Source organism: Marmota monax, unplaced genomic scaffold, assembly GCF_021218885.2.
Source record: "Marmota monax isolate L192 unplaced genomic scaffold, Marmota_monax_Labrador192_F-V1.1 WCK01_AAM20220418_F8-fsc00061, whole genome shotgun sequence".
In the NCBI taxonomy this organism is placed as follows: Eukaryota; Metazoa; Chordata; class Mammalia; order Rodentia; family Sciuridae; genus Marmota; species Marmota monax.
Window position 1 is genome coordinate 19656597 of NW_026695230.1, and position 118148 is coordinate 19774744.

Here is a 118148-nt window from a genome sequence, read left to right on the forward strand (position 1 = left end):
ATTGCATGGTAAAGGAAGGAGACCCTCATTGTTATACAAAATTACATATAAGAGGAAGTGAGGGGAAAGGGGAAAAAAAAACAAGAGAGATAAATGAATGACAGTAGAGGGGGTAGAGAGAGAAGATGGGAGGGGAGGGGGGATAGTAGAGGATAGGAAGGGCAGCAGAATACAACAAACACTAGTATGGCAGTATGTAAAAAAGTGGATGTGTAACCGATGTGAATCTGCAATATATATACGGGGTAAAAATGGGAGTTCATAATCTGCTTGAATCAAATGTATGAAATATGATATGTCAAGAGCTCTGTAATGTTTTGAACAGCTAATAATAAAAAAAAAAGAAAGAAAGAAAGAAAAAAGTCATCCATGGCTGCAGAGAGGCTTCCTGACCAACTTGTTTCTGATCATGAGTCAGGAGGAGGAGCCTAGGCACCCACAATTATGTGACGCTCATAAAGATTTTCCCTTTTCTTTTGAGTTTTCTGAATTATGTATATAATAGTTGAAGAAAAATTGTAACACTATCTGATGTGGTTCTAAGTGTATGTAGAGGAAATACTTAAAACAATTACATTTTAAACTGGGAAGAATGAAAGGAGGTAAGGTTTCAAACATCACTTGAACTGGTAAAATAATGACACCAGTAGATCATTTTAAAGTGTATGTATATAATGTAATATTTAGAGTAAACACTAAAAAGCTATACAAAGATATAAACTTAAAAACACTATCTATAGTGGGCTGGGGTTGTAGCTCAGTGGTAGAGCACTTACCTTGCGTATGTGAGACACTGGATTTGATCCTCAGCCCCACATAAAAATAAATAAATAAAATAAAGGTATTGTGTCCATTTACAACTAAAAAAAATTTTAAAAAACCTATGAATATCCCAGAATGGAATTCTAAAAGTATTCAATTAATCCACAGGAAGGTAGTAAAAAAGCAAACAGAAACAAAAAATGAGAGAATAAACAGAAAACAATAAAATGAAAGACTTTTCAATAATTACATTATATGTTAATTATCTAAATACATCAGTTAAGCAACAGCATTGATGGGCAATGACATCTACAAGAAACTTACTTTGAATAAAAATTTAAAATAAGAGGCTGATACAGATTGGAGAAAATCTTTGCCACCTGCACCCCACACAGAGCATTAATCTCCAGGATATATAAAGAACTCAAAAAACACCCCCAAAACAATAAACCAATTGTCACGGTTTGAATGTGAGGTATCCCCAAAAACTCATGTGTGAGACAATGCAAGAAGGTTCAGAGAAGAAATGATTGGGTTACAAGAGCCTTAATGCAATCATCGAATTAATCACCTGATGGGATTAATTGAGCGCTGGCTGAAGCCAGGTGGGGTGTGGTTGGAAGAGTTAGGGCTTTGGGGTATATATTTGTATCTGGCTAGTGGAGATGTTTCTCTCTCTCTCTCCCCCCTCCCCTTGCTGATCATCATGTAAGCTGCTTCTTTCCATGACACTCTTTCTCCATGATGTTCTGCCTCATCTCATGCTCCAAGGAATGGAGCCTGCTGTCTGTGGCTTGAGACCTCTGAAAATGTGAACCCTCAAATAAATTTTTCCTCCTCTGCAGTTGCTCTGGTTGGGTCTTGTAGTCACAGCAGTAAAAAAAGCTGACTAAAACACCAATCAATAAATAGGCAAAGGAACTAAACAGACACTTCTCAGAAGAAATATGATCCATCAACAAATCTATGAAAAAATGTTCAACATCTCTAGAAATCGGAGACGTGCAAATTAAAACTACATTGAGATTTCATCTCACTCTAGTCAGAATGACAATTATCAAGAATACAAGTAACAATAAGTTTTGGTGAGGATGTAACAAAAAAAAGGTACACTCATACATTATTGGTAGAACTGCAAATTAGTGCAACCAGTCTGGAAAGCAGTATGGAGATTCTTCAGAAAATTTGGAATGGAACCACCATTTGACCCAGTTACCCCACTCCTAGTATATACCCAAAGAATTTTAAATAAGCATATTACAATGATGCAGCCACATCAATGTTAATAGCAGCTCAGTTCACAATAGCTAAACTATGGAACCAACCTAGATGCCCTTCAACAGATGAATGCATAAAGAAAATGTGGTACATAGGCACAATGTAATATTAGTCATAAAAAAGAATGAAATTATGGCATTTGCTGGTAAATGGGTGGAACCAGACACTATCATCCTAAGTAAAATAAGCCAATTCCCCAAAACTAAGGCCGAATGTTCTCTCTGATATGAGGATGCTAACTCACAATAAGTGGAGGGGCGGGGAAGAATGGATGCTGGATTAGACAAAGGGGAATGAAGGGAAGGGTGGGGGGATGGAAATAGGAAAAACAGTAAAATGAATCAGGCATAGCTTTCCTATGTTCATATATGAATACATGACTCCCCATCATGTTCAACCATAAAAATGGATAGTTATACTCCATGTATGTCTGATATGTCAAAATACATTCTACTGTCATGTTAACTAAAAAACAAATAAAAAATTAAAATAGGAGACTGAAAAATATGCAACCAATCAAAGGAAAGCAAAAGTGGCTCTATTAATATCAGATAGACTTAAGAGGAAAGAAATTTGTGAGAGACAAAGAGGGACATTTTTATAACAATAAAAGGGTCAATCCACCAAGAAGACAGTAATCTTAAATTGTGTATACCAAACAACAGAGTGTACAATGTGAAACAAAACTTAAAAAACTCAAAGAAGTATATAAACCCACAATTATAGTTGAAGACTTTAGCACCCCTCTGTCAACAATTGATAAAACAACTAGAAAACCAGCAAGTATATAGAAGAACTAAACACCATCACCAACCCACAAGATCTAATCATCATTTTTAAAAACCTCGAAGCAACACAACATCATTCTTTCCAAATACTATGGAATATCTACCGGGATAGATTATATCATGGCCCACAAAACCAATCTTAATGGTTTTAAAAGAATTGAAATCAAATAGAGCGTGTTCTCTGATCATAATGAAATCAAATTATAGAAAATCTCCAAATACTTGGAAGGTAAATCATATACTTCTCTTAACAACTCTCTTTGGTACTATAGACCCTATGATTCTATGCCTCCTACTTCTACAGGGCAAAAGGCTTTCTGTTCAGTATTCTTACCATATAGTGGTCCTGCCACTCTGCCTCTTAATGCTCTTGGGGCTAGCTATAGTGGGCCCATGCTGCAGAACAGTTTCCTTCAAGAGTCCCAGTCGGGAAAATGCAAAAGCCTCTGTTCAGTTGTTAACTCAGTTTATCTGCTGCTTCTTTCCCTTTGAAATCTCAGATCAGGTTGATTTTGACATTTTCCTTCATCCTTGTTTCCACTCTATATGCCCCTGTCCATCAGGATAAGAGGAGACACGTTTTCTTCCTTTTGTCAAGTGTCTTACTTATTCCTTTCATTGTTTGGGACTTTAACTTCCTAATAGGATTTTAAATTATCTAGCAAAATTTAATAGTGAAATTGTCAAATCTGGAACATTTTTACATGACACCCATTATATTTGGGCTACACTTCCATACTGTACTCATTTTATCTTTAACTGGCAAAATTTATTGACTTAGCTGGGTATAATTCAAGAAGGAATTTCCATCTAGAGAATGTTGTGTATTTGTATAAAATATTCTATACTGACCAATTTCAGATGGCTTTACAGGTGTCTCACTGTTGTTTCCTGCCTTTACTGAAGGATAAATAGTAGTGATGGTAAACATAGAGGGCTCATTTATCCAAAGGGTCTTTTTAGAACTCTGCTAATCTGCTCTCCCAATGGAGTGGCCATGACCCTCCTTAACCAGGTTATAGGAAATGGGTTTCTGAAAAAAAGTGGGAGCATTTGCCTCTCTGCCCATGGTTTATTAAAGGACATTACTTGCACCTCAATCAACTGTGAGATACTCTGTTTGTACTTATGCTTGCATTTCCTCCCACCCTGGAGTTGAAACCTAGCCATGAATTGAGGAAGCTAAGTTGCACCTATTAAATTTTGGTGTCTGGGTTCAAGGAGAAAAAGTCATGTAAGCCTTTAGCTCTGCCATACTCTAACGTAAGGCTTACCAGACAGGCTTGCCCTGGGATAGCATGCAATCACACAACTAATACTGATCAAAGATGTTGGACTCTTGATTCCTTACCTCCAACTTCTTGCTCAGTCAAATTTTCTATCTTGGCTAATAATACCATGATCAACCCAGTTGCTTGTTTACCTCAAATCTGGGAGTCATCCCAGATTCTTCCTCTCCCTTTACTATCTGCATCTGATCCATCAGTCCTACAGATTTCCTTCAGAGTTTTGTTGGGTTTTGGTAGTGGAAATTGAACCCAGGGATGCTTTACTGCTGGCCTACATCCCCAGCCCTTATTTTTTGAGACAGGGTCTTGGTAAATTGCTGAGGTTGGCCTCCAACTTGCAATCCTCCTACCTCAGCCTCCAGAGTCACTAGAATTATCCTACCTCAGCCTCCAGAGTCACTAGAATTACAAGTATATGCCACCACCCACACCTGGCCAGAATATGTCTTAAATCTGTTAATTCTCCCATCTCCGCTTTATCCTAGTCCACGCTTCATCATCCCTTCCCTGAATTATCTCAACTGGACCCAAATAGATCTTCCTCTTGATACTCTGGCTTTTCTACCATCAGTCCACCGTAGAACAGCCAGACTGACTTGAAAAATGCAAATTAGGTGTCGTCTCCTACATACTACTTTCCAATAGATTTTCATTGTGCTTTTGAAAAAATACAAGCTCATTTCCATGACCATGTGATCTACCCCTTTCTATGCCTTTTCATAACTTTAGATCACTTTACTCCTTACCATGCTGTAGCTTTATGTTCAGTTCCTTAGACACTCCAAAGTTGTTGCTACCTCAAGTCTTTTGCATCTATTGAGGGTGTTATCTGAATATTCCTTCTAAATCTTCCAAGTAACTCATGCTCAAATATTCAGGAACCTTTTCTGTCCACTCAAACTGTATTAACTATTCCCTTCTAGTCATTCTATAGCACATCAACCTATTTGGTTTTCTTTATATGCTGGGCATGGGGACACATAATTGTAATTCCAGTAACTCAGGAGGCTAACAAGTTCAAGGCAAGCTGGGGCTATTTAGAGAAACCTTGACTCAAAATAAAAAAGGCTGGGAGCCAGGTGTGGTGGCACACACCATTAATCCCAGTGGTTTGGGAGGCTGAGGCAGGAGGATTACAAGTTCAAAGCTAGCCTCAGCAACTTAGCAAGGCCTTAAGCAACTTAGTGAGACCCTATCTCTAAATAAAATATAAAAAAGAGCTGGAGATATGGCTCCACAGTTAAGTACCCCAGGATTCAATTCCTTGTACCAAAAAAATAAAAATAAACAAGCCTGGGGATGTAGCTCAGTGGTAGAGCGTCCCTGGGTTCAACCCCCAGTACTGCAAAAACATTTTTTTGTTCTTGTTTATATGTCTACCTTTTATTGCCTGTTGCCCTACAATAGAACCACCTCATCTGCACCCAGAACAACACTTGGTATGAAAGAGTGCTCAATAAATAATTGTTAAATGAACATAGGGTCTTGTATTTTATTTGGCTTTTGTTTTTCATGTGTATAATTCACTCAGAGAATCCTTTGTGGGTGATGTGGTGTGGATGGTAGGGTAGGACTGGGGCATTCCCAATAATACCACTAAATGCCATTAAAAAGGATTTTGAGTTTTAATATTCTCCCTTCAAAAATATCCCTTGGGAATTTAGCTGAGACCACAGCAGAGAGCTACCCAGACAAGGGTTCTGTGTTTTAGCAGTTGCCAGATTTGTCTAACTCCTCAGATACATGACTATCACCTGGCCTCTCTCTTCAGAGTGTGCCTACCACTCTCCTCTCCCCTATTGCCACACAATGCCTCCTCCATAGCTTCAATTGTACACACTGTATTTTTCTCTCAGTGTGTAACATTTTACCTTCTGTGTATACATCACTATCTTTCCAAGTCCTGGAAATCATTCATGTAATTACTGTAGCTTTATTTTGGTGGAGGGCTCAAGTCAAGGGTGGGCTGCACACATGGACTCTCCGTTGGATACAGGTAGCAAGGCTGAGTTTCGTGGGTAAGGGCAGGTGCATCAGGATGTTCCTGCTGTGTAGCTTAGTGGAACCAAGGGGCCCGGCCATGTACACAGGGCAGGAGTACACAGCCAGGCCAGCTGGGACTGGCAGGTCATTGATGTACCCAGCCTGTGCAGTGACGCTGACAGGAGGCAGAAGGCTGGGCTGGCTGGAAGAACTGTCCTGCAGAGCCCCATCTATTGGGTCCCACTCGGCATGCAGGAGCTGTAGCCCAATCAGTAGTAGGCCTGTCTGTGGAACCTTGGGATTTGGGCCATTCTCCACCTGGGGGTGCCAAGAGCTGGTTAGGCAGACTAGAAAGATGACAGGGTGGGGGGCTGTGTCATAGTAAAGTGAGATTGGAGAGATGATTAGGGTTACTGAGGGGCAAGATTACCAACAGGATGGGGTATAATCAGGGACTTTAAGGGGACGGAATGGGGAACTGAAGGGATGCTAAGGTACCCGGAGGCACAGAGGGTTGTTGTTCAGCTTCTGACGTTTACGTGAGAGATGACCGGGGCCTTGGCTGCCGGAAAGATTCGAGCTGGGCACCTGCTGCTGCAGGACAGCCTCCCAACGCAGTGCTAGCAGCAGGCGGCGTGGGTGGCTAAAGGCTGACAGATGAAAGATGCGCCCTGGTACTCTAGTGTCTGTGTCTGCATCTCTGCCTGCATCCAGGTAGCGAATTAATAGCTGTCCACGACGTGACTGCTGTCGCAGCCATTGCCAGGGTGGCTGCTGACCAGCGGGTGCGTGGGGTCGCCAAGGTTGGGGTAAGCGGCCAGTCCAGAGAGCTTGGGCCACCGCAGCACAGCGGTAGGAGGTGCAAGGGGGTTTGCCCTTTAGCTGCTCCAATAGGCAGTCAAGGTCATTTTGTAAAATGCCCACCAATTGACTCAGTTCCATCACTTCATTCTCTAGGAAGCCTTCCACTGGAGGCCGAGCCTTTCGCCCCAGCACTGCCCTTAGGGGAGACTTCCCTGGGCCAGTGTGGTCGGTCAGTAAGGCTTGCAATGACTCCAGCCTGCGTTTGGCTTGCACTAGGCGTTGAAGCAACCGCCTTTCTGCACGCCAAGGGCATCCTTGAGTGTTAGGAACCCACCAGGGTAAACTATGCTGCAGGGCCCTCAGGATAGCATGACTCTTGCGGCGCACCAACCATGCCTGGGGGCCCTCACTTAATCCACAGATCCGAGGGTCCGACGGTATGAGCAGTAGGTGCATCTGGGCCTTGCACTCTGCAATAGCATCTAGCTTCTCTAGTTCTTGGAGATAGAAGTGAGGGGTAAGGAATAAGATGGACTCCACACCCCACTCCCAAGGAAGTAGGCCTTCCTTTGATCCCTTATGCTATCATCCCTATAACTATGTGAATTTTGCCCCTTTGTGTATCTACTGGCACCACCATCCACATTCCTGTGGGGATGGCATTTCACTGCACTATTTCTGGCCCCCAAACAGATATTTATTGACTAGAGCTTACCTGAGCTGGGCATCACAGTGGCCAGCAGATACTGAGGTATGTGTGGTTGGACCCAATTCTTGCTGCTGAAGCTCAGGCAGGCTTCTGTGAGGCTAATTAAGACCTCTCTGTCCTTAGTGTCCCTCAGAGGTCCCCCATAGAAAACTGAAGCTGAAAATGGAACCCTTAGTTCCAGCCCTTCCAGTTCCCACAACCCTTCCCCAAACCAAAGTTGTAAATTAGGTCCCAGTCTCAAAACTCCCACCCCCACCCTTTTCCAGGCTCTCCTGGTGGCAGATGGCTGCATGGAGGACAGGAAGGGTCTCACCAGTGAGCTCTTGCATGGCAGTACTGGGATTGCTGAGACTGGTCCACAACTGCTCTTGGGTCTTAAGGGCCTTTATCAGAGTCACTGGACTCCTGAAGGAGGGGAACAGGAAGTCAGATTTCAAATATCACCAATATGCTGCAGAGCCTCAAGTCTTTTTTCCTGCCCAAACTTATCTTCTGAGCTCCAGGCTCATGAGGGTTTACTAGTCATTATCACTTGGCATGTTGAATACAACTTGCTTTCAACCAAAGTCATCATATTCCCTCATGAAATGTGTTTCTCATTTCTATCATATATCCCAGTGTGAGGTATCACCAGCTGCCCAACTGTCTAAGTCAGAAATCTGGAATTCATTCCTGACTCCTTCTTCCTCAGCCCCAATTTATTCTCTATTTCTACGGTGACTACCACCCTAGTCCCTACAAGCCATACTATGATTTTTCCCTGGAGACTATTAGAACCTCCCAAAACTATTCTGTTTGCTTCTAATACCACCTCCTCTGTTTCACTTTCCACACTGCAACCAGTGGTCTTTCCAACAGACAAACATGATCACATTCTTTCTTCTACTTTAATACCTTCAGTGGCTTCTCACTATTCTTGGGATAACATCAGATCCCTTTGCTATGGTCTTAAAGGTCCTTTGTGATGAGCCTGGCCTCTCCCTACTCAATATCCAGCAGGTTCACCTCAACTATACTGAAATCACCCTTCTGTTGAACTTAGTTCCCTCTGTTCAGAAAGGCTCTGATTTGCCTCAACTTTTAAGGTTCAATTTAAAGTGAGATCCTAAAAGTCCTCAGAGAAGCCTTCCTAGAATTCCTCTTTCCTTCACTCTTTGGAAGATGAATTAGTTTTACTCAACCTAGTGTGTAGAAGATACTCAGTGTTTTCTGAGTGACTGACTCAACAGCATAAGTGAGTCCCTCACCAGAGCCCCCTGTGTGCCTGCAACTTCATTCCATAGAGCTGTCGGTGTAGCAGGAGGCCATGTAGGAGGAGCAGAGATAGTGCCTGGTCAAAAGGTTGCATGTAGAGTCCTTGCTGTGCTAACTCCATACTGTCAATCAAGATGCGGCCCAATTCCAGGGACTGGTCCCAGAAAACAGGCATGCAGTGTTGAGTCAGCACAGCTGGAGAGGAAGAAGAGTGCTGAGTCAACACAGCAGAATTGCCCTCCCCTTTCTGATTTGAGACCGTTGGGGGATACTCCTTACCTGGCAAGGAAGCAGTAGCCTCTGCAGAAACAATAAGCCAAAGACGGAAATCTTTGTGGACAGTAACCACATTCCTTCTTTCAGGTTGGGTTGAAAGCAGTTCCAATTCCATCTCTGAAACTACTAGAGTTAGATAAGGGATTGAGATCAGTCATTAGGTATTGGATCAGACACAAGTCTAGGGATCAGATTAGAGACTGAGGAATCAGGAGTCAGACACATGGCCAAGAGCACAGGCCTGGACCTAGGAAATTTGACAGTGAACTTGAGAGTTCAAGTTGTAGCCCAAGTTAGGGTGTGGTCCTGAAAGCCATTTCTAGGCAACAAACTCACCTTTGGCTCTGCCTATCAGCTGCAGCAAGAGTTGGATCAGCTCTCTTGGCCAGTGGGGCACCAGATGACAGTTATCCAGCACCAGCCAGTACCCCTCCAACATGGCTTGGCATAGAGTGTTGACCACAATTGAGACTGGGTCCCAAACTTCAGAGCCCAGGGCTATCACTTGCAGGTGTTTCTGCCCCTGGAGACAAATAGAGACAGAAGAGTGACTCAAAGCAATCCCAAGGCAACCCAAGAGACTCAAAGTAATACCACAATGATCCAAAAAGTACCTCAGTAATATAGAAAGATCCATGAGAATGCTGAAAGAGGGCATCCACACCTTCTCCCAGCCCCCAGAGGCCCAGTTACTCTGTGACCAAAAGACTAGGTCCAAACCTGTTCATGCTCAGCAGCCAATTTCTGGATGACAGTCAGAGGATGCAGGATGGCTGTGGGGTGGCCAGTCGAAGGCAATAAGATCAGTATGGGCTGAGTAGCCTGACTCTGTTCAAGGGGCATGGTGTGAGCAGCCAGATTTTCATCCAGGGGCCTCCCCAGGAGGCTGGTGGTGAAGTCTGCTAAAGCACCTGCCAGGCAGTCAGGTCGCAGCACACGCCACAGGATCAGCTTCTGGATGAGGCTGAGTGGCTCAGGACCTGGCCCAGGTGCAGGACCCAGCACTGTGGATGATAGTGACAGGTATTCCTGCCAAATATTGGAGTGGCCTGCTAGGGATGCACGCAGCCCAACAAATGGAGGCAGCAGCTCCAACATCCCACATTCTTGCCAGGCTCTTGGCCCTAGCCAGGCTGGCCGAACCACACCTGGGTCTGGCTTACTGTATTCAGTGCTGGCAGAGGTTGCCAGTCCAGGCCAGAGTGCCAAGCTTTCTAGCTTTGATGCCTTCCTTGTCACATGCAGCAGAGCCAAAGCACCCAAGGTACCCACCAAAGGTACTTGGGTCAGGCCTAGTGAAGCCACAGTGCTGCCCAGCAGCTGGTGGGTCAGGTGTATTTTTATCTGCAGTAGATGGCTGGCCAGGTCCTCCCCATGCTTTATATCATGTGGCTTCATGCTGTCTAGAGCTTTCTTTGTGACCACCAGCCAGTCCTTTGGTTTCATCCGGAAAAACGGGAGCAAGTTCTGCAGTGGGCTTAGGGCATTCACTAAGGCCATTCCATGTCTAACTACATGCTGGTAGGATACCCACAATTCCATCTCCTTCAGTTTTTGTCCTTCTAGCTCCTCACAATGAGCACGCAGTTGACATATCTCTGCCTGGGACCTCACCATATCCCGCAGAAACTTAGCTGGTTTCTGAGGGGTTTGTTTCTGCATCAGCATCATCGTCAGCAACCGCTCCTGTATATAGTAATTTGTTAGGTGGATCTGGCCCTTTCCCACAGTCCCCAAATATCTACATTCATCTCCACCTCTACACCCAGGCCCTTCAGTGCTTATCCTATCCCACAGACTGGACCCCCAGGCACCTCAGCAGCCTCCACATCTTCACAGGCATCCAGGGCTCTGATTTTTATGTCCTGCCAGCGGGCCTCAAGCTCAGGATGCTCCCTGCACAAGATTTCATGCAGCATCTGTTCTTCTAGTATTTCCATGTTCAGGGACAAATCCAGGACATTCAGCCCCTTTAGCAGTTCATAACCTAGCGCTTGGAGTCACATGGAATGTGCTTAAACCCTCACCCTTGGCAGAGCCAAGGAGGGGGCAGACAAGGGGTATGGCTCCTTACTACATTCTGAGTCTGCTCAGGTTGAGTCAAGCCCTCTAAATACTGGTCCTGGGATCCTAGTGTGCCCACAAAACTGTGCTAGCAATGTGCCCTCTGGGTCTCACCTTTTTCCAAGGCACAGAGTGGGAGGGTAGTGCTCAGATAGAGACAGAAGCCAGGCTGCACCTTGGGTAGACTCAGCTTCTCCCGCTGAAGCAGCCATTGTAGTTCTTGGCACCATAGGCCCAGCTCCATGTTGGTCAGAAGCACAGGCAGGCCTGTGAGGGGAAGCAAGGACAACCCACCCACAATGCCAGCACCCATGGTACCCACAAGAGCTGACCCTGAGCAGCTATCCTTCAACAAATAGGGTTCCTTTAAGATTTTTCAACATAATGGGATGAAGGATGGGAACTAAAGTCAGACTGAGATGTGAGAGGTATATGGGGTCACAGAATCAGAGGAGGATAAGAGGGGGTAATGGTGGGTGGGCATCAGTTCTTACCACTGGCAGCTGCCTCCAAAAGCTGACGACCCAACTCTGGGTCAGCACCTGAGAGCACATTAAAGCAGAGACGAGGTGAAGACTGAGTTTCCGAGGCTAGGCTGGACTCGTGTTTCTCTGCCTTGTTCTTTTTCTCTTCTTCTTCTTTCTCCCCTTGCTCTTGCTCTTTCTCCTGTTCTTCATTTTCACTTTCTTCTGCCTTCTGCTCTTCTGTTTGGTCTTTAGCCTTATTCCTCTCGTCACAATCATCATCTTCTTCTACACACTCATTTTTATTCTCTCTCTCTTGACTTGTCATTAGACTCTTCCCTGTGACAGAAAGATGCACAGAAACGTTTCTGAGAGGAGGATTTGGACTCTGGTGGAGCACTATTCATCCAAGGACTCCATTCCATGAGGGAAGTAAGACACTTTAGGAAAGCTGTTTAAGCTCTGTGACTCAGTTTCTTCATCAACAGAATGGAATTGATATTAGTAATGACCTCATAGGATTACCGTGAAGATTAAATACAATGACACATAGAAAACACCTAGGTTGGTGCCTAGTAAGTGCTCGATAAATGTTGCTTATTATTATTATTACTTTAAAAATAAGGGAGGGAGTTAGTCATCTCTGAAATTGGCTCCATTTCTGCCCTTTCTATAGGTTGGTTAGAAGAGTCAGTGCCTCCCCTGCTCCCTGCTTTTTTTAACTTGAGATAATTCTGGTACTAACAACTTAAAGAATCCTCACTAATTTGGAAATCAGTACCTGGAAGTAGTAACTTGTAAGTGAAAGTCTGTAAATTGTGTAATTAGCTAAATCATGGGTGGTGTGGTAAACATAGATAGTTGGCTAATCAACAACCATTCCCAACTCCCTTGACCCCTTGCTATGCTGCCCAGATAATTCCTGGGCCAAACTGGTTCTCTGTGCCAGATCCATAGTTCAGTGCATTCATTTTTTTTTTTTATTGCTAACAGATTACCACAAAATTAGCAGCTTGAAATAACACCAGTTTATTCTCTACCCTTCTGTAGGTTAGCAGTCTCACCTATTCAACCCATTAATCCACAGCATGGCTGGATTTTCTGCACAGAGCTATACTGGGCTAAAATCAAAGTGTCAGATGGGGCTTCCCATCTCATCTGGGGCTTGAGGTCCTTTTCTAGGCTGGTGTTTTGTTTGTTTGTTTATTTGTTTGTTTTGAGATGGGATCTTGCTGTGTTGCCCAGGATGGTTTTGAACTCTTAGGTTCAAGTGATCCTCCTGCCTCAATCTCTCAAGTAGCTGGGACTTCAGATACATGCCCCATGCCTACCTATTCTTTCACATACTATTCTAATTTCTCACACTTGCCCTGTAGCCCCCACTATCTTTGAGCTAGCAACAGTTCATTGAATCCTTCTTGTGTTTCAAATCTGACTGTTTTCTTTCTTCCTTTCTGCTCTGAAGGCCTCATTTGATTATACTGGGCTCATCTAGATAATCTGGGATAATATCTCTATCTTAATGCCAAATGATTAGTAATTTTAATTAACTCTTCAAACTCTTTTTTATGTAACATAACATAATCCTGGAAATAACATCAAAAGGCAAAGGTCACAGAGGCCAAAATTCTGCCTATCACATTTGGCTCTTCATATTTCTGAAAATCAGCAGCAACTCTGACATGATACTTGGAAGGACAGATGATACCTTGCATGATATACTGTGTATTAGTTTCCGGGACTACGGTAACAAATTACCACAAACTTGGTAGCTTAAACAACAGAAACTAGTTTTCTCATAGTTGTGAAAACCAGAAGTCTGCAATCAAGGTTTCAGCAGGATATACTTCTGTCAAGGTTCTAAAGAGGAGACTTCTTTGCCTCTTTCCATCCTCTGGTGGTTCCAGACTTTCCTTAGCTAGTGGTCAAAAAACTCCAATCTTGGTCTCCCTTTTCACATGGACTTCTCTTTTGTGTATGTCTTTTCTTCTGTATTTTATAAGATGCTTGTCATGGGATTTAGAGCCCACTCATATAAAGAGCAGGGTGATATTATTTCAAGGTTCAGAAGTTGATGACATCTTTTTTTCATTTTATTTTTTAGTTGTAGTTGAACACAGTACCTTTATTGTATTATTTATTTTTATGTGGTGCTGAGGATCGAACCCAGGGCCTCACACATGCTAGGCAAGTGCTCTACCGCTGAGCCACAGACCCAGCCCTCATGACATCTTCAAAGAACCTTTTTCCAAGAGTTCACATTTTTTTCCTCACTAATGCAGCACACCAACCCCATTTTCTGGGAGATAAAACATCCCCTCTTCCTTCTAGCAAATTTCCCTTCCAACACGCCACCCAGATGTGATTCCTGATCTAAACAGAATCAATAAAAATGTTCTTCTAGAATTTTTGAACAAATCTGAGTACTAAAACTCTGGGGTGAGGGCAAGGTTTCTAATAGTGCCAAAGAAACCTGAGAAGTGGAAGACCATGAATTGGTCTTCATCGCAATATGAACCAAAAAATATATATAGCATAGGCTGATAAAATCTGGGATATTCTAGCCAGGGAAGATCACATAAGGCTCAGAGAACTGGGCAGTTCAGATATCCCAGAAGCATGTATTATTGTCTCTGCCTTACCTCTGCGCTTAGTGGGGGCTTGTGCCAAGCATCTTTTATCTTCCAGAGGCAGTGGGTTCAACCAGATGAGTGCCTCATTGCTGGGGTCAAGCAGCAGAGGCCAACGGCAACTATAGTAGTGAGTGGAGCTCCCCAGAAGCAGGCCTGCCAAGCGGGCCGACTTTGCCTGGGGCTTCAGGTCTCGGTCCCACTGATACTGTTCAGATTCACAGCTTAGCAGTGACAGAATACTGAAGGGAGAGCATGTGGGCAACAGGGGTTTTTTTTGAGGCATGATGACAGATTTCTGCTTCTGCTTCAGTGCCTGTGCCACATCGTCTGGACCCAGGGTCTCCTGATAGCCCCTACACAGAGCCAGCCACTTGTCCAGTAGCTCTTGGCGACGGAGAGGTGGGAAGGGACCTAAATAGGTGATGGCAGCAGAACACAGGAGGGCATCTCCAAACATAGTCTTGCAGTGTCCCCTCAACTTCTGGTGTGAAGGGAAGACCAGAGGGTGTTTAGACCAGCGAGGAGAGGTACGGAGGAAAGCAAGGAAGGTGGGGCAGGAAGCAGTTAGGGCATAGGGTGGCAGGGTGTGATATGAACAAGGAAGAAGACATATGGGAGAGGGTTGGTTACCTGGAGCTGTGCACACCATTTGTTCATGGGTGTGAGCAGTGTAGACTTTATGGGCCATTTGTGATACTGGCCACATTGTGCCTGATTGAGAGTCTGTACCACATGGCTGTGGGAAATCTGGGCATCCTCTAGCTTCTTAGTCAGGGCCAAAATATTCTCCAGCATGTCCTGGGCTTGAAACTGGAATTGGCCTAAGCGGGCCTGCTCCCGAGCCAGTGTTGCCTCCACCTGCCTCAGCAGCAGGCCCGTGGGCACACCCCGGCGCTGTGCCAGTCCATAACGCAGAATAGCCCGGAGCCAGATGGCCAGGTTTGCTGTGGGTATGCTTACTGCCCTCAGAGCTGCATCACTCATGCCTGGATCCTTCAGAGTTTGTTCTAATTTTATCAGCTCCGAGTCTTTCATCTTCTCCTTGGGGAAGAATACCAGCTCCTGGGAGGAAGTGTGTTCAGGGGAGAGGGGAAGACATGGATGCTCTGGACCTTGACCCAAAAGTCTATCCCTGCCAAGTCTATCCTGTGTGCCTCCCGTCTGCTCCTTCATTATCCCTACCTGATAAAAATCTTCAGTGCATAAAAGTTGCTTGGCATTGGTCCAGCCTGTTTCATGGTGGAACAGTTCACACAATGCATCAGTCACCCGGATTACAGATTCTGGTGGTGCTCGATAGCTCCTTATCTCCTCAAAGTCAGCCACCTGCAGCTGACTCAGAGGACCCAGAAATGCCTTGCCCATCTACATGAGGAGAGGTGCTTGCTGAAGCGAGCTTTTGAGAGATGAGCTTCCCTTTCAAGATATTTTTTAATTTTCTCCTAGGAGTTCTCATGAAAGGCACTCCCCAAGATAACCTTTGCCCCCTCCCCCTGGAGACTCCATCATGAGTCTCCCCAACCCTTCCACTGAGCATCCTGTTAGGGGCTATCCTCTCCCAAGCAAAGACAAGTAGAGGGCACATGGCAGGAAAAACATACCTTCTCCAGGAAAGCCTGATACTGAGACTGCAGGGAATCTCGCTGCTTGGCTAGGTTCTCAATTAGGTGCTCCTGATGACGACACTCTGCTATCTGCCGCTTGTACAGGAGCTTGCTTTGCTCTAGCTGCTGCCGAAATTTGATGAGGCTCTGTGAACAGAGATCAGGCCCTGTAGCTCCAGATTCTGGGCTGTGTGGGAACATGCCAGGGGGAGACCCCATGGGCATGGTAGGATAACAAAACTGAACTCTGAGTAGGCACAGAATGAGTCTGAGATCTTGGTCTGTCACTTACTGCTTGGCATCTGGTAATGCAGCCCCCTGTAGGTGGTTGCTTTCCTTGCAACTTGTTTACCATACAGGCTAAGAAAATCTGATTCTAAAGTCTGATCATGTAACTATTATGCTATGCTATTTATCTTATTTGACCCCTTAGCAGCAGTTGTCACAGAAGATAAATTTCTCTTTTAGACAAATTCTTCCTAAATCCCTAATTTCATGGCTTCTATTATATTCTAAATACTGTCAAATTCCTCTTTAGCTATATTACTGCCAAGTCCTACACTGTGTACCCATCTGCATAGTGGAAACCTCTCCTTGGATGTTTTACAGGCCCCTCAGATTCCTCATGCCCCCAAAATGAATGTATTGGTTATGCCTCTGCTCTTCTGCAATCTTACCTCTCCTTGCATTCTTGTTCTCAGAGAACTGTGGCAAAATATGCTCAGATTTCTCAAGGAAGAATTCTGATTGTTACCTCTATTCTCCTAAACCCAGGCTCTTTGAGGTCTTTTACAATTACACCTCCAACATTTCTCTCATGTCCACTTCCATCCCAAACATCCATCACTCACATTCAGGATCTCTCTCCTGACCTGCACAAGATTCCTGAATGGTCTTTTATTTCTCTCCCCTAATTCATTCCCCACACTGCAGCCTGACTGGTTTTCTAAAAACTGAATCTCATCATCATAATGTTCTTTAACACACGTCCCCCTCCCTCTGAAATGTCCCTTCCTATGAGGGGTGTCCTCTCCCTTTGTTTGATTGACAATGCCACCTTGACCACCTTGACCTACTCATTTTTCCAATCTCATCTTTTTAACTCTCCCAACATACTACTCTCCAGCCACTCCAATTTTCAGGTCCTCCAAAATTGACATGTGTTCTCTTGCCTCTAGGGTTTTACACAAGCTGTTACTTTAGCCTGGGAACATTTTTCCTTCCCACCTCTCTCTACATCTGGCCAAATCTTATCTAGCCTTTAAGCTTCAACATCAGTACCATTCTGGGGGCACTGTACTTTCTTTCTTAATTTTTCTTTTTTTTTTTTTTTTGTACTAGAGATTGAACCTAAGCCACATCCCTAGCCCTTTTTTAAAAGAGTTTTTTTTTTTTTTAATAGGGTCTTGCTAAGTTGCTTAGGGCCTTGCTAAGTTCCTGAGGCTAGTCTTGAACTTATGATCCTCCTGCCTCAGTCTCTTGAGTTGCTGGGATTACAGGTATATATCACCACACTGTTTTCTCTAGAATTCTTACTACGTCAGCCCCCTCTGGACTTTGTCATAGCATACTGTTTGGATATTTCCTTGATGAATCTATATCTCTGGAAAACTGTAGACACCATGAAGTCAAAGGCAGTGTCTTATCTCCTCTTATTAGGAGGCAATCTGACCTAATATTAATAATAACAAACATATTAAGTCATGACTATATGACAGCCTTTCTAAAGGCTTTACATGCAAAATCTCATTTAATCCTCATCATGATATTATAAGTTTAAGGAAGCTTCTCTAGCCTCTTTGGATCTCTGTTTTCTCATCAGAAAGTGGAAAAATGATAGCCATCTTGGATTCCTTGTGGAAAGGAAACTATCATCTGTCTGTCTACCTGTGTATCAGTCTAAATGTAGACATAAATATACGTAAATATTAGTAAGTGCCTGGACAAAATGATTATAGGTTTTGATTAATTTTGTTGAGTACAGTAATGAACAAATGAGCCAATTGAATATGAGATGAGAAAGAAATGGAAGATCACAGAATGACTCCTGGGATTTGGATTAAATGATTAGGTGCCTAGTGGGGGTATTTCCTAGGGTGTGGAACATTAGAAAAATTACACACTATTGTGGCTGTTGAGTGAATCACCAAGTGTTATGGTGTGGATGTGAGGTGTCCCCAAAAGGCTCATATATGGAACAATGCAAGGTTTGGAGGAGAAATGATGGGGTTATGAGAGCCTTAACCTGATTTGTGAATTGATCCCTGATGGGATTAACTGAGTGGTACTGGAAGCAGGAGGGGTGTGGCTGGAAAAAGTAGGGGCATGGCTTTGGGGTATATATTTGTATCTAGCAAGTGGAGACCTCTCTCTCTGCTTCCTGATCAACATGTGAGCTGCTTCTCTCTGCCATATTCTTCTACTATGATGTTCTGCCTCACCTAAAGCCCTGAGGAATGGAGCTGGTCTTCTGTGGACTAAGACCTCTGAAACCGTGAGCCCCCATTTTAAACTTTTCTTCCTCTACAATTGTTATAGTCAGATCTTTTAGTTACAGAACCAAAAAAAAAAAAAAATCCTGACTAAAACACCAAGGCATCTGATTCTGAATGATCCCTGAGACTATGAATATCTTTTATCTAGATATGGGGCTTCTTGTGTTGTGGTCTGATGTAGATAATCAAGGAATGCCAGTACTCTTAAGCCAAAACAATAATTCCTAGTATGAATCATCTTGGGAAAAAGTAGAACCCAGGACAAGAAAGAAACTGGAATTTGGGAAATATGGGGAAGTAGTCTCTTGTCCCTTCCTTTCTTTTCTTTCTTTTACAACTTGGCTGAATCTTTATGTGTAATCTAAGCTAGGCATCCTAGCTAATGGATAGTAAGAGGATTCCAGTACCTTGAGAATTCCAGGTGGCACAGTTTCATAGAGCATTATGGAAACTATGTAGGTAGACACAACATAAGCCAGGCCTCTCGAGCTGTGCAACCCCAAGTGATATTTGGAGGGCACCCATATGGAAGAGCCATATGGAGCCATGCATTAGGATTTTTAAGGCCTGAAAGCCTACTAAAAAGCCAATCAGATTACCCAGTTGTGAGTTGGGCACTATTTCACTTCTCTGTAGTGGTCTCTGAACCGTTTCCAAGGTCTTATGCCATAGGAAGAAAAGTGTTATTTCAAAATACCTCTTATTAAAAATAAACCAAGACTTCTTTTGTTTGGGAAAATACCTTTAACTGTGAATATTTGCCCATATAAGGTATGAAGACCCACACCCCACCAGTTTTATTCAGATTTGCTGGAAGAAGATGATTGTTCTATATAACAAATGAAAGGATTTGGGGTTTGGACTAGAAAAAAAATCTCTATTCCATGAAAAAATGTATTCAGGGAACTTTGAAAGAAAAATTAATTGAATAACATGTGGTACAGGTGTTGGGAGATGGACGTGATATAGAAAAGTTGGTCACCTAAAAACGCCCAGTAGAGGGTGAGTAAGGATATTTAGGATATTGATGTACAGTATAATATTTAAACATGCTTATTTCTTTGATATGCTGTAAATTTTCCCCTACTACCCTCATCCATTCACATCTCCTTACTATACACAACCGCCTTATGGTGCTTTTTGGAAGAAAGAGGTATAGGACAAAGTGGTATAAGGAAAAAAGATGGCTACAAGAGATGAGCTGACTAGCAATGCTAGTGAATTCAAGGGAAAATGATAAGAGTGGGAGGTGGCCATGATATTGCTATCCCTGCTGAATCCCTCATGAGTGTATATGGAGATCTTGGGATCACACTGAACTTCACATAGTCAAGACACGAGGAGCTACCAGAAGCAGACACTTGAGTTTCATGTGTTATGAAGAATCAATCTAGTCTCAACTGTGTCATAAAATTTTTGAGCCAGAGTTCTTAAGGAGGAGATAGTCAGGATTAGAGAGATCACCTGGAGAAATTATGAGGGACTTTAGGGAAATCAGAACTAAGCTTCACTCTCATTGGTTCCTTCTAACTTTTCTTTTGTACTCCTGCATTAACACAACCTTATGAATCTGACAGTCTTCTCCCTCTTACCTGCTGAGAGCCTTTTAGCTGCTGTTCCAAAATGTAGACCAGGTTGTTGGGGGTACTGTGCTGCTCAATCAGCTTTTTCAGATTCTCTAGGGCATTATAGATTCTGAAGGTACAATGCACCACACAGTGAGTGGACTTAAGGGAGCATAAGGAGGTAAACTTCAGGGAATGGGGCCACTTACCGCTGGGCCCTATTCTTTAACTTAAGGGTCATCTGTCGCCGCAGCAGCATGAAGGTGTCCAGAAGGTCTAGGAAAGTCTTGGGGGTCACAAGTGGCAATGCAGGGCACAGGTGCTCATGGTAGTAGGCAGCCGAAAGGTGGATGAGGGCCATGGCTTTGGCCACACTGGAAATAGAGGCCTGGAGATCTGGGTACTTCAAGCAGTCTGCAATGGGTATGGCTTTAGCCTGGACTTGTAAGCCCATAGGAAAGTGGGAAAGGTAAGGGTCTCTATTCTAGCTCAGGAAGGAGGTCAGAAAATGTGAAGGGAGCTCAGTAAACACATACACACACACACACACACACACACACACACACACAGGAGAATCAGAGATAAACAGAGACAGACAGACACTGGCCTAGGTAATAATCCTAATTAGAACCTAGTTGAAATGACTGGTAAGGTCAAGAAAAAGGCTCACCATCATCAAGGGGTAGACTCTGAGCACCCTCCAGATGGTGCTGGGCTACCCTGACTAAGGAAGCTTGGTCCCAGGGTTCATAGTAGTCAATGCTGGCAGTGGCTAGTTGAACGAGCCTCAGGTAAAGGGTGGAGGGCAGCTGCTTGTGGGCCTGGTAATCTCCCATCAGGAAAAACATGTGCAGGTGGCTACACACTTGCTGGTAGAACCTGTGGGCCAGGAGTCAGTCAGCGGCTGTCTTCTTTTTATCCCGTTTGCCCTACCGGGTCCCAGTTCCAATCCTGACCACTTAGCCCTCATCTTAAGAGCCTTCACAATAGCACATAAATTTCCTTATAGCCTTTTGGGCAGGACAGAGTAAGAGCAGAGAAGACCCACGTATGGGGCTTTAGGACTTACCACTGCAATGCCACTTCCTTCTTAGTGTTGTTTTTGATATCAAGGTTCTCCATTGGTACATGTTCTTCAATGTTGTCCAGATCTGCCTCTGTGTACTGGTCAGGGAAACTGCCTGAGGTTGCCAGGGCTACTAGGTGATGGAGGGTAGCGAGATCCACACTCTTGGGTACCAGTAAGACCACTGGCTGGTTTAAAATGCCAGCATGCCAGCTGGCATCTCTCAAACACTGGAGAATGTCCTCCTCTGAACTAGATGGCAGATGGAAGAGGCGGGCCTGACAAATGCTAGAGGCCAGAGTGATGGCAGTACAGCGCCCAGTACCCAGAGTTCCTGAGAGCAATAGGCCATGCTGCCTGGGCTTGGCCAGAACTCGGACCAGGCGGGCCACATGCTGGGCCATGGAGTGGCACCAGGCAAGGTGGGGGCTCAGCCCCAGCTGAGCAGCTGAGGTGGACAACTGTTTTTCCAGGCTCTCCCACTGCCGTTCCAGGTATAAGTTGGGGCTCTCAGAGTTGGATCCCAGTATCAACTCCTGACTGAAGACCAGATCTGAGGGCTTTTCCTGGGGACACAGTAGTAATACCGGTAACAACAGGGGTGAAATCAGGTCTATCTGGGGTGATTTCTGCAACAAACTCTTGGATTTCTTTGACTGGAACTCATTGTGAGAAGCCCTTTTGCTTTCCTCCTGCTGTATCTTGTGACTTGTGCTTTCTATAATCTCCCTTTGTACTGGCCTTATGGATGGTGCTAGACTTGGTTCCCTGGAATGTAAGCCTGCTGTGGCTTGAAGGCCATAGGGATCCTCTTCCTCATCTGTTTCACTATTACTATTGCTTAAGTCCTCCCACTGGGCCAACTCCCCTTCAGATTCCACTTCAGGTACCCTCTCCTCCTCCTCCTCCTCATGGTCCTTGTCCAAGTACTGGGGCCCTGGCCCACCACAGAAAACATTCTGAGCTACTTCTAGGAGCAGCTTGGCACAGAAAGAGCGTTCCTTAGGGCTGTTCAACCGGTCACAAAAAGTTCTCTGTGCCTCATGTAACCAAAGACGCACCATGCTCCGCATAGCCATCATAGTAGTTAGGCGAGTGCCACGCAAGCCTGATACAAGGCGCAAGTGCTCCTGGTGGTTGGGAAAATCTACGAAACCCCGTGAGCCTATTCTGGTAGGCAATAGCTGCAGGCTTCCCAAAAGTTGGCTCACAGAATGCAGAGAGAAGTGGTAGTGTGGGTGGAGGGGTGAAGGCATGAAGGAGTTACACATAGCCTCCCAGGCCTCTACTGAGGCCCGGACCAGGGCTCTTGCCAGAACACTCTCTCTCTCCACAAAGGGGAAGCGCTCGAGCCAGGCTTGGAGGCTAGGCACATGTCTGCTCAGCATGGTAGCCTGGGTCATGCTCTCTAGGGCCAGAACTGTGAAGAGACGAAAGAGGCGTGGGCAGAGTGGGCGCTCACAGCATCCTGGCACTGTGGCAGTGACAAGGAAGTTGACTATAGGCTGCAGTGTCTGCAATTCCAAGGTGCTGTGGGCATACACAGTGCCATCCATGGCCTGACGCAGAGTCTCCAGTACTGGCTGGCAGCTCTTTTCTGGGTCTGTGGAATATGAAGAACAACAGTGAGCACATCTGGAAGTCCACATGAAAATGTCCTCCTGTTCCTCTTATTCTTACTTCCTGGATTTGCTTCTAGGATACCCAGTTCTAAAGGAATTTTGTGTATCTGATGTGTTGGGCCATGGCAATATTTCAGCAAGTCATTTTCTCTCTGCCCCACAATTTCCTAAAATTGAGCAATTTCCTCTCTTTTTTTCCCCAGATCCTACCTCCATGACCAATTATTCATTAACTGAAGGAAAATGAATACTGTAATAAGATTTGGAAGCGGAGATGGTTGAGAAATGGATCAGATCACAATTAGGGAGGCAGTGCAATGATTTCAGTCAGAGTGTAGTTAAATCACATGTATACTTCTTTTACACTGTTGGTAGGATTATAAATGGAAATCAGTACGGAGACTCCTCAAAGACTAGGTATAGAACCACCATATGACCCAGCTACACCACTCCTCGGTATTGATCCTAAAGAATTAAAGTCAGCGTACTATAGCAATACATGCATACCTATAGTCATAGTAGCACCATTCACTATAGCTAAATTGTGGAACTAGCCTAGGTGTCCATAAGTGGATGAATGAATAAACATATGTGGAAGCTAGAGAGGGAAAAAGGAGGGAAAAGCGTGAAGGGGAATCTCATAAAAACTGAAGGGAGACCTGTAAAGTAGAGGAAATGGAACAGGGGGAAGGAGAAGGGGAAATACTAGGGAATGATATTAACCAGGTTATATTGTTTTATCATACCATGTATGAATATGTAACAACAGATCCCACTACCATGTGTAATTATAATACACCAAAAATATGGAAGAAAAAAATAAAAATTTGTTTTATGCCATTTAGTTTGTTTTTCTATTTAATTGCTTTCTGTTCTAATGTTTGTTATTTACTTCCTCCTAATTGTTTTGAGTTTAACTTTTTTTTTTCTTTTTCCAGATTCTGGAGTTGAAAACTTAGATAACTGATTCCAATTTCTTTCCCACTTATATAGGCATTTAAAGCCATAACCTTATCTCTAAGCACTGCTTTAGATGCATCCCATACATTTTGATATGCATTATTTTAATTACTATTGAATTCAAAATATTTTCTAATTTCTCTCATCATTTCTTTTTTGATGCACAAATTATTTAGAAGTCTGCTGTTTAATTTCAAAGAATTTGGGAATTTTCTAGGTATCTCATTGTTACTTGATTTTTATTGTTGTGATCTGAGAAAATACTCCATAAAATTTTAATCCTTTGAAATTTTTTGAGATTCATTTTATAACCCAGCATGTGATCTATCTTTGTGAATATTCCTTATGTACTTGGAAAAAAGTGCATTTTGTAATTGGTGGGTTTAATGTATTGTTCTATTTAGAGTATTATTAACTTTCCCACTTCATATATATATATAAAACCTTTATGTCTTTCTGATAAGTCTTTTAACTATGAGATGTCCTGATATCTCTAATAGTACTCTGTCTTAAAATGCTTTGTTATTATGTACTCTATATAATGCATTCTATTTGTATCGTAATAGGTATTTAAAGCCATAACCTTATCTCTAAGCACTGCCTTTTTTTTTTTTAACTTTCAATCTGTTTATTATGCTGGGGATCAACCAGGGCTGCACACTTGCTAGACAAGCACTCTACCTCTGAGCTACATCCCCAGCCCTGTGTTTTTATCTTTAAAGTGCATTTCTTAGACAGCACATATCAGGTCTTCCTGTGTTATCTTGTCTGACAGCATTGGCCTTTTATATTTATTTAGTCCATTTATATTTCATGTAATTGTTGATATGTCTGGTTTAAAGTTCATCATATTATTTGTTTTCTATTTGTTCTATTTTTAATTCATCTGTAGCTTTATTGCTTTATTTTGCATAACTTAAATGTTTATTATCTCGTATTTATTGGCTCTTTAGCTATACTCCTTATTTTTATTATTATTCAGTAATTTTTCTAGGGCTAACAATATGCCTCCTTTAACTTACCAAAGTTAGAGTTAATATTATATCACTTCACACTTCATATCTGACCTTCATATTACTTCCTATTTCATCCTTCCTACTTCACATTTTACCATATGACGTGCTACTTCACAAATATGAAACTAACAACAGTATAATTCAATTTGTTTCTCCCTACCCCATCCTTTTACTGTTGCATCTATTCTTTCTTTTACTTCTATCTACATTAACAAACCATCTAACAATGCTATTATTTTTGTTTTAGGTGATCATCTGTCTTTTTAAGGAAACTACAGGAAGAAAAAGTCATTTATATGTATCCACATATTTACAATTTTTGATACTCTTCATTATTTTCTATATATCTGTTATTTTCCTTTTGCCTGGGAAACATCTTTTTAATATTATAGTGAAGTTTTAGCAGCCATGAACTTTCTCAACCTATGTGTCTAAAATATTTTACCTCACCTCATTTTTGAAGGGTATCTTTGCTAGGTAAAGAATTCTATGTTGATGAGTTTTCTTTTTTTTTATAATTGTAGTAGTTTAAAGAATCAAGATAATGGTGCCAACCAAGAATCTTGTATTCAGCAAAAGTAAGCTTTAGACTTGAAGATGAAATAAAAACCTTCCACGATAAACAAAAGTTAAAAGAATTTATAAATAGAAAACTGGTATTACAAAACATCCTTGGCAAAATATTCCATGAAGAGGAAATGAAAAACAACAATGAAAATCAGCAGAGGGAGGTAGTACACTAAATGAAAAACTAATCAAAGAGGAAAACCAAGTCAAGTTAAATAACAAAAATAAACAAATATGGCTGGAAATACAAACCATGTCTCAATAATAACCCTAAATGTTAAAGGCTTAAACTTGCCAATCAAAAGACATAGGGTAGCAGATTGGATTAAAAAAAAAAAAAGACCCAACAATATACTGCCTCCAGGAGACTCATCTGATAGTAAAAGACATACACAGAGTGAAGGTGAAAGGTTGGGAAAAATCATACCACTCACATGGACTGTGGAAGCAAGCAGGAGTTTCCATACTCATATCAAATAGAGTAGACTTCAAGCCAAAATTAATCAAAAGGGATAAAGATGGACATTACATACTGCTCAAGGGAACCACACACCAACAAGACATAACAATCATAAATATATATGCCCCAAACAATGGTGTAGCTATGTTCATAAAAACAAACAAACAAAACAAAAAAACTCTTCTCAAGAGTCAAATTGACCACAACACAAGAAGCCATCAGAAGATTACCAACCAAGAAAAGCTCAGGACCAGATGAATACACAGCTGAGTTCTACAAGATCTTTAAAGAAGAACTAATACCAATACTCTTTAATTTATTTCAGGAAATAGAAAAAGAGGCAGTAATTCCAAACTCATTCTATGAGGCCAATATCACCCTGATTGCAAAACCAAGCAAAGACACATCTAAGAAAGAAAACTTCAGGCCAATATCTCTAATGAACATAGGTGCAAAAATTAACATAAAATAAAATTCTGGCAAATCGAATAGTAAAACATATCAAAAAGATTGTGCACCATGATTAGGTGGGATTCATTCCAGGGATGCAAGTTTGGTTCAACATACAGAAATCAATAAATGAAATTCATCACATCAATAGACTCAAAGGTAAGAATCATATAATCATCTCAAAAGATGCATAAAAAGCATTTGACAAAATACAGCACCCTTTGTGTTCAAAACACTAGAAAAACTAGGGATAACAGGAACATATCTTAACATCCTAAAGGCTATCTATGCTAAGCCTCAGGCCAACATCATTCTAAATGGAGAAAAGTTGAAGGCATTCCCTCTAAAAACTGGAACAGACAGGGATGCCCTCTTTCACCACTTCTATTCAACATAATCCTGAAACACTGGCCAGAGCAATTAGACAAATGAAAGACATTAAAGGGATATGTATACGGAAAGAAGAATTTAAATTAGCACTATTTGCTGACGATATGATTCTATATCTAGAAGAACCAAAAATCTCCACCAGAAAACTTTTAGAACTAGTAAATGAATTCATCAAAGTAGCAGGATATAAAATCAACACCCATAAATCAAAGGCATTTCTGTATATCAGTGACAAATCCTCTGAGAAGGAAAAGACGAAAACTACCCCATTCACAATGACCTTAAAAAAAAAAGATACTTGGTAATCAACTTAATGAAAGAGGTGAAAGATCTATACAATGAAAATTACAGAACCCTAAAGAGAGAAATCAAAGAAGACCTTAGAATATGGAAAGATCTACCTTGCTCTTGGATAGGCAGAATTAATATTATCAAAATGATACCAAAAGCACTATACAGATTTAATACAATTCTGATCAAAATCCCAATGGCATTCCTCATAGAAGTAGAAAAAGCAATCATGAAATTCATGTGGAAAAATAATAAACCCAAAATAGCTAAAGCAATCCTTAGCAGGAAGAGTGAAGAAGGTGGCATCGCTATACCAGACCTTAAACTATACTACAGAGCAATAGTAACAAAAATAGCATGGTATTGGCACCAAAACAGACTGGTAGACCAATGGTACAGAATATAGGACACAGAGAATAACTCACAAAATTACAATTATCTTATATTAGACAAAGGTGCCAAAAACATGCACTAGAGATAAGATAGCATCTTCAACAAATGGTGCTGGGAAACTGGAAATCCATATGCAACAAAATAAAATTAAACCCCTATCTCTCACCATGCACAAAACTTAACTCAAAATGGATCAAGGACCTTGGAGTTAAACCAGAGACTCTGTGTCTATTAGAAGAAAAAGTAGGCCCTAATATTCATCATGTGGGATTAGGCCCCAACTTCCTCAATAAGACTCCTATAGTTGGGCTAGGGATGTGGCTCAAGCAGTAGCGCACTCTCCTGGCATGTGCAAGGCGCTGGGTTCGATCCTCAGCACCACAAAAAAATAAAATAAAGATGTTGTGTCCACTGAAAACTAAAAAATAAATATTAAAAAATTCTCTCCCTCTCTCTCTCTCTCTCTCTCTCTCTCACACACACACACACACACACACACACGACTCCTATAGCACAAGAATTAAAACCAAGAATCAATAAATGGGATGGAATCAAACTAAAAAGTTTCTTTTCAGCAAAAGAAACAATCTGTGAGGTGAACAGAGAGCCTACATCCTGGGAGCAAATTTTTACTCCTCACACATAAGATAGAGCAATAATCTCTAGGGTGTATAAAGAACTCAAAAATCCAAGCACCAAAAAAAAAATAAATAATCCAATCAACAAATGAGCCAAGGACCTGAACAGACACATCTCAGAAGAGGATATATACTCAATCAACAAATATATGAAAAAATGCTCATCATCTCTAGCAATCAGAGAAATGCAAATCAAAACTACTTTAAGATATCATCTCACTTTAGTCAGAATGGCAGCTATTATGAAAGACAGACAACAATAAATGTTGGCAAGGATGTGGGGGAAAAGATACACTCATACTTTGCTGGTGGGACTGCAAATTGGTGCAGCCAATATGGAAAGCATTATGGAGATTCCTTGGAAATCTGGGAATGGAACCATCATTTGACCCAGCTATCCCTCTCCTCAGACTATACCCAAAGGTCTTAAAAACAGCATACTACAGGGACACAGCCACATCAATGTTTATAGCAGCACAATTCACAATAGCTAAACTGTGGAGCCAATCTAGATGCCCTTCAGTGGATTACAAAAATGTGGCATATATACACAATGGAATATTACTCAGCAATAAATGAGAATAAAATCATGGCATTTGCAGATAAAAATGGATGGCATTGGAGAAGATAATGCTAAGTGAAGTTAGCCAATCCCCAAAAAAGAAAACAAATGTTGAGTGTTTTCTCTGATATAAGGAGGCTGACTCATAGTGGGGTGGGGGGGAGCATGGGAAGAATAGATGAATTCTAGATAGGGAAGAGGGGTGAGAAGAAAAGGGAGGGGGCAGAGGATTAACAAGGATGGTGAAATATGATGGACATGATTATCCAAAGTACATGTATGAAGACACAAATTGGGTGTCAACATACTTTATATACAAACAGAGATATGAAAAATTGTGGTATATATGTGTAATAAGAATTGTAATGCCAAAAAAAAACCAAAGTACATGTATAAAGACATGAATTGGTGTGAATATACTTTATATACAAAGATATGAAAAATTGTGTAATAAGAATTGTAATACATTCCGCAGTCATGTATTTTAAAAAATAAAATCAATTAAATTTTTAAAAAGATAGAAAATAGAACTTTAGCCCTTGAAGACAGAACTTCAGGCCCTACAGACAGGACACATGAAGTTGAATACATAAAATAATAAAGGGAAAAATAATAGAACATAATCAAAAGATATAAGAAATATAGAACAACATCAAGACACAATACCTGAGAATCATTGGGATAGAATAGAACATGGAGATACAAGCTAAAGGCATAAAGAACATTTTTAAGGAAATAGTTACAGAAAAATTCTCCCATATCAGAAATGAGAGAGACATATCCACATATAAGAGGCTTACAGTATCCCAAATAGACCTATTCAAATGAGAAACTCTCCAAGGCATACCATAATCAAAATGCCTATTATGGAAAATAAGGAAAGCGTATTAAAAGCTGCAAGAGAGAAATGTCAAGTCATATTTAGAGGCAAACGGATTTGGCTCACATCTGACATCTCAAATCAGATCCTAAACTCAAGGAGGGCCTGAATTGAGATGTTCCAAACTATAAAAGAACTTCTAGCCAAGGTTAGTATACTCGGAAAAGCTCAGCTTCAAATTCAAGGGGGACATAAAATTTTTCCATGATAATACTAAAAGAAATTATGAGCACCAGGCTAACACTACAAAGGATACTCAGAGATAAACTGCACTCAGAGGAACTGAAAAACAAATCCCAGAGCTCCCAAACAGAGGAAGTTCAATAGGAGAGTAATCTATCTACTGAAGGAGAATCAAGACAGTATTAAAAACAGCAAAAAAGGAAAACACAATCCCACATCCGTACTAACATGAAATGTTAAGGGACCCAAATTCCCAATTAAAAGACATAAATTAGCAGATTGGATCAAAAAGCAATATTGAGCTATATTGTCTTAAAAGGAGACTCATAGGCAAAACACCCATGACATTAAATCTAAAGATAGACCCTAGCACAATAACTCAGAGTGATTTCAACATACTCTTATCACCAATAGACAGGTCATCAAAACATAAAATCAATAAAGATGTCTCCAACCTAATAATACTGGAAATCAAGTGGACCTAGCAGATATCTACAGAATATCTCCACTCAAAACAGCTGAATCTCCCTTCTTATTAGCAGCACACGGAACTTTTTCCAAGTTAGATCACAAAGCAAATCTTACCATATATTTAAAAATTGTTAAAATCCCATGCATCCTATCAGATCATAATGGAATTAAGGTAGAAATCAATAGCAAGAAAAATAATAGAAAAATATAAACATATGGTTTCTAAATGAAGAATAGACCAAAGAAATTAGTAGAAATCAAGAAATTATTAGAAACTAATGAGAATAGAGATACAACATATGAAAATCTCTGGGACAATATGAGAGCATTTCTAAGATGGAAAATTTATACCACTGAGGGCCTATATTTAAAAAAATAGAGAGATCCCAAATAAATAAGTTTATGCTCCACTGCAAGTTCTTAGAATAAGAAGAAAAAACTAATTTCCAAGCTAGTAGAAGACAGAAAATGACTAGGATCAGAACCAAAATTATCAAAATTGAGAATATAAAAAATGCACAGCACAGATGTAATGAAAAGATGGTTTTCAACAAGATAAAATTGATAAATCCAATAAGACTCCCAATATACAAAAAGTGTAATCAAAAATCAATAAATAGTATGGCATCAAATTGAAACATTTTCCACAGCAAAGTAAACAATCAAGAACATGAAGAGAAGAGAGAGCCTACAAAATGGGAGAAAATCTTTGCCACCTGCACCTCAGATAGGGCATTAATATCCAGGATATACAAAGAAATTTTAAAACTTAACACCAAAACACACACACACACACACACAAAGAAAAAAACACCAACAACAAATAGACCAATCAATAAGTGGACAAAGGAACTAAACAGACACTTCTCAAAGATTTCTTCTTTTATTTCTAAGAAATGTCAACATATATATGAAAAAAATGTTCAACATCTCTAGCAATTAGTAAATTCAAATTAAAACCACACTGAGATGTCATCTCACTCCAGTTAGAATGGCAATTATCAAGAATACAAGTAACAATAAATGTTGGTGAAGATACGGGAAAAGGTTACACTCATACATTATTGGTGGGGCTGCAAACTGGTACAACCACTCTGCAAAGCAGTATGGAGTTTCCTCAAAAAAAAAAAAAAAACCCTAGGAACAGAACCACCATTATACCCAGTTATCCCACTCCTTGATATATATTCAAAGAATTTAAAATCAGCATACTACAGTTTCACAGTCATATCAATGTTTGTAATATCACAATTCACAATAGCTAAGCCAACCTAGCTGCCCTTCAACAGATGAAAGGATCAAGAAAATGTGGCATATATAATACACATGGAGTGTTATCCAATCATTAAGAAGAAAGACTTTATGACATTTTCCAGTAAATAGATCTGGAGTCTGTCATGATAAGTGAAATAAGCCAATCCCCAGAAGCCAAAGGTAAAATGTTTTTCTAACATGAGGAAGCTAACCCTCAATAAGAGAGGGGCAAGAGAATAGAAGTTCACTAGAGTAGACAAAGGGGAATGAAGGGAGGGGAGGTGAAATAGGAAAAGGAAAGACAGTAAAATGAATCTGACATAAATTTCCTCACCATCATATACATCCATAAGAAATTAATTTAAAAAATAACTATGGATAAATGGCAGAAAGATCAATAGAGGGAAGGGAGAAGAGGGTGGAGAGAGGGGAGAAGGAGATGTACTGGGTTCTGAATTAGAATAAGATATATTCCATGCTTGGATAATAGGTTCTACTGTCATATATAACCAAAAAGAACCAACTTTAAAAACAAAAAAAAGATTCATCCTACCCTTCCTTCAGGACAAAACAACTACTATATTTCAGGTGCCTTATAGTCCAAGGAGGTTAGGGCCCAGGAGGAAAAGAGTAAACAGGTAATCCAATAATAAGTAGGGCTAGTATGGAATTGGGTAAGCATTCCATACTATGAAAGAGAACAGAGACTTATCTGAACCTGGGAGCATCTGGAAGACTTCTGCAGATGACTTCTACACTAAGTCCTGGAGAACATAAAATAACTAGACAAAGAAAATGGATAGGGATTAGGTGGAGAGTTGAGAGAAAGAAATATTCAAAAATGCTCAAAGGTGAGAGAGTATGGAACTGTAAATGATTCAACATATATATGGGAAGGTTCCAAGAAATGATTCTGGAGGTACTAAAAGTCAGGGACTAAGATGTTTATCCTGAAGTCTTTGGAGAATTAAGAAAGACAATAGATAAAATAATAGTTTTAATAGATAAGTAACCCCATAAGATTACCCTTTTAGAAACATCTTTGGAATTGCAAATTATGAAACTCCAGGCACCAGAAACTAGAACTAGAACATTTTCTCTTGGAAATAATTTTCTCTTGACTGTACTACTCCTTTTTTTCTAAGAAGTGTTGGGAAGGAGAAGCATGTCCCTAGATTATGCAAATAGAGAAAGTGGGATGGTGAGCAGTTTAGAAGAGAGATGTGGCAATGTGTTGATTATGGGCACATGAATGCTTGGTTTTTAAGTTTCACTTGTGAGAGAAGCATTAAAATAAGTAGTTGACAGGGTTTGCTTTTGATTAAGACAACTTATCCACTCTTGAGTCAAAATTTGTTTAATCTCTGTTTCCTCAACTGAAAAGTAAGAATACTAATATATAAACTTTTATTGGGGTCTTATATGCAAGGCCTCACTTACATACAGAGCATAAAAAAGATGAATAATATAAGCAGAGAAACTATATTTCTCAGGGACTGAGGTGTGGGAGAAATGGAAAGATGTTAGTCAAAGGATACAAATTTTCACGTATAAGATGAATAAATTCTGAAGATTTACCATACAGCATCAATAGTGATGGTTAATTAATTTGATTGTGACAGTCATTACACAATGTATATTATGAAATCATCACATTATACACATTGATTATATTCTATTTTCATTTGTCAATTAAAAATTTTGTGTGATTTTTAAAAAAGATTGATAACCAAACTAGTGAAAAGAAAGAGAAAACCCAAATCAATACAATTAAAGATGATAAAGGAGATATTACTACAGACTCTACTGAAATTCCAAGGATAATTAGAACCTATTTGAAAATTTATACTTCAATGAACTGGAAAATCTAGACGACATTGACAAATTTATAGACACATATGACCTGCCCAAATGGAACAAGAACGATAAAGAAAACCTAAACAGACCACTATCAAGTAATGAAACTGGAACAGAAATTAAACACCTTCCAAAAAAGCCCAGGACCAGATGGATTCTCAACTGAGCTCTACCAGACCTTTACAGAAGAACTACACCAGTCTTTCTCAAATTATTCCATGAAATTGAAAGGGAACAGCCAAATATATTGTATGAAACTAGTATAACCCTGATACTAAACCACACAAAGTGCATCAAGGAAAGAAAACTACAGACCAGTATCCCTGATGAACATAGATATAAATATCTTTAATAAGATACTAGCAAACTGATTTTAAAAACACACACAGAAAAGACAACACATCATAATCAAATAGGTTTAATTCCAGAGATGTAAGTTTGGTTCAACATATGCAAATCAATAAATGTAATTCATCACTTAAACAGAATTAAGGACAAGAATCACATGAGCATCTCAATAGATGGGGGAAAGGCCTTTGATTAAATCCAGTACCCAATCATTAAAAAAGTATCCATGCATATGCTGGAGAAGCTAAGGATGGAAGGAACATACCTCAACATTTTACAGGCCATTTATGAAAAACCCAAAGCCATCATCATACTGAATAGAAAAAAACACTAAAAACCTTTTCTTTTAAATGAGGAACAAGACAAGCATGTCCACTCTCACCACTTATATTCAATGTAGTCCTCAAAACATAAGAGAAAACCAGGAGGCAAGAAAAAAATCAAAGGGATACAAATAGGAAAAGAAGTCCAACTATCTTTCTTTGCCAATGACATGATCCTGTATCTAGAAGATCCCCAAAACTCCACCAGTAGACTTCTAGAGGTTAAAAGTTCAGCGGAGAGAGGAAGATGGCGGCGAGGGGAGTGCATTGCCCCCGTGTGCCGTGTCCCACTGTATGGGAGTATGACGAGTCAGGACGGCTAAAGGCTATCTTGTTAGGAATTTCCAGCAATAGTGGGGTGCTCTGGAACCTGGAGGAAGGATTTCCATCGCACGAGGATCAGCTATGGGGACTCAAACGCGAGAGATTTGTCGCACGGAGGGTAACACTGCTTATTCAGCAAATCGCCCCATGGCTAGAGTCTGCAGCGCGCGCTGGGAAACGAGGAGATAGCGGCGCAGGGATACAGCGCTGCAGTTTCTGCCAGCCGTGAAAGCACCGTACTCAGTGCTGAATTCTGGGTTCGAGACGGGGGAAGGAAGCGGTCCATTTTGATTCTCCACACCAGTCAGACCACAGAGGAGGCCAGAGGCCACCATCTTGGAGAGCTGACATCACCATCCCTGTTTTCGACTGACCGCAGCTCATTCAGCCATAGAACAGGTAATTTCAGGTTGCCATTCACCTGCGGCTTGCAGACAGATTACTCAGGCTCAGTGCTAAATAACCCGCGGAAAATGCTTCTTGGAGCCTGCTCTTATCAGAGCATACACCGAGCATGGAGCGGCCGAGTTCCGGCTCCCAGAACTGCTCTGGCCCAGGGCTAAGGAGCCCGTGGAATCTGCTTCTCGGTAGGGGTCCTGCTGAAGGCCAGTCAGGACTCACCCGTTGCTTTGGTTACCCGGCAAAGGGAACAAAATGCTGCCATTCGCATAGGATACCAACATGGCAAAGATCTGATGTCATCAGAAAGCGGCGGAGGAGAGAACTTTATCAATACCAGCGGCAACAGAAACAGTTGGTCTCCTGGTAGGGAGGGTGAGGCACAGACACCCGAGTCTCTCTCGATTTGTCCTCGAGCCAGAGGGGAGGAGCCAGGCCGCCGCCCGCGCCCGGAGCAGGCCCAGCGACCTGCCGGCGTGGTAGTCATGACACCCCAATTGGAGTAGGGGCAGAGCAGAGCTGCCACCTGTGCCCGAAAGGTGGGCAGACCTGCGACCGACCAGCGGGACAGGCCCAGTGGCCTGCCGGTGCGACAGACACGTCACCCCATTTGGAGTAGGGGCAGAGCGGAGCCGCCGCCCATGCCCGCAAGGTAGGCAGACCTGCGACCGACCAGTGGAACAGGCCCAGCGGCCGGCCGGGGTGATAGGCACGTCACCCCAATTGGAGTAGGAACAGAACAGAGCCTTCGCCCGCGCCCGGAACAGGCCCAGTGGTCCGCAGGTGTGGTAGACAAGTCACACCAATTGGAGGGGGGGCAGAGCAGAGCCGCCACCCGCGCCTGCAGGGTAGGCAGACCTGCAACTGACCTGCGGATCAGGCCTGGTGGCCTGCCGGCGTGGTACACTCGTCACCCCAATTGGAGTAGGGGCAGAGCAGAGTTGCCGCCCACGCCCAGAACAGGCCCAGTGACCTGTCGGCGTGGTAGACACGTCACCCCAATTGGAGTAAGGACAGAGCAGAGCCGCCGCCCACGCCTGCAAGGTAGGCAGACCGCCACCCGACCCTGCAAGGGAGAATTTTCAACTATACAAGAGCAATATAAATATATAGGGGAAAAAAACATTTCAAAAACACAACAGTTTCACCAAGCAGAAAGAAACGCAAGCAGTATGAAAAGACAAGGAAAGAAAGGACCACAAGCAATGCAGTCAACTCAACTTTAGAAGAGGTAACAGCTGCAACAGATGGAATGTCAGATAAAGAATTCAGGATATACATTCTTCAGATGATCTGGAGTATCAAGGAAGACATTAGACAGCAAAATCAGACAATGAAAGATCACTTCAACAATGAATTACACAAACAAATCCAGGAAGCAAAGGATCAACTATACAGGGAGATAGAGGTTATAAAAAACAAACAAACAGAAATCCTAGAAATGCAGGAAGCAATAAACCTACTTAAAAATGCAATGGAGAATACTACCAGCAGAGTAGAACACTTAGAAGATAGAACATCAGACAATGAAGACAAAGTATTTCAACTTGAAAAGAACATAGACAGCTCAGCAAGACTGTTAAGAAACCATGAGCAGAATATCCAAGAAATATGGGATAACATTAAGAGACCAAACTTAAGAGTCATTGGGATACAGGAAGGTACAGAACTCCAAACCAAAGGAATGAGCAATCTATTCAATGAAATAATACGAGAAAACTTCCCAGACTTAAAGAATGAGACAGAATCCCAAATCCTAGAAGCCTACAGGACGCCGAATGTGCAAAATCATAAGAGATCCACACCTAGACACATTATAATGAAGATGCCCAACATGCAGAATAAGGAGAGAATTTTAAAAGCTACAAGAGAAAGGAAGCAGATTACATTTAGGGGTAAGCCAATCAGGATAACAGCTGATCTTTCAACACAGAGTCTGAAAGCTAGAAGATCCTGGAATAACATATTTCAAACACTGAAAGAAAATGGGTTCCAACCAAGAATTGTGTATCCAGCGAAATTAAGCTTCAGGATGGAAGATGAAATTAAAACCTTCCACGATAAACAAAAGTTAAAAGAATTTGCAGCTAGAAAACCATCTCTTCAAAACATCCTTGGCAAAACATTACAGGAAGAGGAAATGGAAAATAACAATGAAAACCAACAGTGGGAGGTAGGACAGTAAAGGGGGGGTAAATAATCAAAGAGGAAAACAAACCATGTTTAGTAACAGAAATAAACAAATATGGCTGGAAGAACAACCCATATCTCAATAATAACCCTAAATGTTAATGGCTTAAACTCACCAATTAAGAGACACAGGCTAGTAGAATGGATCACAAAACAAGACCCAACAATATGCTGCCTACAGGAGACGCATTTGATAGGAAAAGACATACATAGGCTGAAGGTGAAAGGTTGGGAAAAATCATATCACTCATATGGACTTCGGAAACAAGCAGGAGTGTCCATACTCATATCAAATAAAATAGATTTCAAGCCAAAGTTAATCAAAAGGGATAAAGAGGGACACTACATACTGCTTAAGGGAACCATACACCAACAAGACATAACAATCATAAATATATATGCCCCAAACAATGGTGCAGCTATGTTCATCAAACAAACTCTTCTCAAGTTCAAGAGTCTAATAGACCACCATACAATAATCATGGGAGACTTCAACACACCTCTCTCGCCACTGGACAGATCTTCCAAACAAAAGTTGAATAAGGAAACTATAGAACTCAATAACACAATTAATAACCTAGACTTAATAGACATATATAGAATATACCACCCAACATCAAGCAGTTACACTTTTTTCTCAGCAGCACATGGATCCTTCTCAAAAATAGATCATATATTATGTCACAGGGCAACTCTTAGACAATATAAAGGAGTAGAGATAATACCATGCATCTTATCTGATCATAATGGAATGAAACTGAAAATCAACGATAAAAGAAGGAAGGAAAAAGCATACATCACTTGGAGAATGAACAATAGGTTACTGAATGATCAATGGGTTATAGAAGACATCAAGGAGGAAATTAAAAAATTCTTAGAGATAAATGAAAACACAGACACAACATATCGGAATCTATGGGACACATTGAAAGCAGTTCTAAGAGGAAAATTCATTGCTTGTAGTTCATTCCTTAAAAAAAGAAAAAACCAACAAATAAATGATCTCATACTTCATCTCAAAATCCTAGAAAAAGAAGAGCAAAAGAAGTAGAAGGCAAGAAATAATTAAAATCAGAGCTGAAATTAATGAAATAGAAACAAAAGAAACAATTGAAAAAATTGACAAAACTAAAAGTTGGTTCTTTGAAAAAATAAACAAAATTGACAGACCCTTAGCCATGCTAGCGAAGAGAAGAAGAGAGAGAACTCAAATTACTAGCATACGGGATGAAAAAGGCAATATCACAACAGACACTTCAGAAATACAGAAGATAATCAAAAATTATTTTGAATCCTTATACTCCAACAAATTAGAAGATAGTGAAGGCATTTATAAATTTCTTAAGTCGTATGATCTGCCCAGATTGAGTCAGGAGGATATAGACAACCTAAACAGACCAATATCAATTGAGGAAATAGAAGAAACCATCAAAAGACTACCAACTAAGAAAAGCCCAGGACCGGATGGGTATACAGCAGAGTTTTACAAAACCTTTAAAGAGGAACTAATACCAATACTTTTCAAGCTACTTCAGGAAACAGAAAAAGAGGGAGAACTTCCAAATTCATTCTACAAGGCCAACATCACCCTGATACCTAAACCAGACAAAGACACTTCAAAGAAAGAAAACTACAGACCAATATCTCTAATGAACCTAGATGCAAAAATCCTCAATAAAATTCTGGCGAATCGGATACAAAAACATATCAAAAAAATTGTGCACCATGATCAAGTAGGATTCATCCCTGGGATGCAAGGCTGGTTCAATATACGGAAATCAATAAATGTTATTCACCACATCAATAGACTTAAAAATAAGAACCATATGATCATCTCGATAGATGCGGAAAAAGCATTCGACAAAGTACAGCATCCCTTTATGTTCAAAACTCTAGAAAAACTAGGGATAACAGGAACATACTTCAATATTGTAAAAGCAATTTATGCTAAGCCTCAGGCTAGCATCATTCTGAATGGAGAAAAATTGAAGGCATACCCTCTAAAATCTGGAACAAGACAGGGATGCCCTCTCTCTCCACTTCTGTTCAACATAGTTCTCGAAACACTGGCCAGAGCAATTAGGCAGACGAAAGAAATTAAAGGCATAAAAATAGGAAGAGAAGAACTTAAATTATCACTATTTGCAGGTGACATGATTCTATACCTAGCAGACCCAAAAGGGTCTACAAAGAAACTATTAGAGCTAATAAATGAATTCAGCAAAGTGACAGGATATAAAATCAACACGCATAAATCAAAGGCATTCCTGTATATCAGCGACAAATCCTCTGAAATGGAAATGAAGACAACCACTCCATTCACAATATCTTCAAAAAAAATAAAATACTTGGGAATCAACCTAACAAAAGAGGTGAAAGACTTATACAATGAAAACTACAGAACCCTAAAGAGAGAAATAGAAGAAGATCTTAGAAGATGGAAAAATATACCCTGTTCATGGATAGGCAGAACTAACATCATCAAAATGGCGATATTACCAAAAGTTCTCTATAGGTTTAATGCAATGCCAATCAAAATCCCAACGGCATTTCTTGTAGAAATAGAGAAAGCAATCATGAAATTCATATGGAAAAATAAAAGACCCAGAATAGCAAAAACAACTCTAAGCAGGAAGTGTGAATCAGGCGGTATAGCGATACCAGACCTCAAACTATACTACAGAGCAATAGTAACAAAAACAGCATGGTACTGGTACCAAAACAGGCGGGTGGACCAATGGTACAGAATAGAGGACACAGAAACCAATCCACAAAACTAAAACTATCTTATATTTGATAAAGGGGCTAAAAACATGCAATGGAGGAAGGATAGCATCTTCAACAAATGGTGCTGGGAAAACTGGAAATCCATATGCAACAAAATGAAACTGAATCCCTTTCTCTCGCCATGCACAAAAGTTAATTCAAAATGGATCAAGGAGCTTGATATCAAATCAGAGACACACCATCTGATAGAAGAAAAAGTTGGCTATGATCTCCAAATTCCTCAATAGGACACCCATAGCACAAAAGTTAATAACTAGAATCAACAAATGGGACTTACTCAAACTAAAAAGTTTTTTCTCAGCAAAAGAAACAATAAGAGAGGTAAATAGGGAGCCTACATCCTGGGAACAAATCTTTACTCCTCACACTTCAGATAGAGCCCTAATATCCAGAGTATACAAAGAACTCAAAAAATTAGACAATAAGAGAACAAACAACCCAATCAACAAATGGGCCAAGGATCTGAACAGACACTTCTCAGAGGAGGACATACAGTCAATCAACAAGTACATGAAAAAATGCTCACCATATCTAGCTGTCAGAGAAATGCAAATCAAAACCACCCTAAGATACCATCTCACTCCAGTAAGATTGGCAGCCATTGTGAAGTCAAACAACAACAAGTGCTGGCGAGGATGTGGGGAAAAGGGTACACTTGTACATTGCTGGTGGGACTGCAAATTGGTGCAGCCAATTTGGAAAGCAGTATGGAGATTTCTTGGAAAGCTGGGAATGGAGCCACCATTTGACCCAGCTATTCCCCTTCTCGGTCTATTCCCTAAAGACCTAAAAAGAGCATGCTACAGGGACACTGCTACATCGATGTTCATAGCAGCACAATTCACAATAGCTAGACTGTGGAACCAACCTAGATGCCCTTCAATGGATGAATGGATAAAAAAAATGTGGCATTTACACACAATGGAGTATTACTCTGCATTAAAAAATGACAAAATCATAGAATTTGCAGGGAAATGGATGGCATTAGAGCAGATTATGCTAAGTGAAGCTAGCCAATCCCTAAAAAACAAATGCCAAATGTCTTCTTTGATATAAGGAGAGTAACTAAGAACAGAGTATGGACGAAGAGCATGAGAAGAAGATTAACATTAAACAGGGATGAGAGGTGGGAGGGAAAGGGAGAGAGAAGGGAAATTGCATGGAAATGGAAGGAGACCCTCAGGGTTATACAAAAGTACATACAAGAGGAAGTGAGGGGAAAGGGAAAAATAATACAAGGGGGAGAAATGAATGACAGTAGAGGGGGTAGAGAGAGAAGAGGGGTGGGGAGGGGGAGGGAAGGGGAGGGGGGATAGTAGAGGATAGGAAAGGCAGCAGAACACAACAGACACTAGTATGGCAATATGTAAATCAATGGATGTGTAACTGATGTGATTCTGCAATCTGTATATGGGGTAAAAATGGGAGTTCATAACCCACTTGAATCAAAGTGTGAAATATGATATATCAAGAAATTTGTAATGTTTTGAACAACCAACAATAAAAAATTAAAAAAAAAAAGTTCAGCAAAATACAAGATCAACACCCATAAAATCAATAGCTTTCCTACACTCCAACATTGATTCTGAAAAGGTTAAGAATGTAAGAATTAAGTTCTGTTTTCCTGGAACCTGAAACTCATGTAGAAGTTGAAAACAACTCCCAGAAATGCCCACTAAATGTATGTTGAAATCTCCCCTGATCATCTGGTTGCTCTACAAAAACAACCCCTCCCAGAAACTGTGCAATGATTGGCTATGTTGTATGTGAAGTCCCTGCCCTCTCCAAGGAAAGTATATAAGCTCTGCTTAAGCTGTTCCCAGGGCTCTCTGCTCTATTCAAGTGACCTCTGAGCCCCAGCATGCTGAAACCCTTTGCTGTTGCATGAGACAGTCTCTTGGTGGTCTCTTCCTCCGACGCTCGCCCGACCTTTATAATTCAGCTGAGGAAGAACTCAGGAAAACCATCCCATTCATAATAACCTAAAAAACATAATAATAAAATACTTGGGAATTAATCTAACTAAGGAGGTAAAAGAACTCTACAGTAATAATTGTAGTATGTTGAGGAAAGAAATTGGAAAAGACTGTACAAGATGGAAAGATCTTCCACATTCTTGGATAGGCAGAATTAATATTGTCAAAATGACCATAGTATCCTAAGAAATATATTCAGTGCAATCCCCATCAAAATACCAATGAATTCTTCACAGAATGAGAAAAAAAACAATTCTTACATTCATTTGGAAGAATAAAAGACCCAGAATAACCAAAGCAATACTGAGAAAGAATAGCAAAGCAGGAGGCATCACATTACCTGATCTGAAATTATACTACAGAGCTATAGCAACGAAACCAGCATGATATTGGCATCAAAATAGACGTGAAGACCAATGGAACAGAATAGAAGACACAGAGACAAATCCACCTACCTACAGCCATCTGATGCTTGACAAAGATTCCAAAAATGTATTTTAGAGAAAAGACAGTCTTTTAAACGAAAGGTACTGGGAATACTGGAAAGATATATTTTAAAAAATGAGACTCCTATTTCTCACTCTGCAGAAAATCCAAATTGATACAGATAAAAGACTTAGGAATTAGACCAGAAACCTTGCGACTGCTAGAATAAAACATAGTGTTCATATTCCATCATATAGGTGCTGGCACTGACTTCCTTGATAATACCCTCAAGTGCAAGAAATAAAACCAAGAATCAGTAAGTTGGATACCATCAAACTAAAAGCTTCTGCACAGCAAAGGAAGTGATTAAGAGCATGAGAAGAGAGACTACAGACTAGAGAAATTTTGGCTACCTACTCCTTTGATAAGGGATTAATTTTCATAATACATAAAGAACTCAAAAAACTGAACACCAAAAGCAAATAACCCAATCAATAAATGGACAAAAGAATTCAAAAGAAACTTCTCAAAAGAAGAAACACAAAAAATGGCCAACACATATAAGAAATAATGCTCAACATCTCTAGCAATCAGTGCATATCAAGACTATACAAAGAGCTGGCATAGTGGTACATGCTTGTAATCCCAATGGCTCAGGAGGCTGATGCTGAAGGATCTTGAGTTCAAAGCAATCCTCAGCAACTTAGTGAGACAGTGTATAAATAAAATATAAAAAGGGCAGGGATTTGGCTCAGTGTTAGGTGTCCCTGGTTTCAATCCCCAGTTTAAAAAAAAATAAAACTACACTAAGATTTCATCTTATTCCAGTCAATTGGCAATAATCATCACAAATTTTAGTAATTTGAGTTTTATTTCTCTTTCTCTTCATTAGTGTGGCTAAGGGTTTATCAATTTTATTTATTTATTCAAAGTTAAAACTTTTTTTGTAAATTTTTTGAATAATTTTTGTTTATATTTCATTGTTTTTAGCTATGGCTTTAATTATTTCTTGTCAATGCAATGAACTTTCCTCTTAATGCTGTCTTTATAGTGTCCCAGATATTTTGATATGTTGTGTCACTATTCTCATTTATTCTAAGTATTTTTTAATTTCATCCCTGATTTCTTCTGCCATCCATCTGTCATTCAATAGTGTATATTCAGTGTTAGATTCTATTTTTTAGTTTCTATTTTTTATTGTTGATTTCTAATTTCATTCCATTATGATCAAATAGAATGCAAGGTATTATCTCTATTATTTTTTATTTGCTAAGAGTTGCTTTGTTTATTTAAAATAAAATAGACTTAAAATTTGGTCTATTTTATTTAAAAATATTTTTAGTTATAGATGGACATAATAATAATTTTATTTTGTTTATCTAGTTTTATGTGGTGCTGTGGATCGAACTCAATGCCTCACACATGCTAGGCAAGTGTTCCACCACTGAGCTAAAACCCCAGCACAAAATGTGGTCTATTTTAGAGAAGGATACATGTGCTGCTGAAAAGTGTGTTGTATCACTCATGTGTGAAATATTATATATATGTCTGGTAAGTGTAAATTAATAATTGTATTAGAGTTCTATAGTTTTTGTTTAGTTTTTGGAGGATCTACCCATTAGTGAAAGAGGTGTGTTAAAGTCACCCAGTATCATTATGTTTGGTTCTATTTGAGTCTTGAAATTGAGAAGGTGTTTGTTTGTTTGTTTGTTTGATGTACATAGATGCTCCATTGTTTGGGGCATATTTACAATTGTTATGTCTTGATGATATATAATTCCTTTAAGTGGTATGAAATGCCCTCCTTTGTCCCTTCTGATTAACATGGCTTAAAGTCTACTTTACCTTATATGTTTTTCAATCCAGTCTGCCAGTTTTTGTCTTTTGTGATGATTGTACTCCATTTATGTTCAAAGTTATTATTGCAATATGATTTGTATTCCCAGTCATTTTGGTTCATTTCTGGCTTTTGTCTTCAATTAGTTTATCCTTTGACTGACTATTCCTTTAGTTTCTCCCTTTGCTAGTTTTCACTTTTTTAAAAAATTTTGCTGAGAATGTTCTGTAGTTCAGGCTTTCTAGTAGTGAATTCTTTCAACTTTTGTTTACCATGGAAGGTTTTTATTTCATCTTCAAATCTAAAGCTGAATTTTGCTGGGTATAGTTTTCCTGGTTGGCATATATTTTCCTCCAGAGCTTGGTATATATTATTCTGAGAGCTTTTAGCTTTGAGGGTCTGGGTTAAGAAATCATCTGAAATCCAAATTGTTTCCCCTCTAAATGTAACGAGACATATTTTTATGGTAGGATTTAAAATTCATTCCTTATTTTATTCTGTTAGGCGTTTTCATAATAATGTGCATTGGTATTGTTGTATATTTGAGGTCCTGTTAGTGTCCTATATTTGATTTTACATTTCATTCTTTAAGTTTGGGAAATTGTCTGATAGTATTTTATTGAAAAGACTGTATATTCCTTTGGTTTGTATCTCTATGCCTTCATCTATCCTGATAAATTTTGGTCTTTTCATATTATCCCACATTTCTTGGAAAATATATTCATGGTCTCTTAACATCTTCTCTGCATGGTCAAAATTATTTTCAAGATTACATATTTTGTCTTCATTGCCTGAAACTCTGTCTTCCAAGTGGTCTAGTCTGTTGTTTGGGCTTTCTATTGAATTTTTAATTTGGTTTATTGATTCTTTCATTTCAAGGATTTCTACTTGATTTCTATTCAGAATCTTAAATCTCCTTATTGATTTTTCTTTTTTAAAAAAATTTGTTCTAATTAGTTATACATGACAGTAGAATGCATTTTGACATATTTTACACAAATGAAGCACAACTTCCCATTTCTCTGACTGTACATGGTACAGAGTCACACCAGTAGTGTAATTATACACATAGGGTAATAATGTCTGTCTCATTCCACTGTCCTTCCCATTCCCCCTCTCTTCCCCTCACTCCTCTCTGCACAATACAAAGTTTCTTCATTCTTCCTTACCCCCATCCCATTATGGATCAGCATCTGCTTATCAAAGAAAACATTCAGCCTTTGGTTTTTTGAGATTGGTGTATTTCACTTAGAATGATATTCTCCAGCTCCATCCATTCACCTGCAAATACCATAATTTCATTCTTCTTTAAGGCTGAGTAATATTCCATTGTGTATATATACCACATTTCTTTTTTTAAAATTTATTTATTTATTCTAATTTGTTATACATGAGAGCAGAATGCATTTCAGTTCATAGTACACAAATGGAGTACTATTTTTCATTTCTCTCTTTGTACACAAAGTAGAGTCACACCATTTGTGTCTTTATATATGTACTTAGGGTAATGATGTCCATCTCATTCCACCATCTTTCTTACCCCCATATCCTCAACCTTCCCCACCCTCCCCTTTGCCCTATCAAAGTTCCTGCATTCCTCCCGTGCTCCCCACTCCCACCCCCATTATGGATCAGCATCCACTTATCAGAGAAAACATTCAGCCTTTGGTTTTCTGGGATTGGCTTACTTCACTTGGCATAATATTCTCCAACTCCATCCATTTATCTGCAAATGCCATTATTTTATTCTCTTTTAATGCTGAGTAATATTCCATTGTGTACATTTATACCAGAGTTTCTTTATCAATTCATCTACTGAGGGACATCTAGGTTGCTTCCATAGTTTGTGTATTGTGAATTGTGCTGCTAAACATTGATGTGGCTGCATCACTGTAGTATGCTGTTTTTAAGCCCTTTAGGTATAGAGCAAGGGGTGGGATAGCTGGGTTAAATGGTTGTTCCATTTCAGGGTTTTTTTTTAGGGCATCTCCATACTGCTTTTTAGATTGGTTGTACTAATTTGCAGTTCCACCATCAATGTAGAATGTGATGTGCCTTTTTCCTCACATCCTTGCCAACACTTACTGTTGCTTGTATTTTAATAACTGCCATTCTGACTGTAGTGAAATGAGTAGTTTTCATTTGCATTGTAAATGGGATTGTTTTCTTAGTTTCTCTTTCAGAGGATTAGTTACTGATATACAGAAATGCATTTGATTTATGGGTATTGATTTTATAGCCTGCAACTTTGCTGAATTCATTTATTAGTTTTAGGTATAGAATCATGTTGTTGACAAATAGTGATAATTTGAGTTCTTCTTTTCCTATCTGTATCCCTTTAATTTCTTTGTTTCCTGCATTTGCTTATGTAGCTCTCTATCAAAATGATTTTTTGCTACCTGTATTTGTCCTCTTATATCATCCTTTAATTTGCAGAACATTTTAATCATGTACATCCTGAACTCCTTCTCTGACATTTGTTCTCCTGTGCTGGCCATGGATTCTAATAATGTAGTATCTTGGTTTGTTTGGGGCACTTTCTTCCTTTGTTTTTTCATGTTGTTTATGTATGTCTTCCCTTCTAGCTCTGCAGTTCTGAGGTGTTACAGTTTTCACCCTATAGATTTATAGGGTCCTTACAGGGTTCCAATACCTCTCCTTTAAGGGGAGGTCAATATTAACAGATCACAATACAAACAATATACAGCCTTAAACCAAATAGTTGCTAATAAGACGTTTATGATTTTGTCACAATATACAAAAATGATGAGTTCACTTATTATCTATAATATATACAGTAGTTTTGCAAAAGGGTCTACAGTTTCTGATGGTGGACAAAGAGAGAACCTGGGGTGGAGTGTAGGATCAAATGTTAAGGAGGTAGGAGGTGAGGATATAGAGTTATCAGATCTTAGGTAGCATGTAAGAGGAATCAAAAGAAATTATCTAGTAGCAGAAGAAATAAGAAAAAGTGAATTTGGGAGAGAAGTAATTAAAAATACAATAGAGAGAGCACAAAAAAAACAAACAACTATAGAAATTAAGAAAAAAAGTGAAAATAGGAAATAAAAGAATATACAATGCAACTATGATATACTATTCAGACATTCCAGTAGCCTAATCCATGAAAAGTACTTGGTTTCACAAATGTTGGGGATATGAGGATGGGAGAAGAGAGAGAGAGAGCGAGAGAGAGAAAAGAAAAAAAAAACTCGAAAAATTAAAGGCTTTTTTCTGTCAGAGTTCAGTATCTTTCCTGCTTCCCTTCTCATCCCATAGGTGGAGTTGTCTGTCATTTGCTGGTATCTCCACCCTCAGGGTGGTGAAGGTTTTTATGGTGGAAGAGTTGGTTTTAGTGGCGGAATTCCTTGATATTGGATATAGCACTTGCTATCTCTATTGACAGATTGTACCCCAAGAATCTCCTTTGGAGCCCGCGCATATGATGTGAGTGCCTGGTCTTATCTCCTTGTATTGCCTGTAGACCTCACAATTCCTGGTCCCTACTTTAGCCTCTAAACTGTATCTCACTCACCACTCCCTTTCTACTTCCCAATCAGGAGCCTTTCTCTTTGGAGGTCTTGTGGGCTGTGCTCTGGGGCCTGTGCACCTGTCACAGAGAGCTGTTTTGTATCAGGCAGATCAGAACCAGTCTTTTCGAGATATGGACCAGCCATGTAGCTGCAAACACTGTGCCAGGTTAGTAGCTGCGGGGGAGAGGGGAGAGTTGAGAGACTATAGGTATCTTGATATTGTTTCTAGGCCCCAGCTTGTGTCCCAAGCTGGGGGTTGCCCCAAGTAAAGATAGTGCTGGTGGTAGCAAGGATAATCAAAGTCTTCGACAAAGGTGTCCCAAGATGGAGGCGGCTACTTTCGGAGATAGGGTGTCAGGTCAGGCCAGGCAGTGGCGTTAGGCAGCATGTTCAAAGATGCAGCTCTGTGGCATGCAGGGTTATGGCTGGCAGCTGTCTCCATACCCTGTCCGGTGTCCCCAGTTGCAGGCGACTGTGGCAGTAGTTGAAGTATCCCAAGATGGATGCAACCAGGGGAGCCCCATGCTGGTAGATGGGGGTCCACAAGGAACGATGGCCGGGGGTCCTGTGCATGAGCAACTGTTGGGGATCCTCTAATAACGTGCAGAGAAACAGTATTCCCACTGTTTGAATCCCATGTCATGGAGCAACAAGGAACGCAGCCTCACTCTAGCCCACCATCTTGGATCCCCCACACATTTTCTTTATTGATTCATCTGTTGAAGGACACCTAAGTTGGTTCCATAGTTTAGCTATTGTGAGTTAAGCTGCTATCAACATAAATGTGGTTGCATCACTGAAAAATGCTGATTTGAAAGCCTTTGGTTATATACCAAGGAGTAGTATAGCTGGGTCACATGGTGGTTTCATTCCAAGTTTTCTGAGGAATCTCCATACTGCATTCCAGGATGATTGCACCAATTTGCAATGTATGAGTATACCTTTCCCCCACATCCTCATCAACACTTATTGTTGCTTGTATTCTTGATAATTGCTATTCTTACTGGAGTGAGATGAAATCTTAATTTTTGTTTGCATTTCTCTAATTGCTAGAGATGATGAACATTCTTTTCATGTATGTTGATCAACTGTGATTTCTACTATGAAGAAGAAGCCCATTTATTGATTGGGTTATTTGGTTTTTTGGTAATTAGTTTTTTAAGTTCTTTATTTATGTTGCAGATTAGTGCTTGAAGTGATCTTCCACCTCCTGAATTTTCTCTCTGATTCCACTTCTTACATCATTCTTAACCTCACAGATCAATTTAACTATGTACATTCTAAACTCCTTCTCTGACATTTCTTCTACTAAGGTGTGACTGCATTCTATTATTGTAGCATCTTGGTTTCATTTGGGGGGATTTGTTCCCTTTTCATATTGTTTGTGTGGCTACTTATCTATAAGTATGGGTCTGAGGCAGTACAGTTTCTACCCTGTAGACTTATATTGTCCCTGAATGTTTCCAGTACCTTGCCATTAAGGGGGAGAGAAAAAAAAATAACAGCAACCAATGCAAACAATATACAGCCTTAAACCAAGTAGCTCCTCCTAAGACATCTACAATTTTGTTGCAATAAACAGAAATAATATGATCAATTATTGACTACAATAAAAACAGTAAGTTTGCAAAAAGGTTTACAATCTCAAATGCTGGACATATAGAGAACAGAAATGTTGTAGGATGTGATGTTTATGAGGGAGGAGGAGAGAAAATAGAAGTAAAAAATTACAGGAAGTGTGAAGAGAGAATAGTAGAGGTTGACTGTTAACAGAAGAAAAGAGAGAAAGAGAATTGAGGGGCATGAATAAGTAAGAGAAAAATATATACATAGTATATAGCTTTAAAAATTAAAAACAGAAAAAAGTAAAAATAAAAGAATACAAAACTGAAATATACTAATCCTAGTTCTCAATAAATTGATGCATGAAAAAAATTGGTTTTAAAAACGGTAGAAATGTAAGAGAAAACAGAAAAAGAAAAGAAAAAAAGGATCCCAATGAAAAATTGAACAATTGTTTCTGTTGGAGTTCAAAAGATTCTAGTTTCCTTTCTCTGAGGTTAGGTAGGGTTATCTGGAGTATGATGCTTGCTCCACCCTTGGGGGGTGGTTTGCGAGGATTAGAGGGTTAATCCTGGAGGTCGAACTCCTTGAGGCAGGGTTTAGGTTTAGGTATGCTCCAATCTCTTCACTGAATGACAATTGCTCTAGAGATTTTAAATCAGTGCACAGCCCAGCAATTGCTGGTCCACACTAGATACTTCTAATATCTGTTTGAGCAGTGGCAAGCGACAAGGCAGATGCCCAGACACCAGATGCAGATCTCCTTTGGATTCTGCTCATGTGGTATAAGATTCTTCATCTTGAAAGTAATCAATAAATTCCATATCACCAGGTTTTTACAAACTCTAAATGAGATATAAAGCTTGTAAATTTTAGTACATAGTAAATTGTACCTTTTACTACTATTTAAGCACTAATATATCCCATGAAGGACTTCAGTGTTTGACTGGAAACCCATCCAATGCCTTGATCCACTGACTTCCCTGACTTCAAAAACCTCTTATACTTATCCCTGTGATCATATTTAGAACATGTCATCATCTGGAGCTATAACACTTTAGAACTTTTAAAATTGAATATCCCAAACCTACATCATAATTTCTCTCCTTTCCTTTATCTCTTCTATAAACTCTTATTGTGCATTTACTTCACGTCAGATATATCAAAATGAATTAGACAAATTTCCAATCTCATGAAGCTCAGGGAACATATGTAGAATGATAAGATATTAATAATGAAACACTGAGGGCTGAGGTTGTGGCTCAGCAGTAGAGCACTTGCCTAGCCTGTGCAAGGGTGCTGGGTTTGATCCTCAGCACTACACAAAAATAAATAGAGTGTCTATCTATTAAAAAAAGAAAAAAGATGAAACACTGAAGTTTGAACTACAGACACATATTTGAGAGCCAATTAATATTGCTAAGAATTTTATAGTCTCATGAGATGACAGTAGTTCCTTCCCTCCTCCCAGCTCCTCACCAGAAGTGGCCAGGTGCAGATCCTCCAGCAGGAAGAGGAGAGAGCTTTTATTATCAGGTTGACGCCCGGGCCATGGACTAGCTTGTGCTTGTCCCTGGATCCCTCTGCTCAGCAGGAGGCGAAGGTGAGCAGAACTGAAGGCAGGGTGGATGTTACTAGATATGTAAGAGTGATTTGGCTCCACAAGCGCCTCCAGAAAGGCTGACTTTCCTGTTGCTGCCTCTCCAGCAAGGAGCACTGGTTGTCCCCTTGACAAAAGCAGGTCCACCACATATAAGAGCCTTTCAGTCTGCAGGACAGAAACAAGGCTTACTGAGGCAAGGTATAGGGCAGTTATCATTGAAAATACAGTTCTATGGGGGCTTATCTTAAAGCTGTACTTGGAGAACATTACAAGTGTTCTCTTATGAACTGAAAATCAAAGAATGGGAGCTGGGCACAACTGTGCATGCCTGTAATTCAGTAATTTGGGAGGCTAAGATAAGAGGATTGCAAGTTTGAGTTCTTCCTCAGCAAATTAGTGACATCACCAGAAAACTTAGCAAGATCTTATCTCAAAATAAAAACATAAAAATAAAAAGGCCTGGGAATATAGATCCATGATAAAGCACTCCCTAGTACTCCTGAGTTCAACCCAGGGGGGTGGGGGGGCTGGGAGGGGAGAGGATGAGGAGGGGGGGAGGAGGAGAGAGGAGGGGGAGGGGAGGGGGGGAGAAGGAGGAGGAGGAGGAGAAAGAAAAACCAAAAGAAAGAAAAGAAGCAAGAGGGCCTCAGATGGGCCTTCAACATGGACTGCTCCTAATGTAGCCACAAGTCCCAACCCTAGCTGCTGACCCACTGTGCTTTATACCTGGGTAGATGGGTAGAAGGTGCCCAGAGTTCCCTTGACACGACTGCTCAGGTACTGGCCATTGAAGGGGACCAGTGTCCCATCTTCGGTGTTTACATGTAGATCAAACACTGAGGCTGATTGTGGTGGTTCAGGGTAGTTGGAGATGCAACTAATAGAACTCCTCATGAAGGTATCAAAGAGGGGCCAAAGTCTGCTCAGATGGACACACAGGCAAAAGTGTCAGTTCCATCTGTGACACATACAATATACCATATACCCACAGTGATGTCATATGAGTTTTAACTGTCATGGGTGAGTCCATCTCAGCCTTCTTCATCCCCCATCCACTACCCCTATATGTACCTGGAATGGAGGTGGGCTCCAAAGCCCCAAATCAGGGCAAAAAGGAAGCTACTGACAACCAGCAAGTGCTCCCGGTGCTTATTTGTCATATCATCACTGTCAGCCTGGGACTGGTTCAGAGAGCCACTTTTTGAAGACCTTAAGTGTTGGGCCACAGGATCACTAGAGCTGAGGTCTTCTGCAATGGTCACCACAGGCAAAACAGGAGTCCAAGTAGGCAAAACGTAGGAGTCAGGGAAGGGGGTGGGCAGTAGAAGTTGACCATATTACTTCTCACTGTTAGTCTCCTGCCCAGCTCCACCCAGACCCCATATTTCTGGCTCCAGCTATAGCCCAGCTATCCTAAAGAACCCGTCCCTCTCACATCAGCCTTCCATCTTCCCACCTGAATGTGCCTTCTTTTCCTCATCTAGGCGCAGGTGGGGGTCAAGCAGACCACGCAAGATACGTGCCAGGCTGGTGACTTCTGCCACACCTGGGCAAACAGCCTGCTGCCCATGTACCTGCAATAGAGAACTGGCATGCTTGCGGGTAAGAAATCTGAATGTTGCAGGCACTAGAACTTCAGCCAGGTGGTTGAGCTCAGTGATTGTCTGGGACTGCAAGCGATATTCATGGGGCAGGGCTGTCATCAAGATGCTAAGCATACACTGCCAAGTCTGCTCCCCACCACACCAGACTAGAGCACAATGGCCCACCACTGTTGGGGACATGCCTTTTGCATCTGCTATCTCCATCAAGAGAAACGTACCTGGGGGTCGTGCTATCTGTTGACCGTTGGGGAGGCTAAGCTGGGAAGAGTCACTCAGGAGGCAAGTAACGGAGTCCAGCCAAGCAGCACTAGAGGCCCCATCACATACTATCCAGTGCTGCATCCCCATCAATTCCTCTCCCTGCTTCTTTGGGCCCATGCTATTACAACGAGGTTGGGCACGAAGCAGCCTGGGAAAGACACCATGGTGCCAGCAGGGGCCCTCTAGGTTTCCTAGAAACTCCTGGGAACTTAGAACACTGGGGTAGAGGTGAGTAATTTCTACAGGTTGGCAGCCTTGAGTTGAGGTATTCTCCATAGCTGCCAGCCGATTCTGGATCTTAAATAAGCTGTTCCAACAAGCAGTTTTTCCACTGCCTGCAGGGCCCAGGAGGAGAATGCCTGAGGCCCGGCTCAGGGCCTGACTCAGCTGCTCCAGAGACCCCAAAATGTCAGAGCCTGGATACAGTCCTACCTGCCGCAGTTCCTCCACCACCAATGGCTTCATCAGCCTGTGGACCATAGGCTCTGCTAACACTTGGCTAGCACTAGGGAAAATGCCACTGAGCAGCTCTTGGAGGTTGTGTAAGTGGGGCCCATCAAGGATGCTGAACAGTGGTGAGTGTAGCAGGGCACGCAGTAGGGCAGCTTCTTCCATGGCTACTTGGCTGCTGGAATGCTGGAAGTTAACTTCCTCCTTATTGGTCTCATTTAGTGTCTGTATTGTATCTTCTAGTATCTGTTTGAGCAGTGGCAAGCGGCAGGGCAGATGCCCAGACACCAGCTCACGCTCTAAGGAGAAGAATTTGGATAGGCGAGTAGCCATGAGTGAGGCATTACGCACACCTGCACCCAGCAGGGTCAGCTCTGCTACTCGCTGTAGGTCAGGCAGTGCTAGTGCCACAGGCCTCAGTAGCAGGTGCAGGTTGGCAGGTACAACAGGGCTCAGGGCACGCAGTGTCAGGAGACAGCCGTAGCCGAAGCATACAGACACATGATGTTTCTCAAAGAAGCCAGTGCCAAGAAGCTGAGGCTTAGTGGGATCTATGGTGCTGGTGCTTTGGGAAGCCTCCTGGTACAGTGGGGCACAGAGGTATTGCAGTTCAGCCAGGCGCTGGCCCAGGGCAGACAGCAAGCCAGGAGGCAAGTGGTGAACTGCCTCCAATAGCAGCCAGGCACCACCCTGCAGGGCACCATTCAAGTAGTTGCTCAGGCATCGGACTTCTGTCTGAGGCAAGCAGGGCATCATTACCAGCTGGCGGCCAAGAGCCTGTGCCAGGCTATTCACCAACCCTGTCTTACCCACACCATCAGGGCCCAGTAGAGTCCCACAAGCCACCTCCTCCAGGGCCAATAATAGAACCAGCACTGGCCTCTCAGGCAGCAGGCTGGGTAGTGGCCTCAGTCTGGGACCAAAGTACTCATAATTGTATAGGAAGGACCGGCCCAGCACATCTATCCAGCATGCAGCTGGTGTCAGAGAGGATTCCTTAGATATAGTAGTCATAAGACTCTGCAGGGGACTTTTGGGGATCAAATGAGGTGAACCCAGGTGATACTTGATTTGGCGGGCCCAATGAAAGTCTGTCAGATCACTGACGTGATGCTTCTCTAGCAGTTGTGCTATATCCCGGTGAGTTACTGCCATAACCAGTAGAGCACTAAACAGGCTGGCTTGGCGGACAGAGGGCAGAGGCTGTCCACCCTTGGAGCTCCTCTGGGCTCGTATAAATTGCACCAGTACCTCTAGCTTGCCTATATGCCTGGAAGTCATGGCTAGGGTCCCCCACTCAAGCACAGCCTCCTCCATCTCAGCTCGCCACACCACTTCTTCTGCTATCAGTATACATTGCCATGGGAAGGCCTGGATTAAATCTAGCCAGTGTTGGACATTTAGTTGCAGGGCCAACTGGTTTTGCTGAGGCAGCTTGTTAAAGGCCTCACCTTTAACAAGAGTAAGGCGGGCAGCCACACAATCCTGCAGTTTGTGCACTAGTATCAAACGCAGACACTTCTCCAAAGAGGCCAGCCACTTGGGGAGATCTGGATGCAGAAGAAGGGGCTGCTGCAGCTTCACTTCCTCCCCACCTTCCCCTAGAACAGCCAGTGTCTCTACCTGAGTTTGTCTGTTTGGACTTGACTCCTGGTCATCCATGTTTTTCTCATTATTTTGGGGGATGGACTGGAAGTTCACAGCACGCACATGAGAAAAGCAGCGTTTGACCCACAACTGGGCTTCACATGACTCTAGAGGGGCAGCTAGCAAGGCCACAAGTTCACTATCACTAAGGAAGAAAAGGCGGGGGAATTGGGCACATACACCATAGAGCACACTCTCTAGAGCCATGATGATGCTCTCCAGCTCCACTGATCCTGCTTGCAGCATTTGTTGTAGATGCTGGCCTTGGAAATAAGGGCTCCTTTTGGCACTGGGCATTATAAGTGACAGAACCATGGGGTCAGCTATAGAGATGCGCATCAGGGTCCGATACTGATCATCCATGACCTTGAAACGAACATTCTGTGGTGAAGGAGAGGGTAAAAAATGAGTGTAAATGTGAAATGGCAACTCCCCACTCCACCACTATTCAGGAGCCTTTGCCCACTCTGCCTTGACTCCACTCCCTACCAGATCAGCACTGGGAAATTGGATCTTCATTTCATGTAGAACTTTGTTTATAAAAATCCACTTCTGCTGGAACATCACCCACACCTCTAGCAGGGCACCTATGGAAGCAGCCAGAGGGATACTGGAGAGAGACACTAGAGTACTAGCTTCTGCAAGTAGGTCCAGCCTGCTCCTGGCCTCATGGGTACCCCCATAAGCCCAACCAAAATACTCTACTCATCAGGACCCAGGGACCTTGTTAGGGAAAATAAAACATTCATTGTAAATAAAGACCTGGTCACCCCATGTGAAGAAATATCTCTGAAGGAGATTCTCAATCTGTCCTTCAGATATTCTCCATTCAGCCTCCACCTCTTACCCCCATCCCTCTTGGCCATCCCACCTCAGGTTCCATCCATCAGCCCAGCTAAAGGCCTGCACTCACTCAGACTATTCATGATGGTCACCCACTCCAAAGCTACTTTGTGTAAGTCTCCTGACTTTTGGATGGCCAGTATCTTAAACAACGTCTGAAGACTTCCATGTATAGAATCTTGTAAGCTACTGTAGTCTGTGGAGGAAAAGCTGAGGTGGCATTATTCCATGGGACAGGGCTACTCTCTGTAAACCTCAGAGTCTCTTGTGTTTGGCACAGAGGAGGCTGGTAAGTTTAATGAGAGTATGAGTGAAAGAAAGAAGGAGTGAATGAGGATGAATTATAGGGTGCAATCTAGAGGACAAAGCATTGAAAGACAAAATAATCACGAGGAATGGTTATTTTTTACTACATCCAGAAAAGAAAGTACCATCTCTGAAGGAGCCAGGCCTTGGCTAGGGGGAAGGTGTGTGTGTGTGTGTGTGTGTGTGTGTGTGTGTGTGTGTGTAGGCAGGGGACAGATATCCCATGGAGATTAAGAGTATGAGAGCTACATGGAAGACAAATTGTCAGAACAGACTGATCCCTCAGGCTACCCAGTAATGATTGGGCCCTAGCTAAAGAAACTAGATATGGCAGGGCTTGGTAGATGTAATAGATGAAAATGGTCCCAGGCAGAAGGCATTCATGAGGTCACAAGAGCTGAGTCTCACCTGAAAGAATGAAGGTGCCACTGTCCTTGCCCACTATTTCCCACTGGGGGCTGCGGAGGGCCTGCCTCTTAGAGTGCTCTGAGGCTGGGGGCTCATAGGGTACATGCAGGATAAAGTTGAGCAGGCGTAAATGGCACGTTTCCCAGTACTTCTGCAGCTGTTTCAGGCTCTCTTGTGCATGAATTCGTTCATTCTCACACTGCCAGACCTGGAACACCTGGGTCTCAGATGCCAGGACTGGCAGATGGCTGAGGAGAAAGCTTTAAAGCAAGGACTTAGGGACTGAGTCTGAGACAAACTCAAGGGACAGGGTTCAGGAAGTAAAAGTCTCATAGATGGAGGAACAGTGAGACCATCAGGCTTCAAAGATAGCCCAGATAGGTTAAAACCTACCTTTGTGCAAGGATCTCACTGAGCAGATAATACTTTGATCAGCTTGTTTTCTTTTGGGACAGGGTAAATGTTAGGGGACATCTGCTGTTCTGTGTGCCTACCACTTAGAGGTTGCTACCCATTTCCTTCTCCTAGGGAGAACATTCAGTCATATAGTGTCTAGATTCACCCATCAGATCATCTGAAGACTTAAGGACTTGTTCTTACATGCCAACATCTACTGCCCCTGAGTCTCAAGGAACTACTAGCCCTTGATTGACTCTATTACAGGTACTGGGCTTGGACCACCTCTTTTAACTCTCTCCTGTGGACCCCCACCTGGTTGATTCGATCTGCAAACTCCAGCAGCGGACAAGCGAGCAGCTGGCGCAGTGTTAGGAGTTCCACATTGTGAATGTTCAGCCCTAAAGCTAGAGGTAGAAGAGACAAGTCAGAAGAACACCCAGCATGTGACAGAATCCCACCCATGTTTTAGAGTTTAATTCTACCGTAAGTCCAGATGCAAGACCCAGAGCCCAGCCCAGACTGCGGATCTTAGTGCACAAAAGCTCAGAACCCAAGGTGCAAAGCACAGTACAGAGCTCAGAACCAAGACCCCAAGCAAAGCCCAGCCACTATCATCCCCTCCAAGTCAGCAAAGGGTAGCCTACAGAAAGGAGATGAGAATTTTCTTATCTGTTGGAGAAAGAATATTATGGTATTTGGGGGGAAAGCGGGGAGCAATCTAGGGAGGAAAGATGTTTTCAGCAAAAACAACGAAGAATTAAGTTGTTGCATTGCTCTATACTCTGCATCCCCACTTTCTTCTCCCCTCTGACTCTAACCAAACATACCTCTCAGGAGGGATTGGTAGTTAGGGTTCTGCAGCTGCAAACTGCCCAGTTTGGTAAGCAAGGGCAGATAGCTACGGAACTCTTCCAGCATGCGCATGCAGCGTTGCAGCACTGGACTGTGCAGTCCCAGGGTGGTGCTAATCCGTGCTGCCTCTGTCAGCCAGCTATTTGTCTTTTCCCGGGCCATAGACAGGTTGAACTAAAGGAAAAAGGGCTCACTCTCAGCTTGAAACCCTCCTCTAACCCCACCCTTGCAATCCTTATTCCCAGGCAAAACTTCTAAGGAGGTGTATTAGCACCTTGTCAAAAGCCATGCACTTCCATTCACTGATGTTTTCAGAGATCACTCGGTACAGATGCCATATGCGTTGCTGCAGTATGATAGGACGAGTCCCACAGATTGGCAGAGGCACTGGACTGTCATCTCCTGTGGAATAGGGCTGGCTAAGACCTGAGCTAGTTGGGGAATAGTCAGTCAAGAGCTCATAATATCAGAAAAAAAGTGGTGTGTGTGTGTGTGTGTGTGAGAGAGAGAGAGAGAGTGTGTGTGTGTGTGTGTGTGTGTATGTGTGTGTGAGAGAGAGAGAGAGAGAGAGAGAGAGAGAGAGATTATAGTTCATTCTTCCTGGAACACTATTCCCTCAGAGAATAACACAGCTCATGCTCATGCCAGCTCCAAGTCCTTGCTCATATAGCACCTTCATGATGAGGACTATGTAACTGTCCCATAAAAACTGCTATCTTCCCTTCCTAGCATTCTCAACAGTTTTTTTCTTCCCTGGATCACTTATCACTTTCTAATACACTACATAATTTAGTTTTATCTTATGTTTATTATTTGTTGTCTTTTTCTTCCGACTAAAATGGGGATTTGTCATTTGTTCCTTAATGTACTTCAAGCCTATACACAGCAGGCATATAACGAATATCTGCTGAGTGAATGAATAAGTGAATGAATAGCCTAAGGCAAGTCCAGGGAGATAACTATGAAAGAAAATCTGGCCTGCATAGGGATAAATAGTGAAGCTCCTTATTGTGTTTGCCATTGGCAATTATTTCCTCCATTCATCTCACAAGCTACTGAATTAGCACATTTCTCTCTCTCTTTTTTCTGTGAACATTTTCATATTATCTATTCAGTAATTTCCATTGCATTTTAAAATGTCTTATCTGGAAAGGATTTCAAAAATTTCAGTTTTACAAGGAAAAATACTCAAGTGAATAATTTTGGGTAGACTTATTAAAATTTAACCATTTACTTTATTATTTGTGTTCACATGCTCTCTATGTATATGGGCATGATAACACAAATACAATTTTTTTTTTCTGAACTATTTAAGGAGAAGTTACATAAATCTTGGCTATCCCTTTATCCCAAAATGTATGCCCAAAGTGTGTACTTTCTAAGAATAAGAATACTATCTTATATAATCATAAGATGATTATCAAATTAATTTTTTTTACTGGGGATTAAGCTCAAGGGCACTCTAATACTGGGCTACATCCCTAGCCTTTTTAATTTTATTTATTTATTTATTTTTGAAACAGGGTCTCACTAAGTTGCTTAGGGCCTTACTAAGTTATTGAGTTAAATTAATTTTAATTAATTAATATATCACAACTACAATATTTTTATATTCCTCATTCCGATTTTGTCAATTAATAATATTCTCTATAGCACTGATTCCCCTCAGGTATAATATATAATTTAGGGTCAAATATTGCTCTTATTTGTCATGTCTTTTAAGTTTTAAATCTGGAACATTTCCATAGTTTTTGTCTTTTGTAACAAACATTTTTGAAATACCATATAGTCCTCATTCTTCCTTTTTTTGTTACTAGAAAGTTCTTCAAACTGTATTTTTATGATTTTTTTTCATGATGTTATTCAATTCTCAGCTGCACCACAGCATAGGTGATGTGTGTCCTCCTTCCTGTATGATATCAGGAGACATATGCCTGCTTTTCACTGGTGATCTTAATTTTGATTAAATTGCTGAATTTCTCCACTAATTAATTACTGTTTCTTTTGCTTCCTCAGTCCTTCAGGCTTGACTCTAAAATGGTTTTAATTCTGCTCCTCATCAAACTTGCCCCAGATTTGTCATCCATTGATGATCCTTACTTGATCCAATATTTATTATGATGGTCTATGAAATCAAGCATTGGGATGTTTTTGTGCCTTTGTTTCACATAGCTGAGGAAGGATGTTTTAATTTAATTGCCAGGAGTTTATAGTGTGTATAAAGAAAGGATGTTCTCTTTCCTTACCAAGAGTTTGACAGTCAAGAGGACCTTGGGGTAGTTATCCCCATCTCTTTCTGGTCCATTGTATAATAAATACGTAGCTAATCAGCGCAGGAACCGACAAAAGAAATAATGGTCTTTGTTTTTGAGACTTATAGAAACCGAAAACACCTCATGGCTAAGTAATCAGGATAAGATATGTATCATCCAGCCCTCTTGAAGCTGGAAGGTGCTCACCAGTCTGGGCACACCCACCAACCACCAATATAAGCCATACTCAGTCAGTCTCCTAGCAAGAATGACTCTGTAATAGTAGTCCTCTTTCTTCTTGTTGAGCTGGCTTTTCTAATAGTAACTTTCCCTGCCTCAACAAATTAAGCCCCTCTCCCCTATTACTGAGAATTGAACCCACGGTGCTCTACCACTGACCTATATCCCCAACCCTCCTTATTTTTCAATTTTGAGATAAGGTCTTGCTAAGTTTCCCAGGCTGGCTTTGAACTTGAAATTCTCCTACCTCAACCTCCTGACACTAGTATTACAGGTGAGTACTGATGTACCCAGCTAACCCTTTGTCTTTTGCTTTGATTAACCAGATCTTTACTCCAGTAACAGTTACAGAATGTTACCACTCCAGCCCTCTCTTCACATTTGCCAGTTAGCTCTTGGTATTCTACTGTAAGCACGAATCTATACTTATTTATCTTTATTTACTTATTTAATATTACTATGTATAATAAATTACTGGAGTTTTTTGATAATTTAGAATTTGTTACTATATTACTTAGTTGCTCAGTTTGTCTCAGATTTGGCCTGTTGACATCCCTCCCATATCCTTGTGACAAGCTACCATCACTTTGTTAATCTAACACTTCCTTACTTTCTGGTATAAAAGATACTCCAGACTCATCTTGTACCTTCCCTACCACAGTTCTCAGAATCATCCATTACTCTGAGTAGCCCTGGTTCCTTTCAGTGGGAAACAGTATTAGAAATAGATCTGAGCACAACGTGGCTCTTGCTAGTGGAGTATCTTTGCTTTTGTCATCTTCAGCAAATATAGCTAGGATACATAAGCATGTATACACACACATAAACACCCACTTGCATTCATGAACATGTATACATAAGCATGCATACATACAGAATAAGTGGGTACTTTAAAATACAATGAAAAAGATAAACTAGATACATAGAAGATAGAAGTTTATAATACAAGCTCATAACTTTTATCTAGAACTCAGAGGAAAGGAATAAAAGAATGTGTGAGAATGAAGAAAATAAATGAAAGAGATCTAGTAAAGTCAACATACAGTAAAAAATTCTATAAAGAGACCATAGCACATATAATTATAAAGGAATTGATAAATTGATACAAAAGAAAAATCAGACTGATACCAGATATATCTGATCCAATGCTAAATGTTGGAAGTCAATGATTCAGTATCAAAGTTTGAAAACAAATCTGTGATTTCAAAAGTCAATATTTAACTAAGTTGTGACATTTTAATGTCATTCTCAGCATATAAGGAGCACAACAATTTTAATGTCTACAACTCCCTTCTTTGAAAAAATACTCAGAGAAATATTCTAAGCCATCTGAGGAAGGAATTAAAAGATGTGGTATTTAAAATAAATGGTAGTAAGTAAACAAAACCAGTAAACCTCATATGTCAAAATAGTTGTTCACATGGTTATAAAATAAAGCAAATTCTAAAAGTAATGACTAAAATAGAAGAACCATGATTTAAAGTTTGTGGGTAGTTATTAAACCACCTGGATCTAAAATCCTAGGTCATTTTAACTGGGAGTTTGGTGAGGATATAGGGATGGAGGAAAGAAGTAAAAGCAATGCTGTTGGGTTTTTTGGGCCTAAAACCACAAGGCCTGAATTCTCTACTGTGATTTTTCACAAATTATCCCAGCCCCTTTCAGAAAAGGTCAAGGTTTGTGGTCCACATCAGGTAAGAGTATATGCTAAGGGCCTCTCACTATACTGCTAAAGAAGCTTGAGAGTGGTTCTAGAGTGTTCTCTATCTTATCTGACCAAACAGCCCTGAGATTGGGGATGCTCACAGGAAGATATGGTAGTAGTTGGTAGTTGGCCAAGGAGCAACTCACAAATAATGTGTCTTTCCAAGAGATAAATCTGAAAAAAGAAACTCCAGCCCATAATGTTTTTGTTTTTGTTTTGTTTTGTTTTACAGATGGGAACTAGCCTACCTGCTCGACTGTATAGAAGGGCTAAATCAACACATCTGTCCTATTTGGTGGGCTGGTGAGGCCCTCAGCAGCCTTCCCTCTAGACCATATTGGCTACTGTAACATCAAGACGTCGTTCTTTAGAAGACACAGAGACATTCCCACATAAATGTGGTTATCGCATGCTAGACAAAGGCACCAAAAACATACATTGGAGAAAAGATAGCCTCTTCAACAAATGTTGCTGTGAAAACTGGAAATCCATATGTAGTAGAATGAAACTGAACTCCTATCTCTTACCGTGCACAAAAATCAAATCAAAGTGAATCAAGGACCTAGGAATTAAACCAGAGACCCTACATCTAATAGAAGAAAAAGTAGGCCCAAATGTTTATCACCTCAGCTCAGGAACCGACTTCCTCAATAATACGCCAGAAGCACAAAAAGTAAAATCAAGAATCAATAAGTGAGATGGTATCAAACTAAGATCTTCTTCACAGCAAAGGAAACTGTGGGAGGCCAAACCAGCATGTGACTGGGTCTGACTCTGCTGAAAGGTGTGGCAGCTGGATAGCCCAGGTCTTCTAGGGTTCCAGCGACTGTGTCTCATGCATGGATGTGCCTTCCTACAGCCCCATGGGTGGAGCTATGCTCACCTATTCCTTTGTAATATTACCCCTTGCCCTGTTTGGGATAGAATGTTCCATGGAAACCCCCTTTCTGTGTTCCCTTCTCTTACTCTGCCCTTGGGTGTGGCCTTCCTAGATGTCAGTCAACTGCTGACAGCAGACATCATGAAGCTAGACTTAGCCCCCTGAAACCTGACTCCTTGCCTCATTTGAATAGCTTCTCCTGAATAAAAGGGGTCAGCACGTGTGGGCTCTCTCTCTCTCCCTTTCTGCAGACCCTTAAGGTCAGAGAAGCTGTCACAACACCCCCAAAGAAAAAGGTATTTCTGTCTCTTGTGTGGTTATTTCACGGGCCCAGTTATTTCAGTTTACCTGGAGTGACCCCTGAGTGTTTTAGGTGCAAGAAACCCGGGGAATGATGTCCCTGGGTGGGCTAAAAGGTCTGAGTGTTTAGTCGCCAGGAAAGCGGCAGGAAATAATCAAGAATATGAAGAGAGATCCTACAGAATTGGAGAAAATCTTTAACACCTGCACTTAAAAGAGAGCATTAATCTCCAAGATATATAAATAACTCAAAAAAACTTAACACTGAAAAAACAAATAAACTGATAAATAAATAGGCAAAGGAACAGACACTTCACAGAAGAAGAAATATGATTGGTCAACAAATACATGAAAAAATATTTAATTATCTGTAGCAATTGGAGAAATGCAAATTAAAACTGCACTGAGATTCCATCTCACTCTAGTCAGAATGGCGATTGTCAAGAATACACGCAACAATAAATGTTGGCAAGGATGTGAAGGAAAAGATATACATTGCTGGTGGGACTGAAAATTGGTGAAACCACTCTGAAAAGCAGCTGGAGATTTCTCAGAAAACTTGGAATGGAATGACCATTTGATCTGGTTATCCCACTCCTTGGTCTATGCCCAAAAGACCTAAAATCAGCATACTGTAGTGATGCAACCATATCAATGTTGATAGCAGCTCAATTCACAATAGGTAACCTATGAAACCAACCTAGGTGCCCTTCAGCAGATGAATTGATAAAGAAAATGTGGTACATATACACAATGGAATATTATTCAGTCTTAAAGAAGATTGAAATTATGGCATTTGCCAGGAAATGAAGGGAACTGGAGAATATCATGCTAAATGAAACAAGCCAGTCCCCCAAAAAACAAAGGCCAAATGTTCTATGATATGTGGAAGCTAACCCACAAAAAGGGAGGGTAGAGAGGGAAGAATAGAAGTTCACTGGATTAGACAAAGGGGAATGAAGGGAAGGGAAAGGTATGGAAATAGGAAAGACAGTAGAATGAATTGGACTTTACTTTCCTTTGCTCATTTATGAATTCACAAAGCGTAACTCCACATCATGTACAACCACAAAAGTAGGACTCTAATTGGAATGGGTTGTACTCCATGTATGTATAATATGTCAAAATACACTCTACTGTCATATATATCTAAAAAAAATATATAAAAAGACATTATTCCTTTGGGGGGGGGCTGCTCCTTCATATAGAACTACATTGAACAAAACTACACAAAGGCTTAGTTCTACAGTGATGGCACAAAATTCTCCTGCACAGTATTTAGCTCCGTCACATTCTAATGAAACATTCAACTGTTTGCCTTCCCTACCAGACTGAGCCCTCTATATTCCCACCTAAGTACAATACCTAAAATACCCAATATATGAAGGTTTTGTTCATTTATAAAAGAGACCAATGAAGGTATATGATTCCTAAGACTTGCTTAGAATCACACAGGACATATGACTGAGTCCCAACTTATCTCAGTTAGAGACTGATCATGGGACAATGGGGCGGGGGGGGGGGGGCCGGTCCTCAGTACCAGTGAAGGTCACATAGGCATGGTGTAGTTCATTGAGGCGGATGACTGTGTCCTGGTACTGATGCTCCAAAGCAATAAGCTGGTTCTCAATGCTCCTTTGCTCTTGTTCAGGGTCCATGAAGGGACCAGACAGGGCTTTCTGCAGCAGACCTTCTAACTCTGCCAATGCTGCTGCCATCAGCTGCTGTAGCTTGGGCACAATGGCATGTTGCTTGCTGAGCAGGATCTCTGAGGCCTGGCTTCTCTCAAACTGAAATGCCTCCCACATATCCAGAAGCTGTGGAACAAGCAGAGGGAAGTTGCATAGACGTGGTTGTGGAGGATGGGGACCAGGTGGGATGGTTGACTCCCTGAAATGCCCTCTTACCGAGATGTCCAATTTCTCATTCTCAGCACTATAGAAGCTAAAATGGTTGCGGATGAGTTCCAGGAGTGACTGGATATATTCCATTCTCTCCTCCAGCTGGATGTACTGTTCATTGGCTTCATTCAACTGCAGGGATTACAGTATGAGACCAGTACCCCCACAACCCTGTGAAACTCTTTAGGCCCATCCTCAAACAGCATTCCTGCCTTCTGGAGTAGAGGCTTTAGGACAAGCTGCTGCCTTTCAACAAATGGAATCAGGGACAATATGGGATCAGATCCCCCTCTGACCCAGGACTCTCTGAGGCAGTTTCTTACCCACCAGATCATAACCCTAATGACAGGGCAACATTGTCCTATCTGACTAGCTGTCACAGAGAGCAGAACAATATCTCTGAAAGCAAGATCCTATCTTTTTCCTTACACTAGTATCTCCTCCCGACACCAGGAAACTATGTGCCATGTGAACAGGGCAAGAATTAGCAAAGACAGATCATTTATGTGAATACATAAGAACATCAAGCCCTTTAGGAAGTTCAGCAGAGACCTGAAGAGTTTCCTGAGCTTCTGGGAAGGATGGGCCTTGGATAAGCTGGGACAGACAGATGGGAAGAACCTACCTTCTGGCAGCACCGGGCAATGGCATGAATGTCTGAGTTGATGATTTGGAACACTTGCACGAAATCTGCGAGCTCTGTCATTAGTTTCTGACTTCGGATCCGGCTTTCATTCTGAACCTGTGCAAGAATATCCTTCCTCGTGCTGCCCAGCTTGGATTCTGGAGACAGGAGAGTCTGGTGTTAGGGGATGCATGAAAAAGAAACATATTGGGAGTGTCATGGGTCCCGAGTGGGAGTGGGCTGAAGGGGAGGCCAAACCATGAACTCATTTCCTCACTCACTGAATGCTTACTGCACTTCATGCTCAGTGTCTAGCCAGCTGCTATTCAGTGGCTAGACACTGAGCAAGGAGTGCAGTGTTCCACATTGGTAGACGAAAGTGAATGGGCAAGACAAAAAATTTGTTCATAATATAATAGCAGAGACAGATATATAAATGAATGATCACAAGTGGGTACTCAGAAGGAGATAAATCATCTGTGAGTGTCCAGGTTGTTTTACCAACCTGGCATAGTAAAAGAGAGGGGGCCTGAACGAACTTGGTAAGACCTCCTCAGAGAGGAGAACATTGGAGATGGATGTGTTGTGTAGTGTTGGTGCTCTGAGTAGATGAAACAGTATTTTCAAGGTCATGGAGATGACATGTTCATGAATAGCAGGGGCCCTATCAATACTCTTTTGGAGTCTGACTGCTCTAGAAGAGAAAGTATTAAAAAGAATGTGTAATCTGCCTTTTGCTTTTAAGGATTAAAGGAAAAAAGGACATGGGGTCAGAAAATAATCTTGGAAGCTGCCCTTAGTAATACAAACAACTTCACTGTCTCAGAAGGCAGGAATAATACCCCATATGATACTTCATCAAAATCTAAAGTATCACTAATTGTCAAAAAAAAAAAAAAAACCCAACACATTATTTTATATATAACTAAAAAAGAAAAAAGATGCAATCTAAACTCTGACATGCCATCAGTCATAAGACACTTAAGTTCAGAGATGCTGAAATATGCACAGAACAGCAAAATAAAATATAGAAACACAATATATCACCAAATTCAGTATAGGGTACTCATTATATACCAGACAACATTTCAAGTACTGCATTAACCCATTTTATCCTCACATATTCCCTTTGAGATAAATATCGTTACTGTCCTTATTTTTCAAATAAGCAAATTGAGACTCAGAGAGGTTAAGAAATTTGATCAACATTATACAGGGAGTAGATGAAGGCTGTACTCCTAGTTGTTCTGTGGCTCAAGATTCAAGCAAGAGGAGTACTGCTTCTCAGAGAAGTGGATGAAGGATGGATTTCACTAAAATTAAATATTGAACATTCAAAGTGTCTTAGGGGCTCAGAAGTTTGGGTACAACAAACAAAAAGGAAAGAATTAAAGTTGAGCCTTCTGTAGCACCAGCACAGTGCAGCAGCAATAGAGGCTCTATCTAATTCATCACGAAGGAAGGAGAACACAGAGAAACAGATTTGCTATGGGAAAACCTGGGATCAAAAAAAAAAAAAAAAAGCAGCTGGAGCTTAGCAGATCCAGAGGTTACACCATGCACTGGTGCTTGAAAATCACTGTTTCTCAACTGGTCAAGGAGAGCTGAGGCAGGAGCCATCTTGAGGCAGCCTTGCTGGTAGCTGCTGCTGCAGGAGCCAGCTGAGAGATTAGAGCAATCACTGCAATTACTGCCTTGTAGTGGCCTAGCAAAATGTACGTGAAATAGGCACAAAAAATGACTGTATCCAGGGGGAGTCAAGTTAGAAAACCAAAGAGAAGCCCAACTCACTTCTCCTTTGAGTCTGGTAATTCATGTGACTAGTTGAAGTGAGTCAAAAATCTAAACAGGTGAGTGTGAATAGATTCAGGGATTAACTCCTGGAAGGTTGTGTTTGTGGGCAGCACTGGGAGTAGAGGATTAGTTCCCCTGCCCCATGAATGGAATTCTTGAGAGGCTCTGAGATTCAGACTGCCATCAGAGATCAGCCACCGTCAAGCCCTCAGGGTGTGTTGAAACAGAAACCACCCAACAAAGCCCCTGAGGCCTGTTTAGACCTAAGCCACACCTGATGGAACTTCCCTCACAGAACTGTGTGGAAGCCTGGGAGTGCACAGACCTGGTCTATATGGACAAAACTCCACTGACAGTACTTCCTAATCCATCCCATCTCAATACCAGTGAGAAGGGAAGCAAACAGCTTCAGTCTTAGGTCACTCCAACTGGCAGCTCAGAGAACAAAGCAAAAACAGGAAGGGGTTAACAACCCCTACTCCTGTTCTCTTTCTTTCAGTACACAGCTCAAGAAGAAATGGAAAGAAAGACAGCTGGGTACAGTCAGTGACCATCCATATTCAAACATTTTGACTACCTCAGTGGAGACATTTCCTTCATTTTTCATTAAAAATCTTGGTTAGTGGCAATATATACAAACACCTTTTTTCCTCATTTTTAGCATTTTTTAATGTAGTCATTTTTCCTTGCCTTGTATTTTGAGGGTTAGGGTTTTTGGTTTGTACATTTTTGCTTTGTTTTATATGGTTTTCATTTGTTCGTTTCTCTTGGCTTTCTCTCTTATCTTTTGCTAATAGCCAGATTCTATTGTTCTCTTTTCCACGCTCCCTTTACTACTTCTAATTTTCCCCTCCTTCCTTATAAATATCACCTGCTACATCTCTTCTGCATTCTCTCTATTCACATTTTCAGATTGTACATTCTTTTCTACCTTCCTAGCACTTTTTCTTTTTCCCTAATTAACTGTATTTTTACCATTTTTCGGAACTAATTGGCTTCTATAACTCCTGCTTCCACTATTAATACTGATGCAATCATTATTGCTATGGATGACATAATTGACACCTGCTGTTTGCTTTAATGCTAGATCTAGTTCATGATTATTGTTTTCATTGTTGACAATTACTGACCCCACCATTCCTGGGTTTTGTGGTAATTAATGTTGTAGATGTCATAGTAGAGAGAGGGTATTTATTTTAATGCTGTATACTATTTGTATTAGTTTTTAATATCGTTTGTTTTGCCCTACTCTGTGAGGTGCTAGGAAACTATAGGGATACTACAGGTTTACAGATAGAAACTCTATTGCTAAACTAAATTAACCAAAAGACAGCACACCTGGCTTCATGCACAAATTAATCTCCAGCTACATTTTAATACAAAGAATAGAAGTGATAAAAACCCAAACTACATGCCTGTAATCCAAGCGGCTCAGGAGGCAGAGGCAGAAGAATAAGGAATTCAAAGCCAACCTCAGCAATTTAGCAAGGTGCTAAGCAACTCAGTGAGACCCTGTCTCTAATAAAACACAAAACAGGGCTGTGGATGTGGCTCAGTAGTTGAGTTCCCCTGAGTTCAATCCCTGGTACCCCCCCCCAAAAAAAAAAACAAACTAATGATTAGACTATGTAATTCCTACCCCATTCAAGTTGGTGTGACTATTAATATACTGGACAACCTACTGTCAAATGTAATTCATGGTTTTTAATTATTGGTACTGTGGTCAAATGCTGACCCCACTATTATTCCTATACATGCAGCAATTAGTGTTACAGATGTCAAAGTAGACACCAGATATTTATCTTAAAGGTGAACATCTGTTGCTGATATTAGTACCACTCCTGAGTCCCCCTCTAAGCGGGCCTGGAAAGAGATTGTGACACTTCAAGATCACAGAGTAGAGATCCTGCAGCTGAGAAATAACTACATCTCAAACAAGCAACAGTGAATCTCACCCTACACACAATTTAACCTGACCAGAGCATTGACATTCTCCAACTCAAAGAATGGAGGAGACAAAAGCTTCAAACCAAAACAAGGACCAAAGGAAGAACAATTAGGAAACTCAGGTCTGACCCTTTGACATCTCCTCATATATCAAAAACAAAGACCTCCAAGACAAAAAGATAATTACAAACAAAAGGACAAATATAAAAAAGAGGAAAGGAAATCCATCTCAATTGATCACAAGTACAAGAACTCTGAAAACATAAGGAAATAGCAAACAAATCTCCCCCCAAAATTCACAATTCCCCAATGAAGGATCCCACTGATAGTGATGTGATAAAATCCCAGAGAAAGATTATTAAAACACTGATTATTAAAATGTTCAATAAGGGCTGGGGCTATAGCTCAGTGGCAGAGCGCTTGCCTTGCATTAGGTTCCACCCTCAGCACCACATCAAACTAAACAAATAAAATAAAGGAATGATGTACATCTACAACTACAAAAATTTTTTTTTTTAATTTCAATAAACTAAAGGAAGAACTAAGGAAAGAAAAAAGATAGCAAAATACAGGAGATGAAAGACCACTTCAATAAAGAAATAGAAATAGTAAAAAGAAAACAATCAGAACTCATAAAAATGATACAATAAACCAAATTAAAAATTTACTTAAAATTATCACTAACAAATTAGATCATGTAGAAAATAGAACTTCAGCCCTTGAGACAGAACTTCAGGCCCTAAAGACAGACACATGAATTTGAGTACACAAAATAATAAAGGGAAAAAAATAATAGAACATAATCAGAAGATAAAAGAAATATGGGACAACATCAAGACACAAAACCTGAGAATCACTGGGATAGAATACAACATGGAAATACAAGCTAAAGGAATAAAGAAAATTTTCAAGGAGATAGTTATAGAAAATTTATCCCATATCATAAATGAGAGGTGCGCACGCAAGCACACACACACACACACACACACACACACACATCCAGGAAGCTTGCAAGACTCCAAATAGACCTATTCAAACAAGAAGTTATAGAAGACATATCATAATCAAAATGCCTAACATGGAAAATTAGGAAAGAATATTAAAGACCACAAGAAGAAAAGGTCACATTTAGAGGCAAACCAATATGGCTCACTTCTAATACCTCAAATCAGATCCTAAAAATCAAGGATGGCCTGGAATGAGATATTCCAAGTTATAAAAGGAAACAAGGTTAATACATCAGCCAAGGTTAGTACACCAGCAAATTTGAGGGGGAAATAAAGCTTTCCATGATAAGACTCAAAGTATTCATGAGCACCAAGCTAACACTACAAAGAATACTCAGAGATAAAATGCACACAGAGGAACTCAAAAACAAATCCCAAAGATCCCAAATGTGGGAATGAAATTAATAATCTTTTAAAGGAGAATTAGGACAGTATTAAATACAGCAAAAAAAGAAAATGGCAGGAAAACACAAACACATATCCATACTAACACTGAATGTTAAGGGTCTTAACCCCCCAGTTAAAAGACATAAATTAGCAGAATGGATCAAAAAACAGGATCAAACTATATGTTGTTTGTGGGGAACCAGTCTGAATGATTCACATTCTCCTTCCCATAGAGGAGAGGCTTTGACTGTCACTACATCTCATAGTGAACTGGACATTGCCCTGGTCTTGGAAGTTTGAGGATGCATCTTCAGACATAGGCGTGTCGCCCCAAGGATTGAGCTACACTCACCTGTTCCTTTGTGATATTAACCCCTTTGCCCTGTTTGGGATAGAATGTTCCATGGAAACACTTTGGTGTCCCCTTCTCTCCCTCTGCCTTTGGGTGTGGCCTTCTTAGATGTCAGTCAACCTGTTGACAGCAGACATCATGAAGCTAGACTCAACCACCTGAAACCTGACCCCTTGCCTCATTTGAATGGCTTCTCCTCAATAAAAGAGTTCAGCATTCGCTTGCTCTCTATCTGGGGACCCTTAAGGTCAGAGGAGCCTTCACAGGACCCCAAAGAAAAAGGTATCTCTGTCTCTGTGTGGTTATTTCGAGCAGCCCAGTTCACCTGGAGTGACCCTGAATGTTTTAGTCATGAGGAACATGACAGTTGTTTACAGGAGACTCATAAGGAAAGACACCACAGGCTGAAGGTAAAAGGTTGGGAAAAAAAATATTCTGTGCATACAGATTCCCAGAATAATAAGGGGGGAGCTATTTTCTCATCTGATAAAGCAGATATCAAGCATGCATCCAATTACCCCCACCCAAAAAAAGAAACCCTCCATGTCATTAAATCTAACATAGAACTCAACACAATAATACTATATTATTATCACTAATAGGTTATCAAAACATAACATCAATAAAGATATCTCCAACCTAAATAATACCATAAAGCAAATGAACCTAACAGACATCTACAGAATATCTCACTTTTACCATCTTCTCGGCAGCTCATGGAACTTTCTCCAAAATGGACCATTTCTGGGCCATAAAAAAAAATCTTAGCAAAAAAAAAATTAATATAATCCCATGCATCCTATCAGATCATAATGGTATGAAGCTAGAAATCATCAGGAATAAAGATAATAGAAACAACATAAACACATGGATACCAAAAAATAATTAAAGAATAATGATCAAAAAAGAAATGAATAGAAATCAAGAAATTCTTAGAAATGAAAGTGAACAGAGATAACAACATATAAAAAAATCTCTAGGACAATATGAAAGCAGTTCTAAGAGGAAAATTTATACAACCAAGAGCCTACATTAAAAAAAAATAGAGAGATCCCAAATACATAAGCTTATGCTTCACCTCTAGGCCTTAGAAAAAGAACAAACTGTTTACAAAACCAGTAAAATAAGAAAATAATTATGATCAGAGCAGAAATTAACAAAATTGAGAATAAAAAAAAAACAATGCATCAGATCAATGCAGTGAAGAGTTGTTGCTCCAAAAAAGATAAATTAAATTATTAAACCATTAGCCAGACTAACCCAAAAGAGGGCAAAAGAAGACCCAAATCAATAAAATTAAACAAAGGAGATATTACCATAGACTCTACTGAAATTCCAAGGGTAATTAGAACCTATTTGAAAATTTATACTCCAGTGAACTGGAAAATCTAGACAACATTGACAAATTTATAGACACATATGACCTGCCTAAATGGAACCAGGAAAATAAAACCTAAACAGACCACTATCAAGTAATGAAATTGAAACAGAAATTTAAAACATTCCGAAAAAGAAAAGCCCAGGACCAGATGGATTCTCAACTGAGTTCTACCAGACCTTTACAGAAGAACTAACACCAGTCTTTCTCAAATTATTGCATGAAATTGAAAGGGAACGGCCAAATACATTGTATGAAACCAGTATAACCCTGATACCAAAACCACACAAAAGTGCATCAAGGAAAGAAAACTACAGACCAGTATTCCTGATGAACATAGATACAAATATCTTTAATAAGATATTAGCAAACTGATTAAAAAACACATACAGAAGACAACACATCATAATCAAATAGGTTTAATTCTAGAGATGTAAGTTTGGTTCAACATATGTAAATCAATAAATGTAATTCATCACTTAAACAGAATTAGGACAAGAATCACATGAGCATCTCAATAGATGGGGGAAAGGCCTTTGATTAAATCCAGTACCCACTCATATTAAAAAGTACACATTCATATGCTGGAGAAGGAACCTTCCTCAACATTGTACAGGCCATTTATGAAAAACCCAAAGCTATTATCATACTGAATAGAAAAACACTAAAAACCTTTTCTTTTAAATGAGGACCAAGACAAGGATGTCCACTCTCACCACTTATATTCAATGTAGTCCTCAAAACATAAGACAAAACCAGGAGGCAAGAAAAGAAAATCAAAGGGATACAAATAGGAAAAGAAGTCCAACTATCTTTCTTTGCCAATGACATGATCCTGTATCTAGAAGATCCAAAAAAAACTCCAACAGTAGACTTCCAGAGATTAGAAGTTCAGCAAAATACAAGCAAAATACAAGATCAACACCCATAAAAATCAATAGCTTTCCTACATTCCAATATTGATTCAGCTGAGGAAGAACTCAGGAAAACCACCCTATTCACAGTAACCTAAAAAACATAATAATGAAATAGTTGGGAATTAATCTAACTAAGGAGGTAAAAAAAACTCTACAGTGATAATTGTAGTACGTTGAAGGAAGAAATTGAAGAAGACTGTACAAGAGGGAAAGATCTTCCACATTCTTGGATAGACAGAATTAATATTGTCAAAATGGCCATAGTATCCAAAGAAATATATAGATTCAGTGCAATCCCCATGAAAATACCAATGAATTCTTCACAGAATGAGAAAAAACAATTCTTACATTCATTTGGAAGAATAAGAGACCCAGAATAACCAAAGCAATACTGAGAAAGAATAGCAAAGCAGGAGGCATCATCACATTACCTGATCTGAAATCATACTACAGAGCTATAGCAACGAAACCAGCATAATATTGGCATCAAAATAGACGTGAAGACCAATGGAACAGAATAGAAGACACACAGACAAATCCACATACCTACAGCCATCTGATACTTGACAAAGGTTCCAAAAATGTTTTTGGAGAACAGACAATCTCTTAAACAAAAGATGTGGGAATACTGGATAGCTATTAGTAGAAAAATGAAAGTAGACCCCTATCTCTCACCCTGCAGAAAATCCAAATAGATATTGATAAAAGACTTAGGAATTAGACCAGAAACCTTGCAACTGCTAGAAGAAAACATAGTGTCAACCACTCCATCATATAAGTGCTGGCACCAACTTTCTTAACAAGACCCCCAAGTGCAAGAAATAAAACCAAGAATCAATAAGTTGGATACCATCAAACTGAAAAGCTTCTGCACAGCAACAGAATGATTAAGAGCATGAGGATAGAGACTACAGACTGGGAGAAAATATTAGCTACCTACTCCTTCAATAAGGGATTAATATCCATAATATATAAAGAACTTTAAAAACTGAATACCAAAAGCAAAGAATGCCATCAATAAATGGGCTAAGGAACTAAACAGACACTTCTCAGAAGAAGAAATACAATCAATCAGCAAACATGAAAACATGTTCATCATCTCTAGCAATTAGAGAAATGCAAATCAAAACTACTCTAAGATTTCCTCTCACTCTAGTCAGAATGGCAGTTATCAAGAATACAAGCAATAATGAATGTTGGCAAGGATGTGTGGGAAAAGGTACACTCATACATTGATTGCTGGTGGGACTAAAATTTGGTGAAACCACTCTGGAAAATAGTATGGGAGATTCCTCAGAAAACTTGGAATGGTACCGCCATTTGATCCAGTTATCCTACTCCTTTGTTTATATACAAAGTACTTAAAATCAGCATACTACAGTGATGTAGCCACATCAATGTTGATAGGAGTTCAACTCACAATAGCTAAACTATGGATGCCCTTCAAGATATGAATGGATAAAAAATGTAGTATATATGAAATGGAATATTACTCAGCCTTAAAGAAGAATGAAATTCTGTCATTTGCTGGTAAATGGATGGACCTAGAGAATATTATGCTAAGTGAAATAAGCCAATCTTCCCAAAATCAAAGGCCAAATGTTTTCTCTGATAAGCAGATACTGATCCAGTTTTGGAGGTGAGTAGCGATGAATGAAGGAATTTTGGATTGTGCAGAGGGGAGCGAGGGGAGGGGAGGGGTTGTGGGGATGGGAAGGATGGGAGAATGAGACAGATATTATTACCCCATATACATGTATGATTACACTACTGGAGTGACTCTGAACAGCCAGAGGAATGAGAAGTTGTGCTCCATTTGTGTACAAATGCCAAAATGCATTCTATTGTCATGTATAACTAATTAGAACAGATTTTTAAAAACTGTTTTTAAATTAAAATATAAAAATAAAAATTTAAACAACAAAAGAATACAAATAACAATAATGCTGGTGAGGATGTACAGGAAAAGGTGCATCAGTACTTTGTTGGTGGGCCTACAGTTTGGTACAGGAGGGAAGGATAGGTATCATGAAGATATAGGGATGATTAGTAGTGTAGAAAAAGAAGATTGAGAGGCAGAGTGGAGGGATGGGAAGGGGAGGCAATACTTCTTTAAAAAATAATGTCGTGTGCATATATAAATATACCACAGGGAATTTCACCTTTATGTATAAATAAAAAGAACCAATTTAATATAAATAAATAGATGAGCAAAAGGGAAATCTGTAGAGTAGAAGAAGGAGAACAGGGGAGGGAAAAGGGGGGATTATGAACTGAAATTGTATTCTATGCATGGGTGAGTTTGTCAGAATGAACACAACTAATATTATAACTATAAAGCTCTAATTAAAAAAATAAAGCTGGGTGTGGTGGTGCACGCCTGTAATCCCAGTTGCTTGGGAGGCCGAGGCAGGAGGATCATGAGTTCAAAGTTAGCCTCAGCAATGGTGAGGCACTAAGCAACTCAGTGAGACCCTGTCTCTAAATAAAATACAAAATAGGGCTGGGGACGTGGCTCAGTTGGTCCAGTGTCCCCGAGTTCAATCCCCAATACCTCCCAAAATAAATTAATTGATTAATTAAATTTTAAAAATAAAAACATACAGTTTTAAAGCAAGAATTCAAACTCAGGCATCCTGGCTTTACTCTATTATTGCTCAAATTATAAACATATATTAAATAGTTAAATATAATGTACATATACATTATATATGTGTGTACATATATAATACACACACATAAACATTTAAAACATTTTATGTAAAGTAAATTCTATCTCCTAGTAGCATCTCTGCAACCAGAAAGTGTAAAAGTGAATATAGAAAGCAGATAATTGAGACATTATGGGTACGGCACTTTCAGAGCCTTGGAGAAAGTAGTAGTTAAGAGGACAGATAATCAATAGCTGAGACTGACAAAACCTATCAAGAGGGAACTTATTGAAGGACACTCTATATTTAACAGAACACAGGATTTAAACTCATTCATGCTTTTTCAAAGTATCCCCCTCGTGCGTGACAGCCGGGCCATGACAATGGTTCTAATTTTGGACCAATAGTATCAGGCAGGTAAAGGCAAATAGGAGTGCAACCCAAATAGGGAGTACAACAGTGACACCTTATGGGATAAAAGAGCAATGGTTTGATAAAATAGGTTTTCTTGGCATTGGGAGCTAGAGATGGACAGGAAAACAGATTTGAGAATATTTGGGAGGCAGAAGAATGGAAAGGATTTTGTGAGGCCTTGGATGTAGTAGATTTAAGGAGGGGGAGTAATAAAGGATCACCCTAAGTTTCCTGCAAGACCAATTCACTGGAGTGTAAGTATGTTCTTCACTGTGCAAGGAGGTCCAAGAAGAAGAATAGAGTTAGAGGGTAAGAAGATAAAATATGATCAGCAAGAAGGATGAAAGTAGACAGAAAAGAAGAAGATGAATTTTAAGATGCACTAAATTCCTACTGCATGCCATATTGAATGCCAGAAGCACTACAAATAAATCTCCTTCCTGTAACCTTGAATGCATGCCCAGGTTACAAACAAAGAAACAGGAGCTCATAGATCTTAAGTCACAAAGCAAGTGAAAAACTGAGCCAGGATTCTAAATTCAGTGCTTGTCTCTCCCACCTACTCCTTTCAAAGGGCCAGTTGATTCTGAACTAAGGATAAAGAAACTAACAAACTAGAAAGAAAGCATAGACTTCTGTATCAAGGTGAAGCAAATCCCGCCTAAAATAGGGCCAGAAAGAAAGCAGACCAATTACAGGCCCTCCCTTTTCCTGCCTTGCCAACTTGAACCCCCTGCACAAGAGCAACAAGTTTTAGTGGCCCATAAGATACCTAATGAGGCCTGTGCATCAATTTGCCAAGGAGCACAGGCACAGAGGGCTAGGCAGGCACACTCTTTCCCAGCCCTAATTCCAAGGCCTCTTCACCTTCATAAAAAAGCAGATTTGGGGGATCATGGGTCCAGTAGTACTAGTCTCTGTAGGAAGTAGATACTATTGATTACTCACTATCCTTGGAGGGTAAGTGAGGGAACAGAACATCCTCCCTATTTCCTAGGGAAAAAAAATAGCTGGCTTACATCATGAGCCTCTCCAAGACCATCTCCTAGCTGAGGTACTTATCTAGTACACAATAGCATAAGACATCCTTCCCCTGGGAGAAAAGAAAAAACAGGGGGAAATATCAGGTGGAAAACCAAATTTCTCAGAGACTGAGGGATATCAACAAGTGGGCTTTGACCTAATAGGGATAGAGGCAGCAAGAGGAGGGAAACCGAGACAAGCTGAGGAGGAAACAGAGAGCAGAGTAGTGTTGAGTCCCACTTTCTATATAGAAGTTTGGGATGAGACCACCACCTTTTGGGTTGCCCTCGTGCTAACATGAAATAGCCATCACAGAGTAGAAACCATGATGTGATATGTTGTGGCAGAAGAAGCCACCTCTAAAGCTTATAAGTCTCCGATAGTCTTAAATGGCAGGAGATTCAGAAAGTAGCAGAGAAGTGACAGCCAGTGACCTGGACGAGGTTTCTGCATGGAGAGTTGAGAGGCCCTGAAGTAAATACTATGGGGGTGGCTAGCTCAAGACAGAGACTGGATGAAGGATTTACTAAAACCCCAAAGATCTGTCATTCCAGAAGGAGCCAAGGAGGGGCCAACATAGGAAGGGTAATCACTATGTGACCCCATTAGGCCAAGAAGACACATCTCAGCTACATCAACCAGGACACAGCATCACTAGAAACATCAATGTCAGGACCAGGCAAGGATGTAGCAGGTTTGGGGGATCATTCCAGCTTCCAAGGACCCCAGGATTTACAAAGTTCTGTACAAAGAAAAGCATGCAGCCCAGCAGCCCTCCTCAGTGCCAGATGGCATCTGGGGAAGGAAAATTGAACAGAGGACACTTAAGAACAACATCAACAACAACAAAGAAACCCCAAACCCAGAACTGTGGTATGAATTTTGAATTCGCCGAATACCCAAAACAGACTGAATTAGATCAGTGGCTGCTTTAAATGAAAAAAACTTTCTTTAATTGGGAAGGTAATGATCTTCTATCACTACCCACAGAAGTTAGGACTGAAGAGTGAGATAAGATCAGTTAAAGAAAGTAAGTGTTTACACATACAAAATTTTTTGGTACCAGGGATAGAATGCAGAGGTGCTAACTGAGTCACATCCCCAGCCATTTTTTTTTTTAATTTTGAGACAGGGTCTCACTATTTTGCATAGAGCCTCACTAAATTGCTGAGGCTGGCCTTAAACTTGTCATCCTTTTGCCTCAGCCTCCCGGGCCACTAGATTACAGATATGCACCACTGCTCCCAGCTTACACATATATATTGTGGCATAAATTCCCACTCTGTTACATGCAGAGAAGGGGTACCCTAAATTCCTGAGTACCTCTGTGAAGAAACTGAACTCAGTAGCCCAAAGAGCAGTTAAACTTTCTATTAAGTCACATTTAGGTTAAATTACTTATATGTCATAATAATAAAAAATGTGGGGCAACAGCAATGTGATTCCTAGAGAGCATAGGGAATGAGCTGAGCCACTAGTGATCATAAATTTGATGCCAAAGGAAACCGGCTAAGTCCTGGAGCTCTGGGAGGCTTCAAAAGTCCAATTAGGGCCCTGTGCCAAAGGTCCCTGGAGAACATTCTAAGGACAAAGCAAGCTATGTGGACAGACATAAGGAGGAAAGGAGGGAAAATAAGCAGTACTCACCCAGCTCTGCCTTCATATTGTGGCAGCTAAGCAGCAGCAACTTTCCTCTTGTCAGCAACTCAATAGGCATATTGGAGACACGGGTCTGCCAATCATTCAGGGAGCTCACCAGCTGTATGTAGTTCTTGATGGGACAGCCTCTCATGTCTTCCAGCTTCTGGGGCCCCCAGGATTTCAGGAATTTATAAATATCTGTTATCCAGTGATGTTCCCTGCAGAAATCTTGCACCTCCCACTGCATGTCCTAAGTGTAGACAAGGTGATTAGGGCAGAAGGGGTGGCTATGAGGAAACTGGTGGGCAGTATTCCATTCCTTAAACCTGTTCTCACCTCCATCAGTGCATGTTGTATATTTAATGCCTGGTGGATTCGAAGGTTGTTGTCTAAGTCTTCCTGTAGCTGATTATAATTGGGGGGCAAGTACTGGCCCCGTAGCCTGTGCCCATGGACCTCCAGGAGATCCGCAATTGGCTGAGACTTCCAAGGTTTTACCAATCCTATTCTAGGGCCACAGAATATACGAACAGCATTGCTGGGTTGACCCAGGAACTTGGGCTTCAGGAATTCTATGTTTGAGTCTTCCTCTTCGACTTCATCATCTTCTAGTAAAGCACATGCATATCTAGTGGAGTACATCTGGAGTGCCTTCCAGAGCCCCTACACATATCTTCCCACCCTGAGTATGTGCACTTATATCACACCACATTCCCCATCCCCTGCCCATGAGTTTATAAATACATACACATCACAAACACAGTAAATCAGACCCCAGGAAGGAATTTGTTAGAATTCAGGTGCAGAGAGTAGAATTTACTCTAACTAGTGTCACAGGAAGGGAATTATTCCAACAAGTTATATGGGTTGCTAAGCATTCAGTGCTATGTGCAAATTGGGATGTTGATGCCACACCAACCAGCTATAAAACACTGTATCTGCTATGTACAATCTGCAGAATGGATGGCATATATGCCTTTCTCCCCAACTTAATTCCTGGTTGAAGTCTCATGTAGACCTAATTAATGTATTCAAAATCACATATGACACCTAGGTGCAAGGGGGTCTGGGAAGTGTAGTTTATAGCATTCCAGCTTCCACAGAAAGAGTGGGGAGTGGGAAAGAATATTGAGCATGCCAGTCCTCAAGTGTCTGTCCTAACAAATATCCTTGACCCTAGCCTCCCCCTTAACACTTTAGGAACTGGTTAATTGCCAAGATCAGGATTCCTGTAAAAACTTTTTTTTTTCAAAACAAAAAAAAAGGCAAAAAAGCATCAAAATGTTCAGAAATTAGATCTGTTGCACCCATATCTAAACTACATAGTGCTTCTGAGGCTCAGACCTCAGATCTCTTCTCCATCTTACACACTCCCTAGGTCTCACCCAGCCTCATAGCTTTTAAGTACCATCTAGTTGTATCCAGATTTATCCCTAGTCCAGGTCTCTCCCTGAATTCTAATCCCACTTAAATGACTGCCTACTCCACATCTCTATAGATAATCTAACATACATTCAAACTTAACAGGGACAAAAATGAGCTCTGATTTCTTTTCCCCACTTCATTGAAAATTCTTTCTTCAATAGTCTTCTAAATTCAGTAAAGAGAACTCCATTCTTCTACATTCTCTAGTCAAAATCTTTAGTCATCTTTCACTCTTCTACCCAAAGCTAACTAATTCTCACCATATCTACCATCACCTGCCCTATCAGGGAAGTCCCAATCACCACTTCTCTCACTGCATTATTGCAATACCCTTCTAACTTTTCTCCCTGGTTTGGCCATTGTCTCTAACACCTTACAGTTTATATTCCACATAAAAACAAGAATAATAACACCAGAAGGGATTCTGAGATGATAACAGTAACAATATAGTTTCAAAATCCCCACATTAATATAATAGAGCAATTAAATAGCAAAAAAAAAAAAGTGGTTAACATTTTTAACAAATGGGGACAAGGGATCCTTACAAATTCCAAAACGTAAGTGAGTAGGGACAGACCACTCACAGCCTCAAGACCCACATGTATCAGGATTTGTGAGTAAGGAGATAGAGGGGAATAACAAGACAACAGACAAAACAGGAAAAACCCCAAAATATTTTGCAGTACTGGGGATAGAACCCACGGGTGCTTTACCCCTGAGCTACATCCCCAGTCCTTTTTGGGGGACATAGTCTCACTAAATTGCCCAGGCTGACCGCCAATTTATAATCCTCCTGCTTCAGCCTTTCTATTCATTGGGATTACAGGTATGTGCCACCACACCAGGCTTTTTATTTGTGGTGGTGTCTTTGTTTTGGTACTGGGCTTGGAACTTAGGGGCACTTTACCACTGAGTTACATTTTCAGTTCTTTTTATTTTTAATTTTGGAAGACAGGGTCTCACTAAATTGCTGAGGCTGGCCTCTAACTTTCAGTCCTCCTCCTTCAGCCTTCCAAGTCATTGGGATCATAGGCATATGTCACCACAAGTGCTCATTTTAGCCCTTTTTAATTTATTTTGAGACATGGCCTTGCTAGGTTGTAGAAGCTGTCCTCATACTTGTGATTCACCTGTCTCGGCCTCCTAAGTAACAGAGAACATGCCTGGGATTACATTTCATATTTTCATAAGTAGGAATTTTGGAGTATTTTGTAATTTGGTTGCTGAGCTATATAAATCTTGTCTTATTTAAGTATAGATTTCTCAGTTGGAGGTATGTTTCTTAAAAACTATTAGTAAAGTTTTATCTGCTACATATTTATTTTATTGAAAATTGCTCCATTTTTCTTAAGAATCTAGAGACAATCTTAAATCAGAACTTTGGTTCTATTTCTCCATTATATTAATCTGATTTTGCAGATCTTTTTCCCCTGAAGTTTTTTAATATGTATATTTTTAATTGTAGATGGACACAATACTTTTTATTTATTTTATTTTTAAAGAATATTTTTTAGTTGTAGTTGGACACAATATCTTTATGTATGTATGTGGTGCTGAGGACTGAACCCAGGATTCACACGTGCTAGGCTCTACCACTGAGCCACAACCCCAGCCCTCCCCTAAAGTTTTATACAAAAGTTTCAAGAATGACACTATGAACTCTCTTATCCATCCACTTGGATTTAATAACATTTGTCACATTGTTCTGATTTTCCTTCTATGTTTTAGTCTCCCCTAAACTATTTGAAAGTAAAATACAAATATCATGACATTTTACTCCTAAATACATCAGTCTATGCTGCTCTTTAAAAAATGGAATGGATGACCTTAGGCATTGAAGGTGGTATTTGAAATTTCAGAATTTAGAATAAAAATTTAAGTTTTTAAAAACAATTCCAAGGAAGTTAAAGCAGCATATAATGAGAAAATACAGTGAAGAGTCTGATTTATTTAAGTCTTTAATACTAATAATAGTAGAAGATCTGTAGCATGAATTACTAAATACTCAGCACTATTCTAGACACATTACCTCTTCTAACCTTCAAAACCATCCTTTTTCTTAGGTAGTTTTGTTATTTCCACCATGCAGACCAGTAAATTAATGTGTTTCATTCCAAAGTCTTTCCCCTTTCCGATGCACTATGTAAAACAAATATCAATAGTCTCTATAAATTAACCTAAACTCATTTTTGGAAAAAGGGTTCCCCAAACACTGTGATTTGTAAAAAGAAAAAAAAGGCTCTTTTTATTGAACTTTTTTTCATTGTCATCTTTTCCTTAAATTAACTTCCTCTTTAAATCATTGTAATGAAGACATTATCAGTTAAATGGGAAAATTAAAAAGCATCTATATGTCAGATATGATTTTGAATACATTTCATGGTTTTATTTGTGACAGTATTAGTACTCTAAATAAAGGAAATGTAAAGATGTATTCCTTCCCTGAGGGTTAACAAATTTGAGAATATCTCAATAATACTAATGAATTATTCCATAGGAAATGAAAAGAACTGTATAAATTAAATATTGAATGAGTAGAACTCTTCAAACAAGTCCAAATTAACCTAGCAATCTAATTCAACAGGCTATAAAATATAACTATGATGTTAGAAAAAAAAACTTAAGAAGATGAACCAGGGGAAGGACAGTGTACTCACACTCTTTATATTCTCCCTCACTGCACATGAATTAGCAAGCAAGAACACCCCCCAACTCTCCCAACTCCCAACACACATGTGCAATTCCTAGGTTAGAGCTGGTCCATTCATACCCAAGGCCTGCCTCTATAGCTTGGGCCTCCTGATCATTTCCCATACCATTCATGCTCTTTATGTTCCCTTCCCCTCTTCCCAGCCTTCCTACTCCCTAAATCTCCTTGAATACCTTCAGAATACAGGAGATCCCTGGAGGTCTTCAGGTCTGCAGACTGCATTACCTTCATGTTAGGATATGGAGAAGAGGAAGAAATCGGGGGAAAGAACGGATTCAAACCAGTCTGAGAGCTTCTAATAACAGACGTAGGAATCAGGGATTTTTATAGCCATTCCCCTGCCCAATTCAGATACCTGCAGAGCAGAGTTCTTGATAGACTGTAGGCCGCCAGTTACAATCTGGATCATATTTTCAATACAGGGCACTTGTGATAGCTGGCCACAATCATCACTGAAGACCAACTGTGATACGAGAAAGGGTTTTTGCCTTGGAGCCTGTAAAAGAAGGGTCAAGAAAGATTGTGTTGCTATATGTCATTATATATCTCTCACCACCTGGCCCTTGAATGCCTTCCCATCTCCACCCACCACCTCACTTGTAGGATGTTGGCGACAAAAGAGGTTATTTCATCTTCTAAGATTGAAACAAGGCTCTGACAAATCATGTAGTTGATCAGGCGGGCCAACTTTCCTAGTTGCAGTAACCATGTCTCTGCTTGCTTCAGCTTCTGCTTTAGCTTCTGGCACTGTACCCTCTGAGTGCATATGGAGCCTTGACCTGTTTTGTTGCAGTTTTGCACATATTCCTGCAGCTTCTGTTGCATGTAGTATGTATCCTCATGAACCTGTCAGCATAAAGAGTGGAAACTAACTGGAGATAGAAGTATGGAGAGTAAATAGCCACCCACTGGTCTCTGCAAACAATCAGGTCTAGAACCCAGAACCTAGATATGCACACAGAGTGCTCCTTTTAAGTTGAGATTAGCCCCATAATTTGTTTTGACTTGTTTGCTGGTTTTGGCAGTACTGGGGACTAAATTTAAGGCCTTGAAAATCAAGACAAATGTACCACTGAGCTACATTTTGAGCCCCAGCCCCAGAATTATTATTATTTTTTTGTGGTGTTACGGATTAAATCCAGGGCCTTGTGCATGCAAGGGAAACACTCTGTCAACTGAGCTATATCCCCAGCCCTAGCCCAGAAATTTTTATGTGACCTGAGAAGACACAAAATGCAGGACATCTTTTAAGAGGAGGCCTAATGTGCTAATGCAATAGGCCAGCCCTATCACATATATTTTGAATATATTCAAAGCCCTCAGGATGGAACTTTAGAAAATTTGTGTCTATAGAACTTCACTAATCATCAAGAATGCAAGCACCAATAAATGTTGGTGAGGATGTGGGGGAAAAGGTATACTCATACATTGTTGGTGGGACTGCAAATTGGTGCAACCACTCTGCAAAGTAGTATGGAGATTCCTCAGAAAACTTGGAATGGAACCACCATTTGACCCAGTCATCCACTCCTAGGTTTATACTAAAGGACTTAAAATTAGCATACTACAGTGACATAGCCACATTAATATTTATTGCAGCTAAATTCACATTGCTAAATTATGGAACCAACCTAGGTGCCCTTCGACTGATGAATGGATAAAGAAACTGTGGTATATACACTTTAAAGAAGAATGAAATTATGGCATTTGCCAGTAAATGGATGGAACTGGAGAATATTATGCTAAGCAAATCAAGCCAATCCAAAAAAAATCAAAGGCTAAATGTTTTCTCCAATATGGGTATGATAATTCATAATAAGGGGAGCAGGTAGAATAGAGGTATGTTGGAATAGAGGAGAGTGAAGAGAGGGGAGGGGGCAAGGGAGTAGGAATGATAGTAGAATGAATCAGACATTATTACCCTATGTGCATATATGATTACATGGCCTGTGTAACTCTGCACCATGTACAACCAGATGAATGAGAAGTTATACTCCATTTATATATGATGTGTCAAAATGCATTCTACTGTTATGTATAACTAATTATATCAATTTTTTTTAAAAAAGAAGCAAACAAACAAAAAACACCAAGAACTTCACAATACATAGAACAGACAAAAAAAATAGGTGAGTAAAGCTCAGCAATAATTCCAGAACATGGACTTAACCATTAGGTCTGGGTAATGTGGCCTGCTAAGTAGCATAATATTATTTTATGTTCTAGTAAAAGCTATTTCTGGACACTAACAGACTTTCTATTGAAGGAGGGGAAATGTGGGACAAAGCTTGGGAGTCTCTTTGGAATTATTCACAGATCTAGGAGGGTTCTCAGCCTATGCAGAGAATTGATGATTGTCAAGTTCTATTGAGGAACATAAGGGAGAAATAATAAAGCTATACTGGTCCAGATAGACCCTTTGCCCTTGATGTTGTCCTGTTCCTTGCGATGCTGCACAGAGCTCATGATTAGAACTGATTGGTCCAATCTGTGGATTGTGTTTACACTATTCATGTGCTCAAGTCTCAGTCTTCAGAACTGTAGTTAAGTCCTAAGCAAGGCACATGATACACAAACATGTCCTCAGGCTTGGTAAAGTGTGCCCTTCCCACCACATAGCCCTTAGTCCAGAACACCATCGTTATCTAGAAACTTGTATGGCTCATCCACTACACTGTGAGCTCCTTAAGGAAGGACCCTCTATTAAGCCTCATTTCATTTTTTAATTGCTTAATATGGTGCCCAGTATCAAATAGGTCCACCGTAAATTTTTGTATAAAGAATATAACATCTCACATGGAAAGGGTCTACTGAGCATCAATTAGGATAAAATCACATAAACAACAACAATAATAATTATTACTATAACGGAACATAGTTGATAGACACCAGCACTAGGCATACTAACTTCTAAATTATGAGAAAAAAATTTTTAACCCTGAAATCCTATACCTTGCCATAGTATCATTGAAGTTGAAGAATGAATAAATACATACTTAGATATACAAAGACTCAGAAAATTTACCATCCAAAGATTCTTCCTGAAAAAAATGAGTAATAATTGGGCTGGGGTTGTGGCTCATTGGTAGAGCACTTGCCTAGCATGTGTGGGGTCCTGGGTTCAATCCTCAGCACCACATATAAATAAATAAGGTAAAGGTATTGTGTCCATCTACAACTAGGGAAAAAATTTCTTTGAAAAAAGGAATAAGATACTTCAGACAAAAGAAAATGAATCCAAAAGAGTAACATTGTCTTCAAGAAGCTTTAATGGGCAAAGAAATTGGTGAAACATACTGTTAATTTTATATGAATATGTTACAAAACAATACTCTTCTTAACAATGCAAAACTGAAATTCTAGATGGCAATGTAAGAATAATAGGAAGCCAGACAAAAAGAGGAATAAGAAGAATGAGGAGAGAATGAGAGAAGAGAAAGAAAATTAGGAGAGTACTAAGGTTCTTATTATGCTTGGGGAAAGTTATGAATACAAATTCACACTTGTCATTCATTCAGCTAATACTCACTGAGCACCTGTTTTTGGCATATCCTGCAATAAGCACTGGAGATATTTCAGTGAATTAAATAGATAAAAATCCCTGTCCTCTGTGGGCATAATGAATAATGACCAAAACATAATGAATAGTTTACACTGTATGTGGAAAGGTGGCAAGTGCCACAAAAAAAGGAAGGGAAAGAAGGGTTGGGAGTCCTGGTGCTAATTTTAAATAGGGTGATCAGAAAGGGTCTCCCTGAGAAGGTACTATTAGAAAAATACTTGAAAGAGATTGTTATAAAAATTTGAGTGGAACAGCTATACATATGCATTCAACTGCAGGAAACAGAAAACTAGAAAAAATGTGGCTTAAGCAAGTAGAAAGTTTATTTATTTAATGCAATAAGAAATCCAGGGCTGAGAGTATATCTCAGTGGTAGAGCATTTACCTAGCATGTGCAAAGGCCAGGGTTTGGTCCCCAGAATGGCCCAAAGAAAATAAAAGAAATCCATAGATTTGGCCCAATATCAGTCAAATCATTTTGTTTTCTCCATTTCTCCATCCTTAGTATGACTTTCACCCTAATCACAGTGATACGGCTTTTCCATCACCAGAAATTTCATCCAAGGGTTAGCTAATAAGATAGGAAAGGTCCAAAAATACATTTCAGGTGGATCTACCTCTAAAATTTTTTCCAGTTACTTTCACTTAGATTTCATTGCCTGTAACTGAGTCACATATCCACCATTCCTCAACAAGTAGAGTCTATGAAAAGAAACAAAATCACCAGTCAAAAACTAAGAAAGATGAGAAGACACTGAATAGTGCCTGAGCAATCACAAGAATAAAGTATATAATATCCAAATTACTACAAGACAGTGGGTAGCAACAAAAATGTAAACAATCCAAGAACAGAAACATAGGAAGACTCAACTAGAAATAATAAGAAACAGAAAACACCAAGATAGAGTCTAAATCTATCAGTAATCATAGTAAATGAGATAAACCTGTTACAAGATTTAGACTCTCAGACTAAATTTTTTCCCATCTATTTATGAGAGATACACAAAAAGTAAAGTAATAAAGTGTGCTTCAAAATAAAAGGGATTTAAGGAACTAGGGAGAGGGAGGAGGACAGGGAAAGAAAAAAAAACTGAGGAATGATATTGCTAAATGTATTGTTAAATTGTGTGCATGTACAAATGTGTAACAAATAATCCCACCATTAAGTACTAACTATAATGTGCCAATAAAAATATGGAAAAAATAAAAACAAACATAAAATATCCTCAGGAGACTGAGGCAGGAAGATGGCAAGATCAAGGCCAACCTGGGCAACTTACCAGTACTCCATGTCAAAATAAAAAGGGCTGAGAATGTAGCTCAGTGGAAGAGCATCCCTGAGTTTTTAACCCGGGACCACACACACACACACAAAAAAAAAAAAAAAAAAAAAAGAAAAAAGAATGAAGACTTTATTTATAAGTCACACAAGAAATAATGTTATGAATCTTTATGCACATAACAACATGATTTTTAAATGCATGTTACAAAAACTGAAAGAACAGCAAGGAATAAATTAACAAATCTATAGTCACAGGGGAGATATTTAACATGTACTATTCAGAAGCTGAAAGATAAAATAGGTCAAAAAATTATTGTGCCTGTAAGGATATTTGAATAAAGTAATAAATGAGCTTGGTCTAATAATGCATGTTTTCTAAAGTTGATTTTCCTAGAAGCAGACCCTGAGTATGAGATTTTGGAAAATATGATTTATTGAAGGAAGAAAAAAAAAAAACCCTAAAGGAGTAAGGGAAGCAGAACAGAGAAGAGGAAAGTGCTTGGCAAGATCTCAGCTAAAGGTTACTTTTGGTCTGACGTGGAGGGGCAAGGAGGAAGCAACCCTGAAATGCACATCATACTATAGAGTAGTCCTATCTTGAGTCAGAAAAGTCAAACAAAGTCATAGCTAGGAAGGATTCCATTCTTGCATGCATCTGAAGTGGACTATCAAAGATTCAAGATAGGTTCAAAGATAATCCCAGCAGCATAAGAGATCAGGATTCCAGTTTTTAAACTCCTCAGTACTCTAATTCCCTATTGTCAGCACAAACAACTGACAAAACAGACATGATCCTAGGCTAGGACCAACCCTCAGGAAAAGTTGAGTCCCAGTGTCTGCTCACCTATTATTGATCCATCTATTTGCAGAGACTGCTATTGCTGGGCAGGACAACGGCTCTGATCTAATTACAGAGTCGTGTCACACAGAGGATCCTGTAAAAGAAGACTGGAACTCTGCAGAGAGCAGCTGGGAGAAAAGGTTTATAATAAACTAGGGCTCCTTACCAGTTTAAGAATAGATGTACAGAGCTTCAGAAAGTGATTGAGTAACCGTAGAGCCTTGTAGTTCTCCTTGGCTAGAGCCTTCTGCAGATCTTGGAGTTCATAACATCGATCTGGCTCCTGGGGTAGCCAGGACACAGAATGGAACTCCTGCAGAAGCCTAGAATCAAGGAATAAGCTAATTAGGATAGAATCCCAGCTCTCTCTCTTTACACACCTTTGATTTCTTCCCAGACTGAGCAAATGTTTACAAAGACTGTAATATTTCCAATAACCAACAGAGACAGCTTCCTCTTCAGAGTTCTCTGGAAGAGTTCAAGCCTAGAGAGTTTCTGGCTAGGAAATTACTTGGAAGAGGCTCAGGGTATGTAAAAATGTTTATACCTAGTGACATCTCTACCAGGAGAGAGGGTCAGATAAGTTCTAAGGTTTAACTCAGAAAGAGACAAAGGGGCTTCTTCCTTGGAATAGGGAAGCTGAAGGCTCCAAAAGTCTACATCAACAAATCAGTTTTAGGATCAAAAGTAATGATACTGCAAGTCCTCTATAGGCTGACTACCCCTGAGGAAGCCCATTTCTTTTCCCCACTTCTCCCCAGAGAACTCCATATCTCTAAACATCCTTGAAAAATATGAAAGGCCCTCAATAAGTAGACAGGATAATCATAACAGGTGTCATTTATTCAGTGCCTACTAAGAGGCATGGAACTTGGTACTTTATAACCACAATTTCATTTAATTTTCATTATAGCTGTGCAAACATAAATCTTTATCCCAGTTTGCAGATCAGGAAACTGAGGCTTAAAGAGTAAAGTCCCTTGCTAGTATTCAGGATCTAAATTCTACCCTCCAAAGTCCTTATGCTTTCAATTACATCAGGAGGACTAGGTAAGACTATAGGATGGAAACTGCCTAGAACAGAGGTTGCAAACTCATGACCAATGGGTCAGATTCATACTGAAAGTTTTTCAATGTGCTCCAGTATGGTGTTTTAATTAAAGTTTGAGCCAGAGAGTTAAAATTAAGAAATTTCAATACAAAATGTAGACTTCAGGAAGTCCTGAAAAATAAGGTGGCTGATCATGCTGAACTTATATTCCCAAATGACAATTAGTTGAAACTGAGTAGTGATTGTCCTCTTCAGATGCAATCTCCAGATTCCAGTTCCCCCCAAGACTCCCAGTTTCTTCACCTAACCTCTTTACATTTGGCATTCCTTCAATACCTCCTGCTTAGGCCCCATAGCTTTTTGATTCTTCAACTCCTATCACAGAATATGCTTGTGAAAAGCTGAAGCGTCATGAAGGGAAGGCAAAGAAGTACCAAAAATAAGGATAACCAATATTTTCCCAAAATGAAAGGAATATAAATAATAGCATTGAAAGAACAAAAAAATTGGATTCAAACATCTGAATTAGACCGCTAGACTTGATATTTAATAGTTGTGTAATATCTGGGACAAGATAATATAGAACATGTAATTACATGGAGATATGTTCAGATCATGTTACATATACACTATGTAACATATGATCACATAATAAAATCATCATAGTGATTATTTAAGGGTGGTAGGATTAGAACTTTATTTTTTTCCTTCATGCTTTTTTGTTTTTATTTTTCCAACAATGAACGTGTTGTTATTTTTTGCCAAAATATTTTTTAAGGGGCTGGGGAATATAGCTCAGTTGGTAGAATGCTTGCCTCACATGGGTAAGATCCTGGGTTCAATCCTCAGCACCACAAAAAAATAATAATAACTTTAAAAAATCCATTGAAGTTGGGTTTTTAAGACTTTACCTGTTAATATGAAGCAGCCCAGCTCCAAAGTGGGGTATAGCCAAAAGCAATTGATTACCCAGGAGAGTCCGGAGCCGACACAGCCCCTGCAACTTCACATTCTTCTTCCAACTACAAATTACAGGTCAGTAATAATTTACTATTGCTCTCATTCATTTCCCCTCCAAATCCCAGCCCCATCACCACCTACCAGGTTAAAGCTTTGCGCAAGAGGAAATTCTTAAAAAATGGAATGAACTGAAGTTTTTGCCATAGAACAGAGTGGCGGTGCCAGGTACCCAATGTCATCGTTTCACTGCCCTCCACAGGATGTACATGCAGAATCCCAAAGGGAGAAAAGATGTAGTGCTCAGGATTCACTTTGTTTGGTGGCACCATTATCAGATTGTAGGGCCTTTAAAAAATAGCTCTGATTATTGGGAACCAAAGGGACTTGTGTAGATTTTAAGAAGAGACAAGAGAAGGATGGGGAAGATGGGAAAGAAGGCAGGAAGGAAGGCAGAAGACAGGAAGAGGGGAAAAAAGAGAGTTACATTGTTTTTAAACTAAAAAGATGGAACAATATTATCAAGGAATTGAAGCCAAAGATAGATGAAAAGGAAGAAAAACACCATGTAGCTTGTTGCAAGACATTTGTATATCCCAACTCAGATATCTTATATCTAATTTAAGACACCACCAGTTGTAATCTGTAGCATTATTTTATGAGACACTAAGATAAAATAAATGCTTCCAATGTGATACCCTATCAATTTGTAAGATGCACTTCAATTTCAGAGATGTGAAAAAAATGTCCATCGTAACAGTGGTTACCAGAGCCTGTGAAGGGTATGGGGGAGGAAAGGATAGAGAGAGGATGATTAATGGGTACAGGGATACATCTAGATAGGAGGAAAAACTTCTAATGTTCTATAGCACAGTAGGAAAACTATGGGTGACAACTATTAATTTACTATTTCTAAACAGCTAGAAGAGAGGATTTTGAATATTCTCAACACAAAAAAAAATGATGAATGATGCCGGGCATGGTAGCTCATGCCTATAATCCTTGTGGTGAGGGAGGCTAAGGCAGGAGGATCACAAGTTCAGAGCTAGCCTCAGCAATTTAGCAAGGCCCTAAACAACTTACTGAGTCCCTGTCTCAAAATAAATTAAAAATGGGCTGGGGATAAGGCTCAGTGGTTGAACACCACTGGGTTACAGAAAGAAGAAAAGAAATGATAAGTAATATTATTTGATAAATGATAAAAATGCCAATTACTCTGATCATTACACACATAAATTGAAATACCACATTCTACCCCATAAATAGCTAGTTATAATATTACAATAAAAAATAAAAAATATTGGGACTGGGGATGTGGCTCAAGCAGTAGTGCACTTGTCTGGCATGTGCGGGACGCTGAGTTCGATCCTCAACACCACATAAAAATAAAAAATAAAGACATTGTGTTCACCTAAAACTAAAAAATAAATATTTTTTAAAAAATAAAAATAAAAAAAAATATTCAGTTGGGAATATAGCTCCATGGTAGAGTGCTTGCCTACTATATGCAAAGGTCTAGGTTTGCTCTCTAGTATTGCAAAATAAAAAGATAAAAACTTAAAATTTTAAAAATATTTTTAAATAACTAAGATTAAGATCTAATGAGATAAAATGAAAGAATGAATGCCTCAAGTCATGTGGAAGGGGAGAGTTGTTTCGTCCCAGAGATAAAACTAGGACCAAAGATAAAAGTTTTAAGAAAGTAGATTTTTATTCAGTCTAAGGAGTAGGATGCCCCTAGAAAAAACACAGCTTCCCAGATACTGTTAAGATTTAAACATCTGATTCTTGCACTGGAGTTGAAAGAGATCATCATTAAATTTGCTTCTGAGGCTATGACCAAATGTTTCTCCAGTATAGAATAGAATAAAGAAGAGGAAAAAAGTAAGAAAAGGATAACTAAGACAAAATGCTACAGGAGCAAAAGAGGGCAAAGATCTGGGCATGTTTTGTCTCCTGAAATGCTTATTAAAGTGCACATAACAGTAAAAAAAAAGAAAGAAAGAAAGAAAAAGGGCAAAGAGGAGGTAGAGAATGGAGAGGAGAAGGCTGAACAGAAGAAGGAGGGAAACTGGGAGACAGAGGAAGAGTATGTGGATAAAGAACAGGGAGAGGAATGTACATGGGGAGAAAAAAGGGGGGCTAGATAGCATGGGAGAAAATCAGGGAGTTGGGGACGCAGAAAAGGTCTGGATAAAGGCTCTTACATAAAGTACCGACTGGGAGCCACATTGAGATAGAAGAAGTGGATGCTCTTCAAGTATTTCTCTGAATTCAGAATGGTCATCACCTGGCTACCCAAGAAGGAAGTCTCAGGTAAGAAGCCAGTACTTCTCTTTGGTAAGGCCTTCTCCACAGGAACTTCATAGTCAAGTTGAGACCTGAGTTAAAAAAAAAAAAAAAAGGAGGGAAAATGCAGAGCAAAGAGGTCAGATACCTAGAGGTGGGCCTTGCCACCTTTGGTCAGTGAAAGGAGGAGCTAGAGGGGATGCGATATGACACTGTTAGAGCCTATCTATCACCTACACAGATGTCAAATACTGAGAAAATACAGTTTGTTCTATACCTCAGTCATGGAGCTATATTCACATAGACTTGTGCATGACAACCCCTTCCTTTCTGATAAATGAATAACCATTTTGCTTTAAGTGTGATTTCTGTCAACTCAGTATTACATAAAACTATGTACAAATAATGGGAAGACTATTCTCCCAACTCATCACCCTATAAGCCTACAGTCCTGGATATCTTCCTTTCGGTCAACCTTGCTAACCTTCTGGATCTTATCTCCTACCTCTGCTCCCATTATACCTGCTTTCCAATCCTGCCTGGTCTCCATACTTTTGCTCACTCTTGCTCCTCCCATCATCACTCAAACTCTAGCTTCAGACCTTTTACTTTCCAGCCAATATCTATGGTGTATTCTTCAACCCCCTCAAGCCATCACCAATACTCTCATCTTCTTACCCTCCTACCATACTGGTCAACAAAATTGCTGAGATAAGTCATCCCATGGTTAAAAGTGCAATTCTATCTAAAGTTTATATTAATAAATAGGGTTTATGACTTTTGTGTTAGAACAGGACATTTTAAATGGAATAACTGCTATTAAAGTTTCATTCTCTTCCACAAGTTTTATTTCCTCAGCAGCTGAAGTCTTACATGATATAGTAGATTGATAGGATCAAAGAACCATGAATATTGACTCCTCTATGAATCTCTAGTATTCAGTTTTGACTGTGGGATCATTCTACTTTGCTGTCTTAGTACAAGCCATAAGCAGCCACCTCTTTTGGGTTGCTCAATCTTATACCTAATCCCATATCCAGCCCTGCCAACCCTCAGTCCCACACCATTCTTTACTTCCTTCCCCGTTTGGAGAAACAGGTTCTGAGCCATGAACTAATACCTTGAACGCCAGTTGCCTTTCCACACACTTATCTGTCCCCCAGTTTGAAAGAAAGAGTTACTCTTTCTTCTCTACAAAAGTTTCTCTTTCTAGGCTGGGGCTGTAGCTCAGTGGCAAAGTGCTTGCTTAGCATGTGTGTGGCACTGGGTTCCATCCTTAGCACCACATAAAAATAAAATAAAGGCAACTCTGTCCATCTACAAGTATATATAAAAAGTTTCTCTTTCTTCTCTACAAGGTTAATTTCTTGATCAATGCTCTGGATCCCTTATACCCCCTCTATGATATATTTTAAAGTTCCTCTTCTTATTAAAGAAGCACTTAAAGGTTATAAACTCTCTTCTTTTTCGAAAGGAATCCTATGTAGACACCAAAATTCTTTCAAGTTGCTGTTCTACTATCTCATTCTTCAAGAATTTTTTCATGAAAAAATACTAAATCAAGATTTCCACTTCTTCATCTTCCATTCATTCCCAAATGTACTACAATCTGCCTTCCTCCCCACAAAACTCCATTGAGACTTTTCTCACTAACATATTCCTATTATTAACTCAATATTTTTCAGATTCTTATTCTTGCCTCCATAGAATTTATTACTACTGACTGCTGCCTCTTTGAAATGTTGTTTCACTTCCTAACCTGCAAGATATTTTGCTAAGCTAATCTATTTTGTTAACCAAATTCCTCTGAGTTGCTTTCCCCAAACTGTGTATACAAACACACATCCCAGAGAAGCCACATGAAAGTAGTGGGTTTTTTGTTTTATATTTATAATTTTTAGTTATAGTTTATTTGTATTAAAGTGTCTATATGTATAACACTGGGCATAGTGGCACACAGCTGTAATCCCAGGGACTCGAGGCTACAGCTGAAGGACCTAAAGTTCGAGGCCAATCTCAGCAATATAGCGAAACCCTCAGCAACTTAGTGAAACCCTGTCTTAAAATTAAAAGGTCTGGGGATGTAGCTCAGTGGCACCCAGCTCCTGGGTTCAATCCCCAGTATCAAATATAAAAATTTAAAAAAGATATCTATATCTATCTCCCTAAATAAACTGTAAGACTCCAAGGGAAAGTCTTGTTCACTTCTTATGTGCCCAGCAACCTAGCAGTTTCTGACATATATATATAGGTGTCCAATAATACTTATAAAATGAATGAATGAATGGGAAGCCAGCCCTGCAAAACTTAATGTAAATTAAGCTATATTAGCTAGACAGAGGTTTACCACCAGGTTCCAAGAGAAGGAGAAGAACCTGATCACGTCTCAACGTCTTAGACTACTGCCATTTCAGTTAAGGTCCCCAAGGAAAGAAAACTCATATTTAGGGCACAGGAAAGCTCTTTGAAAAAGCAAAAGAGCCTACTGGGGCTATTGAAGGTATAAATTATTGTCACTGGCTATCTTGCATCAGGGTTCCAGGAGCCAGCCTATCTGTCCACCATTAGGGCTCTGAGACTTCAGGAAAAACTTGACCTAGCCATAAACTTAAAAGACAAAAATTGAAGAATCCAAGCTTGATTAAAGATTAAACTAGGGAAGGAGAATATGGAAAAGGCAATAGGTGCCAGGTCTGGCCATGAAGGTGGCAAAAAGACATCTCTGAAACAGCCAAGAAGCAGGCCAAAGAGATGGATGTAAAAAGCTTTCAAGCAGAAACATAAATGAGAAGCAAATGAAATTTGAGGAGCTAAAGTTGAAGGCTGCGGGGAAGAGTCCCCTAGCCATACGTTGAATTATGAAATCTGGCAAAAAGTAAGCTGTTCCTTATGCCTGAGATGATGGTGATACTAATTCCATTCCTTTCTAATGACTATGACTCCCTTGCCATAACATCTTTTGTCACTTATTGCTAGATGAGTGTTGTCTGGGAATCTGTTGTTAAATTTTAAAATAAACTTATGTAAAAAACCAAAAATCATAGTGTTCATTTAGCCATTCCTCAGCAACTCTAAATTTAAAGTAAACCCAGCCTAGAACCCTGCCAGAGTCTGCTCTTTGGTCTTTGTTCTACTCTGAATTCTGTATCACTTAAAATTAACTCATTTACCAGACGAATTCACAGCTGATTTCTATAAGACCTACAAAGAAGAATTAACACCAATACTTCTCAAATTATTCCATGAAATAGAAAAGGAGAGAACTCTTCCAAATTCATTCTACAAAGCTAGTATCATCTCGATACTAAAACCAGACAGAGACACATCAAGGAAAGAAAATTTCAGACCAATATCCCTGATGAATATAGATGCAAAAATTCTCAATAAAATTCTGGCAAAAACATATTTTAAAAAAACATTTTATACATATGTTATTTCTGACAAAAACATATTTTTTTTTCTCAGCTTTTTTTTTTATTGTTGGCTGTTCAAAACATTACATAGTTCTTGATATATCATATTTCACACTTTGATTCAAGTGGGTTATGAGCTCCCATTTTTACCCCATATACAGATTGCAGAATCACATCAGTTACACATCCATTGATTTACATATTGCCATACTAGTGTCTGTTGTATTCTGCTGCCTTTCCTATCCTCTACTATCCCCCCTCCCCTCCCCTCCCCTCCCCTCTCCTCTTCTCTCTCTGCTCCCTCTACTGACATTCGTTTGTCCCCCTTATATTATTTTTCCCCTTCCCCTCACTTCCTCTTGTATGTACTTTTGTATAACTCTGAGGGTCTCCTTCCATTTCCATGCATTTTCCCTTCTCTCTCCCTTTCCCTCCCACCTCTCATCCCTGTTTAATGTTAATCTTCTTCTCATGCTCTTCGACACTACTCTGTTCTTAGTTACTCTCCTTATATCAAAGAAGACATTTGGCATTTGTTTTTTAGGGATTGGCTAGCTTCACTTAGCATAATCTGCTCTAATGCCATCCATTTCCCTGCAAATTCTATGATTTTGTCATTTTTTAATGCAGAGTAATACTCCATTGTGTATAAATGCCACATTTTTTTTATCCATTCATCCATTGAAGGGCATCTAGGTTGGTTCCACAGTCTAGCTATTGTGAATTGTGCTGCTATGAACATCGATGTAGCAGTGTCCCTGTAGCATGCTCTTTTTAGGTCTTTAGGGAATAGACCGAGAAGGGGAATAGCTGGGTCAAATGGTGGCTCCATTCCCAGCTTTCCAAGAAATCTCCATACTGCTTTCCAAATTAGCGGCACCAATTTGCAGTCCCACCAGCAATGTTCAAGTGTACCCTTTTCCCCACATCCTCGCCAGCACTTGTTGTTGTTTGACTTCATAATGGCTGCCAATCTAACTGGAGTGAGATGGTATCTTAGGGTGGTTTTGATTTGCATTTCTCTGACTGCTAGAGATGGTGAGCATTTTTTCATGTACTTGTTGATTGATTGTATGTCCTCCTCTGAGAAGTGTCTGTTCAGGTCCTTGGCCCATTTGTTGATTGGGTTGTTTGTTCTCTTATTGTCTAATTTTTTGAGTTCTTTGTATACTCTGGATATTAGGGCTCTATCTGAAGTGTGAGGAGTAAAGAGTTGTTCCCAGGATGTAGGCTCTCTATTTACCTCTCTTATTGTATCTTTTGCTGAGAAAAAACTTTTTAGTTTGAGTAAGTCCCATTTGTTGATTCTAGTTATTAACTTTTGTGCTATGGGTGTCCTATTGAGGAATTTGGAGCCCGACCCCACAGTATGTAGATCGTAGCCAACTTTTTCTTCTATCAGACGGTGTGTCTCTGATTTGATATCAAGCTCCTTGATCCATTTTGAATTAACTTTTGTGCATGGCGAGAGAAAAGGATTCAGTTTCATTTTGTTGCATATGGATTTCCAGTTTTCCCAGCACCATTTGTTGAAGATGCTATCCTTCCTCTATTGCATGCTTTTAGCCCCTTTATCAAATATAAGGTAGTTGTAGTTTTGTGGATTGGTTTCTGTGTCCTCTATTCTGTACCATTGGTCCACCCGCCTGTTTTGGTACCAGTACCATGCTGTTTTTGTTACTATTGCTCTGTAGTATAGTTTGAAGTCTGGTATCGCTATACCGCCTGATTCACACTTCCTGCTTAGCATTGTTTTTGCTATTCTGGGTCTTTTGTTTTTCCATATGAATTTCATGATTGCTTTCTCTATTTCTACAAGAAATGCCGTTGGGATTTTGATTGGCATTGCATTAAACCTATAGAGAACTTTTGGTAATATCGCCATTTTGATGATGTTAGTTCTGCCTATCCATGAACAGGGTATATTTTTCCATCTTCTAAGATCTTCTTCTATTTCTCTCTTTAGGGTTCTGTAGTTTTCATTGTATAAGTCTTTCACCTCTTTTGTTAGGTTGATTCCCAAGTATTTTATTTTTTTTGAAGATATTGTGAATGGAGTGGTTGTCCTCATTTCCATTTCAGAGGATTTGTCGCTGATATACAGGAATGCCTTTGATTTATGCGTGTTGATTTTATATCCTGCCACTTTGCTGAATTCATTTATTAGCTCTAATAGTTTCTTTGTAGACCCTTTTGGGTCTGCTAGGTATAGAATCATGTCACCTGCAAATAGTGATAATTTAAGTTCTTCTTTTCCTATTTTGATGCCTTTAATTTCTTTCATCTGTCTAATTGCTCTGGCCAGTGTTTCGAGAACTATGTTGAACAGAAGTGGTGAGAGAGGGCATCCCTGTCTTGTTCCAGATTTTAGAGGGAATGCCTTCAGTTTTTCTCCATTCAGAATGATGCTAGCCTGAGGCTTAGCATAGATTGCTTTTACAATATTGAGGTATGTTCCTGTTATCCCTAGTTTTTCTAGAGTTTTGAACATAAAGGGATGCTGTACTTTGTCGAATGCTTTTTCCGCATCTATCGAGATGATCATATGATTCTTATTTTTAAGTCTATTGATGTGGTGAATAACATTTATTGATTTCCGTATATTGAACCAGCCTTGCATCCCAGGGATGAATCCTACTTGATCATGGTGCACAATTTTTTTGATAAGTTTTTGTATCCGAGTGGCCAGAATTTTATTGAGGATTTTTGCATCTAGGTTCATTAGAGATATTGGTCTGTAGTTTTCTTTCTTTGAAGTGTCTTTGTCTGGTTTAGGTATCAGGGTGATGTTGGCCTCATAGAATGAATTTGGAAGTTCTCCCTCTTTTTCTATTTCCCGAAGTAGCTTGAAAAGTATTGGTATTAGTTCCTCTTTAAAGGTTTTGTAAAACTCTGCTGTATACCCATCCGGTCCTGGGCTTTTCTTAGTTGGTATTCTTTTGATGGTTTCTTCTATTTCCTCAATTGATATTGGTCTGTTTAGGTTGTCTATATCCTCCTGACTCAATCTGGGCAGATCATATGACTTAAGAAATTTATCTATGCCTTCACTATCTTCTAATTTATTGGAGTATAAGGATTCAAAATAATTTTTGATTATCTTCTGTATTTCTGAAGTGTCTGTTGTGATATTGCCTCTTTCATCCCGTATGTTAGTAATTTGAGTTCTCTCTCTTCTTCTCTTCGCTAGCATGGCTAAGGGTCTGTCGATTTTGTTTATTTTTTCAAAGAACCAACTTTTAGTTTTGTCAATTTTTTCAATTGTTTCTTTTGTTTCGATTTCATTAATTTCAGCTCTGATTTTAATTATTTCTTGCCTTCTACTTCTTTTGCTGTTGTTTTGCTCTTCTTTTTCTAGGATTTTGAGATGAAGTATGAGATCATTTATTTGTTGGTTTTTTCTTTTTTTAAGGAATGAACTCCAAGCAATGAATTTTCCTCTTAGAACTGCTTTCAATGTGTCCCATAGATTCCGATATGTTGTGTCTGTGTTTTCATTAATCTCTAAGAATTTTTTAATTTCTTCCTTGATGTCTTCTATAACCCATTGATCGTTCAGTAACCTATTGTTCATTCTCCAAGTGATGTATTCTTTTCCCTTCCTTCTCTTATCATTGACTTTCAGTTCCATTCCATTATGATCAGATAGGATGCATGGTATTATCTCTACTCCTTTATATTGTCTAAGAGTTTCCCTGTGACATAATATATGATCTATTTTTGAGAAGGATCCATGTGCTGCTGAGAAAAAAGTGTAACTGCTTGATGTTGGGTGGTATATTCTATATATGTCAATTAAGTCTAGGTTATTAATTGTGTTATTGAGTTCTATAGTTTCCTTATTCAACTTTTGTTTGGAAGATCTGTCCAGTGGTGATAGAGGTGTGTTGAAGTCTCCCATGATTATTGTATGGTGGTCTATTAGACTCTTGAACTTGAGAAGAGTTTGTTTGATGAACATAGCTGCACCATTGTTTGGGGCATATATATTTATGATTGTTATGTCTTGTTGGTGTATGGTTCCCTTGAGCAGTATGTAGTGTCCCTCTTTATCCCTTTTGATTAACTTGGGCTTGAAATTTATTTTATTTGATATGAGTATGGACACTCCTGCTTGTTTCCGAAATCCATATGAGTGATATGATTTTTCCCAACCTTTCACCTTTAGCCTATGTATGTCTTTTCCTATCAAATGCGTCTCCTGTAGGCAGCATATTGTTGGGTCTTGTTTTGTGATCCATTCTACTAGCCTGTGTCTCTTGATTGGTGAGTTTAAGCCATTAACATTTAGGGTTATTATTGAGATATGGGTTGTTCTTCCAGCCATATTTGTTTATTTATGTTACTAAACATGGTTTGTTTTCCTCTTTGATTATTTTCCCCCCTTTAGTGTCCTACCTCCCACTGTTGGTTTTCATTGTTATTTTCCATTTCCTCTTCCTGTAATGTTTTGCCAAGGATGTTTTGAAGAGATGGTTTTCTAGCTGCAAATTCTTTTAACTTTTGTTTATCGTGGAAGGTTTTAATTTCATCTTCCATCCTGAAGCTTAATTTCGCTGGAAACACAATTCTTGGTTGGAACCCATTTTCTTTCAGTGTTTGAAATATGTTATTCCAGGATCTTCTAGCTTTCAGAGTCTGTGTTGAAAGATCAGCTGTTATCCTGATTGGCTTACCCCTAAATGTGATCTGCTTCCTTTCTCTTGTAGCTTTTAAAATTCTCTCCTTATTCTGTATGTTGGGCATCTTCATTATAATGTGTCTAGGTGTGGGTCTCTTATGATTTTGCACATTCGGCGTCCTGAAGGCTTCTAGGATTTGGGGTTCTGTCTCATTCTTTAAGTCTGGGAAGTTTTCTCGTATTATTTCATTGAATAGATTGCTCATTCCTTTGGTTTGAAACTCTGTCCCTTCCTGTATCCCGATGACTCTTAAATTTGGTCTCTTGATGTTATCCCATATTTCTTGGATGTTCTGCTCATGGTTTCTTAACAGTCTTGCTGAGCTGTCTATGTTCTTTTCAAGTTGAAATACTTTATCTTCATTGTCTGATGTTCTGTCTTCTAAGTGTTCTACTCTGCTGGTATTATTCTCAATTGAGTTTTTAAGTTGGCTTATTGCTTCCTGCATTTCTAGGATTTCTGTTTGTTTGTTTTTTATAACCTCTATTTCCCTGTATAGTTGATCTTTTGCTTCTTGGATTTGTTTATGTAATTCATTGTTGAAGTGATCTTTCATTGTCTGATTTGCTGTCTGATGTCTTCCTTGAGACTCCAGATCATCTGAAGCATGTATATCCTGAATTCTTTATCTGACATTCCATCTGCTGCAGCTATTACCTCTTCTAACGTTGAGTTGACCTGCAATGCTTGTGGTCCTTTCTTTCCTTTTCTCTTCATACTGTTCGCGTTCCTTTCTACTTGGTGAAACTGTTGTGCTATTGAATTTTCCCCCTATATATTTATATTGGTCTTGTATAGTTGGAAAGTCTCCCTTGCAGGCGCGGGCGGCGGCTCTGTCCCTCTGCGGGCCGCTAGGCTTGTTCTGTCCGTGGTCACAGTTCTGTCTACTTTGCAGGCGCAGGCAGCGGCACTGCCCCTCTGGAGGCCTCTGGGGCTGTACTGCCAGTGGGTCGCAGGTCCGCCTACCTTGCAGGCGCGGGGGGGGGGGCGGCTCTACCCTTCCTCAGGCCACTGGGCCTGTTCTGTCTCTCGATTGCAGGTCTGGCCTGTTTTGATGGTGGTCACAGTTCCGTCTACCTTGCAGGCGCGGGGGGGAGGGGGCGGCTCTGCCTCTCAGCAGGCCGCTGCTCCTCTTCTGCCGGTGGGTCGCAGGCCCGCCTACCTTGCAGGAGTGATTGGAAGCTCTGCCACTCCGCGGGCCACTGGGCCTTTTCTGTCAGTGGTCACAGTTCCGCCTACCTGAGAGGCGCGGGGGGTGGGGGGCGGCTCTGCCCCTCAGCAGGCCGCTGGGCCTGTTCTGTGGGTGGTCACAGTTCCCTCTACCTTGCCGGCGCAGGGGGAGGGGGCGGCTCTGCCTCTCAGCAGGCCGCTGCTCCTCTTCTGCCGGTGGGTCGCATGCCCGCCTACCTTGCAGGAGTGATTGGAAGCTCTGTCCCGCCGCGGGCCACTGGGCCTTTTCTGTCGGTGGTCACCGTTCCACCTCCCTGGGAGGCGCGGGGGGTGGGGGGGCGGCTCTGCCCCTCAGCAGGCCGCTGGGCCTGCTCTGTGCGTGGTCACAGTTCCCTCTACCTTGCCGGTGCAGGGGGAGGGGGCGGTTCTGCCTCTCAGCAGGCCGCTGCTCCTCTTCTGCCGGTGGGTCTCAGGCCCGCCTACCTTGCAGGAGTGATTGGAAGCTCTGTCCCGCCGCGGGCCACTGGGCCTTTTCTGTCGGTGGTCACCGTTCCACCTACCTGGCAGGCGCGGGGGGTGGGGGGGCGGCTCTGCCCCTCAGCAGGCCGCTGGGCCTGCTCTGTGCGTGGTCACAGTTCCCTCTACTTTGCCGGCGCAGGGGGAGGGGGCGGCTCAGCCTCTCAGCAGGCCGCTGCTCCTCTTCTGCCAGTGGGTCGCAGGCCCGCCTACCTTGCAGGAGTGATTGGAAGCTCTGTCCCGCCGCGGGCCACTGGGCCTTTTCTGTCCGTGGTCACAGTTCCCCTACCTGGCAGGCGCGGGGGGTGGGGGGCGGCTCTGCCCCTCAGCAGGCCGCTGGGCCTGCTCTGTGCGTGGTCACAGTTCCACAAAACATATTTTAAAAAACAGTGCACCATGATTGAGTGGGGTTCATTTCAGGGATGCAAGGATGGTTCAACATATGCAAATCAATAAATGCAATTCATCACATCAATAAACTTAGAAGTAAGAATCATATGATTATATCAATTGATGCAGAGAAAGCATTTGACAAAGTACAGCACTCTTTCATGTTCAAAACACTAGAAAAACTAGGTATAGTAGGAACATACCTCAACATTGTAAAAGCTATCTTGTTAAATCCAAGGCCAACATTATTCTAAATGGAGAAAAACTGGAAGCATTCCCTCTAAAAACTGGAACAAGACAAGGATGCCCTCTTTCAACACTTCTATTCACATAGTCCTTAAAACTCCAGCCAGAGTAATTAGACAGATGAAAGTAATTAAAGGGATAAAAATAGGAAAAGAATAACTCAACTAACATTATTTGCTGATGACATGATTCTGTACTCAGAGGATCCAAAAAAACTCCATCAGAAAATTTCTAGAATTAATAAATGAATTCAGCAAATTAACAGGATATAAAATCAATATCGATAAATCAAATGCATTTTTATACATTGGTGGTGTATCCTCTGAAAGAGAAACTAGGAAAACTACCCCATTCACATTAGCCACAAATAAATAAATAAAATACTTGGGAATCAATTTAACAAAAGAGGTGAAAGACCTCTATAATGAAAACTACAGAACACTAAAGAAAGAAATTGGAGAACATCTTAGAAGATGGTAAGATCTCCCAAGCTCTTGGATAGGCAAAATTAATATTGTCAAAATGGCCACACTACCCAAAGCACTATACAGATTCAATGTGATTCCAATTAAAATCCCAATGTCATTCTTTATATAAATATAAAAAGCAATCATGAAAATCATTTGGAAAAATAAGAGACCCAGAATAGCTAAAACAATCCTTAACAAGAAGAGTGAAGCAGGAGGTATTATAATACCAGACCTTAAACTATACTACAAGGCTATAGAAACAAAAATGGCATAGTATTGGCACCAAAAGAGGCATGTAGACCAATGGTACAGATTAGAAGACACAGAGAAAAACCCACATAAATACAGTTATCTCATACTAGACAAAGGCATCAAAAACATACATTGGAGAAAAGATAGCCTCTTCAACAAATGTTATTGGGAAATATGGAAAGCCATATGCAGCAAAATGATACTAAGCCCCTATCTCTCACCATGCACAAAACTCAACTCAAAGTGGATCAAGGACCTAGGAATTAGACCAGAGACCTGCACCTAATAGAGGAAAAAGTAGGCCCAAATTTCCTTCATGTCAGATTAGGCCCCGACTTCCTTAACAAGACTCCTAAAGCTCAAGAAATAAAATCAAGAATCAATAAATAGGATAGATTCAAACTAAAAGCTTCTTCTCAGCAAAAGAAACAATGAGGTGAAGAAAAAGCCTGCATTTTGGGAGCAAATTTTTGCCACATGCACATCAGATAGAGCACTAATCTCTATGATATATAAAGAACTCAAAAAACTTAACACCAAAAAGCAAACATCCCAATCAATAAATGGGTTAAAGAGCTGAACAGACACTTCTCAGAAGAAGATATACAATCAATCAACAAATATATGAAAAAATGTTCAGCATCTCTAGTAATTAGAGAAATGCAAATCAAAACTACTCTAAGGTTTCGTCTCATGCCAGTTATCAAGAATGGCAGTTATCAAGAATACAGACAACAATAAGTGTTAGTGAGGATGTGGGGGGAAAAGGCACACTCATACATTGCCGTTAAGACTGAAAATAGGTGCAACTAATCTGGAAAGTTGTATGGAGATTCCTTAGAAAACTTAGAATGTAACCACCATTTGACTCAGCTGTCCCATTCCTCCGTCTGTACCCAAAGGACTTAAAACAGCATATTTTAGTAACACAGCCACATCAATGTCTATAGCAGCTCAATTCACAGTAGCTAAACTGTGGAACCAACCTAGATGCTCTTCAATAAATGAATGGTACATATGAACATAATAATGAACTTTGGTACATAATGTACTTTGGTACATATACCCAGTAGAATATTGCTCAGCATTAAAAGAGAATAAAATTATGGCATTTGCAGGTAAATGGATGGAGTTGGAGAATATCATCTAAGCGAAGTAAGCCAATCCCCAAAAAAACAAAGGCTGAATGTTCTCTCTGATAAGTGGATGCTGATCCATAATGGGGGAAGGCATGGAAAAAATAGAGAAACTTTGATTGGGCAAAGGGGAGGGAGGGGAAAGGAGGGGGTATGGTGGCAGGAAAGATGGTGGAATGTGATGGATATTATTACCCTAGGTACACGTATGACTACACATGTGGTGCAATGCTACATCATGTGCAATCAGAGAAATGAAAAGTTGTGCTGCAATTGTGTACAATGAATCAAAATGCATTCTTCTGTCATATATACCTAATTAAAATAAATAAAATTAAAAACAAACAAACCAAAAGCTGAATGTTCTCTCTGATAACTGGATGCTAATCCATAATGGGTGGGGGGAATGGAGAAAAATTGACAAGCCAAAGTGGGGGAAGAGGCATCGGAGCAGGAAAGATGGTGAGATGAGATGGACATCATTACCCTAGGTACATGTGTAACTGCACATATGATGCAATGCTACATTGTGTGAAACCAGAGAAATGAAAAGTTGTGCTGCAATTGTGTACAATGATTCAAAATGCATTCTGCTGTTATATATATACCTAATTAGAATAAATAAATTATTTTAAAAAAGAAATTAACTCATTTGAAGAAAAAAACACAGGTAAAAACTAGCCTTTTCCTAGATAGTGAAGGTGTCATAGACAAGCTACAAAACACCTAGAAAATTAAGCCAGAGGACCGAGAGAAATTCCAAGACTAAGTAAAGAACTCTCAGAAGAGGTCTTTGTAGATATTCTGAAATCCTAAAGAGAGCTCTCATAGTCAGATTTTGGTGGGAAAAATCATTCTAGGGGCTAGAAAATCCAGATTGGAAGGGCAGGAGGAAGACTCTGGAAGAGTTGGCATGAAATCCCCTCCAGTGGCCTCCCTTCCACCCTCTGCCTTGTAGTGCATTTAGCTCACACAGATCTGTGGGGAAGGCCACTCCCACAAGCACTCCCTAGGAGTATCCTAAGGATCCTAAACCTACAGTCTAGAACCCAACACAAGGTATGCCCAGAAGCAAGGCTCAGTGATTATTAATGAATGAGAACAAGAACTAAGGATGTTTCTGGCACCATCTGAGAAATAAAAGTCTGGAAACTGAAAGGTCAAACTGTTTTCTTAACCTTTGGCTTCCAAATGGCAGACTTCTGATTTTAATTTCTACATTTCCCTGTGAGGATTAACATTGAGACACTGAGTTTATTCTACTATCAAAAAGGAAAAAGGAAGAACCCTCACACTAGCTTGGGGTCAGGCTAATCCTTAAAATTGATAACAAGCTGACTATAGACATTAGGTGGACCAGATGGGTGTGGTGACAAATGTCTGTAATCCCAGTGATGTGGAAGGCTGAGGCGGGAGCACTGCAAGTTGAAGGCCAGCCTCAGCAATTTAGCAAGACCCTGAGCAACTTACTGAGACCTGGTCTCAAAAATTTAAAAAAAAAAATGTTTAAGTGCTGAGGATATGGCTCAGTGGTTAAGCCCCCCACCCCCGGGGTTCAATCCTCAGTATCAAGAAAAAAAAAAGTATAACATTGACTGGACTTAGTGGTACCCATAAATTAAGTTCTTTTCTTCCTCTGCCCAAAGCCCTGCGGTGATTAACTTACTCAGTCTCTCTTCTTCCATCAGGCTCTTCCTCTGAGATGTCAGCATCACAAGTTTCATACTGTACAGGAATGTCTGTTGCCAGTGCCAAAGGCAGAAGACTAAGACCATCCAGCCAGTTGGCCTCTTCTAGGGCCACTTCAGTACCAACAATACCTAGACAGTGCTGTAACTCAGGCAGTGTCACTGGTCGCAGCCATGTGGCCAATTGCTCCTTTACTTGCTGCCCACCCCATCGGGCCAGCACAAAAGGACAGGCTGAGCATGGAAGCCTTTGATGGATCTTCTTCTGGGGATGGCAGTCAACATGGGAGGCACTATCTAACAGAGAACTGTCTGGGGGAAAAGCCTTTGTTATGGCATCTAACAGGTCCAGGTGGAGTTGGGCTTTCACCCAGGGTGCCCAGCAGTAGAGCTGCTCCAAGAAGGGTAACAAATCAAGGTGACCAACTAGCAACTCACGATATGGAGGCAGCAGTTCCAGTACCCCATGCAGGTAGCACCAAGCTGCAGGGCTACAGTCCTGCAACACAGCTGAGAAGAGACCTTGGAGCTCAGCTAGCAGGAGCTTCAGCACCGTAGGCTGCTCTGAATCCGTCACTGCCTTCGAGAATTGCCTCTGTTTCTTCTGACCAGCCCAGTGTTGTCCTTTGCTGGTAAGGCCACATACATAGTGCCAAGACTCTTGGGCATCTGATATTACCTCATCAGGAGAAACACCTACCTTCTTCTCTTCCAGGACCAAGAGGAGTTGTGCATTCAACTGCTGTCGAAGTGATCGTGCCCACAGCTCCGGTGGCAACTGCCAGTTCCAGGCTCTCTGCTGTTGACCCTTACCTGAATAGCCCAGCCAGGAGAGGGGCAGGAAAAGGGACCTGAGGCTCTTGGCAGAATCAATGGAGCTGGGGGCAAAGGGAGGAAGGGACCTAGGACCCTAAGATGGAGCTGCAGAAGGTCATTCCTAAGCCTCAGTCCCTCCATACAGCTTCCCCAAAGACTGGTAAGAAGCAAACCCAGGTCAGAGGTGGGAGCCCTCCCTGTACAAGTTTCTCCCCACCTCCAAGTGCCTTGTCCCCCTCACCTGGTATAGGAGGTGAAGGAAAGGAAGAGTGCCAAATCTGCTGATGAGGTTTCATTGGGGAGCACCTGCTGCAGAAATGGATGATCTTAGACTTGGGTCCCTGGCATGGGATCACCCTAACCACAGCCACTCCCACACAGATTGGCGCACACACGTGCAATCCTTTGAAGAGGCAAACTGATGATAGAGCTTTCAGAGAACTTCAATCACAGCAAGGAACCTTCTTGCAGAGTGAAGGCTGGTAATCTCCTGAAAGGAGGAAATAGTCGTCACTTTGAGGCATCAAAGCCCTAATTCACCAGATATCCTTGCCCACAGGCTGAGAATATGCTGAGGACGGAAAGCCAAGGAGCAGTGAACTGCTCCGTCAGGATGCGGTAGGGAAACCCATAGGAAGAAGGAGCAAGAAGTGGGCTAAAAGACCAAGGCGGAGGAAGTCGGACTCCTGGGAATGTGTGGGAGGGGGTCCTACTGGGTACAGGGGCAACAGCTCTGTTCTTGGAGAACCAAGATAAACGGTTCCCACAGCCAGGGTCCCACCCGCAGCTCCTTCCGCTCGCAGCTGTTAGAACCGTTAGAGGACCGCGAGAGGCCAGAGCCAGAAGGAAGAACCTGGGAGAAGGTGGACTGAGCCCAGGGGCTGAACCAGGGCAGCACCTGGGCCAAACCTGCCCGTGGCTGCTTGCCTGAGGACCTGCTTGGCTTTGAAATAGAGTGACTCGATTGATCGGGGGACTAAAATTCCTGAGTGTGTGGAGCGCAGGTGTAATCCATGTGGCCGTTTTATTGAACATCTAAATTAGTGTCAGGTCCCAGTAAGGTATGCCTTGGGACTTCCTCCCTTCATCCCCTCAACTACATAACATCTGCTCTATCCCACCTCCCAAAGAGAAACACTACTAAGCAAAACCTTTGATCTTAAAGTGCTCCAAATTTAGTTGGGGGCTGGGAATATAGCAGTGGCTGATTTTAAAAATTCAACTAAATGATTAAAAAAAAATTCCTGGTTCTCTGGCTAGTGGACAATACATTGTAGGACTTCTCAGCCTGTGGTTCTTTTTCTCTGGAGAACCTTCACTAATATACAAGTTTTCTGTGGCTATGTATCAAATTATCACAAAACAAGCAGCTTAATAAAATATCGCTGGGTGTGGTGGTGCGGGCCTGTAATCTCAGCAATTTAGAGCCTGGGCTCAAGAATTCAAATTCAAAGCCAGCCTCAGGAATTTAGGGAGACCCTGTCTCAAAGTTTTAAAAAATAATAAAAAGGACTAGGGATGTAGCTCAGTGGTAGAGTTTTCCTAGGCTCAATCTCCAGTACCACAAACAAGACAAAACATAAAAACAAAAACAAGACCCATGTAGTATCTCACAGATCTCTAGCATGACTTGACTGGGTTCTCTGATTTATCATAAATCTGAAATCAAGATACTGACTGGGCTGAGTTTTCACATGGATGATCTGAGGAAAGAATCCACTTCCAAGCTCATTCTTCTTAATTTGGACTCATTTTTTTACAGTTCTAAGACTAAAGTCCCTGTGTCTTTATTGGCTATTAGCCAGGGGAAGCTCTCAGGTCCCAGAGGCCACCTTCCTTCCTACTACACAGTCCCTCCATCTTCAAGACAGCAACGGAGCCTCAAAACCTTTTGATGTTTCACATTTTTCTGATATCCTTTTCTACAGTCAGTCAAGGAACCTGCTATTAAAGGGCTGGTATGCTTAGGTCAGCACACTCAGAAAATCTCCCTTCTTATAGTCAACTATACCATAAAATGTAACCTAATCACAGGAGTAAAATCTGTCATATTCACAGTTCCAGGGAACATGCAGGGTGTGTACACTGGAGGCAAGAAATTTGAGGGACCATCTTAAAATTCTATACATATGCTATAATAAAAAGATCCAAAATACATCAGCTTAAATATGATGCTTACTTTTTTCCTATCATGTAACTGTTCAAGGGTAAGTACTCCAGGGCTATTATTTGTTCTGCCTTCTCCAAGAAAATAGTCCTTGTCTTCAAGGTCCAAGAGAATATACCACTATGTCTGCTGGGGCCCATCCCAACCAGTGAGATGAAGGGAAAGAGAAAAAAGGCATATTCTTTTCTAAAAGGGCTTAGCCAGGCAATTGCACCCATCACTCAATCACATGGCCATACTTAGCTGCAAGTAAAGCTACCAAATCTAATCTTTGTTTTCAGTGGTATATGCCCAAGTAAAATTTGGTGCTTCTATTAGTAAAGAAAGAAGGGGGAAGTGGATACTGGGAAATAACCATTAGCTTTTATGCCACTAGTAGAACAGTAAAAGCATGAATACTCTTCCTTCTACATGTTCTCAGGGCTTACTTCCTCAAGTCTCTGCTTAAATACTACCATATTAATGAGTTCTTCACTTACAACCCAGTGGAAACACTTTTCTCTATATCCTTATCTCCTTATCCTGAATTGTTTTTCCCCAGAGCACCTATTATCATCACATATAAATACTTATTTGCCTTCTGTCTATTTGCTCTGACTAGAAGCATAAGCTCTATAGTGGCAGCGATTGATTGCTCCTTGTTCTCTCCCCAATATCTAGTGCTAGGCACCATAAGTAGGCAATAAAAATATTTATGGAAAAATGCATAAATGCATAACAATCTTCATTAGTGATTAAGATAGACTATGGGGTCAGATTGCCTGAATTAAAATCCTATTTTCATACAGATAACCAATAAATATATGAAAAAATATCCCACATCTTTAACCATCAGGAAAATGCAAATCAAAACTACACTGCAGTTCTATTTCACCCCAGTTAGAATAACTATCATTAAGAAACAAAAAACAAATACATAAACACATGTATGCTGGCAGGAATGTGGGAGGAAAAGCAACTCTATTGGTGAGAATGTAAATTAGCAGATCTACTATGGAAAATCATATGAAGGTTCCTAAAAGACTAAAAATAGAGCTACCATAAATCCAGTTATACTATTTGTTGGTATATACCTGAAGGAATTGGATTCAGCATTCAAAAGAGATGCCTGTACACCCATGTTTATCACTGCACTATTCACAATAGCCAACTTATAGAATCTGCCTAGATAACTGTCAGTGGGTGAATGGATATGAAAATGTGTATATACACAATGGAATATTATTCAGTCATAAAGAGGAACAAAATCATGTCACATGCAGGGAAAAAGATGGAACTTGTGTTAGTAAGCTTTTCATCACATTGACCAAAGTACCCGACAAAAACAACATAGAGGGCTAGGGGCTATAGCTCAGTGGTAGAGCACTTCCCTAGCATATGTGAGGCACTGGGTTCGATCCTCAGCACCACATAAGAATAAATAAAGGTATTGTGTCCATCTACAACTAAAAAATTACTTTAAAAAAAACAACTTAGAGGAGGAAAAGTTTATTTTGGTCTTATGGTTTCAGAGATTCAGCTGGCCAAGTCCATTGCTCTGGGCCCAAGATAAGGCAGAACAGCATGGAAGTAGGTGTGATGGAGAAGTTTCTCAGCTCATGGCAGCCAGGAAGCAAAGCAAATGAGAAGCCAGAGGACAAGATGTAACCCAGGACACACCCCCAGTGACCTATTTCCTCTAGTTATGCTATACCTGCCTACAGTAATCACCGAGTAGTTCATTAAGATTATTAATGGGTTAATTCACAGATGAGGTTAGAGCTCTCATAATCTAATCATTTCACCTCTGAACATTCCTGCATTAAGGATCATGCTTTCAAAACATGAGCTTTTCAGGGGACATTTCTAGATCTAAACCATAACAGAACTAGAGATGATCATATTAAGCAAAATAAGTCAATCTCAGACAAGTATCACAGTTTTTCTCATACACGGACTCTTACAAACAAAAACACATGAAAGTGAAAGAGGTATTTTTAGGGAAAGGAAAGAGGACTGAAGTAGGAGGAGAAGGATGGTAGTAGGGAGGGTGGTTATAATTAAAGCAAATGTATGTGTGAAATGTCACAAGGAAACACATTAATTTATTTAATATGTGCTAATAATTTTTAAAAATTATTATAGAAAACTGAAAAATTCTCATGCAGTTTTATGTCTTGGAAATGAAGATAATAGTAGTGTCTATCTTAAAGTTTCACTGTAAGAATTATATGTTTTAATGTATATAAAATGCTTAGAATAGGCCTTGGTTGATAGACATTGATATTTTTGATATGTTTGGTTGTTGTTCATTTTGACAAAATGCTAAACAAGACAAAATAGGAGGGTTCAATTAGGGGATGAATGAGAGCACAGATAAGCCTCCTTAGGAAGGGCAAGGAAGAACCAAATCACAATAAGCCATAAAACTTAAGGCCTTAAACAATAGATGCTTTCCAGACAGACAAGGACAGAAGGGAACTCTTAGTAACCTTTGCTGAACCCAAGACTACCTAAATTTCTAATTGTTTCTTTTTTCTTTTGTCAATTCATTTTTCTATTCTGTGCAGACTATTTCAAATCTCTATTCTCTCATTTTCCATTTTCTTCTGCTGTATTCTCAGATGATAACTTTACCTCTTATAATAAAAATGATGCTGTATCAGTCAGGGTTCTACAGAGAAATAAGGTATTTGTATATATACAGAGATTTATTTAAGGAACTGGCTCACATGACTATGGGGGCTAGTGAACTCAAATTTGGTTGGGAAGGTCAGCATCCTGGACACTCAGAAGATAATTCTGCAGTTTTTAGGCAAAACTTCTTTTCTAGAAAACTTGAGTTTTGCTCTTAAGGCCTCAATGAGAATGGATAAGGCCAAACCACATCAAGGGTAATCTTTATTTAAATCAATTAATTGTAGAAACTGTAGATGTTAGCCACATCTATAAATAATTGCAAAGCAACACCTAGATTAATGCCAAATAACTATAGCCTAGCCAAGTTTCCACATAAAACTAGCCATCAAACAAGCTATTTAAAAGGAACTCTCAATCTTTCAATACCAAATCAAAAAACTACTTAAATTTGCTCTTAATTATTCCTTCCTCCTTCCTGTCACGAACTAGAGGTACTTCTATGTAAAACCAAATTATATGCCTATGCCTCTATTCACTCAACATATATTTACTAAGCATCAATTAGGTCAGGCACTATTAGGTGTTTGGTGATATCAGTGTAAAAAATAATAATGACAAATATTCCTAACTTATAGAGTTTATGTTCTAGTATGGAAGGCAGGTAATAAACAACAAACAAAATGAGTAACTATATAGTCTGTGAGAAGTGATAAATGCAATAGAAAAAAATACAGACCAGTTTAAGGAGGTCAGGAATGTCTGAGGGGAGTGTGGATTTCAATTTTAAATAGAAACATCAGAGCAAACTTTAACAAAAAGGTGACATCTGAACAAAGAAATGAAAAAAGGACAGCCTTTCCCCTTTTATCTGATTAATTTATCCTTTGGATCTCAGCTTCAAAATTGCCTCCTGAGAAAAGCTCTCCCTCATCCCACAAACAACACAAGTTTGTAATATCATGTTTCCATTACAATATACATTTCTTCTTAACATTTATCATGGTTATGACTACTATGCTAAGTTTCAAGAGAACAACCACGTCATTTATGTCATTCACTTATCTGCAGGGTTTAACCTAGTAAATGCAGTCATTCAATACGTGAAATATTTGAATATATGGATATGAGACACATCCAGAAAAAGAGAATCATGAAGTAGTATGATGTATAAGCACCAAATGAAGTGATCCTTTTATAACCAAGGATAAGAGAATCAAAAACTGAGGAAAAAGGGTTGAAGATGAGGCCAGAGACATCACCTACAAACAGATCAGAGAAAGCCTCAGTTGTGATGCTAAGGAGTATGAATGTCACAAAAGTCATCAAGTAGATCAGTATGATGATAACTTACATTTTAAATAATCACTGTTTGCTAGTGTTGAAAATTAATTGGTAGGTATCTACTGATAGCAATCATCTTCTTCATTAGAAACAAAATCCCCAGTTTTTAGCTGGGCAAATGACTGATAAGAATAAAGATTACATTTCCCAGCCTCCCATATAAACAAGAGATGACTACATGACAAATTTATGATGTACTACTTCCAAGTGTATGTCTTTAAAAGGAGGGGGACATGCCTCTTTACCACCATTCCCTACCCCATTCTGTTCCTTGGAATGCTTATGTGATAAAGTTCCATCTTGGGTCCCAAGGATAAGGGTCATACCTCACACACAACCATTAGAAAGCTGTTAAGTAGCCTTATTCTCAGGTGATTGCAAAGTCATCATTTCAGCTTTGGACAACATTTTCATTTGAAAGAGAAAGTTTTGTCAGTCACTGTTATTTGAGTCTTTGTTACATTTAACTGAGATAAATCCTAACTAGTCAAAAGGTATCCAGACTCAAAGCAAAAAGTTATTAGGAGACTACTGCTATAATCTGTAATAAGAGCTGATGAATGTTTAAGGCATGATAATTGGGTTGGAAAGAAAGAAAAGTGTTCAAGAAACAATTAAGCAGAATTCTAGGATATAGAAATCAAGTAGAAACTAGAACAAGTGAATCTCTTTAGATGGAGCTGTGCAGGTGTTGGCTTGACTGTGCAAGAATAAAAGATACCATTCAAAGAGTTTTTTTCATGAAAAACATCTGTTAAGTTAAATTTGCAGGTCCACTTCTGTCTCTTCTGATAAAGTCTTTTTCTTGATTTTGTTAATAGTAAATGAGCTAGAAGAAGACTGAGAAATGTTCATTCAACATGAATTTATTGAACACAAATTATGTGCCAGGCTCTCTGATGAAGATATAACGTGACTAATATAGACATGGATTCCGTCCACATGAAGGATATAAACTGCTAAAAGTGCTACACACCCAAAGCATAAGAATTATGGAAGCTGAAGTCTGGGAAGAGTTCATTCAATAAAGAGGATTTGAACCAAGTTCTCAAGAATGAGTAGTACTTAAGTAGATCAAGGGGAAAAAATATTGCAAACCAGGAAACAATAAGTACAAAGCCTCTGAGATGCTATAATACAGGACAGGCTAGATGAACTGAAGGCCAGCATGACTAGAATAAACAGGGAGAAAGTAAAATGTGATTCAAGTCAATTCAACAAGTAGGATTGATAATCCAATATTTGATAGTCACTGATAAACTTGGTGGCAAGCAGGGGCTGGATCATGCAAGGACTTCTGTGTCATAACTAGAATCCCAGTTTTTATTTTAATAATGGTTTTAAGCATCATTTTGTGCTCTGGTTGATGAGCACAGAATAGGTTGAAGAAGCACAAAAGCAGGCATGGGGACAAGCAACAACAGCCACAATCCCAGTGGGAGATTATGGTGAAGATGGAGAGAAACAGGCAGAATCAAGGGATTTTTACAAATGTAAACTGAAAGGAGTTGGCAGTTGAGTGATGGGATAAGAAAGAAGGATGTGCTTAAGTTTCTAGCTTCTAAAACTAGATGAGTACCAGGCATTGAAGGAAAGTTTATAAGGAAACATGTTGAATTTGGGATGTTTCTGAGACACTTAAGTAGAGATGCCAAGTAGCCTGAAGATCTGAGGGTCATCAGTAACTAAAGGTCAGAGTGGGGATGAAACTATCCTAAAAAAAATTAGACTGAGAAAGAATAGAATCTACAGAAAATTTTAGGTTTAAATGCTAGAACAATGGTGAGCCTTCTAAGGAGGCTAAGAAGCTATGGTCAAAGAGGTAGTAGTAAAATCATCAAAGTGGAAACACAGGCACCAATGGAAGTACGAATGATAATGAACTAGCACAGCACTAAACTGCCAGGCCCGGTAACACATGCCTGAAATTCCAGTTACTCAGGAGCCTAAAACAATAAGGTGGCAAGTTCAAGGCTAGCTGGAACAAATTAGTGAGACTCTCAAAATAAAAAAATAAAAAAGGGCTGGTGATGATGCAGTCCAGTGATAGCCCCTGAGTTTAATCCCCAGTATAGAAAGAAAGAAAGAAAGAAAGAGGCACTAAAATACCACTGAGAAGAAAGCTGAGGACTAGGAAATAACTACTGATCCAGGTCATCACCAAGGTGACCTTAATAAGAACTATTTCAATAGAGTAAGAGTTGTAGAATTCAAAATGAACTGAGTTGAGGAATGGGAATGACAGTGACCTTAAGATGAAAAGTGAATGTATTCAGCAGTTTTTGAGAGGTTTAGGTTTAAAAGTAGAAAGATAAGACGGTGAGTGGAGAGAAAACGAAGTAGGATGGTTTAACAGGGGAGTTTCAGCAGATTTAAACACTGATAAAAATATGGGATATAGTTCAGTTGGTAGAGTGCTTGCCTCAAGTGCATAAAGCTCTGGGTTCAATCCTCAGCACCCCCCCCAAAAAAAAAAATAGAATATAGTAAAGGAGGAAGTTAGAGACCCTCAAAAAAGAAAAGACCAGCATTCAGAGCACAAGAATAGGCACTGACATTAGATGAAAGGAATTCTTGCTCTGTTTAGACAGAAGGGTAAGAGACTGGTGCAGATATATATGGGCTAATAAATGGTGGAATGTTGAGGAAGTTACCAACAGACAGCTTCTAATTTTCTGAAGAAATAGGGTGAAGAGCAGAAAGAGAAAAGAATGATGGGGCACTGTCTAAAAATATTGGTTGAAATAGTCATTGCAGGCAGCAAGAAGCAGCAGAAAAATCTAGTGGGATTATAGGAGCTGAGATGAAAAGCAAAGAAATTCAACCAAAATGCAAGAAAACCACTCGAGTTTAAGCTGGCTGGAAATCTAAAGGAAAGTAATAATGGAAAAAAACAATGGCCTAAATGCTACAGAGAAATCAAACAATGAGAGTAGAGGCAATGTTTCAACAAACAAAGTAGAAGGAATATGGTCAATGAATAAGATGCAATAGTGTTCTGAAGATGTAGTAATCAAGATACAACTAAGGGAGGCATGGCTTAGAGTGGAAATCATTAAATTGGATCAAGGAATTAAAAGACCTAAATACCAAATGGATTGCCTATGTAAACATTAAAGTATCACGGAGTGGATAGGAAGATCAAAGACTAGCAATTTAGAAGAAAATAGCAGGAGTAGTAGATAATGAGTGGTAGAACAAGCAATAACAAAGAGTATTGTAAGAATGAACACCTTCAAAGATAAGAGTAAGATTTTTGCCAAGGAGGGGGCAGTTAAGTTCTGAAGACAATGACAGGAACACTAACTCTGTCTCTGACGTTTGGGATAATGTAAAATATAGGTCAAAGTTTATTCCTGTATATTGTGCTTGAAACATTACATTGTTCTCACTCTGACAATGGCTATCACTTTATGGCAAGACCCAAGGAAGATCAGTTGACTATGGAAGGTGGAGTCACAGAAAAAAGGTTTTTCTCCTAATGTATTTATAAACAGAGAGGAAAAAGCCAAGATAGAAAAAACTGAAAATTTAAGTAAGGGATTGATGGGTCAGGTTGAGGCACACCTGTTTTTCCATATCTTGAGACAAACTAGGTTCAAATGGGATTGCAGATAAAAGCTCTGGCAGTTCAAAAACACAGGGAGAAACAGATTTGTTTTCCTAGTCTTTCTTCAGCAATTACTAATTATGTCACATGGAAAGGAAACATAAGTCACAATGGAGGTTCACTATAACAATACACACAAATGTTGATGTGGAATTCTCCCACCGGCAACACAGTATCCTGTCTCCATTCTGATACTGGGAGTTGAGAGCTTCACAAGCTGTTTTCCCTACATTTATGCTTCCCAAGGACAGAATTTTATTGGGTAGACATGAAATCACTTGGCAATGAATTTCCTGATCAGCAACTTTTACCTTCCTAATTAACTTTTCTATATAAAAAATTGCTCAAAAGGGCAAAACAAAAAGCTAAAAAAGCCTCTTTCTCAAGTAACTGTGTATAAGATGAACTTCTGATACATTCCGAATTCTTGCTTCTCCTGTATTAAATGGAGATACCTTCTGCAGTTTTGTTGTTAAAATTAAACATCATGTCTACTAACTTCAGAACCAGTACAAATAGGTATGCAATAGATATGATTTTTGAGAGGCAGCCTAATGTAGTAAAAAAAAAAAAAAATGGACTTTTAAAAATCACATCTGCATTTTAATATAGGGTCTGCTTCTTCAAAATTTCAGCTTTCTGATCTGTGGATGTAAAAGAACATCTGCTTTGTAGGTGACTGAAAGTTTTTTTAATTGTGAGAACCAATGTCTAGGAGCTTTAATTCCTGTTTTTTTTTTAAAAAAAAAGGAAAGAAAAATGAAACACTAATCACTTTGTAGGGATAGTTAAGAGAGTAGTGTGCAATTAAAGAGAGCAGTGAAATTATAATATAACTGTCATGGTGATTAGAGGAGGGAATGGACCAGTATCCCATGAAGGGTTGCATGTTAGTAGTGACAGCTTTGTTGAGGTTGGAAACCTTAACTGTTCATTAGCATTTATTATATAACTGTTTTTCTCTAGCAGTTTGAATGGAGAAATAGAAAACAGA

At 40.1% G+C, this 118148-nt stretch overlaps 1 protein-coding gene across 1 annotated transcript; it reads right to left on the minus strand.

The window, feature by feature from the left end:
* Nucleotides 1-3859: 3859 nt before the first annotated feature.
* Dnhd1 (dynein heavy chain domain 1) lies at nucleotides 3860-110704 on the minus strand. The gene is made up of 43 exons (XM_046437957.2): nucleotides 110658-110704; nucleotides 106580-107479; nucleotides 92557-92730; nucleotides 90494-90697; nucleotides 90304-90414; nucleotides 88508-88664; nucleotides 83254-83502; nucleotides 83012-83152; nucleotides 82830-82881; nucleotides 78858-79126; nucleotides 78528-78771; nucleotides 65011-65168; nucleotides 64392-64517; nucleotides 64025-64301; nucleotides 57382-57509; nucleotides 57083-57281; nucleotides 56568-56659; nucleotides 55857-56064; nucleotides 55213-55338; nucleotides 54789-54886; nucleotides 51794-54680; nucleotides 51409-51586; nucleotides 51064-51256; nucleotides 50214-50502; nucleotides 21038-22637; nucleotides 20639-20847; nucleotides 20178-20382; nucleotides 19996-20098; nucleotides 15906-16055; nucleotides 15487-15669; nucleotides 14935-15366; nucleotides 14314-14785; nucleotides 11702-12010; nucleotides 11322-11474; nucleotides 10958-11136; nucleotides 9864-10829; nucleotides 9480-9666; nucleotides 9147-9269; nucleotides 8861-9062; nucleotides 7927-8018; nucleotides 7620-7769; nucleotides 6599-7401; nucleotides 3860-6418 (listed from the first exon to the last, which is right to left on the minus strand). The coding sequence occupies exons 1-43, from the start codon at nucleotides 110702-110704 to the stop codon at nucleotides 6068-6070; spliced, it is 14376 nt and encodes a 4791-aa protein (XP_046293913.1). The 3' UTR covers nucleotides 3860-6067.
* Between the last annotated feature and the right edge of the window lie 7444 nt (nucleotides 110705-118148).

Coding starts and splice junctions, on each gene's coding strand:
- Dnhd1 (XM_046437957.2), bottom strand. CDS start 110,704: ATGGGTGTACAGGCATCTCTTTTGAATGCTGAATCCAATTCCTTCAG. Junction 83,153..83,253: donor TTGTCGCCAACATCCTACAA/GTGAGGTGGTGG, acceptor CTTCTTTTACAG/GCTCCAAGGCAAAAACCCTT. Junction 9,270..9,479: donor GCTGATAGGCAGAGCCAAAG/GTGAGTTTGTTG, acceptor ATCTAACTCTAG/TAGTTTCAGAGATGGAATTG.